Raw genomic sequence first — 143,238 nt, 5'->3', positions numbered from 1 at the left:
ATGCTACCAATCGAATCTCAGCCGTTCGTAGCTGCATGTTCCTTAAACGTGCAGACAGGAGAGAGGAAACGAAAAAACTTAACAAATATTAAAATAAAGTTACAATCAAACGTACGAAAAATAAACTGCACTAGACGCTGAATAGAGTGTGTGCGGCCGTGTGACTCAAAACTCTTGAGATATGACTAACAATGAAACAGTCGCCATGTTGGTTGAGCAAAACTGTGAAAACTTATTCCAAACTTATGCCATACTGATACATGAAACTTTAACCATACCTTTTTTGTTTATACTGCGTTCTCGTTGCAAAAATGAGGGCGTATGTATGCATCATATTTCTATCAGTCTTGAGATAGTCATTTTTGAATTCAGGAGAAGAACGGAAGGATTGAGACGTTATATATAAAAGATATTAGATGCTCCAATTTAAAATTCAAAGACAAGAAATGCCTAATCAAATGTGTGCTGAGAAAAATGGAAATGAGGAAATATAACTCAGCACAGAAAATAAAGCCCGAAAGAAAAAAAGATAAAGCCTTTAGTCTCTTGCTTTCTTTTATATATTGTCCACAACAAGTCTGTTTGTCGTTGTTACACTTTGTTCCACTAGTCCAGCATACAAATTTCTTTTCTTTTTTCTTCTCTTTTTGCCGTCACCGCCACATTTATAGTTTTCATTTCACACATTCAGGATCATTACTAATTGTTTCTTAAATCACACGAGAGGAATACTTCCTCGATTTCCAAAAAGCCTCCTCGATCGTCCCTCGTCCATTAAAACCCCCTCGATTGAATCGAGACTCGTTTTTGGGAATCGAGACATGTCGTTAGAGATCGAGACTCGTTCTTGGAAATCGAGACACGTTTTGAAAATCGAGACTCGTTTTGAAAATCGAGACTCGAAGACCAGTATCCTTGAGAGATCCCGTGTTGGATATGATATCGTGTACGATCTCATGAGATCGTATACGATATCCCAGATAGACACATTGATCCGTAATGTTGGTGTTTACACATGGATTATTATCAGATGTAGACACATCGATTGAAGAGCCGGAAACTGAGGAATTTACTGGATCTAGAAGACCTTCTTGCTTTTTAACAATTCCCTTTAACATGAACAGTTCTTTCTTTAATTCTGCGCTCTCGTTTTTAAGTTCTTTAATTGTATTGTTAAGTTCTCTGAATTTTGGCTGACTGTTTTGTTCCGCGATTTTCTTAACGTCGGTGGTTATACTTTGTACAGTGGATTTGATGTTTTTGACTTCGTGGTCTTCATGAATAATTTTATCATCTACGTGTGCTAGTAACGCTTTACGATTATTGTCAATGTGAACTAATTTATCTTTTAAATTAGCAAATTCTTCAACTGTCTTAAACAGTTCACCCTCTACAGAAGCTTTAAAAGCTATAAAATCGCGTTCAATGTTAGCAAGTGTTTCTGCTACAGAGTTTATCTTATCAAGAGATTGGTCTTGTGTTGTTGTTGGTTTACGAGACTCGGTGCATTTAGAATTATGCTCAGCATTACTATAATTTGAGCTACAAACTGATTATCCAGAAAATTTTGCTGAGACAGAACCAATAAATCATCGTCATCGTCGTCGTCGATTAATTTCTGAATCATCTTGCGTAACAAAGGAAATTCGTTCGTCGCCCATGTATCATAATGCATTCCTTGAACTTGAATCCGTCCAGTACTAACAAAAATGGTAATCAGAAACGATTTCTCCTTGTCTTTGTTGACTTGAACTTTTATTTTATCAGGTTTTCCAGGATCACAGTAGCATTCCAATTCCTCCCAAGAAACGTGTATATTCTCGTGTTGAGCAACATAATCAACATACCTCGAAGTGACAACTTGTATCCAAGATTTAAGACGATCTTCGGACGTCCTAAATCCTACCAGCTTTGCTCTCGCCTTATATAGGTCTAGATCTATTTCTTCAAAAGGAACCACTTTTGAACCATTGGCTTTTTGATGGAATTCATCAACTGTATAACGTTGCAAAGTACGGTCTGGGCTGCTAGCTATGACACGTGGTGTATGTAAACTCTTTCATTTTTTATCTTTGATTTTTTAGTGTAGAGTCTAGTGTAGAATCTAGTGTAGAATCTAGTGTAGAATCTAGTTAACTAATCTTTTTTTGTATTCACACGCATTGAGCGTTTTATGAATAAATTATATTTAAAAAAAAGATTTTTGAAAACGTGTTTGCTCTTTTTCCTTGGGCAAGTAATTTAATTGTTTGTTTTTTGATGAGTCAACTTCGTAGAACTCAATTAGGGTGAAACAAAAGCATAAAGTAAAAAGAGTCTAATCCTTTAACAATAGGCTTTGTGACAGAAAAACTATATTTTATGAATAATTAGATCAGAACATTTTATTAGGATCAAACTTTGACGTAAAATATAGGATGTGGTGCAATCCAGCAAACTAAGAATAAACATGGCTAGAAACACGGGGTAGTAAGAATAGCCATGACGTCACCGTTATTACGGGTCCGGAGTAGGGTATGGGGGAGAGCACCGGTTCGCACCGGTGGCACCGGGTGCAGAACTGCCGCAAGAACTATAATACAATCCAGTCAACTAAAAACATAAGAATAGCTATAACGTCATCTCTGTAAAGACCCTGAGGGGGAGGGGGGGGGGTACCTCAATGGTACCTCAATGGTACCTCACTCGAGCACTCGAGTGATGCAGAACCGCCATTTCATATCTACTGAGGTTAGTCGGCCCCTGGAGCATTCATGATTAACCCCTTGCTATGACCAGCAGCCCTGAAATGCCGATCGTATCAGTGAGGACTGAGGTCCCATTGTCTATCTTTTCCATGTGGGATGATGCGTTTTCAGAGAAACCAAAAAAAAAACGGGCATTTCTTTTCAAACTGAAACGCTCTTGAATTCTTAGGATGAAAAGTGCTGAAATACTGCGCGCATCCGCAAACTTTCTAAAGTACTTTCGCTTCATTCCAAAGATGAATACGTAAAATGACCTCATATATAAAGATGGTAATTCCACGAAATATACCCCGGCCTGCCCTGCATGCAGAGTCTCTTTTCTTTCTCTCCCTTCTTTTAGGCGGGGAGGAAGGAGACTCTGCCGATGTAGAACGTTTTCTTTGATATACCGCCGTCCAAGATCGTGGACAAAACGAAACCAGTTTTAAAACCGGTTTTTAACCGGTTACATGTAGTGCGCATGAGCAAATGTAACACACCGTGGCGCTAAACGTTGTTTGACGAGAGCGGCTGTCAAATAAATCATAGTAGTATGAAAGTACCAGTTCTACGCAACTTGGATCCCGAGCCGCTCTCCGGAGCCAGCGCATCGGCGGGTCCATCCGCTCCGGATTCGGCCGTATGCTCTGACTTCTTGTCCGATTATCTGGACAGCTCATGTCTATTTTTAGAATAACCCTCTACTGAAGCCATCTTCAAGGTCGGATAATAGGTCATATCTATATTTAGAAGTTCGAATGGGTCATATCTGTAAGCCTTTTCATAGTTTAAGAATCGATTCCACTGCGCATGCCATTTTATCCCGAATTCCTCACCTTCTTTTGTTTAATTAAGAACAAAAGAAGGTTTAGTCAAAAGGTGAGAAATTCGGGATGAAATACACCGATCCCGCTTGTCAATCTCCGTAATAAAAGTAGCCAATCAGAAGTCAAACTTTGAAAACACCATTTCCGGTTTTAGACGACGCCATTTTGTCGGACAAGTTATCAAGGTCTGTGGAGGTTGATATCTTTGATATCTGAGTAATATTTTCAGTAAATATTGCTTTGAGGCTTGCTATTGAAAGTTTTTAAGTTCCGAAAGATAACTAGAGGTATGGTCAAGCACTGCTGCTATGGTACTTGTAAATCTGATTGTATATCCGTCGTGTTTTTCCCCTTTCCAAAACGCAAAACAAGGCATGAAGACTGCCTTCGTTGGATTAAAGCTTGTGGAAGGCCTCACAACAATTTTAACATCCAGAAAATTACGAAGGACACATATATATGTTCAAAGGTAAGCAATAAAAACGATATTTTATTATCAGAACAATCATTTTGTGACATTTTCAATATTCGTTCTTACAGCACTTCATCGATGGTCATCCAAGCGAGAACTTCCCAGATCCAATACCTGCAGATGCAGAGCTGTAAAAAAAGGAAGGCCAGCTCCAAAAAGAAGAATGCAAACTACTGAATCCTCAAATAAGATTGATATGACATAATTTTTCGTGTGTTTTCAATGTAAACAGCTATAACAAGACACTAAACTCAATACTGTCTCCATTTATATGGTTCTTACATAGTCCTAATGTATTAACCCAACAAAAAATCTGATGATCTCCCTTTTAAGTTATGAAGATGAAGAGATGCATGCTTACCCTGCCACGCAAGTGCAATTACAATCTGTAAAACAACGTTCCTCTGTAGAAATATCCACATGGAGTTTGTGTGGTCATTCATTTTTGCGCATCGATCGGTAACATTTGCTTGAAACAACAGACCCGTTTCGAATTCCAAATTACCGCTGTGTTTCTTGATTACAGACTCATTTGCACAGGGTTAGCCTCGAGTTTGTGCAGAATATTCACGTGTTCCAGTCAAGGTCCGTCGAGTTTCAAAGTGTTTGTATTGTTGAAGTTGTGCATTCTTTACCTTACCGTTGGTATTTGTGAATATTTAGACACTGATACGAGGCTAACCCTGTGCAAATGAGTCTGTAATCAAGGAAAACAGCGGTAATTTGGAATTCGAAACTGGTCTATTGCATGTTTTTCTTCAGATGTTCGCAATTTGACATCAAACACATAAGCGTTTAGGAAATAGTTATATCTCTCTCCTTAGATCTTAACGTGAGAGGTCGTGATCCGAAGAAATTTAATCCAAAATCTTTGGGTAATGCATTCATCGATGTAACGCAAGGAACCGCCATATTGGATTTAATGTCCGAGGTTGCCTGGTTGCTATGCGTTGCTATGAAGGGGCGGAGCTTGAGGGATCGGTGTATTGCATGCGCAGTGGAATCGATTCTTAAACTATGAAAAGGCTTATTGTAAGAATTTTTTCTCAAATATCTTCTGGTCTGATATTTTGATCTATTGATTGCCACTCCGCCTCACTGCGACATCCGCGTTCGATATGCAAATAATAATCGAACTTCACTTCACGATCAATTATTGTTACACTTTCCATAGTTAATGGAGTGGAATGGTTTGGAAACTCAATAGAACAAAGCTATTGTTTTGCCACACAAGCACACAAAGCTGTCACGTGGGTTCAAAGAATTGGGTAGTGCACTCGCCTCTCCTCTCTGGGACTTGCATCAGGACTTGTTAATAGGTCTTTCCATTGATTTGAATGAGACCTAACATCTATTTCACCCCGGCCTGCTCTCAGTCTGTCCTCTAGCTCAGCTGGTAGAGCATCGGTAGTACAATTCCGAAGGTCGTGGGTTCGAATCCCAGCGAGGTCGGAAATTAATTTTTCCGAATTTAATTCCAAGGGTTTTCGCCCGGAATAACCTCGTTCCCAAGCACTACAACTTACCTATATTGTCTTCTATTGATTTGAATGGGTTATTTTTCAGAGTTCACAACGGTTCATTTCCAATCCCTCCCCTCCCCCCCCTCCCCCTTTCCTCCGCAAAGCCTAACTCACTATCCAATTCTGTTTTTGAGACAGCCATGCACGCCTTCATGGTTCTGTTGAATTAGCCATGCCCCGTATTTGATCAGCTAAGAGGTTGTTTCAGGGTTATTCGGTCTGTGAATTAGCTATGCCCTGACTAGATCAGACGATGTTGTTTCAGGATTCGATCTGTGAGTTAGCCATGCCCTTAATTAGATCAGCCCAGAGGTTGTTTCAGGACTCGATCTGTGAGTTAGCCGTGCCTTGTACGATAATTTATGAATATAGTCTCCAACTCCTGCTTTAAGATTTAATCCAAATAACGAGTTTATCCTCTTTACAATTCCGATTCTCTCTCACAACATCCTTTTCTCCAAACACATCTCTCGTGCTCTCACGGCTCTTCTCTCACATGTCACTCAAACTCCCTCCACAGGGAGCCCAGTCCTTATCATTCTCTCACACTCCCCCTTGACCAACGCAGTAGTCTAAACTGCTTGGTAACTAACAAGTTCCTTTATTCGCACTCTTGCTTGACTCTTTGCACTCCTTTGAGGTCTTCCATTGTCCTTAACATCATGATCTGTTTCATCTGCTTCCTTGCTCTGATCAATTCTGGTTCCTTGCGACTGTGTCGGTTTCTCTTGGGTACATGTAATTTCTAATGGGTAGATCTTCTGGACTGGTCTTCTCAGCTTGGTAGCTGCACCTTTTTTCGTTAGAGTTCTGATCTTTACTCCCCTCACCTCTTGATCTTCTCCAACAATCAACTCTTCTACCACTGTTAGCACTGTTGAGAGTTCTTCATAGTTAAGTTTTGCATTACCAAGAACCTTCCTAAGGGATCTCTTCACCAACTGTACCATTCGCTCATAAAACCCACCCCACCATGGGGCCTTCTCTAGAATAAAGTTCCATTTGATTCCTTTCTCTAACGCATAACCTTGAACCTCTTCATGAGCAAACAACTTCTGGATTTCTTTATCCGCAAGTTTAAATGTTTTAGCATTGTCTGAAGTAATGGATGAGGGAATTCCTCTCCTTGAAACAAATCTTCTCAAACACCTTAAAAACGACTCTGTTGATAAGTCTGGAGCCAGTTCCAAATGCAGTGCTCTAGACGAAGTACATGTAAACAAACATATGTAAGTCTTTGGTCCTTGTTCAGGCATCAACTCTGAGGGTTTTATGTACAATGGACCTGCATAATCCACCCCGACATGTGTAAATGCAAGTGTCTCCACAACCCTGTATGGTGGAAGATCTGAGTGCTGTGGTGAAGCATACGCTGTTCCTCGTAATCTCTTGCATAATACACAATGAAACAGAATCTTCCTCACTAGCTGACGTCCTCTAGGGATCCAAAACTGGCTTCTAACTTGCGTCAACGTATCTTTGACTCCTCCATGCTGAACTTCTCGGTGACAATGTTCTACGATCAATCTAGTTAAATAATGTTCTCGTGGTAAGAATATGGGAAACTTAGTTTCAACGGGTAACAACGCATTGGCCAATCTCCCTCTGCTTCTGAGGATTCCTTCTTCATCCTTGTACAGGCCAAGCTGTTTCTGCAAATCTTTCCAATTTTTCTGTTGCTCTGTCTCTCTTTGTACCTCACGAATCCACAGCTTCTCTGCTGCTATCACCTCTTCTTGTGATATTTCGCTGTTTTTTTGTAGTTTCTGCTTACGATCATCTTGTTTAGTCTTGAGAATGGCTATAAATCGTAACACTGTTGCTGTGACTCTAAACAGTTTCATGGGTTTGCTGTATCTTGTACAATCGATAACCTCTGACACGTTCACAGGCTTGGTTGACATATGAATCTTAAATGAACTGGTTAGAAATGAAGCCGTACTTTCGGTGTCGTTCTGCTTCGCTCTCATAACACGAAACTCCTTTAAACAGTCCTCAGAAACATCTGCTTCTTCAATGAAGCCGTCTAACTTGGGATAACAGTCTGGTGGCTCTCTCAACCAGCTAGGTCCTTCCCACCATGTAATGTTACTTGCTATCTCTGAAGGGAAACATCCTCTGGATCCAAGGTCTGCAAGATTCTGAGTTCCCGGGCAATGACCCCACATATCAGCTGTCGTTAGTTCTAAGATTGTGTTCACTCGGTTCTCTACAAACTGTTTGAGTTCCTTGCTTCGTGTTATCCAGTACAGAACTGCTTTGCTATCAGTCCAACAGTGTGAAATGTCAATGTTTACAACTGACTCTAGTGCTTTCTTTACTGTAGTAACTATGCGTGACGTGATCACAGCTGCAACAAGCTCCAACCTTGGTATGGTAAGTTCTGACAAGGGTGCAAGTCTTGACTTGGAGGCAACTAATGTAGAATGTCTAAAACCCATCTCTGTCTCTGTGCACAAGTACACAACAGAACAATATGCTTTCTTAGATGCATCTCCAAATGCATGTAGGCTTGCTGATTTCAATGAATCACTGATCTGAGAGTTCAAATAATACCTTGGCATAACAATGTCCTTTACCTTGTCAGCATCTGCTAACCATTTCTTAACAATTCTCTGCTTACCCTCAGGCAGGGGGCAGTCCCATTCATATTTTAAAGCACAAAGTTCTTGAAACAGTATCCTCATTGGTATCATGACGGGAGAAATCAGTCCTAGTGGATCGAATAACTTTACTGACAAACGTAACACATTTCTCTTGCTGGGTTCCAGATCTTTAGCAAACTGTGTTACCTTATCTAACTTTAGTACCAGGGTATCAGAGTTCAAGTTCCAGTTGATCCCAAGTACCTTATGTTCTCCTTGTGTAGGATCAATCTCATGTAATCCTCCTACAGAAATCTTAGCATATGACTCAGTGTCTCTCTCAACCGTAGGATGTGGTGTCTGTAGTGGATGCTCTACATCCCTTACCTCAGTAGGCCTAGTGTTCTCTACTCTATCTTCAGCAATCCTTTTCATCAGGTCCTTGCTGTTTGAAGCCCACTTCCTGAGATTGAATCCACCAGCTGACATACATGACTTGACTGTGTTGTATAACATGAAGGCTTCCTCCTCATCATTCCCCCCAGATGTCCAGTCATCAACATAAAACCCATCCAGTACTCTCTCAGCAAGATCAAGATTATCACCATAGTATGACTTGATGTGATAGTTCAAGGTAGCATTAAGTAAAAAAGGGGAACAGTTCATTCCAAAGAGTACCCTGTTAAATCTGTAGACTTCTACTTCTGGATCTTCTGCATTTACATCGTTTACCCATAGGAACCTCATCAAATCTCTTTGGCTGTCCTCGACACAAATGTTCAAAAAGGCCTTTTCAATGTCAGCAACTAATCCTACCTTGTGGGCTCTGAAGCGTATCAAAATATCCAGTAGTGCACTTGACAGAGCTGGTCCAGTATGTATACAGTCATTGAGTGATGGGTATCTTGAACTGACCTTGGAACTGGCATCATAAACAACCCTCAACTTGGTAGACAATGCATCCTTTCTTATCACCGCCTGATGTGGTAAGTAATGGATCTCTTCTGCAGTGTCCCTCTCGTTAGGCTTTACCTTCTCTATGATTCCACTCTGCTCTTGTTCTTCTATGATCTGGTTATATTCCCTGTAGATGTCTTGGTCTCTTCGTAGTCGTCTCACTAGCGAGTCCAGTCGAGACAGGGCCAACTCGTAATTATCTGGTAGGGGCATGTGTTTCTCTTTAACTGGCAATCTGACAACATATCTACCTTCCTGGAAGGAGATATTCTTCTGGAATGATTCATGAATTGTCTCCGTATCTACAATTCCAATGGAATCTAAGCTCCATAGTTTGTTCACCAGTTCCTGTGAGGGTTCTGGCTCTGTATCTCTAAGGTCAACAAGAGGTTGTACTGTTGACTGAACTTTCAAAACATGGGTAGATACAAGATTGACACTTGACAGTAGGCTATTTCTGGAAGATGGCATGGGCCCTGACAGCACCCAGCCTAACTTTGTCTCACTTGCCACTGGTCCACTGACCTCCCCCTGTTTGGTGTTCCCCGTAAAGAACTTCCAATAAAAATCTGCTCCAATAAGCATGTCAATTTCAATACCTGATTCTCCCTCATTGGTATCAGCTAGTTCAATATCGTTCAAATATGCAAAGTTCCTTTTCGCCTTGTCAATTTCTTGACTTCCTAATGGTTGACAGATGGTTGGTACAACAAATAAATTCACCGAAGCAGCAAATCGTCCATTCTTATCTTTAACAATCAGTTCCACGTTTTCACAAATTCGCAACTCTGATGACTCGTTATTTCCAAATGTTTTTATCATTAATGACTCTCTCTTTCCAGGGTTTAAGCTCAATTGTTCCTTAACATGTTGAGTAACATAACTCTGACTCCCTGAGTCAAATATGACTCTAATTCTCATGCTAGAATTGGAATATGGTGACTCTACGATGGCTTGTGCAGTTTGAAGTAAAATGCTATCACATGATCTCACGTGAAGGTTATGGGTGGCAGCACTGCTTGTGCTTGTCTCTCTAGTTTGTTGATGAGATGTGGTGCTAGATGTCTGTGGTGCTGAATTTGGTGCTGGCTTATTCTCACTTGATTGTCTGGATTGGCTCTCCTCACACAAGCTTACATGATGTCTTCCAGAACATTTAGGACATACCTTTGCTGAAGTACAATCCTTGGCAACATGATCTTTCTTCAGACACCTGAAGCAGCGTCCTTGTTTACGTAATTCTTGTCTCCTTTTTGCTTTATCAGTAACTACATGGCAAGTAGCTGAAGCATGTTCTCCTCTACAATAAGAACATGTTATTGATCTTGTCGTTTCACTCGTAAACAATGTGGCTGCTGTTGTGGGACTACTTTTCCCCCAGGTAAATGAAGATCTTCTTGAGTTCGATTCACTCCGTTGTCCGGAAGCCTGAACTCCAGCACACCGTTCCCGATTTTACACTTCCTCTCTCAACAATGTCAGCAATGGATCTAACTCCCAAGTCCCTTTAATTTGTCGACTGATATTCAATTTTACTTCTTCTGGTAATTTCCTTACGATGACAGGAACGAGCAATGCTCCATAAGATGAAGTAGGTACGTCTAGTGCTTTCAAGCCGCGCACGTGCGTTTCGATCTGTTCGTAGGTTTGTCTGAGCTTGTTTACGTCGGTCGATGAATTAAGCGGAGGAATTTTCAATAAATAATCCATATGACTGCTTATTATTGTCTGTTTGTCTCCAAAACGTCGTTGTAGTAGGTCTATAGCTGTTTGGTAATTTCCTTCAGTCAGTTGAAGTCCGGAAATTGTAGATTCAGCTTTCCCTTCCACCAACCCTTTCAAGTAGTTGAATTTGTTGATGTTTGACAGCCCGCCATTGTCGTGTACGGCGCTCTTGAAACTATCCCAAAACGATTGCCATTCAGTTGGCTCTCCTCGAAATTTCTTCAAAACTAGCTTGGGAAGTTTAGTTGCTGTAGAACTGGTTGGTGTAGAGTTAGCAGATCCGCTCGGTGCTGTAGTTTCTTTCGATGAAAGTGTTACATCTATTTTGGCTTGTAGCTCATGAATTAATTCGGTGAATTTTCCCGCCTCGGCGATCTCGGTAAATATTTCACTTTCATTCTCAATTTTCTCCAAGATTTCGTCGTCCAATTCGTTCAGCTTCGTAATCTTGTCCTCTAGAGTTCTTTTCAATTGATTTAACTTGATGCTCTGGTCATTTTGGCTATGCTCCACGAGTGTCGTCTCCACTGTGTCTTTCAAATTCCTCACCACTAATCGGTGCCCTTGTCTAATTTTTTCCTTCTTTGTCGCCATAATTCAACAATCCGGCTCGAAGGACCATGTACGATAATTTATGAATATAGTCTCCAACTCCTGCTTTAAGATTTAATCCAAATAACGAGTTTATCCTCTTTACAATTCCGATTCTCTCTCACAACATCCTTTTCTCCAAACACATCTCTCGTGCTCTCACGGCTCTTCTCTCACATGTCACTCAAACTCCCTCCACAGGGAGCCCAGTCCTTATCATTCTCTCACATGCCTTGACTTAGATCAGTCCAGAGGTTGTTTCAGGAGTCGATTTGTCGGTTAGCCTTGCCCTGACTGAGATCAGCCCAGAGGGTTGTTTCAGGGTTCCAGGGCCGTAGCCAGTATGAAGCAAACCGAGGCACTCGCCTCGGCAAAATTTTACCAAATGTTGTCGTTTTTTGTTTTTGTTTTTTTCCATAACTATATATTGACCTCGCATTTATAATGAGGGTTATAACAAAAATAAAGCCTTGTCAATAATAAAAGAAAACCGTGTCAATTGAGAAATAAACCCTGAAACAACCCCTGGGCTGATCTAAGTCAGGGAACGGCTAACTCACAGATTGAACCCTGAAACAACCTCTGGGCTGACCTAAGTCAAAGAATGGCTAACTCACAGATCCAACCCTGAAACAACCTCTGGGTTGATCTAAGTCAGGGCATGGCTAACTCACAGATTGAACCCTGAAACAACCTCTGGGCTGATCTAAGTCAGAGAATGGCTAACTCACAGATCGAACCCTGAAACAACCTCTGGGGTGATCTAAGTCAGGGCATATGGCTAACTCACAGATAGAACCCTGAAACAACCTCTGGGCTGATCAAAGTCGGGGCAGGGCTAACTCACAGATTGAACCCTGAAACAACCTCTGGGCTGATCTAAGTCACGGCACGGCTAACTCACAGATTGAACCCTGAAACAACCTCTGGGCTGATCTAAGTCACGGCAAGGGTATCTCAAAGATTAGAGATATTTAAGGTCTGATATGTAAAAAAAAAAAAGAGAGAGTACTAGTAAGTTACTTACCTTACTAGCTATCAGGTAGGGTGGAACAATCTCAACATTAGTTTCTTCAAACATCTGTCGGCACTGTGGAGTGATGAAATCCCCTGCTAAAGGAGACTTGACGATGGCTTGTTGTAAGACATATCCATCATGAACAGGGACGGCACTTGTTTGGGTGGCACCAGAATCAATCACTAAACCATTTGACCTAAAGTAAGATTATCAAAATGACATAACATTATTTTTATTTTTTCTTCTTTTATTTAACCATTATGTTATATAAGGCCAAAAAAAAAAAAAAAACAAAAAAAAAAAAGTGTGTTTCCTGTTGCGAGACCGACCCTAATTTTCTTGCCTCTAATATTGTTTTATTCCCAAATGCACCACAGGGTTCCCAGTAAGCTAATTTCCATTGAACTTGTTTCAGTAAAAAAAAATAATCCGACCTACCGACCCCAATTATTTTTCTCATGCAATAGCACAGGTAGCCCAAGCTTGGTTTCTGTGGTGTCATGTTATAAGAAAATGTATGGGGATTCATCAAAAATTTCAATAAAATTATTGAAACGTGAAATAAAGTCTCGAAATTTTACCCGATCATTGAGAAATAGCACTTCTTTCGCTCTGTGTGGTTATTTTTTGGATTTAGCCCGTTTTAAGGATTTTTTCCCCCACCAGTAAGAAATAAGAGAAGGTTGGAGACTCGGGATCCAAAAGCGAGCCATCAAGAGTCTATGAAACCTCGTACGTCTTCGAATTTCCTTTCTAGCGCCAAATTTTAGTCATAACCCTTCTCTCACATCCCTATAGAACCGAGAAAGTCGCATTAGAGACTAGTCTTCGTGTCTTTAAGCCATGAAATGTGCCTGTATTCACATACTACCTCGCTTGTTCTGACCCGTACTTGGAGCTCATTGTACACCAGTTCAACGGATTTCCTTCGGCAACCGACCCGAGGTCACGCCGGAAGTCTTCGTATCGTAAATGCAGATTTGGATATAGTCTTTCTTCGAAATTATGGTGAGTGTATTTTTTAACGGCCTAAGATACCAAAATAACTTGGAATAAACTCATAATCAGTATTGTACAGATAAACGCATGTATAGTATAAATTCAATTAAGAAACCTTTCAATTTGGGACAGTTTTTTGATTGGTTACCCCCCAAAGACGCAAGGCATCATGGGATGTGAAAGTCGAGAATAAATGAAACTGTAAAATGCATGGAGTATTGAACAGATGAAGTATAGAATGGAAAGTAAAGCATTTCTTCAAAAATAAAATGCAATGTAAACCTAATCATATGAATTTCTTTTTATAGCAAACCACCTCGTGTCTGAAGGAGTGATCGCTGTGGTCGGACCCATAACATCAACAGCAGTCAAAAACACACATGGAACATTCAAGAAATTCCACATTCCTCAAATCGCGCCGTCTGCAACAGATCCAATATTTGTGTATTCTAACTATTGCTACCCTTTTCTTATACGAATGATGCCCAGTGAATCTGCCATCGAATTTGCAATTTTTTTGCTTCCAACTGTTTATTTTTGACAATACTCCTACAGTTTCGTTCAGTAACCACGAATAATAGTTCTAAGTCGAGTTTCCGCGCATTTTAAACTATAGTTTTGTCATGCGCGGAAACTCTAGCCTTGACTTCGATCTATCATTCTCGTAGTCACTGAACGGAAATGTAAAATGGAATTGTCGGTTTTCACATGACTTCATCAAAATCTAAATCATAGATCATACAAAGGCATTTCGCAAGTATGTTTTAGAAATTAGTGTTATAAGTCACAAGAAAAAATTCCGAGTCATTTCGATGTTTGGTTCCCGAATTATGGAGGTTGAGTTTGTGTCACGCAATACCGTCACGTCTATCTAAATAGCGATCAAAATATAGTTGAAAGATTTTCCCTTAGACACGTTTTAAATAACTATTTAATGCATATTTAAGTGAAATATAGTCAAACATATTAAATATTCCATCATCTTGTTCCTTTGAAATTTCGTTCGCCATGATGGTGTACCAACTTGGAACACCAAGATGGCCGCTCCATACAATTTAACCACAAATTGCGTCATGTTTACTCGCCTATAGTTCCGCAACGAAATGCTTTACAGCCTCGAAATTTGGCCAGAATATGTAATTTTGTCCGCTTTACAAGATTATGAAACTTTTATTAACCTATGACGTAGGTGAAAACCAAGAATATTTAAAGGTTTCTAAAGGTATTTAAGAGGGCGTCTCTGTAACAGCGTGCCACTCGATCTGGGCTCCAAAAATAGATTTCTTTTATATTCCTACCATCAAAAGTACTATCTATCCTCACTACAAAATTGCAGTTAGAATTGTTCTAAATTCTTTTTTCCACCCGCTATGCGAATTTTTGTCCATCGACCCCAAATCAGTGAAAGACGCCGATTTTCGAGGTCGGCCGAGGGCTACTTTCAAAGTCTGTTTTCTCGGGTTTCTCTGCACATAAAAGCTAGTTTTCCTATCCAGAACTTTAGTCTAGTGTAACTTCTGCATAAAAACAGTAATAGTTTTTTTTGGAATGTTCGAATTCTGAAAAATAATCTTAACTAATCGAGACTACTGAAAGCGTGACGTGGAAAGCTAAGATTATGAGACCTCGAATATTGCAAATTTCTCATTTGTGGCACCTAACCCAGCCCTAAAATATCATTCAACCTTGAGATAAGAAGCTATTTTATAGATGTGTGCAATAAAATTTGCGGCACATTGCGTTTCTACGAAATAAGCTAAGTTTCAAGTTGTTCTATTTTCAGTTATTTCCTTGCGTGACACGACAGGCCGTTGGGTCTGTGACGGCTACTTCTTTGCTCATTATCCTCAATACCATTACCTAAAATATAATATGATGAATTAAACCTTAACTTTACAATATTTGTTCCAATATAAAAGATTTAAATGATCTACGGCTTCATTTAATAGTGTTTCTATAAGCTGTTTTGAAATTTCACCGCACAGTAATTTTTTTTATTTGAATATCTCGAGGTCGGGAGGTCAATCGCTATTTGTTTATTTAATTGCAGTAAAGAAATCCTCGCTTTATCTCGAAACATACTAAAGAGATCTAAAAATGAGAAGTGTTCTTGTTTGTAGAGCTGAATATTTCTAGTTTTTTTAGTTGAGGGTAACATATTATTTATATCATTGTAAGTGAAGGATGTACTCGCCCGCGTTAGCAGCGTTATTGATCAACTCTATACTTATATTAGTAGTACTTGAAATACTGAATCTATATGTCTTTGTACTGAATACTAGTGAGTTAGACTAGGACGTCTAAATTGAAGACTCTTGCAAAAAAATAAAATAATATAAAACAATATAGCAATGCATAATATATTTTTTTAAATATACATCTTTAATATAATACAAATAACCATAATTACAAATACAAATATATATCTAAGAGCTAAATTATCAGAGAGAAATGAAACTTTATACGATGGGCTCCGCCGAGAACCAGACGAAGCTTCTTATACAGTATATCACTTGTTCAAGAGACATCCTCAACACTTAGCATGGGCTGGGCTCTAAAACCAAGAGCCGGAGCTGCTCTACAGAAAATGTGCGGTCGTATTTGACAGTGAAGTTTGACCTGGGTGAGAGGACTGGTTGAAAAGCAGACCCTGAACAAGTTGCCGCGGAAATGCGGTGCGCGAAAAATGAGAACAATGAAAGGCGCTTTGAAAGAGTAGAATCGGGCTATCGAAGACCCAGATTGCAGGATTCTTTTCGCTTCTTTCCACTTCGCGGAAAAAATCCACAGTACGAGATATTTCCGTGACCAGTCCTCAACAAAATGTACGATCTTTGGTAGACGAGGAAGACATTCAGGATGTAATACGAGAGTCAGAACGTAAATCTGTTACAAGAAATTGAGGATAGCATTGGCCTGCAACACCCCATTATGCACTAGTCAATTGAAACCCCCACCTCCGACCCCCGCGAAAGAAGGATAATAAAAACCTATAAGGCTACAATTTTAAGAAAGGTTCCGATCTGTGGAGTTCATTGTAAAAGTGTATAGGTAGAAACTACTAAGTTTGTTTGAGCATGTGTTTTGTGTAGAACATACTGCTATGCACTAGGCTACGGGCTGCCTGTGCTTGGAATCACAACGCCTTCTTTGGTATTTTTCAAGATGGCCGACCTCTTGTTTCCAGGCTATTACATATTCAAACGAGCGTTAAAATCCCCGCTAGATTCCCCGCTGAGAAAACCATTCGTTAAATCCCCGAGCCCCGGGTGCAATCATGCTCTTAAAAGCACATCAAAAACGCGTCACGCCCCCGTTTAGTGCCCGGCTAGCCGCGGGGGTTTCAATTGACTAGTGCATTATGACACGTACGATCTATGCGACTACTATATCAAAGAAACAAGATCTCTGCCTTCAATGGCGGAAGCTGAACATTAGAGAGTTTTAGATTGACTTTTTTCCCCCGCAAACGGCAAACGCGACCACGTTTTCATAGTTTCCCTGTATTTTGCTTTACCTTTTGCAAACCTTCTCACCAGGCGCAAATATTATTTTGATGATCGATGACACTGACACTGACACTGACACTGACACTGACACTGACAATGATTGTAGCTGCATACCGCGACAGTCGTGACGTCATCACCGGCGGACGGCGTGGTTAGAAGCCAACGTCGTTCGACGGTGAGAAACACGGTTTTTCTCATCTGTAGTTTAGAACGAAGTTTGGCTCTAATAAAGAACAATGTAAAACGTAAAACGCTTGAATTCAATTATAATGATAATGATAATGATAATGATAATGATAATGATAATGACAATGACAATGACAATGATAATGATAATGACAATGATAATGATAATGATAATGATAATGATAATGGTAATGGTAATGATAATGATAATGATAATGATAATGATAATGATAATGATAATGATAATGATAATGATAATGATAATACAGCAAAACAACAATAAAAGAAAAGGCCGTCCAATAAAAACATCAATAAGAACAATCTACCAAAGATTTCAGGAATATCAACCATCACAGATTTTGAAAGAATGCTTTAGACGCAACCATAATAGCTTGGCTTCAAAGTAGTTGAACTTACTCGGGTAGAGTGAGAGCTGAATGTTTCTCTAAGAAAAATGAGCAATTTACAGAGTAGCTCTATATCTTCAAAATCATTAAATTGGAGGAGCCAGTACCCGCAACCTCCACTTCCGAACCGCCGCCCCTATATGATCATAATTTTCACAATCACTCGTTCTGTAGTTATAAATGAATTCATAGGTTTGTTTGCACCTGTTGCAAAAATCGTCGTCTCAGCCGAAGAACAGTCAAGACTGCAAAGTATTTTTTCGAAAAAATGATAGTATATGGAGTTCGAAAATATCGGAAGGACGAAATACCTTTTCACAATAGAAAATGATGGATAACTTATAAAGGAAATAAATGTTGAGAATGTTAAATGACTAGTGACAAAGATATCAATGATATATTACCTTCAACTAAAAAAACTAGAAATATTCAGCTCTACAAACAAGAACAGTTCTCAGTTTTGGATCTATTTAGGATGTTTCGACATATTACTAAGCGAGTATTTCTTTACTAAATTTACTATAATTAAATAAACAAATAACGATTGACCTCCCGCGGAGCTCGAAATAAAAAAAATACTGTGCGGTGAAATTTCAAAACAGCTTATAGAAACACTATTAAATGAAGCCGTAGATCATTTAAATCTTTTATATTGGAACAAATATTGTAAAGTTAAGGTTTAATTCATCATATTATATTTTAGGTAATGGTATTGAGGATAATGAGCAAAGAAGTAGCCGTCACAGACCCAACGGCCTGTCGTGTCACGCAAGGAAATAACTGAAAATAGAACAACTTGAAACTTAGCTTATTTCGTAGAAACGCAATGTGCCGCAAATTTTATTGCACACATCTATAAAATAGCTTCTTATCTCAAGGTTGAATGATATTTTAGGGCTGGGTTAGGTGCCACAAATGAGAAATTTGCAATATTCGAGGTCTCATAATCTTAGCTTTCCACGTCACGCTTTCAGTAGTCTCGATTAGTTAGGATTATTTTTCAGAATTCGAACATTCCAAAAAAAAAACTATTACTGTTTTTATGCAGAAGTTACACTAGACTAAAGTTCTGGATAGGAAAATTAGCTTTTATGTGCAGAGAAACCCGAGAAAACAGACTTTGAAAGTAGCCCTCGGCCGACCTCGAAAATCGGCGTCTTTCACTGATTTGGGGTCGATGGACAAAAATTCGCATAGCGGGTGGAAAAAAGAATTTAGAACAATTCTAACTGCAATTTTGTAGTGAGGATAGATAGTACTTTTGATGGTAGGAATATAAAAGAAATCTATTTTTGGAGCCCAGATCGAGTGGCACGCTGTTACAGAGACGCCCTCTTAAAGGTTCTTTGTATTACCTCCTTCCTCAAAACCCAGTGCACTCAGTACCAATTTTCATACTATTTTCTTCAGGGAAATACAAAGTCGATTTATTTTTAAAATGCTATAAATACGATATAATAAACAATTTTTGATAAATATATTAAATTATTATTAATTAACATCGATGAATATTAATAACTATAATAAATATTATTTCATAATAATGGCAATAATTATTGCATGTGATACAGCTGCGTGGGTCCCTAACGATTGGATTAGACATACGCAGTAGCTTGCTTATCGCCGCCTCAAAGGCCCCACCTCAAATCTTTAGGCCGACGCCCAAAATTAGCTTAAGATCGTTTTACAATAAATTCTCCAAATCAAAAACCCGTTTTTGCCATATTTGTCTTCTTATGTTCTTAATTAATTCTTAATACCTCAGAATTAAAGTGTTATGGGTAATATTAGTACTACTTTCCAGCTAATTAGTTTATCCTAAAACAATTTTCCTTTCGTCACCTTTGAACTGTAGTTGTCTTTTAAGGTGCACCTATCGACGTCAGACGAAGCCTGAAATCTGAATGACGTTCCAGCTAACACGAAAGTTACTAAGGTAACGCTGCCTGACTTCTTTATCAGGCCATGAAACGAACACTGTTGTACAGTTCATCTAAGTTGCTAATCCCTGACTTTTCAAGGTGCTATGGAAATTAGCCCGGTAGACGATCAGTCGCTATTTCGTCGAAGACTACGAAACGCCACTCCAAAGTCCTTGGAATGCGACCTCCAAATAGTTCCTCCTTCACAATGCAGTGAATGCGAACTAGACCCTGATGCTTTCAAAGACAAGCCAGATGTAAAAGAATGGGTTTGGAAGACGGCACTAAATATTTCTCGCCGACCTTGTTTGACATTTTCTTCATCATTCCTCTTATCACCAGTCTGTTTTTCGCCATTTATGGTCGACGATGGGCTGGTATCTCCATTCTCTTGCACAAACCAACTGATCACCACACCGAAGAAAACAACCGAGATTTCTCCATTTTCATCGAGCGAGTCAAGTAGCTGTAATATCTTCACATTTGATACAGTCGATGTTGCTCACGCCTCTTCATCGAGTCCCATAAGCTCTAGCCGTAGACTTTGTGTTATTCCCGAAGATAGCGAACTCACAGCTTTTGATATAGAAATAGCATCTAACTCAATTTGTAGTCAGATATTTCACTATCGCAAAGCCGAAATTCCATCCGTTCCTCCAAAAAGTCCAAGCATTGCTATTGCTACTCAAAGCAAGAACAACTCCTTCCAGAACAAACATCAAGTACAGCAGAAAGAGCCCGATAATTCAAAAAGCAACCCACGGATTTCTAACTCCGATTCAAATAAAAACACTTGCCAAAATAGCAGACAAAAAAAACCTGGTACAACTCTTGTTGAAGGATTTGAAGCGAAACGAAAAAGCGGTAATTCAATGTTCTCATTAATGGTTACTCGTTAATACAACTTATTATCATATAATTATCCATAAAATACCTATATTTCTCCTTTTCGAAGATCTGATATTTTCATATGTGAAAATAACATATTATTTTCACATGTGACTGAATATCGTTACCATGTGTATTTAAGCTATTAGTTAGTTAGTTATAATAAAAAAAAAAGCTTATTAAGTTGATTTTATGGATAATTATATAATAAACAGAATATTACATGGACGCTTGGAGATACGAAATTTATCTTCTCGTGCTGAAAATCTCTCACTCTTTCTACGCTCACTCGTGAGAGATCTTTTCAACACTCGAAGGCAGGTCCACATCAGCCGTTGGCTGTCGATGCAATATTTGTTTTAAAATTTTGTAAACCTAACCTGCTTTAACAAATAAAGGATTGGTTGATTGATTGAAGATAAATTTCGTATCTCCGCGCGCCCATGTAATATCCTCTATTTATCCTGAAATTTAAAAACTGGTCTATTTATATGGTGATTATTCATAATCAAGTTGAAAGCATTTTTATTATTTATCGATGCTATGAATTTGAAAAGGTGTCCTACAAAATTTCTGTTGTTTATAGGTCTGTTAATGTTGAGCATCAATGTAATTGAATTTTCTTAGTAATGACTGACATACTTGCAACAAATTTTGTGATCAGAAAAATATCTCTTTCAAAAAAAAAAAAAAAGCTTTCTTTTCCCAAATTATTATCTTACATATATATAAACATGTTTTTCTACATATAAAGTGAAAAATAGAATCCCATTATACATCGACGATTAAGGTACCAATTCCAATTATTTTGGTATGAGAATGTTATTAATTTGAAATAAGATAAAGGAAAAAAACGCCCTCTGCATGATAAGGACATTGCATAATATTATAATTTGTGGCTCTGACTTAATCTTAGTTACCGTTGCTATGCGCCACACTAGATTAATACTTCTAGATAAAGTACACCTAGTCGAAGGAAAGTTATCATTTAAAGATAATAAATAAATAAATGATAGCTAATAAGAGTTAATAGTAAAACTGGTGTAATTAGAGACATTTAGCACGACGTTCTTGGTACGTACTGCAAACCGCTCAAACTGCAGTTCGACGTCAGGCGTTTTTTGTCGAGCTTTCGACATATAGCAAGTCGTCATAACGGAGTTGTCGCTGGAAAAGCCGCCATATTGAATAGCGGGCGTGTTTCTTGGCCTGATCCCTAGCGGATACACTGTTGGCGGTTAGCAGTAAGCTTGATGCTAAAAGTCTCTATTATTTTACAGTTCTGAAGGTATAGAATAATCAATCTCAATTGTGAATAGAGTAAGTAATACATACGTTTCTTCAATATGTTGTTCTCTTCTTGCAAAAAATCCACATCTCTTTAGTTTTCTTAGCATTGAGTTTTGATTTGAGTTTGGTAGATGTATTGTTTTCCTTGCCACGATGATTTTCTCCGTGTTTACTGGTTTTCAACCTTCTATAAAAATCAACATGTGAGAGTTGAATGTTGTAAATAATAAGTTGAGACTCGGGCACATAGAGGTGTGTGTAAGTGAATGTGTGACAAAATAGGGAACAATTTTTCGCGCTATTTTTTTTTTTTTTTTTTTTTTCCCCCTTCTATGAAAAAGAAATACGTCAGTCATAAATAGTTGTAACACGCCCTCTTTTGGGGTCCTTCGCTGGGTGTGATGTGAGGATCTTAACTCATATGAATCTTCTATCTAAAATAAATAAATAATCAGGTATATTTTCAAGCCCAATAATGACTTAATCTTAAACAAATATATACCAAGAATTAAAAGAAAATTGAGAGAGTCATCGGCTCAAAAGAAATTAAATGACATGAGATTATAATTAATAATGAAGAGGTTGGGTCCAGAAATCAAGCGTTGAGATTCAGAGCCGGAATCCTGTGACATTTTTGAGAAAATATATCCAGAGTGAGAAATTCACAGCGACAAGAAGCATGAGATAAGGACAACGATTCTTGCACATTTGCACGTGTTCACGTGAGTATTCACATCAGTCCTGGTGTAGAAACCAATAGAAACGATAGAAACCCCCTTTTGATTGACGTCCACCCAAATTCAATTTTTCGTTTGTGATTTTGGTCTCACTTGGTCGCGTGTGACTGGGAATCGCAGTAAACTTTGTCTTAACTCTTGATAATATTATTGTTCAATCTCCCAAACCACTCTTACATACCTCATCTTGCCCTAGCATGATTCGCGATTCTTTTACGTAGCAACGTAGATGTCCTACAATTATTTGTAGCTCAGAACATCTTTCAAAAGTACCGAAAGTGCAAGTCATTTCCATCGCAAGATACCCTTAATACAAATTGCTTAAAATATCTTCTTAAATGGTTCCAAAATCATTTAAAACTTGTTAGTGCATTGTTGATCATCTCACTGTTGTCCTTGCCTGGTTTTAATGGACCTGCTTTGCTCTGTTTTAGTACAGTACTTCGTTTTATGAAAGGGTTTGAATGCAGTTCTGTACGCCATCTTTGCTTTTTGCTTCGTTTATAAAGCTAAGTAGCCACTCCTTTTGACTGCACAGGGAACCCAGAAATATATATGTTGTGCATGAAATACAAAGAATGTATGGGAGATAATAAAATAGATAATAAATCAATTGGAAGTCTAAAAAAGTTTAAACTGAATTTTAAAAATTGTTCTACTTTGCCTAAAGTTTTGATCTCGTTGTCATTGGGTTCCGTATGCGATCTCAATCCATTTGGCTGCGTCTTAGCTTCAGCTTGGGCTTCCTGTGGTCCATTACGCGCTAGCAATTTTTACAGAAAAGAAATAAATACACACGTATGGAATACTAGATTAATAAACAGAACACAAAACAAAACGGTCCTCAAAAGGAGCGAAAATTAAAAATAAAGCAGATAAAAACTCAACAATGATTAGGTGACAACACTCCTGACTTTACAGGTACTTCAATACTCTCATCCCTCTCTCTCCCTCTCCCTCTCCCTCTCCCTCTCCCTCTCCCTCTCCCTCTCCCTCTCCCTCTCCCTCTCCTTCCGGCCCTCTTTATTCACGCTCGTGTCTAGCTTATTCCAAAAGTATCCCAACATTAGATAGTTTCTTCCACACTAATACTTGACCTTTGCACTTTATCTGAAAAGCCTTTATTTTGCCTCGCAATGCAACTCATACAAGTCATTTTCATGACTATTTCTACAAAACGAATTCGGCAAAAAATGCCTTATATTATGCATTATTTTGTTCGAATAAAGCCTGAATAATCATTTGCATCCCATACCACTGTAAATACAGCCATGGATTTTAAGATCCATAATTAAACAGCCAATAAGAATGCAGGAAAGTAGGCGCGCGGTATGTTTATGGCTTGTTTTCATAGCCGCCATCTTGGTTGAGTTGAACAAAATATTTGTCATAAGTCTCTTGGATTTCAACCAAAACGGCAGCCGTGTCTAGTTTTATTTCAGACGTATTGGTGAGTGTATTTCAATATTCCTTGCAATCTGGCGGTGTAGGCGTATTTTCAATGGTTTGGGATAAGATATATTTCCAATGCTTTCTTTTGGCACACTATGGAATACTCGTGTGCATGCTAGAAAATACAAGTTCATTATGGGATGTTTTATGGTATGCGAATTTAAAATATATTTGTAAAAAGCCGGCTCTCTGAGAGAATTATATAAATGTCAATTTCAAATGCATAGCTGTATCAACGTAGCAACTTTCGTTCTTGAAAAAATAGTAAATAAGAAGCATTTAAGAATTTTTGCATAACACTTTGTTTTTTGTTTAATAAAAAGCTTTTTTGCGCGGCATTTAATTATGGAGTGAGGTTGAGTTTGATACCGTGAATTATCAAAACCGAGGTTATGTTGATATAATATATGATATCGTGCGAAAACCGAATTCACCAATTTGTTTTAGTATAATTATTGTCGGCGGAAGAATAAAAATTTATTATAATATTCAGATTTCGAAACAAAGCAAAAATATTTCAATCTCTGTTGTGTCCTTTCAAGGGCGGATCCAGCCAAAATTTTAGGTGGGACGGGGGGGGGGGGACTAATTGAGTTTAGGGAGGGGGGGGGGGGCTACTTGAGTTTTTTCCCGTCAAACACAACGGAAAACAATAGAAAAAGCAGTTTTGTTTTGTTTTGTTTTTCTGCTGAAGGGGGGCTTTATATATTTTGCCCCCCTTTCCCCCCCCCCCCCCCCCCCGGATCCGCCCTTGCCTTTACAGATAACTGATGGGTTGCAAGCATTCCCAAGAGAGTTAAAAGACAAAAGCATTGCGGCCATTGTTTGTGGCGCTAGAGGCCGCGATGACGTAACGTGCAATCGAAGAATACAGTTGTTACAGTAATGATAAAAAGTTAAATTATACACCGTGTAAAGATGAAAAAACGTACTGACGTTTCGGACGCTAGTCCTTCGTCAGAGTAAAAGAGAAAGAGGTGGTAGAAAGGAGTGTTCATATGATAGAATAAGACAAAAGAAGCCAATGAGAACAAGGTAGGCAAGGAAACAAAAACAAACAATCAAAAGACAAAAGAAAGGGTTAGTTGAAAGTAAAGTGTTCATAAATCATGTTGGGACTAAGAGTGCCCAATAGGTGAATAAGCCGCATTTCTTTGGTCTTGCGACAATCATTGTTGCCGTTAATCAAAGAAAGACCGAAAACAATGAAGTCAGAAAGAGAATGGTTAGCTAGATTAAAATGGCGGGAAACTGGTGGGATCGTTATTGCGAATATCATAAAGATAATTGCAAATGCGATCACCAAGACGGCGGCCAGTCTCTCCCACATACAAAAGATTACAGCGGGTACATTTGATACAATATACAACATTAGAAGTGGTACAAACAAAATGGTCAGTGATTTTAACAGTGGATTTAGGACCGACAACAGAAGTGTGAGAGGCTATGTGAGGACAAGTATAACAACGTTTGCGAGAACAGCGAAAAGTACCAGGTTCTTTGTCAGAGGGAAGAACTCCCTTGACCAAGAAAGAACGAAGATTACGATCACATTTATAAGAAAAAAGAGGGCGGTTGTTAAAAATAGCAGAAGTGCGAGTATCAGAGTCAAGCAGAGAAAAGTTGCGGTTAACAATGGGTTTAATGGAATTATTAATAGGATGATACGTAAAAGTGAAAGAAATGCGATAATTAGAGGGACGAGTGTGAGGAGTGAGAGCGGTGGTACGATCAATAGTAGAAACTTTGCGAATGGCGTGATCAATAACATGAGCAGGATAATTACGCTTAAGGAAGAAAGCACGCATCTCAGAACATTTAACAGAAAAAACAAAGATCATCACTACACAAACGTCGTTAAACATTGTTTGTTTTTGTTTCCTTGCCTACCTTGTTCTCATTGGTTTCTTTCGTCTTATTCTATCATATAAACACTCCTTTCTACCACCTCTTTCTCTTTTACTCCGACGAAGGACTAGCGTCCGAAACGTCAGTAAGTTTTTTCATCTTTTCACGGTAATTTACCTTTTATAATTTACCTTTTTATCATTACTGTTTCATTAGAAACACCGACGCAGCTCACACTAGTTTTTAGCTAGTTATATCTTCTTAATACAGTTGTTATGTAAGTTCATTCGCTATCAGAGGCCAAATAGTGAGCACAATGCATAAAACCTGAAAAATTGTGTAATATCGCTTGATATTTTTATACGGTAAAAAAAAATACTAAACTGTTTTCACGTTTCTTGTAATACATTTTTCACTGAAAATAGATTAATGAATGGCGTGAAACTATTTTTAAAATAATGCAAATTAGCTTAAAGCGCATGCGCATTTTTGCGTTTGACGTCATCCGTACGTTTCCTACTCTTAAAACCCGTTCCAAAGTATCTTGTATTTCACTTTTTTAGAGTCGAAAACCGAAAACTAAGACGTCTAGGATTACACTTCATTTCAGTTAGCCCGCGTTTCTTGGCGGTTTGCGGAGTTGAGAAGAGAGAGTCGAAACACCGCTGACCACCAAGCAACGCAGTCTATAATCATATTTCTTCGAACCACTACGTTTTTATGGAAAAAGACAGAATACTTTTGAACAGCTAGGTTTCGATCGACAATTAACAACGCGCTCTAAGCGTAGCTGCTTTTCTTTGCCAGATTCTCATACCCTGGTATTTTTTCATAGTGTTGGGCAGGAGCTTGGCTTTCTTCACCGCGACGTAATGATTCATACGCAGGCTGTTTCATGGTTTGCAGCTCCATGTACTCTGTCGTTTTTGTTTCCTTATTCGCTTCCTCTTTCGCTGCCCTCGCAGCGTCGTATAACGTCTCATAATCAGTACTAGTACCGCCTCGCACTTGGCCTACTAGCGCGGAATGTTTTACACTTTGACTCTCATCTTGGGTCACTTGCACTGGTGGTCTGAAAGTTACGGCGTCTCTGGTTGACTGGACTTGACTGACGTCACTCTCGAGTGCTTGGTTGTCACTGGGGTCAGCCATTAAGTTTTGCGCTTCACTATTTTCTTTATTTCTTCGTAATCGGCAAATCAGGTATGCGATGCATATCACCATAACAACGATAATCGATAGCAAAGGAAGTATGAAATACATTACTGTTGATAAAAGAAAGAATTGGTCGATTATTTCATATATCTATTCCAATACACACCTTTACCTTGGGCATACTGTTTCCCCATTTCAGAGCACATGTCATTCCTTAGAGTATCATTTCTTTGTTTAAAGGTTGCACATGAAAAGACACACGAATATGGATACAGATTAAACGAAGAATCTTATTATTAAAAGAACAACACGTGGTTTGAAATGCCAAAACATAACGCTCGAGGTTATGAGGTGTATTTTACGAAAACAACCTGAATCTTATTACCATGCATTATTGAGATTGGTTCTTGCTTACTTGAGACACCTGCGTCAGAACATTCCTTCACTTCATGTCTGCTCGTCGTGAAAGTAACCGTCTTCTCACTATTAGTAGCATTGCACACATAGATGCCAAAGTCTTCATACTTCACAGGCTTCAAAACTAGTTTATCTCCTTCAATCGTTACAGCAGAATCATTATCAACCACTACATCGTTTTTTGTCCAAGTATATCTTACTGAACCTGTCTGTTCGTTACTTGTCAGGCAGCCAAGTGTTACGGAGTTACCTTCTGAAGTGCACAAAGACGAAGTGGAAGATTTTGTTCCACTCGTATCTTAAACGAAGAAAAATATTGGTTATTGGAATAGATCAGCTCAAGTCAGCTAAAAATAGACTTAACCAATTTCCTCAAGTATACGCCAGACCAATTATATTGCGCGAGAATTTACTCTCCATCCAATCAAACGCACGAAACACGGCACAAACACGGTGCGGACACGGTCACGCAAAGGTCACGCAATTACCAGGCCAATCACATTGCGCGAGAAAACAATAGGCTGTTTAAAAGTTCTAGAAAACACCGCGGTCATGGCAACACGCATAAGCCCCGTTTACACTGGCCATTTTTGCGGCGATTTTTGCTGCGATTTTTGTGGCAATTTTTGGAAATATGAAATCTTTTGTCTCATCCTTTAAAAGAGACATTCGTCTAGGAAAATCTTGGTATCCTGAAAAAAACTTTACAAGTAGATTATTTACCATTATTTATTATGAACTAAATCGCAAAAAAAATTGCAGCAAAAATCGCCGCAAAAATCGCTATCGTAAACGGGACTATACGGCACTGAGCTTTTCACAGTCATGCGAAAACTGCTCTAGTTACTTAAAGTGATTTGCGAGATCAAGAGAGTTTGCTATTTTAAACTAAGGTTATTCAACTTTCCATACACCTAATTCGTACAATCTTTTCTCATAACGTACAGCAGGTAACGGGTCATTCCCTAGAGTAACATTTCTTTGTTCAAAGTTAGAACTTTAGGCCCCGTCCACACCTATCCGAAAATGTTCGAAAATGTTCGCGTCCACACGCAGCGTATTCGAATCGTTTTCACTGTCCACACGTATCCGGAAATTTCATGATCCGCCCTGATGCACGCTAGTGCCTAGTCCCTTTGACAATTATTTTTTCTTATTGAGCATGCGCAAAATAGTGTTACGTCATCGTATTCGAAAATTTGAGGATACGACCTTCCACACGTATCCGTATTCGGAGCGTATTCGAAAATTTCTACTCTGGAGACCGTTTTTGAAAATTTCCGGATACGGATACAAAAATTTCCGGAAACGCGTGGACGCAACCCGTATCCGCAAAAAATTTGCGGATGCAAAAATTTGCGGAAACGTATGGACGCAACCCGTATCCGCAAAAAAAACATTGCGGGAACAAAAATTTCCGAATACGTGTGGACGGGGACTAAGAAGTCACATGAAAAGACATGTCCGAATTCGCTTGGATGACCACGAAACATTGGTTTGAAATCTAGACTGCACTTTTATTCATCATGTCCAACCACCTCGATTTGAAACCATTGTTTTGTAATTAGTCAAGCAAATTTGGGAAAGGTTAGTTTATGTACTGTTTAATAAACGAGCAAGAGTGTTTTAAATAACGCTCCATCAGTCAATTTTATGCATCAAGAAATGAAATACTAAGGCCCCGTCCAATATTTTTTTTGCGGATACGAAAATGTTTGCGTCCACAAGTAGCGTATTCGATTCGTTTTCACCGTCCACACGCATCCGTTTTCGTAAAATTTGCGGATACGGATAAAAAAATTTGCGGATACAAAAATTTCCGGATACGTGTGGAGGGGGCCTAATTTTGAAAAATTAACACTACAATGGACCTTTCTCAAACGTATAGTGAATGCAAGGCTAACATGGGAATACGAAACAAATGACACCAATAAACCTCTTCAGCTCTGACGTAATGTTTTACCATTTCAGACCACATGTCATTCCCTAGAGTATCATTTCTTTGTTTAAGGTTTGCGCTCGGTTGTACATGACAAGACACATGAATATGGATGCCGCTCAAACAAAGAATATTATTCTCAAGAGAATGACACGTGGTCTAGAATGATAAAACATTACCCCAAGCAGAAGAGGTCTTTTTCCATCGAAAAAAGTGTGATTTCTTTTGTATTTTCATGTTAGCCTCGCATTTAAGATAATTTTAACAAGGGTCCATTAAGGTTTCCTATCACTTTTCATGATGCGAAAACACTATATATGTACTACAGCATTTCCTAAAACAGGCTTATGATGCAACGCATTCTGCACGCATGCGCACTCACTTGTCAAAAAGCTAACAGTACTGTTCGGTCCTGGTCCAACACTGGTATATCCTCTAACAAGAACAGTGTATTTTTCATTTGGTTTGAGCTTTTCTATCCTAAACTGGGATTCCTTTGTCGAAGCTGTTAAGAATTCTTGACGAGCAGCATTTGATTGAGGTCTGTTTGTCTCAAGATGCCAGATGATCTCGTATTTAGTGATGACGCCATTACTCTGCTTGTCTGTTAACGGTTGCCAGGTAATGAGGCATGTTTTAGGATTTACTTTCTTTGCTTGTGTGTTTTCGGGACCAATTTCAGGAACTGAAAGAAATTGATAGGAATATTATCATACATAGGTTATGTAGTTTTGAATCTTGTTTTCACGAGTACTCTGCCGTTGTTTGCACCCAAGTTATACCACAATGCATTTTGGTAATCGAACTCAGAAAAGACCTCTAGGTTTCCCGATCTACTTCTTTGACAATCCCCTGACATGCGCAGTATATTTTTCATCAAGTTTAATTCTCCCATTTCAAGTCCGCCTTTGCACAGTACAAATGTGTTCTTTTCTTTTATCAAGGTCCATTGTATAGTAGAGCAGTTTTCGAATGACTGTGAAAAGCTCACTGCCGTAAGCGTGCCGTGCCGTGACCGTGATGCTTTCTAGAATTTTAATTGGCTGATTTTTTCCCCCGCGCAATGTGATTGGACTGGCATTGCCGTGTCCTTAGCGTGACCGTGTTCACGCCGTGTTCATGCCATGTTCCGAGTATTTGATTGGATAGAAAGTAAATTCCAGTGCAATGTGATTGGTCTGGCGTATCCCATGCCGTGTCACGACCGTATTCGTGTCGTGAGCTTTTCACTGTCACACGAAAACTGCTCTAGGGAATGTACCTTGGATGAATGATTAAATAATATATCACACAACCGAGACTAAGGCTGAGCAAGGAGAACTCGAAACTGGAGTATTGACGCAAAATACATAAGAATTGCAAAATCAATGATGATCCCAATATACGTTTTGATTCCAAATCATTATAAAATAATTGTTACAAATCTCGCGTTCTGTATGGTTGGGAGCGCGTGCTTTATGAGACCACACAGCACACGCGCGCATTGTAAACTGATTCGTCCATTCGCATCCAAAATAACGGCTGTTGTATAATTTGTATTTCATAAAAGAAATTTAAAAAATGGTTGCTCTGCGGTGTGGTGTGCAGATATGAAGCATTTGGAGATTGGCAGAACAATCGAGAGGTGTTCCGCTACGCGTCGTGTTTCTCCTAACACTTCTTTGTGTTCTGCCAATAGAACCATTGCGGTACGTCGGATAGCAGTTCAATTTGTAGGACATAATAATAGGTTCAAATTCTCAGGAGATTGAAATTCTTTTGTTTTGTCCTTTAATAAATTGAGCGGCTTCTTAACTTCTAACACTTCTCTCGTATTTTTCCGATCCTCGCGTGCTTTACAACTGCACACAGCACGCGTATGCGTTTCCTCCATTAACTATTCTTACCATCTTCTAGTGTTTTTTTCTGCTTTGTGACACTAGCAGGACCAACAAACTTAGTGTTCTTTACAGCCACTGATATACTGTAGACTGTGTACTTTTTAAGGTTCGTCAACGTTACCATGGTAACGATACCTACATCCGTCTGCATCTCTTCTCCTCCTTCGGGTCGATACAAAATTCTGTATCCCGCCAGTGGCCCATTTAACTCGTCTCTTTGCGTGAACTAAGAAAAAATAGTTGGGAATGGAAATTGAACCAGGCTAATAGGAACGACTTTTCAATTCTCGGTCAGAACAGAACAGAACGGAACAGAACAGAACAGAACAGAACAGGGCAGGGCAGGGCAGGGCAAAGCAGGGCAGGGCAGGGCAGGGCAGGGCAGAGCAGAGCAGACGTTTATTGCAAAATAGACATTGGAGAATTAAAGAGTTTTTTAAACTTATTTTTCTGTCAATTTTAGGAATTTGTTTTTATAACAAATTTGGTAATACTTGAAGCCCTTGCTTCAGCATAATGGTAAACGCTCCAAATATTTTGCTATGATCATTATTTTTTTTAACCTTAATTGTGACTTTGATGCTTTGTGATGATATTGCAATCAACGTCTCTATGGCAGGACTTGCTTCCGGTTCTGGAAAAGAAAATAGTTTATAAGATCGTTCAAATTCTGGTTCAAATGTTTAGTCAAATGTTGGTTCAATTGTTTCGTCGAATTTTGGGTCAAATGTTGGCTAAATTTGGAGTCGAAGCTTAGTTAAACGTTGGGTCAAATATTGGCTTTGAGGCCCTCAAGCTAACCTGCAATGAGCGTTTGGAATCTTGAGGTACTTTGCCATAAAGGTTGCCCGTGGTTCCTTACACCAATGATCTTAGCTTCATAGTTTGTATAAGGCTTTAAATTTGTAATCTCCTTTGAGGTTGTTTGTTGGTTTGGAACAGTAATTGTCCGGCTCGTCCCATTTGTATGGCTCACTACTATCGAGAACGATTCTGCAGTCCCCTGGTTAGTTTGGATGTTAGTCCATCTCAGTGAGACTGATTTTTTGTCTGCAGTGACTGGAGTACTTGGTCTTTTAGGGGTATCTAAAAGCAAGTTTTTAAAATGTGATCAAAAATGAATATTACTCGCATGTGCAATAGACCGTTATCAAATTTATGAAATGTGTTTTTGTCACTCGGTACAGATCTATATGTAAAGTGTATGTTACATCGAGTGTATAAGCAGATTAAAAAAACTGCCTCACTGACCTCTCGTTTGCTAGACGAGATCTCAACCGTTATCGACTTACTACTCAGGGTTAGATTCGTATCAGTGTTTAGATATTCACAAATACTAACGGTAAAGTAAAGAATGCACACCTTTAACAATACAAACACTACGAAATTCCACGAACCTTCAATGGAACGCATGAATGTTCAAAATAATTCTATACGAAATCGAGGCTAATTACCGTGTACGACAGAGAATTCCTTTCTTTCGTAAATGTTCATCAGCTGAATCACAAGTTTTCAATGAGAATTCTGTCTGTCTGACAGCACACGGTGATCAGTGTCTCACCGCCGTTTGGAGCAGGTAATGAGATTCAAAGACTTTTGTCAACTGATTAAAATCCAGCGATAGGCTGTTATATATATACTACAGCTACCAGAATCCCTTGCACACTGCCCTTTAGTTAGCCTATTATTTATAAAAATAGTAATAATAATAATAATAATATTATTATTATTATTAATAATAAAAGCTTTATTTGACTAAGTATTTAGTAAGTATTTAGTATATGGAGCTACAATATGTAGTAAATGAAAGATTTAGCTACTCTAGTGTTTACTCACAGAAGGTGCATCCATAAAGGTCGAGTCTTAGACAGACTCCCCTGCTACTGCCCTGAGGAAATATTTTGACGTAACGAGCTACTGTTGGATGGCTTAGCCAGTTAACTATGACTTCAATTCTGTTTTTGTTTCCACTGAACACCTAACAAGGAAGGAGATTTGAAGCTGACATTAGGATTATTACAGAGGTTTTTTACCATCACGTGACGGCAGCCATGTTAGATGGCAGGAACAATACAATCGTTTTACATGAGAAAGAATTCAATTCCCAGGAGCAAAGGGATTTTATTGTTCTGCCATCTAACCACAGGCAGCCCAAGCTGTATTATGGGCGTGCGTACATGATGATGCAAAACTCTACTGATGCAATTGGATTCAAATTGGAATTAAGCGTACTGGGTTTTTGCGGAGCGAGGAAAACCTTGAAAACTCAGACAAAAACCCTCGAATCAAGGAAAAGAAACCTAACAAACTCTACTCATTTTGTGATGTCAAGTCCAGGAATCGAAGCCGAGAACCCAGAGGTATACTAATACAGTCGCCATTGAAATACACCTAAATGAAAAAACATAGTCGGGTTCGAGAAGGTCATATCATCGAAGCTAAGACCGAAAAAGATTTTGGGTACTCTGAAATGTATATTATATTTGCATGTAGACAACTAAAAATGCACAGTAGAGCAAAGTCGATCGACCTTGAATAACAACATGCCAAAGCTATGATGCATAAAATGTGCACAGGAAGGGAAAACTGCAATACGCATAACAATTAGCATAATTGTTTGTCTTCCCATGCTCCCCTTCGGTCTTAGCTTTGATAACCTTTTTTTTTTTAACCGACCACGTTTTTTTAATTAGGTGTATAACTATTTGCATTTGGGTGGATAATATATAGAGCCAAGATTGCCGCGCTAGTGAAAATTAGCATAAATTGACACGCATGAGTCAAACAAATCAGTTGCTCTGATCATAAAGCATTTTTACCTTCACAAGTTTCCCTTCTTTGTACTCGTCCCAATGTTTACTATCAAAGCTGTAGCCCATCTTGTATGACGTTACCCACTTGTCCGAAACTTTGTCTCCTTGTGTTGCTATACCTGTTACTGTCTTGAACTCTCCAAGATCGACCTGGATGTACTCGGTATTGGATGAAGAGGAGCTGCACCATGAGGAGCTACCGTACAGACGACCATGTGATGCAGCATGGGAATTATCCAATGAGGAAGAGGAGGTGATCTGGGAGTCCGGTATGTGGGAATTCTCGAGACCCAATGATGTGCCACAGGCTGGGATTATTGTCGAAAGAGAAAAATGTTGCATTAGAGGTAAGAAAGGCATCTTGTAACAATTGAAGATAAGTTAAGTAAGAAGTGGGGAGAAGGCAAGGCAAGGCAAGGCAAGGCAAGAGTATAAAATTGATGTCTGTTGTACCTGCTGAGAGTCCTTTAAAATCAACTCTTATACTCTTCCATTTAAGGAAGTCCTTCGGTAGAATACGAATAAACTTGGCTTTGAATGGATTCTTCATTGAATTGGTAACAATTGTTGATTGATCTGTATTTCCTGGAAATTCCTGGAAAAAATAGAGAAAAACGCAGACACCACAATTATATTTCACACGTCGCATTTTTGTTGTAATAAAACAAACTATGAAATTGATCGATATCAATGAACGTATCAATTCTGGCAAACGGTAAAGCTAAAAATAATGAAATTTGATTGGTTGAGAACATCACGCGACTGCAGCCACGCCGAAGTAATTTATTTTCACTTGATGAAGCCAGATGGATGCAACATTTCAAGCAACAGTTTATTGCACGGTGTCTCCAAAGGGGCTCAACCATAAATTTTCAATGATCGGAGTTATAAATAGTTTATTTTCTAGGGTCTTTCTATATTGATTTCGTAAGTCGTGGTTTTGCGCTCCTTTGTTACTTGTTGGTGGCTCGACGATCCATGAGCAACAAAGACAAAACAAAACAAAACAAAACAAAACAAAACAAAACAAAACAAAACAAAACAAAACAAAACAAAACAAAACAAAACAAAACAAAACAAAACAAAACAAAACAAAACAAAACAAAACAAAACAAAACAAAACAAAACAAAACAAAACAAAACAAAACAAAACAAAACAAAACAAAACAAAACAAAACAAAACAAAACAAAACAAAACAAAACAAAACAAAACAAAACAAAACAAAACAAAACAAAACAAAACAAAACAAAACAAAACAAAACAAAACAAAACAAAACAAAACAAAACAAAACAAAACAAAACAAAACAAAACAAAACAAAACAAAACAAAACAAAACAAAACAAAACAAAACAAAACAAAACAAAACAAAACAAAACAAAACAAAACAAAACAAAACAAAACAAAACAAAACAAAACAAAACAAAACAAAACAAAACAAAACAAAACAAAAAAACAAAGCAAAGCAAAGCAAAGCAAAGCAAAGCAAAACAAAACAAAACAAAGCAAAGCAAAACAAAACAAAACAAAACAAAAAGAAAAAAGAAAGGACAGACGGGCGAACTGGGACCGACTTATGGAATCAGTCTAGGGTCTTTCTTGGTGTAGCAAGCTTTATTGTATTCTTGTTTATGAATTTTTTTTGCAGGGTATTGTGTACCTCCAAACTCATTATCCTTGGCTATTGTTTTATTGTTTTGTCATGCCATTCACTGGCAAGAAGCCTAAAACGCAGACGGACGTCTTAGTGGAAATTGTGAGGGTTATTAAAACAAGCTAAAAAACCTAACAAGATAAAATATCGTAGCAGCTCAAGGTTTTTTAATACATAAAAAAAATGCATTTTACCTTGTCTGTCCCATTCTCGCTGTATGTTATATACTGGTTATTGGTTGTAGAATACAACACCTCATACTTCGTGACCCACTCGTATAATTCATTATCCCCATTGCCTTGGCTTGCTATAGAACATATATACGACACAGCACCAACATCAATCTGGAGGTAGTCATAACCTTTTTGTTTTTCTGGCCCCCATGCTGAATCTGAGCCAAGTCTTCCCATATAAGGATGGTGTTCGTTATTGTAATATGATGTTGCTGAAATCCTGTGGTTGAGAACCCGTTTAGGGCTTGGTATGCCCAAGCTATGACTTGAACAAGCTGTAAATGTGGATGAAAGATTTGAAATACTTATTTAAATAAGTGTTAAAATTTTTATCTTAAAAAAAGATCTAAATGTCGATTTCAACTCGAGAATAGATCTACCCTGCTTGACAAAGGTTTACTGCTTGTCGAAACAGCAACTTTGTACATGAAAATATATGAATCAAATTTTAAAACAAATTATTAGCAAGTTATATACTATTCTTCGATTAAACGTTACGTCATCGATAAATTGGTGCAATTTACCGACGGCATGCACCACAATGGCCGCCATTCTTTTGTCTTTTAACTCTTCTGGGCATGCTTGCAACCCATCAAGAGATATTAGTAAAACCAACAGGTAATAATTAGCTTTACGTTTCAGCATTTGAATGTTAGCCTTGACGTTTTATAAAGTCCTTTTGTTAATAGACAAGTTTGAAAGTATAATTTGCATATTTTTACAATAGGAAGAAGAGTATTCGACTAATTTGCATACGAAGTACGCGCATGCGCAGACGTTTCTACTATTCGTGCTGGATATATACTTAGATACTTGAACATTCGTGAACGCATTATATTTACAGTTTTAGCTCAACTTACTTTGATTTACTTGATATCCATAGATCTCTGTCCTCAAGCAAGGTGTAGTCTGGTGTGTCTTGGGTATGATACGTATGTATCTTAAAACAGTGATATTGAAAAGAACTTCGCGTACCACCGTTGAACGATCAAAATTGCCCCAAAATACCTGTGAATTGAATTATCAATAGGTTTCTATAAATATTCTTCATTTAATGCGAAATTTCAAGTAGTAGTACATGTTGTACCATTAGTAGATGTATCTATCTGGTACGTCTCTACCCACTGATCTAACATGCTATCACTAATGCTACATTACCCTGTCAATATTGTTCTCCTGATAAGTGGTCCATGTTGTACCATCAGTAGATGTATCTATCTGGTACGTCTCTACCCACTGATCTAACATATCACTAATGCTACATTACCCTGTCAATATTGTTCTCCTGATAAGTGGTCCATGTTGTACCATCAGTAGATGTATATATCTGGTACGTCTTCACCCACTGATCTAGCACACTATCACTAATGCTACATTACCCTGTCAATATTGTTCTCCTGATAAGTGGTCCATGTTGTACCATCAGTAGATGTATCTATCTGGTACGTCTTCACCCACTGATCTAGCATACTATCACTAATGCTACATTACCCTGTCAATATTGTTCTCCTGAAAGTGCTCCATATTGTACCATCAGTAGATGTATATATCTGGTACGTCTTCACTCACTGATCTGTCATACTATCACTAATGCTACATTACCCCGTCAATATTGTTCTCCTGATAAGTGGTCCATATTGTACCATCAGTAGATGTATCTATCTGGTACGTCTTCACTCACTGATTTATCATACTATCACTAATGCTACATTACCCTGTCAGTATTGTTCTCCTGATAAGTAGTCCATGTTGTACCATCAGTAGATGTATCTATCTGGTACTTCTTCACCCACTGGTCTGCCATGCTGTTTCCCTGTGTAGCCACAGCACAAAAAAGGTGAAGTGACCCCAAGTCAATCTGTAGATAAGGATCAGAGTCACTTGTAGTGGCACACCAAGACGAGCCTGATGTGTAATGTAGTCTGGCGTTCGTGGCTGGGTCTTGACCAGAAGAGGCTGTTATATTTTGAAGGACATCTGATTCCATTCCCAGTGGAAGATTATCACACGCTTCAGAATAAAATATAGGAATAAATAAATAAATAAATGAAATGTAATAAGTTATATATTTTACTAAATAAAATTGTTTAACAGCTAGTTTGGTGAATGCTTGTTTGACTTAAATAAGAGGCTGACTGTTTGAAAATGGCGTTATAACCACTAGAAGAATGCTTCAAAAGTTTCCTTTGTCATGTATCATTTATTCCATCATGAAAACAGCCCTTGAAAGAAGTAAGTTGGGATTTCTGGACTTAGTATAAACCTAACACGCTATATACTAATTCAATTTGCATATGTAAATACTACAGCAACATCTTTACCTTCAGGATAGCCAAATAATTCAACTCTCATTGTGCTCCAGATTTCATACTTTGTTGGAAAAATACGGACATATCTTGCCAAAGGTTTATTGACTCTATTCTTAACGATAGTGTTTTTGTCCGTGTTTCCTGTGAAAAGCTGTGAAAAAATGCATCATGTTTTCAAACACGCAGTATTGTCAAAGTGAGAGAACCAGAGTGTGGGAGGTGAAGAAGTAAGCAAGTGCGCGCGCGTCTTTTTAGCGCGAAATGTTCCCGCCAAAACCACAGGAACTCCGCCAATATCCCGACATGGAACTACATCAAATTTTTCAAAAACTTAGACAATCAGCTGAGCTGAGAATGAAGAAAATTTACAAATGACTAAGGTGTCACTTTTCCTCTTGAAATAACGGATTTCCAGGCCACAAAATGAAAATACATCGTTGGTAATGAGCGCTTGATAACAGTGACACAATAATGAATGAGTTTTATATTTTCATTGCAATAGCAGGTATATTCCTGTATTTTTCGCTGGTGAATATTTGAAGGCTTTATGACAGCTTAATTTTGCAGTGACGTCATTACAAAGTCAATATTTCAGACTTTTTGGAAGACTTTTCTTGTCAAAATAACATTAAGAAAATCAAACCAGGTTAACATATATAGCGTTTTCTTGTTTTTGGAGGGACGTATAGATCCCTTATTTCTCAATTGACACGGCTTTCTTTGTTATTCACAAGGCTTTATTTTTGTTATAACCCTCATTATAAATGCGAGGTCAATATATAGTTATTAACCCGGTTAATATAGACCGTTCGCATTTATAATGAGCAACATTTGATAGAAAACCTTCTCAATTGATAAATAAAATACTTAATTACCTCGAACGTCGGCAATAAGCCTATACATCCCTCGGGCGTGCGGCCCTCGGGATGTATATGGCTTATTGCCTTCGTTCTCGGTAATTAACTCTTACTTGCAGTACGTCGGAATGCAGCTATGAATTTCTTAGTTAAGGAATAAAGCTCCGTTTAGTTTTCTTGTTTTTCAAATCCCAAATTCAAGTTTTAAGTTTAAAAGTTTTCTATAGATCTCATTATCTTTACAGATGATGAGTTTAAATAATGTACATAGTGTCTCTTAAACTTGCCTTAACTTGACTATTTTCTTTATAGGCAACCCACTCCGTTCCATAGACTGATGTCATTATCCTGTACTGCTTCACCCACTCAGGTTTGACACTACTACCTTGTGTTGCTATGGCACAGATGACGTAAGGGTACCCAAGGTCAACTTGTAGATATTCATTTTCGCGGTTCGCTAGTTTCGGACTCCATCCGTTGTAACCGTTCAGTCTAGCATTGTATGGGATGTATTCGTTATCGTAGAAAGAAGATGCTGTAAAGCTAATGTTAGGGAAGATGTACATGTTTTCTAGGCCAACGGGTGTGCTGTGGCAATCTGGAAGAAGAAGATAAGATGGTTAATGAATGGGGAGGAAAGAGTGAATGAACGAATGAATGAAAGGAAGAAAACAAAGGAAAGAAAAAGAGAGAATGATAAAGATAGAAAGAATGGAAGAGGATGAAAGAATTAAGGTAGGAAGCAAGCAAGCAAGCAAGCAAGCAAGCAAGCAAGCAAGCAAGCAAGCAAGCAAGCAAGCAAACAAGCAAGGAAGAAAGAGAAAAGAAATAAATAGTCTGTGTACTGCCGCTTCTCAAACCTTTCAATTCCCCTTCCTTCTCACCACGGAAAAATGATTTTAACAACATTGATTTGTCTTAACGCGTACACGTAGACTAGCGCAAAACACAGTTTTTACGTCTTCATCGATTTATTCGGGAATAATCAAGTACTGAATTTTTTGTATCAACTTTAAGAAATTTCAATTGAAACTCATCAAGCAGATAAAATGTCTTAAGTTCATAAGTCATATTCAACTAGTGTTTTATTATAAATACTGCGTTATGAGTGGTATTAGAAACTTGTTTGCATATACTTGACGGGCTAGTTTGTTTTGTCTAAAACAATTAGTCCTCTCACACCCGGCTCTCGCACTCATTACCTATAGCCCATTCGGGCCATAGATTAATCATATAGATACACCTACTTGCAAGAAGGTTTTCATACAAGAATAGAACATTAGTAATTTAGTGAGAAAGGAATGCATTAAAAGACAAAAGAAAAAGTTCAGCTTCAGTGATCTTCTTTCGTTTTTTAATAATGTTCTATTTTCGTATGACAACGTTCTTGCAAGTAGGTTTATAGCTATATTCAAATATTGTCCAAAACGCTATAAAAAAATAGCCACTCGCTCGCCGATTTCCCCCCGTAAGTGTGTGTGTGTTTAGGTGTCAAAGTGAAGAGGGATGGATGGGTTGTTAAACAAACTGGATACTAAAACAAAATTAAAGTTTCCAAAAATGTAAATAAGGGTGAAGGGGTCGCGCTGACATTCGAAAATAAAAGTACAAATAACTTTGCTTGAAGATAACACAATGTGGTTTCTATGAACCACAAATATGCTCTAAGCTTAAGGGGGTAGAAAGAAGAACAAGCTAATAAAAATAGGCGAAAGTATGATTATTTTTAAACGAATAAAGAGTGTTATATTTAAGCCTATTGGTAACACGTCCTGACGAGTTTATTGACCGTATATTAAATTATTGCCAACGATGTCCTGGGAAAATTCCACTGTTTATTTAATAAAATCAATATGCTCTCTAACTGGCCATGGTTGGTCATGCAGTAAACAGTAAATCAATAAATGGCAAGCATGATGAAACACGTCTTTTCTAACGAATTCTTATGAAACGGTTGATACCACTAGAGCAGCAGTAAGGGGGACTCGCGGTCACCATTCGGAATCGCCCGGGAATTACCCGTGTTTATTCACTAGCGTCCCCCGCGGGAATTACCCGTGTCCCGTTATATGTTGCGCGAATGTTAGGAATATTTGTCTTATATATGCACGAATGTAAAGAGTTTGTTTATGACTTCTGTATAATTTGCCTAAGATCCAGAGTTAACATACCTAAGCCGAAGGGTTTGTGGTGTTGTGGTAAGAAAATGCAAATAGAAGACGACACGTCAGCACAGTGTTACGAGTGTGGTAAGAATATTCGTAATGCCGTACCAAGTGCTACCAGAGAGCAATATTACGCCAATGGAGGTCGTAAGAAGACCCCATACAAAAGAATAAAATACTTCCGAGACTGGATGAGTCATATCCAAGGTTTACGACCGGTATATTTAAACAACGAAGTAAAGAAGAAAATCATAGACCATTTAGAAGAGCCAACCCCACAAAGTCTACGGAAGACATTAAAAAAATTAAAGCTAGGGAAATATTACAAAGCTATTCCCTATCTTTTGTCTGAAATTACCGGTAAGTCTATTCCTGAGGTTTCTGATATTAGAAGAGTGTATGGATTGTCAGTGCCTCGACAACCATGTTTCGACTACCTTTTTTTCGTGTCCCAAAAGATGCCAATCCGTGTCCCAAAAGATGCCAATCCGTGTCCCAAAAGATGCCAATCCGTGTCCCAAAAGATGCCAATCCGTGTCCCAAAAGATGCCAATCCGTGTCCCAAAAGATATCTGGGACGCCTAGAAGAGTGTATGGATTGTTTTTCCAAAAGATGTGCGTTGTCCAACAAAGGCCACATTCGTAGTATTTGCTTCTCCCTCTATATATAGAGATGGACTCCCAAAAGACTATTTCGACAACATTGCAAGAGATGGGCATACGAGCGAAGAGTAGGCTGTTGGCGCATTTGCTGCTGGACAATGCCCACGACGGAAACCTACTACCGGACATATCCAAATGCGACTACTTGCGTGGAAACGAAGGTACTACCAGTTTGCAGCCGCTAGGAGGATTGCCGCCATTCGTAGACGATGTGTTTGTGTATGGGTTCGTCGCAGAACAAGACTTGTATGGGCGGGTGTGTAGAAATGCAAAGGCAGTAGTATCCAAAATATCCATTGCAGCCACGGAAGCGTTTGGGATATTTCTACCAACCAGCATGGCGCACACATGCAGAAAAGGAAACATAGTAGAGCGCGTGGCCCATTTGTCCAACAAGTGGAATAGCCTGCACGGCAAACATGCAGCCACCTTTGTAGCCAAAGTAGACACCTCCGAGTTGCCCATAGAAGCCGTAGACAAAAGCATTGCCAAGTTCTCCACCTTGCTACAAGCGCACGGATATGGAATCTATTCCGTGGACTACACGCAGGATTTCTCCGGCACTTTGGACCGCAAGGCTTTGGTGCGCCGCCTGCGGCAAATGGGCTACAAAGAACAAGGAGAAGCTGGTTGGCGCGAAGGCACCATTTTGGACAATACACACCAAGTAGGTGGACATGTTTGTACTTGGGTGGAAAAGGTCAAACGGACGAAGATATACAACAAAATAGTGTCGAACTTCGAAGCGGGAGAAGTGCAAAACCCAGTAGGTGCAAAGTTGGCCGAATATGTGGATTGCCCGAACGACCACCTGCGTAGAACATTCCTGCATCCAGACGTGCAGAAGAGAGGATGTACGCGCGTGGAAATATCCATCTACAGCAGAGATTTCTCCAAAGAACACACCAATGCCATTGCGGAAACCATAGCACCGCTAGAAGACATATTTGTGGTGCAGCCACCCAAAAACATGTGGTTGGCACTTGCCGAACTCCTAGACAGATGTTTGTGTATTTGCTGCGAAGAGACAAAAGAAATCTTCCTAGCTTGGTACTGCCATGTGGGAACAGGAAGAATAGCCGGTGTGCGCGTGCGGGGCAACGACAAATGGGAGCAATGCGTACTTTGGACCATAGCAGAGTTTGGCCTGCGCAGATGCCCCATATTTCGCATAGACGTAGGAGAATTGGATCCGGTGGAAATAGCCCCGCTGCGATGCTACACGAAGGACTCCCCGACGGTGCTGGCAGAATCCAAGTTCCCCACCCGCGTGCATGCTGAATGCTCCTACCATCGCAGACTTTCTCCCAACTACGGAACACGCGGAGTGGATATGGCGTACGAAGAAGGCACAGCGCTTGGGAGTAGAAAAGAGCCCATTCGGCATTTTAGAAGTGCCTACGGACCGCAGGATCTCCTTCCTATCCAAAAGAAGACGACAGCAGCGCCTGGAAGACATACGGGACGATTTGGAAGGAGACGAGTGGGTCGAAGCCACGAAAAGATACCACGCAGAACTGTCGGAACAAAAGCAGAACATCCTGCGGCAAAAAGAAGCAGACAGGCGAAAGATAGAAGAAGAGTTGGAAAAGCACAAAAAGCTGTTGGATAGGACTCGCCGGCGCAGCCGCAAGCTGTGCGAGCTGCTGTTCGAAACACATACGAAGGTACACCGCATGCAAGAAATTCCCCCGGGCGACTACAAAATACTAGGATACGTAGAACCAAGGAACAAAGACCCCGATTGGCCCTGCAAAGGGCACCGCGTAGTCCTACGCAGCGGCAAGGAAGCGTCGGTGGCTTGGGCTACGGCTGCAATGTTGGATGCATTCGCGGCAGGAAAGTTCGAAAGCAGCGGCTACGTGCACACCGCCATACCTGGGGAAGAAGTACTGTTGGAGTGGCAGAACAACGCAGCTACGATCTTCGTACCCGAAGGCCCCGGTTTGGACACCTACCACGAATTGGCGGCAAAGATAGACTATGCAATACCCAAAAACCCATCCAGACTACTGGAAGTTCCAGCGCCGCCAAACAAAGAATGCGTGCAGGCGCTACACATGCAGAAGGGCGAATACCAATGCTGGCGCTATGCAAAAACCACCTACAGGGGCAAAGAAAGGACCATTCTATTCCTGTCCAGCCGATGCTCCGAGTGCGTATTGGAGGGCTGCACGGTGGAACATGCAACCACGCCCGTCTGGGGACACTTTCTGCAGGCGCAAAAAATAGACTGGGCGCATATTTCGCCGCCTTTGTACTGCAAGATAGGCAGGGAAAAGACCACCGCCAACAAAAGAAAGGATAGATTGGTGCACGTGTCCACCTAGGACATTGCATAGATCTTTTTGGGCTGCAGGGGCCTTCCAAAGTAGGTCTTCGTATTTCGTGTTGTTTTGTTGTGGGATTGCTAACAAGCAACAAGAAATACGAAAACCTTTTTTTGGACTCTTTGCAAAGATAGGAATTTGGAACTCTTTGCACTACTCCATCTCCGGAATTCGAGAGCTTGGTTTTTTTGGCGGCTCTGGAATATATTTGTACACGACTTTGGGTTCTTGCCTGGCGGCCCAAACAAGCGCTCCAATACCCAAAACGGCGAACAGCACATTCCCAGCTATCTGCCAGTCTATCTTTGTGGATACTTCGTCCACTTCCTTCTCTATTTCTTCCACCTCGCTGTTGTATTCGTCGCAGCCCACCGCATCCATAGCGGCTTGCAACTCTTCGCGAAGTTTCCCTAGATCGCCTAGCAATTCTTCTTTCGTTTTCTGTAGGTCGTCGAGGACAATAGCAAAAGAATCCTGCACCTCTAGGAAATGTTTCTGTAGATCGGTCGTAGGCGGCTTTTCGGGTATTGCAACCTCTACACCATTTTCCTTTTCTATTCTACGTATTTTGGGTATTCCTATCCCGTATTTGCGGGCTACCTTCTGCAGCCCCATACCATTCTTTCGGTCTTCCAAAAGGTTTGCGATCTCCTCTTCGGATAGTATCTTGGGTGTGGCCATATATATCTGTGGACACATGTGTTTTGTGTCTAGACGCCTATGGATCCATAGGGTACCATATGGTAGATACCTGTTTGTCCACAGATATAGCATGTATTTGTACATAGCCACTGGTATAGCTGCATACGTGCTGGGAAAGCAACGGACAATACAAATACTTTTGGAAATCTTGGAAGGCCTCTACCGCGCGCAAAAGACCATACGGGAAGTTCGCCTACCGGGCCACGTGGCGACTTTGTTGCAGCTACCGCGGCGTCGATAGGGGCGGTGGTTTGCAGCCCCTCTTTTGGGACACGGTTGCACATCTTTTTGGACACGGTTGCACATCTTTTGGGAACACGATCGCACATCTCTTGGGAACACGGTTGCACATCTTTTGGGAACACGATCGCACATCTCTTGGGAACACGATCGCACATCTTTTTGGAACGCGGTTGCACATCTTTTTGGATGCGGATTGGCATCTTTTGGGACAGCAATGCACTCTTTTGGGACACAAAAAAAGGTAGTCGAAACATGGTTGTCGAGGCACTGACAATCCATACACTCTTCTAAATTATCCTTTCTGCTCTTTCCTCGCCCATCGTCTCATCTGTATCTCCCTCCATAAACGTTGTGAAGGCAAAGTCGGCGTCTAAGCGGTCCAGCACCTGAGTTCGCAGTCGGCGCACAGTCTTGTTACTCATGCTTTTGATGGTGTCCATCTATATCTAAGGAATATTTTATCCTCCGTTTGCGACACAAATATTTTAACCTTCGCAAACATAGCAGCAGTAAGGAAATCTTCAAGCAACATATAACGGGACACGGGTAATTCCCGCGGGGGACGCTAGTGCATAAACACGGGTAATTCCCGGGCGATTCCGAATGGTGACCGCGAGTCCCCCTTACTGCTGCTACTAGACCATGCTAAAACATCTTCAAAAATAAAATATAAAATTTCGTGTCTACATAGTTCCCAATATTAGGCCCACTTTTACCCCATTCACACCTAAACGTGTTTAGTTAAACTATGTTTTCATTAGGAAAAAATTGAGAAACTAGAAACCTACAATATGATAAAACTTTTTAAAATATTATCAGAGCAAGACAAAGGATAGTTTACATGCATTATTTCACCAAAGATTGTGCAGTGTTCGTAGTTAGTTTTTCAAACCCGTTTAGTTAAACCACTCGTAAACATGTTTAAGCCTTGGTGTGAATGGGGTATTTGACTCACAACGCTTAATAAATTTCTGTGTTCAACTTTCAAAAGTTGCTCTCCTACGAAGGGAATCGAAAGGAACCTTGGCACAGGAGAGAATGAAACATCAAGCAAACTAAAAAATTGCCTGTGGTTTTGTTAGGTCTTTCGAATCAGCGAGGCGTTGAGCCGTTGAACGTAAATAGATAGGAAACAGCACTGTTCCAGCGCCGTTAAAGGACACAAGAAGAATGAGATTTAGCAGAACTATAATATACATGTTGGATCAAATATATGTATGCTTGGTTCAATAAAATAATTTTGTAATATTTTTGTAAAGCGCAAGAAATGACCAGAACACCAAACCACCACACAAAAGTCCAAAATTGTGCTTTAAGATAATGTACTCATAAAATCGTTCTTTGACGAGTATTTAAGCAGGAAATTAAAAGTGAAACACGACCAGAATGAACAAAGATTTACATGTTAATGCAGAAAAGGAAGGAGTTACTTCCTCGAAGCATATTATCGAATTCGTACGCTAACCACCTAATTATGGAATTAAAAAACAACCGACTATATGAGGACATATATAGTAATCCAAAGAAGTGACTAAGTTTGAATTTTTCGTGGCCCAGAAATCCTTTAAGCCAATAAATACGAAGAAAATAATGTTGGTTAACTATTTTGTACGAATCGTAGGTCCTACTATTAAGAAAGACCTTAGGAAAATATCTGTTTCCTATTTAATTTTCATCGGAAATCTCGAGTTCTGGGCAAACTTTTCCTTCCGGGGAACAGGAATGACACGAAACTTGATAACTTGATAGTCAAGAATAAGAAAAAAAGCCAGCAAAGCACTTTCTGCAGATTAACTTTATTTTACTGTAAAAAGTCTTGAAAACCATAGATATTAATTATGCCAAAACTGAAAATAAAACACATTTAAAGATGGGTTCGTGTGGATCACTAAAATACTTAGTGAATTCAGAGAGTCTCTTAGAAGCCAAAACCAGGCTAAACCAAAATGTTTTGACTATTTTACTAGTATTCAATACATCTCTTTTTGTATTTATATAGATTACTTTTCTTTACTTTTGATTTCAATTTTAAGCTGGCAATAAACTTTTCGCTAAGCAGTACTAAGTATTTTCAAAATAACTTATATAGGAATTCCAAAGACGAAAAACCTAAATCGACGCTCTTCGATGCCGATATCAATTGAACTATATTTCTACACATTATGACCGTATAACGGAACCTATCTTTTGGAAATTAAGCACTATTTTTTTTTAGAAAAAAGCTTTGGATTTTAATCTAACGCAATCTTCCAACTTACCAGCATCTACTTTCACCAAGTTGTCCAAGAATAATATAGCCATCAACAAGGGCAAAAAGTGCGGCATCCTAAGATTTTGGATCGCCATTACGACTGATAGAGACTCAAAGAGATCGAATCTATCCTTCAGTCTAATTGTTAAATGGCTTAGAATCTGTTTATATTACGATCTTTTGTTTTATCGTCGATGTGAGTCGCGCTTCGAATTCCACAGCTCCGGTCCCTTGGAAAGGTTTCCAAGAAATGAACTTGGAAATATACAAACCACAGGAAGCCCACAATGCCCGTCAAGTGGGTGTCCAGTAGCTAGTTCCCGGGAGGAGTTACAGACTGATCAGGAAGCTCGGCAAAAGCCTAAGGGATAGGTTAGTCGGTCCCTGGACCATTCATAATCAACCCCTTGCTATGACCAGTAGCCCTTAAATGCCGATCGTATCAGTGAGGACTGAGGTCCCATTGCCTATCTTTTCCATGTGGGATGATGCGTTTTCGGAGAAACCAAAAAAAACGAGCATTTCTTTTCAAATTGAAACGCTCTTGAATTTTTAGGATGAAAAGTGCTGAAATGCTGCGCGCATCCGCAAACTTTCTAAAGTACTTTCGTTTCATTCCAAAGATGAATACGTAAAATGGACTAGGCACTAGCGTGCATCAGGGCGGATCTAGAAATTTCCGGATACGTGTGGACAGTGAAAACGATTCGAAAACTATCCGAATACGCTGCGTGTGGACGCGAACATTTTCGTATCCGAAAAAAAAAAAATCCCGAATACAAAAATTTTCGGATACGCGGGACGGGGGGCCTAATATTAAAATTGCCAGGGGAAAATGAAAAGTTTATTTTAAAATATTTGCTAACTAGCCTGCGATGGTGTTTGTCAATAAAAGGTCGTCTATTTTTAATTAGCTTTCATATTAACGAAAAATATATATAAGTAAGTAATTATTATGTCTTTCTAAAATCAAAAATAATAATGGTCAGTTTAACTTAGATACAAAGGTGCGGTTATTTGGAACTAAACTGACGATAACTTAAAACAGCTGAGCTCCCAGTCAAACTCAAACTTACCCTCTTAGATTTTATGAACCGTTTCATTATTCAAAAATTTAAAATCTATTATTCTTTCTGAGACTACAAAGGCTCACGATTCAAAATAATAACCGATTCAAAACTCGAATTCTGATTGGATTATGTTGTTTTTATATGGAATAGTATATATATAATAAGATAATAAATACAAATATAATTATATAATTGCATGTTCGTATTTTGAAAGAGCTCTACGCTCTTGGACGACAAGCGTGTTTAAATAAACTATTACTATTAGTAATCATGTAAATCTAGATAGATCCTTAACGATATTATAATATCATTCGAGTGCTTATAAGCCTTTACACAATATTTTCAGAATTGATTCTTTAAATAGTGAATAGTTGATTGTGAAAGTAATTCGTCATTTGAATGTCGGGTCTTTGAGATACGAAGGTTTATATTTCCAATATGTTAATGACTATGACGTAACATAAGGGATTTGAGTTATTTTGTGGCAATTTTTAATATTGAACGCTGGACATTTTTTGAAAACAAATTTGTAAGAACCTTTACGTGAGTCACGAGTAAAAGGGGGATGCTTTTAAAATATTGTATTCCAGAATGAGTGCAGTGATGTATATTAAATGGTCCCTTATGTTATGTCATAGTCATAAACATAATTGGAATAGAAACCTTCGTATCTTAAAGACCCGACATTCAAATGACGAATTATTTTCACAATCAACTATTCACTATTTAAAGAATCAATTCTGAAAATATTGTGCAAAGGCTTATAAGCACTTTAAGTATAATTTTAGACTTCAATCGTACGATAGAGTTTCTCGCGCTATGATTGGTCGAGCGACCAGTGATAATCATTGCTCGAGCGGTGCTTGGTTTCCCAGAGTTTGCAAGAGTGAATGTAACACTAAAACGTTGTTTATTCTAGATATATTTCGTCTTTTCTCTGATATTCAAATCTAAAATGATACTGAAGCAATTATTCCCCTCAGGCTCAGTGAATTATGGTGAATATTTACCTCCCCGTTCGAAGACTCACGGCTGGGCAAATATTCCACGGGAAATCACTTCGCCTTCACGCAAACAATTGTTAAATGTTCTAGTCTTTCCCCCCACACACATTTTGTAATCGACTAAGTAGTGTAATTGCCTAGCTCATTTAGCTCGCTATAGTTATTCTAGATAGTCCCATACCAATAATTCTTTTGTAAATATAATTATATTATTTTCTCATTCATTCTAATCTATATAGGATAAATAAAGCACTTCGTTTAGTATTGTCCTAATGTTGGCCCGGATAGGGATCCTGGTTCTACAATTTAATATCATTAGAATATTGGGTCACCATATTAGGTCTCTAAAAACGGTGTTGTCGACATTTTGTCTGAAATATAAAAAGAAAAAAAAAAGAAAAACGTTCTCGTCTATCAATCAAACTGAGTGACTGCCTGTTTGGCGAGAATAAATGTGTTTATTTTTCATATACTTCAACGTGTCATTCAAAATTATCAATATTAAATAAATGTATTCGTCTTCCTGTCTTGGTCACTTTAAGTGAGGTTTTCACTTGATGCACACGGCTTTGCAATCTTAGTTCTAAGTTTTGTTATGAAGGTCCATGGAGCATGTCTTCGGTTCTTTGCCATTTCTCTTTTTATCGCAACATTTGCTTTAGCAGCAAAGGATTATACAAGCGATATGAATGAGGTTCGTTCGGCAATGATGTCTTACGCCTGTGGCAGCCCTCCAAAAGGTATTTTAAATCTTTCTTAACGTCAGTTTTATCGAACCTTTAAACAACCTCTGGGATGGTCTAAATAAGTCATAGCATGGCTAAGTCACAGATTGAACCCAAAACTACTTTTGGACTGATCCAGTCAGGGCACGGCTAAGTCACAGATTGAACCCTAAACTACTTTTGGGCTGATCTAGTCAGGGCACGGCTAACTCACAGATTGAACCCTGAACTACTTCTGGGCTGATCTAAGACAGGGCATGGCTAATTCAATAGAACCATGAGGGCGTGCATGGCTGACTCAAAAACCGAATTGGATAGTGAGTTAGGTTTTGCGATGGGGGGGGGGGGGGGGGGAGGGATTGGAAATGAACCGTTGTGAACACTGAAAAAAAGAACCATTCAAATCAATGGAAAGACCTATTAACAAGTCCTGATGCAAGTCCCAGAGAGGAGAGGCGAGTGCACTACCCATTTCTTTGAACCCACGTGACAGTTTTGTGTGCTTGATATCCAATCAGGTACTGCCACGCCAACATGTCTTGCAAAAAATCAGCAAAATTGTCTTAATTTTTTCATGTTGTAGAAATTTCTTTTCTTTTGCTCTTTTTACTCAGTCGAAAGAAAGGCGAAGAAAAGCTTGAAAGTTTACAAAATCTAAAGGTTTTCAGAACGTAACTTTATTATTTTTCATAATACTTTCGATTTTAAAAATAAATTAGATTCAATAAGCTGGTTCAATTGCTTAAGGGGGTTGACAAAGACTTAAGCTAAAACAAAATGGAATATTTCCATCAAAGCGCTTTAACACGGTGGATTTTAGCTGAAACTCTATAATGCAACAGCTGAGCGGGGAAAAAAACTTTCAGATAATAATACTTAAACTCCAATTGTAAAACACTAGACTATACCACTTCAGTGCACTTTAAATTACACTCTGCTCTGGTAACTACTTCCTTGTGTAGCTAGCTGAAACCAGTCTTTTATACAACGACCGGTAGAGACAACTTTCAGCGTATACTTTAGCTCCCATTGTACAATACTAGACCACTTCCAAGAATTGATTTAAAACTGGTTTTTGATCTTTGACTTTTGATTTGTGATAAAGACATGCATCGCCTTGAGAAAGTGCCAGAAATAAGCCGTTTGATTTCACTTTGTATAATTCTCGTCTCGTAAAACGACTTTCTTGACGATAAATTCGAAATAATGTATATGGCTTATATATCGCTTATACAAGTCTGTTCTAAGCACTTAATAACATAACGTTAAAGGAATAAATAAATAAGATAGATAATATGATTATAAAGAAAAAGCTAACTTAAATAAATGAGTCTTGAGTTTAGATTTAAATAAAGATACTGGAAATATTTCTAATTGAAGAAGGTAGAGAGTTCCAGAGGAGCGGAGCAGCAACTGAGAAAGAACGTAGACCATAGGACTTGAGATTATAAGATTTTGAAGACAGCAACAAGTGAGAAGACGAGCGAAGATTTCTAGCAGATTTGTGAACGGTGATGAGTTCCTTGAGGTAAACAGAAGAAAGACCATGAAGTGCTTTAAATGCTAGTCGAATTATTTTAAACTTAATACGTTCAGCAACAGGACAGTATAGGACACTGTTATACTCAGTTGAGCATGTTGTTTACGGGTTCTCTGCTCTAGCCGAAGAGTCTTTCTCGGCCAAGTTTCATGGAAACGTAAGACGTTGAAATAAAAGCCTTTTTGTTTAATTAGTGGGGGAAAATTGAAACTAAATATATCAAGTAGCTGGTATAAATTATCAAGTAACGAGTAAATGGATAAAGACTATAATATTTGTTTTCGTTTAAAAGGTTTGCAAACAGGAAAATACATGTAAAAAAAGCTATTCAGAATTCTTGAAAAGAATGGGAAACTTTAAGTCGATAAATAAAAGATCTGATAACTAACTTTGGTGAGGAGGTCTGCAAACAGAAGTTAGACGAAAAATAAACGCAAAAATCTCAAATTCTTAGATTAATAAAAGAACCTGATGTCTTTGTTGACGGAGGTTTGCAAAAGATAAAGAGAAATATAGGGAAAAAATGGAAACCTTGTCTTGTCTGCCATGCATATCATTGTCTTGAGAACTCGAAGAATATTCTGTGTTTGAGTTGGTATCAAATATTCATGGGTCTTCTCATATGCAACCGATAAACAAAGAAATGATACTCCAGAGAATGACACATGGTATCAAAAGGGAAAACATTACGCAAAAGCTAACGTGAATTATGTTTTCCAATTCCATTAGCTGGAAAATGCACTCCATCGAACAAGCTCATGGGCGTTATCGGAGAACTTGAGAAATCAGTGTTTGCTGCAAAATCTCAACGCTATCGCCCAAGCAAAGCTCGTATAGACAGGATCAAGAAAAACATCGAACTGGCGAGCAAATACAACAGCAAAAGGTAATAGCCTACTTCCGAAATAAAATAAATAAATCACTTTATTTACGTGTCTAGTCGTTCTAGCGCTTTCGCACTAATTGGGGACACTTTTCGCTCACTCGCACTACCACTACATTTAATATTCTATGCACACAACGCTCAACTCACATGTTGATTTTTACGGAGGGAGGAAACCGGAGAACACGGAGAAAACCCTCGTAGCACAGGAGCGGAACAACACATCAAACAAACTCAATTCACATGTGGCGACCGCAGAGCTCGAACCAGCGACCCGACCCGTTGGACTCACAGCGGTGAAAGACGACGCGTTAGCCGCGAACGCCACCCATGCTACCCAAATGTACTTCTCTTGTCACGCACAAAGGTTCCAATGCGAGGCTTCGCGTGTAATACTCAGTGGTTCGTGAAAGGAGAAAAGAATTAATTAAATTTAACATGTAGCCTTGTCCTAAAATCTTTGTGTGTGACAAGCGAAGCATATCTCGGAAGTGAATTATTTTAACATTTTAAAATATTTTACAAAATATAAATGTATATGTGTTTAAAGTGCTACTACGACGAAAATCGCTCAAACTTGGATTCAGCTGAAACTTCCTAAAAATACTCTTTAAAGGTCCAATAATCACTGTATGAAGTGTTTTCTCGATATTCAGTACGAAAGTATGATATTTTTGCGATTATTTTTTGGAGTCTGTGACGTCATACACTCAACATCGAACATTGCTACATATATTTCTTTGTATATAAATCCTTAATTTATTTTATTCCTATGAAGCCCAAAGGGTGGCTAATGTGCTTATTTCACATTACTTGTGACTATAATTTATATTTTGGGGTGTTTGGGTATTTCTTTCTCCCTTTACTACTGATATTTTGATCATAAACTACAAAGAAATGTATGTAGCAATGTTCGATGTTGAGTCTATGACGTCACAGACTCCAAAAAATAATCGTAAAAATATCATACTTTCGTCCTGAATATCGAGAAAACACTTCATACAGTGATTATTGGACCTTTAAAGAGTATTCTTAAGAAGATTCAGCTGAATCCAAGTTTGAGCGATTTTCGTCGTAGTAGCACTTTAAGATATTCAAAAACCTGCACCATTGGTAAAATGTTACGTACTGAAACTTGGAATCACAAATTAAAACTAGCGAGTAAAACACAAAAATTAATTATTTTAAATTGAATTTAAAAGTTGATTATTCACTCATTTGTTTTTAATTAAATGGATTATTAAAAGCTAAATTGTGATTTTTTTCTCTTTAAAGATTTACATTGGATTCTCTTGGATCTGGGCTGTACACATCAATGAAACTAATGCCCTCTGCGCCAGGCCGTAAGCGAAGTTTACTCACAGGAGCCGAGATGTTTCTTGAATCCGTGAAGAAAGAGCTTGGAGGGAAAGTATTCGATAAAGTCATAAGTGTTAAAGGAGATGTGACTCTGATCTTTGTCATTGATGACACTGGAAGCATGGGAAGTTTTATTGACGCTGCAAAAGCACTTGCTACTACTATCATCAACACTAAACGAGATTTCGATGTGGAATATATTTTATCACCATACAACGACCCAGGTAAGTTCCAACGAGAAAAAATGAACTAAGAGAGGGGATCTCTGGTATTCATGCTTGTAGCCACCAAAGGCACCTGTGCGATGCTATTATTAGAATCACATTTGCCATCGTTTGTTCTTCTGCACGCGCCAACTGCACGCGCTCTATGCCTTTTTTTTAATGTTTTTTTGAAAAAGACAAGAAAAATTAAACATGAGCAAACAGGGTAGAGCGCGCGCAGTAAGCCTCAACAATGTGAAATGAAGATTCATTCAATAACTGCTATTATAAATGATCGATTTGTCATTTTTATACAAAATAAAGTATATTGCAATTTGTAATTTTATAGAGGAAAAAAAACTTGCTTACTGTGATGCGTGGAGCCATAAAGTACTTGGGAATTGGCAGAACACTCACGGAAGTGTCGACAAACACCTCGCTACGCGTCGTGCTTCTCCTAACACTTTTCTAGCATTCTGCCAACCCCCGCGTGCTTTATAACTTCACACACGCAGCAGGCGGGCGCGTTTTCTATTTCTTCATTATAAGAACTCTCCATCATCATCATCATCATCATCATCATCATCATCATATCATCAAGCCTCGGCCAGACCAACACTCAAGGTCTTGAAATAACTGAGGAGACGGTGCTGCCTTTTTAATTACATCTGCAAATGGTTAGACCTTCAAGACTTCTCGGACAAGGACTTAAAACCGTAGGCCCCGTCTGTCTTCACTATATAACCTTGTATGAGGCGGACGTAAAAGATCCACTTAAGACGCTGGTGACGAGCATCTTCAGTGCCCGTGCTAACCGGCTGCCTTATCAATTGGGTCGCAAGGCCTGTTAGGCATCAAGCCGTCCACCCAGGAGTGGTAAACGCATTAGATTAGATTGGTGCCTTTCAGACTTGGCATGCAGTATGCAACAAAGACATTCTGTAGCTGTAAGCCATCTCTAACCACACTTTTTTATTTGCTTGAACATTTAGAGACCGGCAATGTAACCACTATGACGTCAGATCAAAAGGATCAGTTTGTAAAAGAAATTGGAAAACTGAGTGCGCATGGCGGAGGCGACTGCCCGGAACTTGCATTTGCGGGAATGCTCAATGCAATCGCTGCAGGTAAGGCTGGTTGGGCATTGAATAACTCAGTAAACGCAGCATAAAGCCTCCATTAAGCGACCAACCTCCATTTATCGACCATTCTCAGTTTTCGGGGGCGCAGCTAGTTTTCAAAGTCCAATAGACCCCTATCGAATTCCAAATTACCGCTGTGTTTCTTGATTACAGACTCATCTGCACAGGGCCTCGAGTTTGTGCAGAATATTCACGTGTTCCAGTCAAGGTCCGTCGAGTTTCAAAATGTTTGTATTGTTGAAGTTGTGCATTCTTTACTTTTCTGTTGGTATTTGTGAATATTAAGACACTGATACGAGGCTAACCCTGTGCAAATGAGTCTGTAATCAAGGAACACAGCGGTAATTTGGAATTCGAAACTGGTCTATTATACCTCTCTCATCTCTGGACTCTCAGATTCCATCCCTGGAATTCGCATCAAATGCGAGTATAGCTTAGCTTGTTACTTCTCTTCCTGATTCGAGGGGTTTTCTCCAGGTGTCGAGTTTTCCACCAATCTTTTGCGCAAAAATTTAAATTTAAATTCAATCTTTAAATTAGTAAAGTAGAAACACTATAAGTGTGTAAAATAAATACCACTCAATACTGCTAAATTATGCTAATCCTATTGTTTTCTATTGTTTAATTAGCACTATATATTACTAAATAGTGCAAAGTGTTGCACACTTTTAGTGTTTGTACTCTAGTGCCCTGACTTAGATAGCCTAGAGGTTGATGCACGCTATGACTAGAATGGAGTCTTCGGTGTCAAAAGGCAAGCGTTTTACTGCAGCGCTACTGAATTACATCATTTTAAATTGTTCACAACAGGCCCAAACATGGCTTCACCCATGTTTGTGTTTACCGATGCAACTGCAAAAGACTACAGCGAAAAGAACATGGAAAGACTTCTCGACGAGGCCTACATGCTTGAACTCAACATCAATTTCTTTGTTCGGAATAGTCCTTGTGGCGAGAAGTCGCATAAACCGTATGAAGAACTTGCCGAGAAGACTTGTGGCCAAATGATATATCTACCCTCCGCCAGTTACCTCTCCAGTCTTACTGGCCTCGCACAAAAGTCTTTGGTTGGAAAAACCTGTTTGAGTTCGGGTGGTTTTGGATATGGACCTGGAAAGAGGCGTAAGAGGGCAGCTGGAGATAGCGTGTATGTAATTTCAGTGGATGATATAACAGATGCAGTGATGATTACTGTGAGAGCTGCTAATGATAACACAGGTATTACCCTGACTACGCCTAGTGGGGTGGTGGTGTCTGATCCAAGTGTACGAATAAGGTGAGAAAAATATATTGAACTCCATCATTACTTACTTTGTTTAACGAATGCGCATGAGAAGGCAAATTAATATGGATTCAACTCAAACAAAGAATTTCATTCCCATGGGAATATGAGATTCCTATTCTTGCGTATTATTCCCTAGGGCATCTCTATTTAAAATATTGATTTTTTAATTTCAAATGCTGGGGAAGAAACGCCGCATTTTCTTTTGAAAAAAAAGTAATATTTTAAAGTAAGTTTCAGCTACAGTAACACTTTGAGCAAATTATGCTAATATGAATATCTGTCATCTGATTGGATAAAACATTGAGACAATTCTGACGATCCGATTGGCTGACCTTGAAGTCTATTGTGAATTTCAATTCCTTTGTTTATATAACGTGTTTCTGTGATCTCACTGCAGTGTCGGCAAGGGGTACATCTACGACATCACAAACCCTCCACCAGGACAATGGACACTGACAGTTAGCGCCTCAGCTGGAGCCCATAGTTACGATGTCCAGGGAACAAGCAAATCTAATGTGGACTTCAGTTATTTCTTCATCATGGTTCCTACATCAGGAAGAAACAGGGAGCCCATATCTGTGCCTTATCCACTTACGGGTAAGTATGAGTGACACTGAAAGAGACGTACGATAAAAATGAAAGATTTTTTCTTGATCCCTTTCTTCACACTGCTTTTAATGAGGATCAGATCTTGTGTGAGAATTGAAAAGAGTGCCGCGCGGATGATGTCCTCAAACCGTTAATTATGCTTAACCAAGTTAAGTCATGTGTGGATGAAATGCCACTCTGCGTATAATCATCCATCCATCCTTCCCTCTCTCCCTCCCTCCCTCCCTCCCTCCCTCCATCCATCCCTCCCTCCCTCCCTCCCTCCCTCCCTCCATCCCTCCATCCATCCATCCATCCCTCCATCCATCCATTCATCCATCCTTCCATCCATCCATTTATTCAGGCAGCTTTCTTTTCTTTGACTAGGTGTAAAAGCAAAGGCAATTGTGACTATAACAGGAGTGGATAAACTACAGTCAAGCTCACTCGCGCTTAGTTTGATAGACAAGAACGGCAACCTAATCGGAGACGCTGACAGCTTTACACCTCAAGGTGCAAGTGGAGTTCACTTCCTCGCCACAATGTCACCACCAACAGGCCCATTCAAGCTTCTCCTAAAAGGAAAAACCAAGGGCGGATACCCATTTAAGCGCAACTCTCGCACGGTCATCGAAGCCAATAGCGCTGTTCTTACTCTCTTGTACACCAAAAATGACCAAACCATCCCAGCCGGTGGGACTTCCTACGCCTTCCTGGTGCTCCACAACTCAGGGAAGGTAACCGAACGATTCACGATCACTGCGAAGGACAACCTTGGTTTGGTGTATAGCTTTACCAGCAGTAAGACGGTGCGTTCCAAAGGAGCAAATACCATCGTGGTGCGTGTACGAGCCAGCGTAGGTGACAGAGGAAAAACAGCCACCGTGTTCGTTCGTGCAACTGGAGAAACATCTAAGGTAGTGACTGGTTATGCCCTAACAATGTTGGTAGTCTAAGTATCATCTTCGTGCTTTGTGTGTTAAACCTGAGTATCTGATTGGATCGATCATAGACATGAATAAACTGAACAACACTAGATTTAGATTTAAATTTGAGCAATGTGTAAAAACAACGATAAAAATATCAACTGTCTCCCTCGATGAAAGGAAATCCAGGGCGATTTAGGATTCTGCAATCTGAAGGTGGAATTATTGATTCCAAAATCGTATTTTTAGTTTCAATTCCACTACTTGGATTCCAGATTGTACATCTAGGATTCAGTGTTCCATACCTTTACTTGGATTTAACTTTCCATGTATTTCCTGGATATCCGCTTCAAATCTTACTTATTTATTCCTAATCTCATGTTCCATATCCTACGTGTCAACCCGGGGAGGGGGGTACTACCACCCCAACTTGGGTAGGGGTGTGCCGCCAGGACCTCGAAACCCTGACCCTTTCCCAGACCTAATATTTTGATTTTACATACCCTACTCCAGACAAAAACTAAGAATTGTACACCCTATCCCAGACTAAAAGACGGAAAATACGGTTTTACAATCGATTGCAATCAATATTTACTAACATTTTTCATTGTTTTTGGTCGGCAGAAAGCGTAGCCTGATTCGCCAGACAAAAACGACCAAATCGTTAACCCTATCCCAGACTAAAATGATACTCTATCCCAGACAAAATGTCAAAAAATGATACCCTACCCCAGACCCAGAAGCCGAAAAACCATACCCTATAGGGCGGCACATACCCGTATAGCAAATATAGGGGAGTACCCCCCCCCCCCCCCCCCCCCCCCCGGTCGTGTCAAAAGTCATTTTGAGTTTAGTTTTGCGTGTCTGGATTCCCTACATCGAGCTAAAATGTTGTCCCTACAATAAAGAATTAAACCCACTCATACTGAAAAAGAAATTGTAAATCTATCATGCATTTTCCCCTAACTAATAAATACACGCATTGCTCAAGGCAAACAGAAAGTAAACACCTTTATAGATGTTGAATATAATTGTAACATTAATAAGGCTTTGTCCATCAAGGGAAATAAATAAAAATAATTCTAGACATTTTTGTTCGAGTTTATACCTGACAAACCAATTTTATCGAGAGCCCTGAACGAATCCAGATACTCTTGCAGCCCCAGACCAATACCACGCGCGCGCTTTGTTCCTCGATTGATAAATGGACTTCACAAAATGCAAAGCTTAGGGTCAGTACTCGAAACTTAAGGCTAATTCTTTCATATCGTCTTTATTAATACATTATCTAGGTCTCACAAAAGTATACTCGCAAAATTTTTGGTATACTGGGAGAAAACGAACATTTATTTTCTCACTCACACTCTTCTAAATTCTTAGAAAACGTGCTGAAATGCACGCAGGCGTAGACGTTTTTCTCTGGTGTCGGCTAACCCTGAGCAACAGAGAACGCTTGGTCCTGTTTTAACGAACACTCTTTACCCCCCCCCCCCCCCCCCGTAAAAGTTATTTATTGCACATGTAATTTAAAACCGGAACGCTGTTAAAATGGTGGGTACTGCATGCCCTAAGACTGGAGTATTCGTTAAGTTTGCCTGTAGCGAGATGGTCTCTTGCCTGCGGTTCTTGGCGTTGTATACAGTCAATTCAAAAAATGTTGTCGTCGACCAACTCAAGCCTACGCGACTGGACCGAAAGGAACTCTGGGTAGCAATCATTGAAGCCAAGTTGACTCCATAATTTTATCTGACTAGTTATGCCTGGTTTACAGCACCAACTTTGTAGGCGAGCGGGAAGTGTTGAAGGAGACTTTTTTTTTAATGCCTTCATATTTTCGGAATTGTGAACTGAATCATAACTACTTTGTTTTTCTTTCCCTAAACCCAAAGACATGCATTTGATGGATTATCTCGCCATTATTATCTTATTACTAGCGGGAACAATTTATTCAGAACGAATATTTAATCGCTTCAGTGATTTTTACCCATATTCCTTTCGGTCCAGTCGCGTAGGCTTGAGCTGGTCGACGACAACGTTTTTTGAATTGACTGTATAGTTGTCACACCCATCGGACAGGAAGGACGGTGTTTCCAAAACATCCAAGCTGATTCGATTAAAGAAGCACACCGAATTTCGGTTTTATTTGCTTGTTTGCTTTTGTTTTTGCTTTTAGATATTCGGATGTTTAAAAAAATCGAAAAATTACTTGAAATGCTTTCTTCTCTATCCGAAGTATAATTAAGAGAGAAATTTTCACTTCATCGCTTTCGAAATGTGCTGTTCGCTGTCCTATGATAGGATAATCCGGATACGCCGACTTTGCTTGTATTCGTTGATGCTGTATCGAAAATTTACTTGGAATGCTTTCTTCTCTATCCGAAGTATAATTAAGAGAAATTTTCACTTCATCGCTTTCGAAATGTCCTGTTCTGTCCAATGATTGGGCAATCCGGATACGCCGACTTTGCTTGTGTTCGTTGTATTCAGTGCCGCCTAGATTATCAGATTTAGTTTGTGTGTGTTATCAGTTGTTTGTTTTGTTATTACTTAAAATAGATTTGGATCAAAGTCATTGATTATTAATGAAAGTGTTTTTTTGTTTTGATTAGAAATTGTTGTTTTGGTTTCTTCGTCAATTGTTATCGTTTTTTTTGGAACTTTTTGAATATGCTTTATTACCTTACGACAAAAATGTCAGAGCACCCCGAGGTTTAAGGTTTACAAATGGACTGGTAGAACTGGGCATCAACAAAAATCTTATCGACAATCAAAAACTGTTGGTAGATGTCGTTGCTACGCAACCAGAAGACAAAGACACGGATGAAAGTTAAGTTAACAGTTAAGTGATAATCAGTCTCATAATCATGAGGAAAGTGACGAAGAACAAGAAGAAGAACAGATCAATGATAATGAAGAGGAATCGATTATGATGAATAAGAAGAACGAAGAGAGTGTAACGTTTGTCAATGGCCCCAACAGTTTTCCAAAATAGCTGTTGTGTGGTGCCCCACTTGTCACTGGTATGAAATTAATGTAAAGCGCATTCACGAGACGTTGTATTAATGCGCTATACAAGAACCTCCCATTATTATCATTATTATTATTATTATCATTATTATTATTATTATTATTATCATTATTATTATTATTATTATTATCATTATAATTATTATCATTATTATTATTATATATTTGTTATTTTATATTTATAATCTCTCCTTTTTTTGTTTTATAATTATAGCAATATTCTTATCACGTCTCATATTATAATGAATTATTAGTTAATTATTATTGTCAATAAAGTTGTTTATTGTTAATTATTATTATAATTGCTATTATTATTATTATCATTATTATTATCATTATTATTATTATCATTATTATTATTATGAAAATCACTCTACTCAAATAAATGAGGTATTCAGTCAGTAACATTTGGGGACATTTGTACAAGCGTGTTCTCTGTGAATCTACAAAAGACAAAAGAGTCATAGCTTTATTAACGTGTCTTTCGCTCTAGCTTACAATTAAGAAACTAATTGGAGACACCTATCTAACCGTAATAAAATCCCTTAAAATCCAAAGTTAATTATTAGTTATTTCCCAACTTAAACATGTCTGAACCAGAACCTCAATACACCAAACAAAAGGAGGTTTCGTGACTCTTTGATCTATGTGCATAATTAGATTTGCTGGTGTTTGTTATTGAACAACGATCTACTGACACTCAACGCATTGATCGTGCTTAGTTAAAAATATATTTATAATTATGAATAATGAAAAGAGTTTGAATTGCATGTCAACTCATTTCTGATTTATATTGAGCATTTTATGATAAATCTTGAGTCTTCGTATTCTCAGAAAGAATAAATAGAGGATATTACATGGGCGCGCGGAGATACGAAATTTATCTTCGAGTGTTGAGAAGATCTCTCACGAGTGAGCGCAGCGAACGAGTGAGAGATTTTCAACACCTGAAGATAAATTTCGTATGTCCAAGCGCCCATGTAATATTTTGTTTATTATATAATTATCAATGAAAGTATGTTTTGGCTTTTTCAGGCAATTCTTTCCGTGTATTTTTGAATAGCCATCGCAATGGTGTTATTTTCACGTGTGAAGATATCAATTTTTCGAAATAGAAAAAAATAGATATTTCATTGGTAATTATATAATAATGAATTCTAATATTCGAATAAATCCATGAGTACAACACACGTAACAAAGATCTTTTCAGAACAGTTAAATCCAACCCAAACTGGGGCCTACAAACATCTCAGAATTCCTGCGTTCAAAGTTGGAACTCTTTACCTAATGACATCAAATTACTTTCGTCTTTAAGAAAAATTAAAAGAGCACTAAAATGTTCTTTTTTTTAATTAGAAGCTAATTTTTAGGTTATAATGATATATATACATATATGTATATATATATATATACACTCGATTGCAGAAACGTTGTGGTATACATTTATACATATGTCTAACATATTCAGTATATTTAATGATATGCAAAACAGAAAAATCGCTTTATTGATTGTTTGTTTCATTCAATGACTGTCAAAATATTTTTTTCTTGTCTATTAGATCCTACAGATTATAAATCAGTTGGTTTTAAGAGTTGAAAATGGTTATTTTGCATTATGCATCTCATTAGATGTTTATATAAATGTATAAATGTATACTACAACGTTTCTGCAATCGAGTGTATATATATATTATATAATATATATTTACATATACTTTTATTTTTACTTTTTATTTATTTATCTATTTATTTATTTTCTTTTATTTATTCATTGACATATATATTCTTTATTTTCTTTTTTACATATCGTTTTTTGATTTTACTTGCAGGTGTATTTCTTAATGCAGTTCCCTATTGTAAATCACTAATGTGACATAGGTTTACTGTCGAAAGAAAGAAATATTATTATTATTTAATAAACCTTTAATGGAACCTAGAGGAGGGTAAGCTTGAGCCGCTTTAACTGTAATGTATCGTAAAAAATAGTAAGTAAGTATAATTATATTTTTCAGTCCTGTATCCTAAGAAACATGTGTTTTGATTGGCTGCACAAACGGTGGGTATTTTTTGGCCTTCAGCTGATATCATAGAACTAGGTTGCTGAACAACAACAAAAATTGATACACACACCAAAATAGGTGAAAAGTATAAAAAGTATAAGAATAAAGATCATTTCAAACTGACCTGATGGTGTTTTTGAGATGTCAACGAAACTTCGTCTTTTTTATTAGCTTTATTAGAAAATATATTAATAAGTTATTGTTATAGAAGTCATATAATGTTGGTCCGGATAGGGAAAAACTGTGTCCTCGGCCGTGAAGAAGTAAATTTAAGACCTCAGCGACTGGTTTTTCCCAATTCGGGCATCTTGGTTCTGTAAATTTATATTGCAATAATGGGCCCCACATCATGTCTCTAAAAATAATTCACATTTTGTTTGAAATGGAATGAATGGATTACGCTCGATCAATCAAGGTGGAAGGGCCAGTGGGTGTCTTTCGCGAATAAACGTGTTCATTTTTCATCTGCGGCTTCACTGATGTGTCATTCAAAGTTAATGCGTTCGTCTTCCTGTTTTGGTCATTTTGAGTGAGGTTTTCACTTGATGCACAAGCCTTTGAGCAGCAGTTAGGTGGACTCGCGAAGCGCCGGCATTGCCAAAAATCACAAGTCGAAAAACGCCAGGGGGGGGTGGGTTTTTGGAGGTCGGTAACCCGCGGAACAGGGGGTCTTGCGTGATCCGCCGGCAGCGCGAAAGGTGCCTAACTGCTGCTCTGTTGGGGTCGCAAATGGAGGGAAAGATATTCTTTAGATATACATGGCATCCGTCAACGACATTCAAAACGAAACTGTGCGCAGGTTGGGAAATCAGGTGATGGATAACTCAGATGCGGATTTCGTCTTTGCGACATTCATGGAGGGGAATACAGACAAGACGATGAATCGCGAGATGGCTGAAAGGATAATCAATAGAATGCCGGACGGCGACTACCGTTTGGAGTTGACGTTCGTGAAGTATTTGGACGGCGAGTGGGTGATAGAAAAGGGCCGTAATCCCATCAGGGCGTCTGGCAAGCAGAGTTTGTTCGTCTTGAATAAGCATACGAGACCAGGGGCATTGGAGGGAATTGACATGCTCTTCTATGAGGTCGCTTACCCGGTTACCGTGGTCATTTACGGCGCGTACGAGATTAAGGAGCCGGATGTTAAGAAGTTGCGACCAATGCGACATCCGGGTAATTGTGTCGGGAAGTTGGTAAGAGAGTTCTTCGAAGATTCCTCTCGTGGCGGTAAGCTTACGCCCAAGAGGAGAGAAGCCATCAGGAAATGGGAAAATGACACTTATAAGACTGGAGGCTCTATTGAGAACATCAAGAAGTTAGAGACGGCCTTAGAACGCCGCATACACGTGAAGGACATCACGGACGGTTGCATTTACGAAGGGACGAAAACATATGGAGGTAGAGGTGCCCCCATTGTCATCTATCAACACAATGGACACGCTTGGCGAGAACTTAGGTTTCCCAAAAAGAAGGAAACTAAGGTTTATAAGATGTCGCCGTTGGCAGAATTGGTCCACGAGAATTCCGTTTGGTTAATGGACGCGGAAGGAAGTCAGTTTATGACGCAGGATGGTACCCTCTACAGGCCTCTAGTAGAACACCAACGCATTCAAAGTGCTTGTGAGACCTTAGGGGAAGACTTTGCAGACGAGGTCCTTAGCTCTCGTAGTTTGGACTTTCTAGCCGCGAAGAAAAGAAACGGCTGGAAGTCCACGCCTAAGGAATTCGCCGACATAGCCAAAGCCTGCGTAGAGCATGGTCATGGAGGTTTATGGAACATGGAGTATGACGAGAACGAATACGTATCCCTGGACATGAAACATTGTTACCCCGCCAGTTTTAAAGGCCTCGGGGATTGTAAGGAGTATTACGACCGCTACGGGCATCCAGATTCGCAGTTCTTTCGTGTGTCTTTGCCCGGTAAATACGACGCCCCAGCCACGGGGTTTGTGCGGTTGACCACGTGGAAGTTAGCAAAGGGCTTACATCCGATAATTTACGCGTGGTATGGGAAGCACCTACAGGAGAAAGAATGGATTCCCATACCCTTGTTGAAGTTTCTCGAAGAACGCGGGCTGCTCACGTACACGGCGCATGAAGCCATATTGTGTCACTCCGCCTTCACGCAATGGTTACCGGAGCATAACCCCACTGCTAGGATCGTCATAGGAAAGTTCACCCAGGGTGCAAAAGAAGGAGAAAAGCACATGCAGCGGCGTTTGATAACCGATGACGGAGAGTTGAGCTTCCTCGTAAAACGCGCGCATGAACAAGGATCAATGGTGTCCGTAGAAAAGTGGAATTATTTCATAGAAGGCCAAGGTGAACGACAATGGAATGCGTTGTGTTATTACCAAGATCATCGCCCGCAATATTACCATCTCCGGGCGAGCATGCTTGCATATGCGCATATCAATCTCCTTGCGATGCTGTTGCGTTTTGACAAAGAGGATATCCCACGCGTGGCCACGGATTCCCTCTATGTGAAGCCCGAAGTGTTAGAAAGAATGCGGGAGTTCTACACGGCCGATGAACTCGCGGAAAGTGGTCAATGGCGCGTAAAAAATGAAGAGATAAAAGCCTGGAGAGAACGTGTGGAATACCACGGGAAACATACGAAAGGTGCCATAACCCCCACCGTGGAGCCATTGCCGTCCGTTGTGGACCCCATTTCTTACCAACGCTTTTCGTACCTTTATGGGCCCGGAGGCAGCGGTAAGACCACCAGGGTTTTGGAGTTATTCCCCAGCGTGAAGGTGTTAACGCCGACGCACCGTCTGGAACGAGAATTGACGGAGATGGGCCACGACGCGCAAACGTACCACAGCTTCTTTCGCTGGAATGGTCAAAAGTGGGTGCCGGAAGCAATACGCGACATACCGTCGGTTATATTATGGGATGAGATTTGCACCGTGCCATTAGAAATCCTGCAGGAATTTGTAGACTTCCTCCGTGGGAAGTGTCAAGTGATATTTGCTGGAGATCCATGCCAACCTCCTCCCATTTGCGGAGAAATGCCCCATAAATGGTTGAAGAAGATGGTAGACCACGCGGAGGAAATCAATGCCGACTACCGCAGCAAGGATCAAGTGAGAAACTTAAAGGCGGCATTAAGGGGCCTCAGTGACGCCGAGCAAAACAAGACGCTGCGTAAGCATGTACGAGCGAAGTCTTACGAGGACTTCCTTACCGCGTGGCATCCAGCGGACTTGGTGTTGAGCAGTAAGCGCGCAGCACAATCGCGAATACAGAAAGATCTATTAAAAGTGCACCGCGAAAGATTTCCGGGCCATTTGGTGCCCGTTTGCTATAAGCCTCGCGATACCCGCATGCAGAAGCGTGATGTGTGGGTGCCGGGTACCGACGTGCAACTGCAGAACGCGGTAACGCACGATAAAGCCTGGGTACCCATAGAAGAGGTGGAAAAAATAACCTCCCATCCAGATTGGCGCTTGGGCTATTGCATGACAGTCCACAGCGCGCAAGGGCTTACCATAAAAGAAACCTTATGGATCATAGACCAGCGGCTGTGTTGGAGCAACCTTATCTACACTGCCGTAAGCCGTGTGGAGTATGCCAAACAGTTAAAGAGAGCCTGGGGTCCGCAATTGCGTTACGACCGCACCCCAGAAGACGTAGCCAAAGAGAACATTGCTAAGAAACTCCTTCGCTACAAGCGGCACGACGAAGAAAAAAATATGACGTTCGACCTATGCGCGGACGACGTCTATAAGAAAGGGGCAAGGTGTGCCAAATGTAACATACCTCTACTATGGAGGTTTGACCCAAATGACGATCAGCAGTTCTCCGTGGATCGCATAAATAATAAACGCGGGCATTGCAGAGGCAACGTAAGGCTGACATGCCTAGAGTGTAATCGGGCGCGTGGTGCTGCGCTACTCTGAGTCTTTGGGGACTATGAGCAGCTCTTCCATGACAAATCCGCGACCTGGGCCATTTAGGTAATACAACACGGGTTGCCCTTCCTTGGTGACGGACTTCGAAATCTCATACGTTTCCAAAGACCAGTTAGGATCCGTTGCTCTCTTACTGCCACCTTCGAGTTCCCCCGGCTGATAGAGGTATCTGACCACTATGTTGCGGGGGAGCTTTTTTTCCTTCAGTCCGACCGCCCTCGAACTTCTGACGTAGGACTTGTGTTCCACGTGTTTCTTTTTTATGGCATCCTTGGGTTTCATTCCCGTAGCCCTGGCCGCCTCGTTGTTCAAAGCCGCGACGACCTGGGGGAGCCGCTGTGTCCATTCCCTGTTGCGTTTGGAGGGATCTTCCAGCTCTTTCCAATACTGGTACCCAAAGAGGCGCTCGGCCAGGGTCTTATTGAATCTTTCGACGATGCTCTGACCCCTGTGGTACTCAGCTTCGGCTCTCCTAATCTTAGTGCTGTGGTCTTTCAGGGTTTTGGTAACCACGCCCATGAACTCTGTCCCCGCATCCACTTGCAGCAGCTTAGGCCATTTCAAAACGCGCTTATAAATCCTACCTAGGGCTTCTGCGACTTCCCCAGAATCCTTGCTGGTTATGGGTTCGGCGTCCTTGTATCTGCTTGCGATATCAACTACGGTCAAAGCGTATCTATAGGTCTTTCTTCTTACCTTGTCGTGCGGCAAGAAAAGCAAATCCGCCTGATGAACTTCATTGGGGGTATTTACGGTAAAGCTGGGCCTGGGAATGTACTTAGGCACGGGAAGATAAACCTGCCAGAGGGTTTGCTTTTTTAACCAATTCTTAGCCGTTTCTTCTGATACCCTGGCCGCGGTCGCGAGTTTCTTGATGGCCGACGCTCCTTTCCAATAGCCTTCAGGCCCATAGTAAATCCTTTTGAGTTTGTCCTCTACGCGGCCCATTATATGAATTCCAAAACAAGATTGATCTTGCGTCCGTTAAAATCCACCGTCTTTCCGTCCACCTTAATGGTGATGTTTATGCTTTCTACCAAATTAGACAAGTCATAGCTCAAAGAAATGGGAGTGTATTCTACCAGGTCAAATGGATTACCCTTAGGTAGGAATTTGGACATAAGAGAAGACTTTTCTCCATTGTTGTAACTATGGACTAAATCGCAATAGACTTCGTAAGAGGATGCGACTTTCCATTTCACAGGTATGGCTGTGTTGGTAATCGTCTTGCCTGAGGCACATAATAAAGATCCCAATGGGTCAGACTTTCCAAAAGTCATTGAATAATTTGACATCTTATGTTTGAGGGTCATTTCGTGCGGCAATCCTGTGGTGAGAGTATAACCGTGTTTTGCTAATTCCTTGGCCAGTGTGATTGGTGTATAATGTCCATCGGGCAGCAATACGGCTTGATAGTTAGATCCTCCTGTATGCTCAGTGACTATGCCCCTAATCAGGTTATACCAAGAATTGTACAAAGAGCAACTTATGAGCCGAACCTTATGGGCTTTAATGGGGGGATTCAAGTAAGTGGTAAAGTCATTCTTGTCGCTTTCCAAAAAGACGATCATTATATTAGATACGCCAAAGCCACGCCTCCCGCCAGCCCTGCGACTCCTACAAAGACCAATTCATTGTCTTTTTGTTTCTTAGAAGGCTGGTAGTAATTCTTGAACTGAGGCTTTCTCATTCTAAAGTCGGGGTGCGCCTGCGCATAGAGCTTAAAGGCGTAGTCTGTGTTTTCGAAGTTCTTATCCGCCTGCATTTTGTCTTGGTAGTTCTTATCCAACCAATCCCTGTAAGCTTGTCTTTTTTCATTCCAAGCTGCCACGTCCCGCTGATATTTCTCCAGCGCTAAGTCGTGCCTCTTCCTTTCGGCGTTAGATTCTGCGTTTCTATCACCGCTAACTAATTTATCCAGATATCTACCACCATAATTAGCCCCTGTAAATGCTAAAGCTGCAATAACTCCACCTGCGACTAAGCTAACCATTATATGTTAGGCAGGTACTTTTCCTTCCGTAGGTAATCCTTTAGCATGATAGCCCCGCCTACGGCAGCGGTCATTTTAGCAAAATTAGCGAAGCTCTTGCTTGGGTCTTCAGTAAAGTCTTCTTTGAGCACTTTCTTACCCACCCAACCAATACCCGCAACGATGGAAGTAATAATAGCTGCTTCTTCAACAGTTTTCAACAACGCGGTCGACATTATATTACAGAGCGAGAAGGTTATTCCATTTCAGGGATCTTACTTTTTCTAACAGCCTGTTCCTGCACGGGCGCGTGATATGTTGCGGCCTCCCACTTTACTTTTGGCTTCGTAGCCCGCCATTGTAAGTAAAGGCTGCCTGCTGCTATAGCAATTCCTATCGCGCCAATGACGTAGCCGGGATTCCAAAAGGATTCCTCTTCTTTCTCTTCCACCTTTTCCTCTTTCTTTGCTTTGTTCTTCCTGTTCATCTCCGCGAGCTTCTTTCCGGCAGCGACTCTGCCTGGAGATTTAGCCTTGGTAATCTTTTGCTCGGGCTGCTCTACCTTCGACTCTGGTTCACTCATTTATATCTAAGGACTTGAAGGACTTGATAAGTAACTTGACGACGACTTGAGAATGACTTAAGGACGACTTGACTAAGTACTTGAGAATGACTTAAGGACGACTTGACTAAGTACTTGACAATGACTTAAGGACGACTTGACTAAGTACTTGACAACGACTTGACTAAGTACTTGAGGCGACTTGATCAGGTACCTCAGTAAGTGCTGCCTGGAAGACCTTTTCGACTTCTCTGTCCTTCTTGAAGTCCTTCCAAGAGGCACCAAAGGTGCCCGCAAGTTCCTTCAAGTCGACGTGCTGAGCTACGTGCAAAGCCACAGAGGCGACTGCCATTAACTTACCGCACTTCAAAGACAACCACCCGCAGGTTATCTTAAGTTCTTGGGCGATGACATAGTCCTCGCTTATGTCCTTCCGTAGTTGCTCCACGTCGTCTATGGGCAGTGCAAGTCCAAGCAATTTAGTCGCAAGTCGGATAGCGGAGTCTGCTACGGCGTCCGTGGTCTTACTTGCAAGGGCGGCCTCGTACCTTTTATGGAACTTTTTGACTTCCTCTTCTGACAACTTATTAACCTGCTCATGGGTAAGTTCCTTGCCTATCATTTCTTTGCACTTTCCCGAAGACACAAGGATGTTAAGTTGTTCCTTAAGGTTACTTTCGTCTAACTGTGTGGGGACTTCATCTAAGAGCTGCTCAATGTCCATATATGTTAATGGAATACGGAAACCTCAAAGAGAAGATCATCTTGGAATGTTGGTGCGTTTTTAAATGCCGCATGTATTCATGCAACTGTTCCTTGGATATCTCACCGCCGTAGTCGCTTAAGATGGTTTCCAGGTCACTCCGGCTCGGAGTATAAAATACGACAAGTGAACCTATGTTTTCCCTGAAGGGCTTAGAGACGCTGGTAAGCTGCTGGGAAAGCAACCAAACGCTGATATTGTCATGCCTACCGCTGAAGGCAAGCTTCACCAACTCCGAAGTGCGTCTTTTTACGTCGTCCCCGCAGGCAATGTCATCCAATATGAGTAAAGTCTGCGTATCTTTAGGGAATTGCTTGTGCCAGAACTTCAAATGGCTGGATAACTCGTTAGGGTCTAAGATATCCACAAAGAAGTCGTCATCGTTCACTCCTATGCCCGTCCAGGTGCGGTTATTCACATAGGTGGGACAAAGTAGCACTATGTAGTCGAAGCGGTATCTAAAGGGTCCTAATAGCTGCTCCACGACGAATTGGGTCTTTCCGCAGCCGGTGGGTCCTACTATCAGAGCGTTACAAGGAATATGGTTCGGATCCATTATATATACGATGGACCCAGTGGAAGCAGTAAGAAGGATTGCCGCCGACGCAAAAGATAAAAGAGACACCATAGAAATGCAAAGGGAGGAGATCAATCGGCTGCGGGAGCGCGTGCAGGAATTGTATGATGAAATGTGCGGTCTGAAGCGCGCGGAAAGGTTTGGTGCCTTGTTGACGATGGCCGGTTGGGTAAAAGAAAGCATTAAGGACTTTATGCGATATCCGCTGTAGAGCTGTTTAAAAGACACCTAAGAATGTTGAGTATGAGGTTGTTAAATTGTTAAGGATGTTACTTCTAAGAAAAAAAGATGTCTTAGAATGTCAAAGATAAGGTTGTTATATTGTTAAAGACATATGCATGCTGCTTTAAAAGATGTCTTAGAATGTTAAGTGTATGGTTGTTAAATTGTTAAAGATATACGTATGAGTCATTTAAAAGACACCTTAGAATGTTAACTATAAGGTTGTTAAGGATGTCTTGCATGTTACTCCTAAAAGACACCTAAGAATGTTAAGTATAAGGTTGTTAAATTGTTAAAGATATACGTATGAGTCATTTAAAAGACACCTTAGAATGTTAAAGATAAGGTCGTTAAGGATGTCTTGCATGTTACTTCTAAAAGACACCTAAGAATGTTAAGTATAAGGTTGTTAAATTGTTAAAGATATACGTATGAGTCATTTAAAAGACACCTTAGAATGTTAAAGATAAGGTCGTTAAGGATGTCTTGCATGCTGCTTTAAAAGATGTCTTAGAATGTCGAGTATAAGGTCGTTAAATTGTTAAAGATATACGTATGAGTCATTTAAAAGACACCTTAGAATGTTAACTATAAGGTTGTTAAGGATGTCTTGCATGTTACTTCTAAAAGACACTTCAGAATGTCGAGTATAAGGTCGTTAAATTGTTAAGGACTATTATTTCTTCTTTTAAGAAAATATACCTAAGGATAAGGATATTTCTTTTCTTAAAAAAAAAGAAGAGATAATAGTCTTTAACAATATAACAACCTTATCTTTAACATTCTAAGACATCTTTTAAATGACTCATACGTATATCCTTAACAATATAACAACCTTATCTTTAACATTCTAAGACATCTTTTAAATGACTCATACGTATATCCTTAACAATTTAACAACCTTATCTTTAACATTCTTAGGTGTCTTTTAAGAAACATATGATACATCCTTAACAATTTAACAACCTTATCTTTAACATTCTTAGGTGTCTTTTAAAGCAGCATGCAGACATACTTAACAATATGATAACCTTATACTTAACATTCTAAGGTGTCTTTTAAACGCAGCTGTATGCTCCCGTAGACCTGTTTTAAAAGACACTGCAGAATGTTAACAATAAAGTTAAAAATACGTTATATTGTGGTTAAGATACACTTAAGTATAAATGAACTGTTCAATGTGTAAAAAGGTGTTCAGCACCAAGCAAAGACTACAATACCACGTTCGTCGTGGCGTTTGCACAAAGAAACCAATTAGTAAAGTTTGTAAGGACTGTGGTAAAGAATTCAGCACCGTTCAAAAGATGCGACAACATCAAGACAAACGCATTTGTGGGCTTTGCAAGGGCTGTAATAAGGAATTTCCTAACACCTCCGAGCACCTGAAAAGGGGCGTCTGTGAACAAAGCAGACAGTGTAGTTTCTGTAATAAGATACTAAGCAGTCGTCAACGTTTACAGACGCATCGGAAAACACACGAAGTCAACTATCGGTTTCTCTTTGGGAGCTACGACTTAGAAGGCGTGGATTGCCACCAATGTGCGGATATGATGAGCCGCTGCCCGCATAAAGAGGATTACTTAAGGAATCGCATAGATTACCATAAGAAGATAGTCCGTACTTACCCCTCTTTCGAACGCGCAGAAGGCGTTCCGTGGACTAAAAGGGAGTATTGGAGGCAAGAGTGCGATCGTTGTGGTTGCATCAGAGAAGAGGAACATATCTTCAACTGCCTCGACAAATAAACGTCCTTAACAATATAACAACCTTATACTCAACATTCTGAGACCCTTTTAGAATGGGGTTTGCGCAAAGAGTCTCAAACCCCATTCTTATTTTTATTATTAAGAAAAATAAGGACCCCTTTAAAGGTATATGCTAGCCTACGCAGCCGCCTTCTTTGGAGGATTCCTAATCACCCTTTCAATATATGGACTGTATTACGTGCGAACTACCAGCTGATTGCATTACGCCCACTCCTGTACCGCGTAAAAAATACACCTGCCTTCATTGCGGCAAGGTATTTCTTGAAGGATCCCATCGGTGCTCCGCGGCAGACATTACGAATGCAGAGGACTCTCAGGCTCCCAATTAACCACGTCAAATACCCACCTGCCATCCTTTTTACCATGGCTCATAACATGGGTAACATCCTGCCCTTCGATGGCGTACCTTATCCTATCGGGCGCCCAAAGGGTGTATGTTCTTTTTTTATTCTTTAAGACCAAGCGCAGGCGGTCCAAGTCTTCAAAGACCACATAATTCTTTATCTCGTAAATCTCCCCCACCTGCAAATCCCTCCAGTGCGTTTGTATAAACTTTAACTCGTTAAATTTATCCTTGTCCATATATTCTATGAAATATCTTTAAGTGTGTTGCCAAAGTCTCCGAGGTTTTAAAGCCCTTACAACACCACCTGCAGGGAATTCGTAGGTGTTCAGCATACGTAGTGATCTCCCTGCAAATGACATCGTAGTCGCTGCTTATGAGCACCTTATAGCCGTTTTCTTCATACCTCTGTAAGAGCAGTTGCTGATCCTCAGATAACCTGCCGTTGCCTTTTGGGGTCTTTAGCTCTATGCAGAATCCACAGTAATGCGTATGCGCATTCAAGATCATTAAGTCGGGTTGACCGCGTTGATATCCTTTCTGCCAGCACTTTATACGTTTGCCGTCCGAATCCTGCAGTTCACCTAGACCGGGTGCTATGAGCATTTGGGGGTAAAACTTGCGGATGTAATCAACGACTTTCTTATGTAAGTCGAACTCATTTTCTATTTTGAATACCAACTTGTTGGGGCCGTCAAAGCGCCTTTCTATCTCATAATTACCGGTTTTCCTTAGCGTGGGAAGGACGTCACCTAACACCCATTTCCTGAACTTTTTAGCCTCAGCCTTTTCAGATCCGAATATCAATTCGTAAAGACCTTCCTCCGTCAAATACACGGCATTGGGCTGTGCGTTAAGGGTGTCACGCTGAGTTACACCCTTTAAAGACCTGAGAAGTACCTTATTTTCCTCTGATACGTGATCAGACGCCGCTTTTCTGGAATTTACGTAACCCAACGCCAACGCCACGGACTTCGCTTTGAAGTACAAAGTTTCGCCTTGCACTATGCATTGCAGTTTCGTACCGTTCTTTTCAAATATTTGCAGCATCGTATATCTAAGAAATATTTTAACCTTAATATGCAACACTTTTAAGTTGGTTCATTTCCACGCTCAGTTGCGCGTCAGACACGACGAAGACGTAGCAGTTTATCTTATCGCCGTCGCCCGCGGAGGAGTTCTTGGTGACGTTTGATCTCCAATGTTATGCCATCCTGCGTATTTACTAGACGTAAACCCTGGCCATGTAGGTCTTCGTCGTTAATGGTGCGCATATCAATCCACAGCGCATACTTATCCTTAAAGAATTCCTCGGGGCTAATTTGGTCGCCAAACTTGCGCATTGCCTCCCTGTACACGTCTGCGGGCTTTATTCCCTGCGAATATACTTTGTTTGGAACGCCGTTGATATTCACGCCGACGTTGGTAATGTTGGGGTTGTGGAACGCTTCGGAGTCGCGCTTACCGGCTTCGTAGGGTTTGGCAAACACCAACATCAACCCCGTGAGACTTCTTCGGGGGAGGTTAATGCTTTGGTTGATAACCTCATCCGTCTTATCCAGGAAGCTGAACGTCTTATACATCACTACGTGGTCGTACAAGAATGCCTTTCCGGAGCTGTATTCCATGCCGGCGCTACGGGCCAGCTCTTCGCTGTACACGGTTTCGTACTGTAATTCTAGATTAGTGATAGAATAAGGATCAACAGTCCCGCTAATTGCGCTGTCCATGCCTCCAATGACGTTCGTAGTGTCCGCCAAGGTTACTTCAAACTGTAACTCGGATAACTGTCTGGGGTAATAAACGCCATGGTTCGTAATTACTTCGAAATCCAAGGGGATAACGTACTTGGTACCGTACGCAGTTACTACCCTTGTTGCGTCTGCTACTGCGGTTGCTCCACTGGAGTCCGTAGGCGCGGGGTTAGTATCGCTGCGAAGCTTACGAAGAATAACGCTTCCAATTCCCTGCTCTATCTTTTGTGCACGGTCAAAGGCTGTTAGCCACAGATCCTTATACGTGGTGTACAGGTCGTACCTATTCAAATCCAAGAGGGATTCCCCTGCGAACTTGATTCTCATCTTAGAAACGAGGTTCCTACCCACGTTATTGACGGTATAGCGCTTGTCTGCGGTATCTGGCTGCACTGCTAAGTCGAACCTTAGCGCCAGGGTGCCGGGAACCAACACTAGGTTATCCGTTAGGCGGGGAACGCCCACATACAAGGTTTCTCCAGGTTTAGCGCTGCTGGGCGTGAATGTGACCCGGTGAAAGGTGCGTTCTGCTTTCAGTCCGCCAACCTGCTTAGGTAATACGTTGGGATTTAACTTTGAGCTTATCATATATAATGGAAGTAGAAGGAACGGATTTTGATCCCCTTACCGAAGAAGGTCAAGTTGATATTAATGACGAAGAATATGAGTCTTTACTTCCTAATGACAATGTAGACCCCCGAGGCCTTTTTGATAAATTGCTGAGCAAGTATGGCGTCAGGGCCCGCGATGCTATGCGTTCCTTAAGAGATAAATTCAAGTCTAAGAACCCCCACACGCCCATTCCAGAATACTTACAAATGGAATCCCTTGGCGTGCGGTCGGACTTAATAGCGAACATCATCGAGGACCTAAGGGAGCGATACCCAAACATAAACCTGGCTCTTTTGGACTTCCAAATAGGAGACAAAGGGCAGGTTCAAGTTAGAGAATCGGGTAGGGAAAAATGGCACAACCTGTATCAAAGGAAGAATTCCAGCCTGCTTAATAACCAGCTTCCAAAAGGAGTCACAAATGCGCTGGGAGCGCCCAACTTGACGATGCTAAGCACTTCGACTCAAAGGGATACAGAAGTTGCCAGGGAGGCCTTTGTTAGTCGCCTTTCACTGCCGGGTAGCGAAGATGCCCTCAGATCCGCAATCAGACTGCAAGAGGAGCGTCAAGAAAGACTTAGCCAATTGGGGAGCGACGAGACTGCTGAAAAGGAAGCACTTAAGAAGGAAATACAGGAAAATAACATAACCATCGATGACCTTACGCGACAACTCGACTACGTAACCAAGAAAGAAGGCGGTATCGTCAGTCGCTTCGAAGCCGTCCAAGAGGAAAACCAAGCATTACATGAGCGCATAGAAGAATTGGAAGACGAATTCATTAAACAAAATAAACTAACTACTAAGAGCCATGCCGACGAAATCGTAGACTTTAGGAATAGACTTTCTAAGGCGTTGGACGAAAAAAGCGACGCAAGGAATCAGCTAAGGGCTGCTTTGAATGAAGCGGCGGGAAAAGACACGGAACTACAGCGCTTAGGACAAGAATTAATGGAGTCTGTTGACAGAGAAAGGCAATTGATGCTGGACAAGGCAGTGGCGGAGGAACAAATACGGCAACTTCGACAGGCCGTCGAAGACTTGAAGTACGAAATAGATCGACAGCGAGTAATAATCGAAGATCAAACTCGCCCTGAAGAAGAAAGGGAGGCAGCCCAAAGGGAAGTAGAAACCCTTCAGGAAAGACTGGCGGAATTACAAACGCAAATAGAAGGTAAGGAAAAGGAGCTGGGGCTTACCACCAAGGAAAAGATAAAAAGAGCCCTTTTGAAATATGGTCTTCCGCTGGCATTTGCGGTCGCTATTTCGAGCGTAGTAGGCGTGATCTTGTCCGCGCTTAAGGCTACAGGCGCGGGCGTAAAGAAATTAGGCAGTGGACTAACGGACTTGGGAAAAAAGATGGCAGCCGGTCTTCCTGGGCTGCTGGGTTCGGTTGTTTCCTTGGCGCTTAGGGCCGGCGGAGAACTGTTAAAGTTCGTGGGGAATAACATTTGGATCCTCGTAGTAGCTATTGGAGTGGTACTCCTGAAGAAGATGCGGGGTTAATCTTATCCTTGTATGTTATGTCGGGCTTATCGTCGTCAGCCGCACGAGGCATCCTCGACTGGGGATAAGTAAAGATAGTATTCGCGCCGCCTTGATAATTTGGTATCAAGAGTAGGACGCTCATAGTAGAAATGGACTTATGATTCCAAATAGCGTCTGGTGGGGGATTGGCCAGTAGCGTAGAGGCATTTAGTCGAATGCGGCTGCCGCCCCCATCGCTGGGTCGAAGTTGAAGCTTTGCATATCGGCAATTGGCTATTATGTGAAAAGTTATTGCCGTTAGGTTTTCCCTACTATACTTATAGGGTTCTGAGGAAAAGTGGGCCGGGATCCTAGTATTGTTCTTCTTCCTGTAAGGATGTAATGGCTGGTCGTTCTCATCGACGATTCTAAACCCGGCGTTACAGGAGTATCGCGTTGAAATGCAAATAGTGCATATAACCAATCCTAAACCCCCAACCTCCACCCACAATCCGGCGTCTTGCCAAACATTATCTACATAGGTTTTTTCCTCAAGGTAATGAAAAAACCAACCTTCCTTCATGTGTGGGTTATTCATATATTACAGGAAACAAGTCCCCTTCTAGAGACTAACCACCGTAAGAGTGCTAATGGTTGCGTGATTATAAGGCTGATCTCTTTGATCCTCTATGCTATTTACCGCGACGCTTCCAGTATCGTCTACTCTCATTTGTAGCTTTACCTTCCCGTGGCAATCGGCAACCATGTGAAAAGTCCAAACGGAAAGATTCTCAACGCTGCTGGGGGGCGGCTCTACGGAGAAATGCGCAGGCTCCCTGTTGTTTGTCTTCGCACGCATAGGCTGCAGTATGCCGTTGTCATCCAGGAACCTAAAGCCAACGTTTGCGTGACTATACGCGCCAATGCAAATGCTGCAAAGAATTAACTTCTTTCCCGAGTAGTTCAAATTCACGGACATGCCCTCAACGTCCACCCAAGCCGCCTGGGTGTATTTTTTCTCGCCTGTGTAAGTCGTATAGACACAATCTACTCCAGCTACGTAGGGGTTGTTCATCGCCATATATAATAGCTCAGACCAATGCTTGCGGTGGCTAAGCCGGCCTTTAGTAAGTTATGGTCATATTCCTCAGGCGGCATAACCTTCTTTACTGGTTTCTTTGGCGGCACGTACGCCTTTTTTAATGGTTTTTCTACCTCTTTTTTTGGTTTCTCTACGAAGTGAGTAATGCCCTTGGTCATGTCAGAGTTCACGTCATTCACCCCAAACTTCATATCCTTAGTAGCTCGCTGCAGCTTGTTGTTATAACCCACAACGGAATTGGCGTTAATAACCAAATTACTTGGCATTAGCCAACAACCCGGCGACAAAGCGTAATCCAGTCGCACCTTAGAATCCTGTACTGCTTTTTGGTACCTTTGCACTGACTTGGATATGTCATTTTCTGTTATCGCAGACTCAAATAAAGTTAGGAATTCTTCTTGTGTTTCCCGCGAAGCACCTTGGAATCCAACGATGGGGCTGCGTGTATTTACCTGCGCTCCTAAGATGCAGTACACGAATGCCTCTATGCTGCGGTTAATCCTGGCTAGGTTCCTTAAGCCTTTTCCTTTCATTAACACAAACGGATCCCAAGTGCCGAGGTAGTTTGATTGAATCCTGGTAATCAATGAATTATTACTCTTATCACCTCCCATGTCACCGAACTCTAACTCATTACTTGGGTATTCCTGATGCTCATAATCAGCTGGCTTCTCACCGTTGGCACCCCAAACGTAAACGATGCCAAGGCCATGCGTCTTACCCTCTTTGTAACGAAAGTCTCTTTGCTGTGGTTTGAACTCATTAATTAACCTTTCTAGGGCTGCGGCGTCATATCGATTATTCATTGGATTAAATGCCTTATCTCCCGGTAAAGGTACGTTAAGCTCCTTCAACAACCTCCTTACCGTAAAGGCAACGTGAAACCGCATAAATGAAACGTGAAACATGTCCGCGGCAACGCCACAACCTTTAGTGGCGGCCCAGACAGCAAAGTTTAACTGCTGCGGCCAATATCGCATATTGGGTCCTGCTAACCATTCCCTGGCCTCTTTACCTGACGTATGCTTTAACATCGTATCCCCATAGATATTCCTTACTACTACGTCAAATGATTGCTTACCCACTGAAATCTTCAGGAACGTTACCATCGTTTCAAAGTCGTTTACACCACCTTCGGCGTCGTAAAATGGATAATCCTCCTTGGTCATTAATAGATTCCTTGGAAAATTAGGTGGAGCTTCCTGATGCACCGGCATAGGCTTGGGTTTTGGTGGTCTTTCTTTATGAACGGGTTTAGGTGTTGTGGAGTGCACGATCGTCAATCGCTGCACCTGATTGCCTACTTGCTCCAGCCTCGAATGTTCCAAGTCTGCATTGCTGTACATTCTGGAGCCGTTAAAGTAAATCCCATCGGATCTCCTTTCGAACATACTAGGGTCTGCGTACGGAAACATCTTCCTAAAGGCCCTCCAGTTCCAGTAATCCCTGTTGTCATGATGTGGCTGCCCCTCTACGTTATTCCCAAAAGCGTCGTACATTAGTATATAATGGATGTTATACCATCAGCACCTCCACTTTATCCTGATTTGCTTAAGGAGGAACCTAATGAATTAAACGCCGAGAACTTTCGTCTGAATAAAGCGAACTTAATACTGGCTTACTTGGAAGGGCAAGCGAAACACTACGAAGAGGTTAGGAAAAAGTACGCCAGAGCCCGAAGCATACTACACAAAATCGCGATAACTTCCGGCTCCATGTCCGTGGCGTTAACAGGCACTGGCGTTGCTACTTCGCTTACCGGGCCTGGAATAGTCGTTGGCGTTCCTTTGGCAAGCGTTGGAGCTGTCTGCGGCATTGTTTCCGCTGTTACGACAGGCATTATAAAGCAATTGTCCGGTAAGATATCTAAGCACGACACTCATATAGCCCTAGCAAGAGCAAAGGCTAACACCATTGCCGACTTAGTCTCCAAGGCTCTGCAGGACCGCCGCATAGACGACGCGGAGTTTTCTTTGATCCTCGCGGAGGAAAAGAAATACGGAGAATTAAAGTCAGGCAATAAAAAAACCATAGTGAAAGATCTTTCCGAGGAATCTCGCAAAAAGATCTACCAGGAGGCAAAAGAGGAGCTCCAAAGAAAACTCGCTCAGTAGACATCTGCTTTGAAAAGAACGTAGGGGGATTTCGACTGCACATTTCATCTTCTCGGAATCCATTCTAATAGGGGGTGGTTGGGGTCTATTTTGTAAAATATTTCGTAAATTACGTCGGGGTAATAAGGAATATCCTTATCCAGCCGACAGAATAACCACTCGGCCCTTTGCATATCTGGGACATGAGGAATACGCCTACCGGTAATTTCAGACAAAAGATAGGGAATAGCTTTGTAATATTTCCCTAGCTTTAATTTTTTCAATGTCTTTCGTAGACTTTGTGGGGTTGGCTCTTCTAAGTGGTCTATGATTTTCTGCCTTACTTCATCGTCTAAATATACCGGATGTAAACCTTGGATATGACTCATCCAATCTCTAAAGTATTTCAACCTCTTATATGGCGTTTTCGTGCGACCTCCATTGGCGTAATACTGTTCTCTGGTAACATTTGGCACCGCGTTACGAATATTCTTACCACACTCGTAACACTGTGCTGACGTATCCTCCTCTATCTGCATTTTTTTACCACAACACCAAAAGGATTCTGGCTTGGGTATGACAACTCTAGGTCTCAAACAAATCACACAGACATCATTAACAAACTCCTTACACTCATGCATCGTATATCTAAAGAATATCTTTCCCTCCATTTGCGACCCCAACAGAGCAGCAGTTAGGCACCTTTCGCGCTGCCGGCGGATCACGCAAGACCCCCTGTTCCGCGGGTTACCGACCTCCAAAAACCCACCCCCCCCTGGCGTTTTTCGACTTGTGATTTTTGGCAATGCCGGCGCTTCGCGAGTCCACCTAACTGCTGCTCTTTGCAATCTTCGTTCAAAACTTATACCTCGTAATGACGGTCCAAGGAGCACGTCTTCGGTTCTTTGCTATTTCTCTTTGTATGATCGCAGCATTTGCTTTAGCAGCAAAGGATTATACAAAACATATGAATGAAGTTCGCTCGGCCATGATGACTTACGCCCGTGGCAGCTCTCCAAAAGGTATTTAAAAAAATTTTTAAACCAAACTTCAGTTTTGATCAACCATAAAACAAATTCTGGCCTGATCTACGTCAGGGCATGGCTAACTCACAGATCAAACCCTGGAACAACCTCTGGGCTGATCTACGTCAGGGCATGGCTAACTCACAGATCAAACCCTGAAACAACCTCTGGGCTGATCTACGTCAGGGCACGGCTAACTCACAGATCAAATCCTGAAACAACCTCTAGGCTGATCTAAGTCAGGGTACGGCTAACTCACACATCGAAGCAACCTCTTGGCTGATCTAAGTAAAATACAAAAAAAAAAAGTTATTTCGAATAATTAAAACTAATGGATAAAATCGACTCCAAGTTTACAAAAATAAAAGATCAAATTCAGTTTTGTTTTTGGTGAGTAGGTTCGTAAATAGGAAAATACAGAAAAAAAGCTATTTCGAATATTTAAAACTAATGGATAAAATCGACTCCAAGGTTACAAAAATAAAAGATCAAATCAGAATTTTTGTTTTTGGAGAGTAGGCTGCAAACAGGAAAATACCAAAAAAATTTATTCAGAATCACATGGTATGAAATGGTAACCATGACATCACGCCAAAGCTAAGGTTAATTTCGTTTTATATTTCCATTAGCTGGAAAATGCACTCCATCGAACAAGTTCATGGGCGTTATCGGAGAACTTGAGAAATCAGTGTTTGCTGCAAAATCTCAACGCTATCGTCCAACCAAAGCTCGCATAGACAGGATAAAGAAATACATCGATCTGGCGAGCAAATACAACAGCAAAAGGTAAAAAAAATGTTTGTTTATCATATAGACATGAGTGTTTTACTGGGAAATACGCCACTCGTATATGTATTTTTCGTACAAACTACATCAGGGACCTGAGTAGCATATTTTCCATATCTTCACTAGTGAGGATATCGAGGACGTCACTTGTGATGTTTTCCTGGACCTGTTTTGATTCACTTGCGTAGTTTTTCTTTGTGTATATGTCTATATAATAAAAAAGAAAATTACACGTTGGCTTGAAGATATGAAGTTCATCTTCTCGTGTTGAAAAATATTTTACTGAGCTCGCTGCGCTCACTCGCGAAATATTTTCACCATTCGAAGTTAAACTTCATGTACCGGTCCTGAAACTTGGAAATCCCAAATGAAAACTAGCGATAAAGTAAAAAAATAAGTATTTCTTCAAATATTCAAAAAAACAATTTTTTAAAATTAATTGGAAACCATTTGCTATCTCTTATTTTTTGAAAATGGATAACTAACGAGCTAATTATATATATATTTCTCTTTAAAGATTTACATTGGATTCTCTTGGATCTGGGCTGTACACATCAATGAAACTAACGCCCTCTGCGCCAAGCCGTAAGCGAAGTTTACTCACAGGAGCCATGAAGTTTCTTGAAGCCGTAAAGAAAGAGCTTGGAGGGAAAGTATTCGATAAAGTCATAAATGTTAAAGGAGATGTGACTCTGATTTTTGTTATTGATGACACTGGAAGCATGGGTGGTTTTATTGACGCTGCAAAAGCACTTGCTACTGCTATCATCAACACCAAAAGAGATTACGATGTGGAATATATTTTATCACAATACAACGACCCAAGTAAGTTCCAATCAATGATGAAATAAAACTTGTTTTTGTTTCGCATTTGGAGGCTTATCAATTACGTAATAACAATTTAATCATGATTATGAGCTGCGCGGCTACTAACAGCGCCTTTATTTGTAGCAAGTTAAGTCATCCATTGCTCATAAATGTAGAGTGCATTGCAAAATAATAAAAAAAAAGGTGAAATAAAGAATTATAAAATAGATTAAATAGTACGCACGCTGTGATTGGTTGATAGCCATGTTTGCATGAGGATATGTAAACACAGTTGTGACGTCACAACTTTCGTGTTTTCCCAGTACAAGTTCAAAAATTAAAAATTTACAGTTTCTTTCGAGGAAAAAAACGCCCCCAAAAATGTATTTTGAAGACGAAGTTCCAAATTTTGACTTGTGTCAGGGCCACAGGCATAACCCTATGGTCTCATGCAGGTCTTTCTGATCGTAATATCATGACAATCTCTCGTTGGTCACCGCAAAGAGAATTCCCTCAGGAGCTACAACACACGTCCTTCCACAGGAAGCCCAATCTCATATAACAGGACGGTTCATAAGGCAATGTATGGGAAATAACTCTCTAGCTTATAACTCTGTGAAAAATAAATACGTCTCGGGTTTGTATAACTGTCTCGAATTCTCCCAACCTCCCCTCGTGTTGCTATCAGGCTATGTAAACACGAAAAAAGTTTTCTATTGCTTAAATAGAAAACTCTTGGTATACAGCATGCAAAAAACTTTCTGTAATTCTAAACAATCTCTTTTAACCACACTTTTTTATTTACTTGGGTCTTTAGCGCCTACCAAAGTAACCACTATGACGTCAGACCAAAAGGATCAGTTTGTGAAAGAAATTGGGAAACTGCGTGCGCATGGCGGAGGCGACTGCCCGGAACTTGCATTCGCGGGAATGCTCGATGCAATCGCTGCAGGTAAGGCTGGTCGGGCATATAGCCTCCATTAAGCGACCAACCTCTATTTATCGACCATCCTCAGTTTTCGGGGGCGCAGCCAGTTTTCAATTAAGATTTTTTCCAGGAATATTATACCTTTCTCACCTCTCACCTCTGCCGTGCTCTCGGATTCCATTCCTAGAATTCGCATCAAATGCGAGTATAGCTTAGCTTGCTACTTCTCTTCCTGATTCAAGGGGTTTTCTCCAGGTGTCAAGTTTTCCTCCAATCTTTTGTCGGCAAAAACTTATACGCTAAATTGAAATTCTGAATCTTTGATTTAGTAGTGACCTGGCTTAGATCAGCCCCAGTAGAGGTTGTTTCACGGCTCCATCTGCGAGTCGGCGGTGTCCTCAATTAGATAATCTAGAGGGTGCTGCACGGTTTAACTAGAATGGAGTGTTCGGTGTTGAAAGGAAAGCGTTTTACTGCAACGTCACCTTTTTAGACCTATACATCTAAATCCCCTCATTTTAAATCGTTCACAACAGGCCCAAACATTGCTTCACCCATGTTTGTGTTCACCGATGCAACTGCAAAAGACTACAACAAAGAGAACATGGAAAGACTTCTCGACGAGGCTTATTCGCTTGAACTCAACATCAATTTCTTTGTTCGGAATCGTCCTTGTCGCCAGGATTCGTATAAACCGTACGAAGAACTTGCCGAGAAGACTTGTGGCCAAATGATATATCTACCCTCCGCCAGTTGCCTCTCCAGTCTTACTGGCCTCGCACAAAAGTCTTTGGTTGGAAAAACCTGTTTGAAATCGGGTGGCTTTGGATATGGACCTGGAAAGAGGCGTAAGAGGGCAGCTGGAGATAGCGTGTATGTAATTTCAGTGGATGATATAACAGATGCAGTGATGATTACTGTGAGGGCTGCTAATAATAACCCAGGTGTTACCCTTGCTACGCCTAGTGGGGTGGTGGTGTCTGATCCAAGTGTACGAATAAGGTGAGAAAAATATATTGAACTCCATCATTACTTACTTTGTTTAACGAATGCGCATGAGAAGGCAAATTAATATGGATTCAACTCAAACAAAGAATTTCATTCCCATGGGAATATGAGATTCCTATTCTTGCGTATTATTCCCTAGGGCATCTCTATTTAAAATATTGATTTTTTAATTTCAAATGCTGGGGAAGAAACGCCGCATTTTCTTTTGAAAAAAAAGTAATATTTTAAAGTAAGTTTCAGCTACAGTAACACTTTGAGCAAATTATGCTAATATGAATATCTGTCATCTGATTGGATAAAACATTGAGACAATTCTGACGATCCGATTGGCTGACCTTGAAGTCTATTGTGAATTTCAATTCCTTTGTTTATATAACGTGTTTCTTTGATCTCACTGCAGTGTCGGCAAGGGGTACATCTACGACATCACAAACCCTCCACCAGGACAATGGAAACTGACAGTTAGCGCCTCAGCTGGAGCCCATAGTTACGATGTCCAGGGAACAAGCAAATCTAATGTGGACTTCAGTTATTTCTTCATCATGATTCCTACATCAGGAAGAAACAGGGAGCCTATTTCTGTGCCTTATCCACTTACGGGTAAGTATGAGTGACACTGAAAGAGACGTACGCTAAAAATGAAAGATATTTCTTGATCCCTTTCTTCACACTGCTTTTAATGAGGATCAGATCTTGTGTGAGAATTGAAAAGAGTGCCGCGCGGATGATTTCCTAACACCGATAATCATGCTTAACCAAGTTAAGTCATGTGTGGATGAAATGCCACTCTGCGTATAATCATATCTATCCCTCCCTCCCTCCCTCACTCCCTCCCCCCCGCCCCCTTCCCTCCATCCATCCATCCATTTATTCAGGCAGCTTTCTTTTCTTTGACTAGGTGTAAAAGCAAAGGCAATTGTGACTATAACAGGAGTGGATAAACTACAGTCAAGCTCACTCGCGCTTAGTTTGATAGACAAGAACGGCAACCTAATCGGAGACGCTGACAGCTTTACACCTCAAGGTGCAAGTGGAGTTCACTTCCTCGCCACAATGTCACCACCAACAGGCCCATTCAAGCTTCTCCTAAAAGGAAAAACCAAGGGCGGATACCCATTTAAGCGCAACTCTCGCACGGTCATCGAAGCCAAAAGCGCTGTCCTTACTCTCTTGTACACCAAAAATGACCAAACCATCCCAGCCGGTGGGACTTCCTACGCCTTCCTGGTGCTCCACAACTCAGGGAAGGTAACCGAACGATTCACGATCACTGCGAAGGACAACCTTGGTTTGGTGTATAGCTTTACCAGCAGTAAGACGGTGCGTTCCAAAGGAGCAAAAACCATCGTGGTGCGTGTACGAGCCAGCGTAGGTGACAGAGGAAAAACAGCCACCGTGTTCGTTCGTGCAACTGGAGAAACATCTAAAGTAGTGACTGGTTATGCCCTAACAATGTTGGTAGTCTAAGTATCATCTTCGTGCTTTGTGTGTTAAACCTGAGTATCTGATTGGATCGATCATAGACATGAATAAACTGAACAACACTAGATTTAGATTTAAATTTGAGCAATGTGTAAAAACAACGATAAAAATATCAACTGTCTCCCTCGATGAAAGGAAATCCAGGGCGATTTAGGATTCTGCAATCTGAAGGTGGAATTATTGATTCCAAAATCGTATTTTTAGTTTCAATTCCACTACTTGGATTCCAGATTGTACATCTAGGATTCAGTGTTCCATACCTTTACTTGGATTTAACTTTCCATGTATTTCCTGGAATTCCGCTTCAAATCTTACTTTTTTCCCCTAATCTCATGTTCCATATCCTACGTGTCAAAAGTCATTTTGAGTTTAGTTTTGCGTGTCTGGATTCCCTACATGGAGCTAAAATGTTGCCCCTACGATAAAGAATAAAACCCACTCATCCTGAAAAATAAATTTATTGTAAATCTATCATGCATTTTCCCCTAACTAATGAATACACGCATTGCTCAAGGCAAACAGAAAATAAACACCTTTATAGATGTTAAATATAATTGTAACATTAAAAAGGCTTTGTCCATCAAGGGATATAAATAAAAATAATTCTAGACATTGTCATTCGAGTTTATACCTGACAAACCAATTTTATCGAGACCTGAAAGAATCCAGATACTCTTGCAGCCTCAGACCAATACCGCGCGCGCGCGCTGTGTTGATGGATTGATAACTGGACTTCACAAAATGCAAAGCTTAGGGTCAGTACTCGAAACTTAAGGATAATCCTTTCATATTGTCTTTATTAATACATTATCTAGGTCTCACAAAAGTATACTCGCAAAATTTTTGGTATACTGGGAGAAAACGAACACTTATTTTCTCACTCACACTCTTCTAAATTCTTAGAAAACGTGCTGAAATGCACGCAGGCGTAGACGTATCTCTCTGGTGTCGGCTAACCCTGAGCAACAGAGAACGCTTGGTCCTGTTATAAATAACGAACACCGAACACTCTTTACCCCCCCCCGTAAGTTATTTATTACACATGTAATTCAAAACCTGAGCGCTGTTAAAATGGTGGGTACTGCATGCCCTAAGACTGGAGTATTCGTTAAGTTTGCCTGTAGCGAGATGGTCTCTTGCCTCCGGTTCTCGGTGTTGTATTTAGTTGTCACACCCATTGGACAGGAAGGACGGTGTTGCCAAAACTTCCAAGTTGATTCGATTAAAGAAGCACCGAATTTTGGTTTTATTTTTGCTTGTTTGCTTTTGTTTTGACTTTTAGATATTTGGATTTTTTTTTAAAAATCGAAAAATTACTTGAAATGCTTTTTTCTCTATCCGAAGTATAATTATGAGAAATTTTCACTTCATCGCTTTCGAAATGTGCTGCTCGCTGTCCTATGATTGGGTAATCCGGACACGCCGACTTTGCTTGCATTCGTTGATGCTGTATCGAAAAATTACTTGAAATGCTTTCTTCTCTATCCGAAGTATAATTGAGAGAAATTTTCACTTCATCGCTTTCGAAGTGTGCTGTTCTGTCCAATGATTGGGTGATCCGGATACGCCGACTTTGCTTGTGTTCGTTGTATTCACTGCCGCCAAGATTATCAGATTTAGTTTGTTATCAGTTGTCTGTTTTGTTATTACTTAAAATAGATTTGGATCAAATCCATTGATAATTAATCAGTGTTTTTTTTTGTTATGATTAGAAATTGTTGTTTTTGTTTCTTCGTCAACTTTATCGCGTTGTTTTTGATTTAACACGTTTGATATCGATCGACTGTATCTCCAATGAATACATCAGAGGATAATTACGTCATTTCCCAGAATATCTTTTGGTCTAAGCTTCTATGTTCTATGTTTGTAGCCCGACAATGATTTTGCAATTACTATTTGCTTATACAATAGCTACAACCTTAAACTATTTTAGGGCATATAACTACTTTACGATATATAATTTATTTTATCAAGACATACACGTCAGTGGATAGATAGATACAGAAGAGATGTCGCTTACAATGATGGGATACTATTATCTTAATAGACCCTTTTCGAATTCCAAATTACCGCTGTTTCTTGATTACAGACTCATTTGCACAGGGTTAGCCTCGAGTTTGTGCAGAATATTCACGTGTTCCAGTCAAGGTCCGTCGAGCTTCAAAGTGCTCGTATTGTTGAAGTTGTGCATTCTTTACTTTACCGTTGGTATTTGTGAATATTTAAACACTGATACGAGGCTAACCCTGTGCAAATGAGTCTGTAATCAAGACACACAGCGGTAATTTGGAATTCGAAACTGGTCTATTACTATGATGGGCGCTATGATGTCACATATACCCTAGGAGTTTTACATTAGCCAATGAGGCGGGGAGTACAAACAAGGCGTCCATAAAGCCCCGTTTACACTAGCGATTTTTTTGCGATTTTTGCTGTGATATTTTTGCGATATTGTCCATAATAAATAATGGTAAAGAATTGACTTGTAAAGTTTTATTTGGGATACTAAGATTTTTCTAGACGAATGCCTCTTTGGAAGGATGAGACAAAATATTTCATATTTCCGAAAATTGCCACAAAAATCGCCAGTGTAAACGGGGCTTAAGGAACTTTCTTTCTTTCTTGGCATTGGGTCACCTAGTTCTTCCTCGAATCAGTAATAGACCCTTTTACCTCGAGCGTAATGCTTCAGACAACGTGTAACTTCCTTGAGAATAAGATTCTTTGTTAGAGTTGTATTCATTTTCGTGTGTCTTCTCATGCACAAGCATTAAACAAAGAAATGATACCCTAGAGAATGACACGTGGACTGTAATGGGGAAACATTAGAAACAAAGCTAAAAATGTCTATAAATCGCTTGCAGCACGTCGGAATGCAGCTCAATTTGGAGGACATGACAATAGGTTTCCAATTCTCAGGAGATTGAAATTCTTTTGTTTTGTCTTATAAATTTTGCTGCTATGACGTCACATGCAAGGGGCATTAAGATGGCTTTTTGTACACGAAGATGTCACATCGATCGATGCTCATGCTAGGATGTACTGTATAATATTTATAATCCCAGTGAGCAAAGGAGAGTGAGTGTATAATGGTCTAAGGGCATTTTCTCTCGACGCATCCTTTGCCCTGTTCATCATATTCTTGCTTTGATATCCACATTTGTTGGAACGACCCCTGCAAGACAGTAGACAGTATATTAGACGTCAATCACCATATCCTTGTTCATATGTTATGGACACAAGAGAAAATAGGGTCATGATTTAATCAATTTTTTTAAATTTAATTAATTTTTATTAAGAGAGAATTCTTTTCGTATTTAAGCAGTGAGCGCCAAAAACTATTTTCTCGAAGAAAGGCTGTTGTGCAAAGCTAAAATCTTGTTATTCAGAAAGTTTAACTTGTTTGGAAGTGGAGATGACCGATAAAAGTGGAATCAAAGTGTTAACCCAAAGCAAAATTTTTATTCAAAAATGAGGTTTAGGCCTTCATTTACTTATTCCCCATATATTTTCTACAAAAAAGCCTGACAAAGCAACATTCTAACACAAATGCAACAAAACATCTTTGAACAGTTGAAAATACCGCTTCAAACAGGCATTTTATCATAGTAAATCAGTTTCTAACTGTTAAAAAAAGGTTTTGAGTGTTAACCCAAAACGAAAATTGGGATCAAAACTCATACGAAAGTCTAGTTTTTGGCGCTTTTTGCCATTATTGCTCATTATTGAAAAAAATTTCCTCTTAATTATTATTATTATCATTATCATCATCATCATCATTATTGAAATGCTCGCGAATAGAATTCTTTATCTGGGCATAATTTTACTCCATTTCAGTCCACCTATCATTCCCTGGAGTATTATTTCTTTGCTTAACGGTTGTACATGAAAAGATACGAGAATATGGATACAACTTCAGCTAAAGACCTTATTCTCTAGAGAATGACACGTGGTCTGAAATGGAAAATAAGGTAAATAATTCTATTCTTGGAATATGATTGTGCTGTAATGCACATATGAGAAAACCAAAAAAGTTTTTTGCTAGAGGCCATATAACTTACCAAGGATGCTAATATGGAGCCACCAATCCATGGATTAAATCTTTTCTCCACAGATGAGTTATTGGATATAAGTTTGAGTCTCATACTCTGTTATAAATATATGGTGGATTAGCAAAAACAACAATGAATTGAAGAATGAACAAAGAGAAAGGAAGACGGAAGGAAGAATAGGAGAAGGGAGAGGAGGAGAGGAGAGGAGAGGAGAGGAGAGGAGAGGAGAGGAGAGGAGAGGAGAGGAGAGGAAGGAAAGGAAAGGAGAAGAAAGCAATAGAAAGAAAAAAGGAAGGGAAGGAAAGGAAAGGGAGAGATGAAAAAAGAGGGTAACTAGCTACAAAGATTACAAGCAAAGAAATAAGCCAACTACAAAAGATAGAAAGCGATAAATAGAATCACAGTGGGAAAAAGTAATCGTTTTTGTAAAAAAATAACCCCTTTTACAAATTCGAGCCCAGTACATGTAAATACATATTATGACATACCGGTGGGGTTTTAGATAGAAGCTCTCTGTTCAGTCTATCGACAAAGCCAGATAATAAGGTATTACCACCAGTAACTATCACACTACCAAACAGACCCTGCAAGAATAAACGCAATGGTGGTACGTACAATAAGAAAGGGTACAATACTGTGGGTACTGTACAGACCTCTTCGGCTCTGACGTAATGTTTTCCCATTACAGACCACATGTCATTCCCTAGAGTATCATTTGTTTAAGGTTTACGCTCAGGTGCACAAGAAGACACATGAATATGGATATAGCTCAAACAAAGATTCTTATTCTCAAGCCGAAGTGGTCTATTATTTAGTTCAAAACCCTCTTTGGGACTTTAGATAGAAATTGGATACACTCTTTCAGCTTGGGCATGTTTTCACATTTCAGACCACGTGTCATTCTCTTGAGAATAAGATTCTTTGTTTGAGTTGTATCCATATTCATGTGTCTTCTCATGTGCAACCGTTAAAAAAAGAAATAATACTTTAGGGAATGACACGTGGTCTTGAGTATAAGATTCTTTGTTTGAGTCATATCTATATTCATGTGTCTTCTCATGCGCAACTGTTAAACAAAGAAATAATACTCAAGAGAATGGCATGTCTAAATTGGGAAAACATTGCGATCAAGCTAAAGAGGGCTCAGTAATCTACTTACTGCTCTAATGTCAATATCTGTCATTCCAACACTAGTTGTTACGACTTGTGTCACACCCATGGCTGTACTGCCTTCTATACCCTGCATAATACAAATACTGTATATCAATTGGCTGGTTAGACCAAATGAGGCAACAAGGTTTATTACTGTACCACCCAAGTACCCTTCTCTGCAGGCATCTCCTTGGCTCTTTTTGCTTGGCTTTTCTCTGCCATATAACTTAACACAGGGATCCCAACAGAACATATGGGGTAGCCTGGGGAGGAGGCACACACCCTAGCTTGTTGTTCGTTACTCATAATGATGGTGGTGGTAGTGGTGATGATGATGATGTTAATGATGGTGGTGATGGTGATGTTAATGATGGTGGTGATGCTGATGATGGTTATGGTGGTTATGATGATGGTGATGATGCTGATGGTGGTGATGATGCTGATGGTGGTGATGATGATGATGATGCTGAAGGTGATGATGATAGTTATGATGAAGATGTTCATCATGGTGATGTTGGTGATAATGATGATGATGATGATTTCAATGATGATGGTAAAGAAGTGCACTATAACTACACCACCCTTGATTCCCAGTATCTCAGAATTCCCTCTCCCACATAATAATACTGGGCACAAAAACATCCACAAGTACCCCTCTACCCCCTCCACCCACAGGTAAATCTAATATTCCTTTCCAAATAGAACACTCATCAAAGTTACTCGATTCTTATTGGTCAAGAGGAGTACGATTATAGCGTTAATTGTACTCCATAGGAGTACCAAATTAAGTCGCTATGGCAACACGGCCAAAACATTGTCAAAACCATTATTTTCTATCATTTTCTATCAATTCTATCAGAATTTCAATCTCATTAGAATTGGAAACCTATTGATTTGCCCTCCAAATTGAGCTGCATTCCGACGTGCTACAAGGGGTCTACAGTACTTACAGTACCTTAACATTTGAAGGATCGAAGAGACCTTCACAGATTCTAAATCTCTCCAAGCCATAAGAGTTGTTGTAGCCATTGGGAAACTCATACGAAACAGTTGGTATGCTATTGAGAATACTACAAGGAAAAACGAAAATGCTTTTTACAACAATTTACACAAATTGATCACCATAATATACTGCACAGATCAGCTCAATTAGATACATTATAACTGCAGTACACATATATAGTCTATATATATTCTTACATACATAATTTACAAAAACTCAATAATTGAGAGTTTCCCCATTGAAATTTGGCCCTTCCCTGCTGCTATTAAAAAATATAAAATGTAAAGACTGATAATTGCAAATGAAGGAAGTGAAAAACAGAATTTAGGCTTGCAGTTACACCTCAGTGCAGCAACTGAGTTTGCATAACATTCTCAAACTCATTAATAATTCATGTGGACAAAAGGATGTTTGGAAGTGTGATCTTAATTAGCATAAAAAATGAGCAGCTTATGCTTTGAATTTCCCTGGGGATTCTTACCGGCGTTTGCATTGCTACGCGGCCACCCCAGACAAAAATCGCGACATGCACTTTGCAATAGACTGCTGTCAATCAAACAAGTTAACGTCATTTACACGCGTTTGGGTAGGCCCAGACAGGCCCGGTGAGTGTGGCTCATAATACTTGTATTATTACTCGCGATTTTTGTCTGGGGTGGCCGCGTAGCAATGTAAACGCCTGTAAATACTTGAGAAGTAATATCTAGCACTTGAAGTGTTTCATTGTCTATCCAAACACCTCAAGTTTGGTTAATACAACTCACTTCTCAGTTCTTGGAAGTCAGACGAAACACTATTTCACATGTTCAAATATATTTAACTTGAATACTGCTTTAAGTTGAGAAAGTACATCCCAGATGTTTAATTTGACCTATAACATTATGACGTCACAGCTTGTTTACATGGGCAAGAATGATAGGAATTTAGGCGAAATTTTCTTTCGTTCGGGATATTTAGTACAACATTTATCTGTTACCACCTTTCCCCTTGATCCTTAGCGTTAAAACAATAGATTGTTTTGATGTGACGTCATAGTGTTATAGGGCAATTCACATTCCTTTTTTTAGTACAGCTTACCCTTCATCATATGCACTATCGCACACTTGTAGAACACTCTTTTGAAAATCTCTTATGACCTCCTTTTTAAGGAATTGGGATTTTAAAAAATCATTTAGTATTCTATACCAATTTGAGGTGGCATTTGATCCAAGCCATTCAACTTGAACGCTTGTTTATTTTCATATTGATATACAAAAGTTACAAAGATGTTTTAACCACATTACAAAATTATAGTAATTTATAAATAGAAAATTAAACAAAAAAAAAACAAAACAAAAAACGAAAAGAAAAAAAACAAAAAAAAAAAACAAAACTAACTAACAAAACAAAACAAAAAACAGAACAGAACAGAACAGAACAGAACAGAACAGAACAGAACAGAACAGAACAGAACAGAACAGAACAGAACAGAACAGAACAGAACAGAACAGAACAGAACAGAACAGAACAGAACAGAACAGAACAGAACAGAACAAAAACAAAAACAAAACACAAAAAACACAAAAAACACAAAAAACACAAAAAAAAAAAAAAAAAAAAAAAAAAAAAAAAAAAAAAAAAAAAACAAAAACCAAAACAAAAAAAGAAAAGAAAAGGAGACAAGGAAACATGTTTTCATGTAGCTACTGTAGTTCTCTTTCTTGTTTGATGTATGTGCTGTGCCCTGCTGTTTTGGCTCTTATCCTGACATGGATGTGCATTGAGTGGGGGTGAGCTTGGATTGATGCACAGGAAGAGCAAAGTCCCTGCATGCCGTTTCAAACTAGTCTTCACTTCCTGCTCATCCACGACAAGGAAAAAACCCTTCTTGACTCAGAGCATGGAGGAAATGAGGGGTTGTTAACAGTATAAGTTATGGTATCATAATGGCACCTACATTAGTTGTGTATCTCTGATATGACTTGGTGACTGATGGTAGTGTAGTCTTTTTAGTGTAGATTGGTGACGCTCCTTCTTTTACTGCTTCCTAAAGTAATAACAACATTACAACAAAATAACATTATTTCCTTTGAAATTAGTTGGCAGTAACATCATAAACCTTAGACAAGTTTCAAAAAGAATCATTGGTAACCTAGCTCACAGATTGAAAGACACCTCTTTGCTGATCAAAGTCGAGTCACGGCTAACTCACATCCCTGAAACAACCTCTGGGTTGATCTCAGTCAGGGCATGGCTAACTGCACAGATTGAACCCTGAAACAACCTCTGGGCTGATCTAAGACAGGGCATGGCTAACTCACAGATTGAACCCTGAAACAACCTCTGGGCTGATCTAAGTCAGGGCATGGCTAACTCACAGATTGCACCCTGAAACAACCTCTGGGCTGATCTAAGACAGGGCATGGCTAACTCACAGATTGAACCCTGAAACAATCTCAAGGCTGATCTAAGTCAGGGCATAGCTAACTCACAGATCAAACCCTGAAACAACCTCTGGGCTGATCTAAGTCAGGGCATGGCTAACTCACATCCCTGAAACAACCTCTGGGCTGATCTAAGTCAGGGCATGGCTAACTCACAGATTGAACCCTGAAACAACCTCTGGGTTGATCTAAGTCAGGGCATGGCTAACTCACAGATTGAACCCTGAAACAACCTCTGGGTTGATCTAAGTCAGGGCATGTCTAACTGCACAGATTGATCCCTGAAACAACCTCTGGGTTGATCTAAGTCAGGGCATGGCTAACTCACAGATCAAACCCTGAAACAACCTCTGGGCTGATCTAAGTCAGGGCATGTCTAACTGCACAGATTGAACCCTGAAACAACCTCTGGGTTGATCTAAGTCAGGGCATGGCTAACTCACAGATTGAACCCTGAAACAACCTCTGGGCTGATCTAAGACAGGACATGGCTAACTCACAGATTGCACCCTGAAACAACCTCTGGGCTGATCTAAGTCAGGGCATGGCTAACTCACAGATTGAACCCTGAAACAACCTCTGGGCTGATCTAAGACAGGGCATGGCTAACTCACAGATTGCACCCTGAAACAACCTCTGGGCTGATCTAAGTCAGGGCATGGCTAACTCACAGATTGCACCCTGAAACAACCTCTGGGCTGATCTAAGACAGGGCATGGCTAACTCACAGATTGAACCCTGAAACAACCTCTGGGCTGATCTAAGACAGGGCATGGCTAACTCACATATCGAACCCTGAAACAACCTCTGGGCTGTTCTAAGTCAGGGCATGGTTAACTCACAGATTGAACCCTGAAACAACCTCTGGGCTGATCTAAGACAGGGCATGGCTAACTCACATATCGAACCCTGAAACAACCTCTGGGCTGTTCTAAGTCAGGGCATGGCTAACTCACAGATTGAACCCTGAAACAATCTCAGGGCTGATCTAAGTCAGGGCATCGCTAACTCACAGATCAAACCCTGAAACAACCTCTGGGCTGATCTAAGTCAGGGCATGGCTAACTCACAGATTGAACCCTGAAACAACCTCTGGGCTGATCTAAGACAGGGCATGGCTAACTCACAGATTGAACCCTGAAACAACCTCTGGGCTGATCTAAGTCAGGGCATGGCTAACTCACAGATTGAACCCTGAAACAACCTCTGGGCTGATCTAAGACAGGGCATGGCTAACTCACAGATTGAACCCTGAAACAACCTCTGGGCTGATCTAAGTCAGGGCATGGCTAACTCACAGATCAAACCCTGAAACAACCTCTGGGCTGTTCTAAGTCAGGGCATGGCTAACTCACAGATCGAACCTTGAAACAACCTCTGGACCGATCTAAGTCAGGGCATGGCTTACTCAAAGATCAAACCCTGGAACATCCTCTGGGCTGATCTAAGTCAGGGCATGGCTTACTCACAGATCAAACCCTGGAACATCCTCTGGGCTGATCAAAGTCAGGACATGGCTAACTCACAGATCAAACCCTAGAACATCCTCTGGGCTGATCTAAGTCAGGGCATGGCTTACTCACATATCGAACCCTGAAACAACCTCTGGGCTGTTCTAAGTCAGGGCATGGCTAACTCACAGATCGAACCTGGAACATCCTCTGGGCTGATCAAAGTCAGGGCATGGCTTACTCAAAGATCAAACCCTGGAACATCCTCTGGGCTGATCTAAGTCAGGGCATGGCTTACTCACAGATCAAACCCTGGAACATCCTCTGGGCTGATCAAAGTCAGGGCATGGCTTACTTACAGATCGAACCCTGGAACATCCTCTGGGCTGATCTAAATCAGGGCATGGCTAACTCACAGATTGAACCCTGAAACATCCTCTGGGCTGATCTAAATCAGGGCATGGCTAACTCACAGATTGAACCCTGAAACCATCCTCTGAGCTGATCTAAGTCAGGGCTAACTCACAGATCAAACCTTGAAACAACCCCTGGGCTGATCTAAGTCAGGGCTAACTCACAGATCAAACCTTGAAACAACCTCAGGTCTGATCTAAGTCAGGGCTAACTCACATATCAAACCTTGAAACAACCCCTGGGCTGATCTAAGTCAGGGCTAACTCACAGATCAAACCTTGAAACAACCTCTGGGCTGATCTAAGTCAGGGCTAACTCTCAGATCAAACCATGAAGCAACCCCTGGGCTGATCTACTTTAAGTCAGGGCATGGCTATCTCAAAGGTTATTTATTTTTCTGAAATAAAAAATAAAAAGAATCCAAGTGTAGTAAGAAGTTACTTACCTTGCTAGCTATCAGGTAAGGTGGAACAATCTCAACATTAGTTTCTTCAAACATCTGTCGGCACTGTGCAGTGATGAAATCCCCTGCTAACGGAGACTTGACGATGGCTTGTTGTAAGACATATCCATCATGAACAGGGACAGCACTTGTTTGGGTGGCACCAGAATCAATCACTAAACCATTTGACCTAAAGTAAGATTATCAAATATATATGACATAAAATTCTTTTTATTTATTTTTTCTTTTATTTAACCATTATGATATATAAGGCCAAACAAAAAAATAGGTGTGTTCCCTGTTGCAAAACCGACCCTAATTTTCTTGCCGATTTTTGCCCACTCTAATTTTTTTTCATTCTCAAATGCACCACAGGGTTCCCAGTGAGCTCATTTCCACAGAACTTGTATCAGCAAAAAAAATCTGACCTACTGACCCCAATTATTTTTCTCATGCAATAGGAAACCCAGTTATTTTTTTGTTTGGCCTAACTATTCATGTTGTTTAAAGGTTTTTATTTTTCCACACACAAAAAGCAAAGAATTACAAATAGAACTTAAGAAAGAAGCGGAAAGGTGCAGGAGGAACAACCCAAAAGGGGTTAACTAAGAAAGATCCTGCACCAATGTAAACAACTTTAAAGAAATAGTGAATGGCGGAATATTATACTTACAATAAAATAGTAAAATAGAAATCAAGCATTTTTAAGGTGAAAACAGTTACGGTTTAAAGATTTACATTTACGAGTTAGATATAAGAACTTGTAGTTTACTGAGATATGAGGTATTTTTTGAAATTTGTACGAAAACTTTTAAGCGATAAACTATTTTTGATTTCAAGAGGAACATCGTTCCAGTTTACTCCAAAAGGCATTTTGGAAAATGACATAATTATTCTCTGATGTATTAATTGGAGATACATAGTAAATACAAAATATGTGTTAAAAGCCTCCACGCTCTCTGTCAATGTGACGATGTATAAACATTCCACGAATTACATCACTACATACATCTAATTAACATACAGTACCATTTTGGTCTCAGCTTCTAAGTTTTATGTTTTGAACCTGACAATGGTTTTGCAATAGCCCACCTCCGAGATATGCTTCGCTTGTCATGCACAAAGGTTTCAGTATGAGGCAACGTGCTAAATGCTCAGTCATTTGTGACAGGCGGTAAGAATAATTTAATTTAGCACGTAGCCTCATACTGAAGGTGTGAAGGTGGGATATTGAGAGCATTCTTTCTTTTTGGCAAATTTCTTTTTTACTATGTATATCCATTATTGGAATGTAACCTACACACAAAATAACTACTGTAACATATATAAAGTGAATCGACACTTACCTTCCGTTTGCAAAAGCTGTGAGTACGGCATTTTTACAAAGGAAAAATGCTGGTACATTGTATGTTTCAAAGATTAACTCTGTGAGCTTTTCACGTTTGGGTCGAACATTCCACTATTAAAATAATATTTCAATAAACATGTGTGAGGTCAGGATAAAATTAGTTTTTGATACTTTATTTTGTACTGATCAAAGAATCATTCATTCTTTGTGTTATTCATTATTTTAGTCATTCAAATTATTTATTTATCCATTCTATCAGTACGTCTATAAGTCAGTCCAGCCAGCCAGCCAGCCAGCCAGCAAGTCAGTCAGTCAGCCAGCCAGTCACTCAGCCAGTCAGTCCAGCCAGCCAGTCAGTCAGTCAGTCAGTCAGCCTGTCAGTCAGTCAGCCTGTCAGTCAGTCAGTCAGTCAGTCAGTCAGTCAGTTGGTCAGTCAACCAGTCAGTCAGTCAGTAGGTCAGTCAGTCAGTAGGTCAGTCAGTCAGTAGGTCAGTCAGTCAGTAGGTCAGTCAGTCAGGTACGGTATAGTCAGGCAGACAGGCAGGCTTGGTCAGCTGGTCAGGCAAGCACTCAGTCACTCGCTCACTCAGGTTATTTATTCATCCAGTGAGACATTCATTCAGTGAGACATCCATTCTCTCAACCACAACAAAACAAGATTCTAACATACCGATGCCTCAGACATAAGTAAAGGATGTAGCACTGGATCAGACTTGAAGTTTTTCTTGTAAATGTAATCCAGCATCTTCTCAAACAGATCCCAATCTTCAACTGAAAGTAATTGAGTTAGTACAGTATAAGCACAGTTCTGTCAATTACAGAAGGAATAACTTATTATACTATGGGAATCACTAGAGTGGTAAAATGTCAGTTAAAAAGGTATCTCTTATGTAAAGAATGTAAACCAGAAAACTGTTTTATATTCCTTAAGCACTGTACTTCTGCTGTTTACAGTACAGCCCAGATGTTTGTCACCGTAACGCGCATGTCATGTACTATGTTAACAGGCAACACTCAAACTCCCATAGTCTGTCCATCTGCAATGTAGTCCACTCTAAAAACTCTACAAAATTACACACTGCCCAATAGCTCATAACTTCAGTCTGATTCCCAAGGGATCCGTAGTGCATTTGTTATTATGTAGTTAAATTTCATCATAGTATTATGTTATCATCAAGGCGCCGACACCAGACATCAAAACATGCCTCAACAGGCTCCTGCAACTTTCAGTCTGCTAAAAACTTTAACGTGTGTTGATTTGAACGGTTGTCTCACATTTAAAATTGACAAACCTTAACATTCTTAGCCAACAAACATACGAGTTTTTCAAGATCAAGAAAGAACATGTTTTGAAGTTTGGCATCCATGCTTTGATGCAAACTGCGGTATATACAGTCCTTCGACTAAACGTTGTCGTTGATCAGATCATCCCTACAGGCCTAGACGGAATAGGATAACGGGTAAATTACCCAGAACTTGCATCATCCAAACTGCTCGCCAGCGTTAAATCTTCGCCATATGCTTGAGGCATGGTTTTAGCAAATTAAATGGGATCGAAAACAGGGAGCTCAAGACATGTTAGATAACATATGCGGCAGCTAGTAACTGTGAATTAATTATCCTCATGATCCTTTTCTGTCTAGGCGCGTAGGGATAAAGCCGATCAAACGACAATGTTTAGTGAAAGGACTGTATAAGCATACTTACTCATCCCATCTTTAATGGGTGTCATAATTTCCATGTTTTCTTTAGGTACTGATATGGCATTGATGTCAATGTAATACTTTCTGGTATCTGGTTTCTTTGCTGGTTTTTATTTTGAGAGTTAAGAATTCCATAAAAAAATTAAAAATAATTTGAGATGAAGTACTATTTGTTGTTGGGTTTGGCAAAGGGAGGAAAACTGGAGAGTCCCCCTCCCACCTAACCACCCCCCCCCCCCCCCACTCCCCTCTTAAAGAAAAATATATTTAACCAAATGGAGACTTCTGGGTTGATCAAATTCAGGGAATACATAGCCATCCCATCTCTCCACACTTTATTATAGTGTATTTACTTAGAACCAATATCAGGACGTAAAGAAACCCTGGAAGTGATCACACATAGTGACTACACCTCATACTAACCACCTTTTGTGATTGTAAGTGCCTTAAAGTTTTCAGTACAATCATAAAGAAAGGGGGCAATATAAATAAAAAATTATCAAATATCAAATGACTACTTTACAGATCCAACAGACCCTTTTTGAGTTCCAAATTACAGCTGTGTTTCTTGATTACAGACTCATTTGCTCAGGCTAAGCCTCAATTTTGTGAAGAATATTCACGCGTTCCAGTCAAGGTCCGTCAAGTTTCAAAGTGCTCATTTTGTTGAACTTGTGCATTCTTTACTTTACCGTTGGTATTTGCAAGTATTTAGACACTAATTCGAGGCTAAGCCTGAGTAAATGAGTCTGTAATCAAGAAACACAGCAGTAATTTGGAACTCGAAACTGGACTATTGGAATTTATCATGTGATGTATATAAATACGTTTTGCAGAGGAAGGAAATCTAGAAAACCTGTAGAAAACCCCTCGAATCAATGAAATGTTCAAGGAGAATGTGAATCAGGTGTCTCACCAGTTCCCTCTGTTGGATGATCTGTTTCCATCTGTTCATCTTTTGTTTCTTCATCTCCAATCACTCCAATATAAGCAGGAACATCGTACTGCAATACAAGGTTGAGAGAACTAATTTAGGTGTCATTTAGTAATAATTATATTACCTTATAGAGGCTTTGCATCATCCCGTGATGGCAGCCATGACAAGAGGCAGGAACAATTGAATCTGGTCTAATGTGATTTACATGAGAAAGAATTCAGTTTCCCAAGGGAGAACGACTCTCTTGTTGTGCCTCCTGTCATTGCTGCCATCACGTTATGGTGCAAAGCCTCTATACAAGGAAAAATATATCATTTCATAACTCTTTAATTTTATATTTTTGTTTTCAAAATCAGTTATTGAATAATAACTACTCCTAAACAAAACCCAGACATATCATCGAAGTGTGTATGTCGTCAGTAGACCCCTTGCATTTGACGTCAAAGCAGCTCAATTTGGAGGACAAAAAAAAAATTTAGATCTCATGTGAATTGGAAACCTATTGTTATATCCTCCAAAATGAGCTGCATTCCAGCATACTGCAAGGGGTCTACAGTATTTACAGAGCATTAAAAAATATTGTATTTTGCCATTAGTGTCTGGACATACAAAATAAGGGCTATTATAAAATCAAGAAAAATATGTTTTCTGGGCTGTACAGGAAAGGAAATCAGCAGAGCACTCAGTAAGGGTTGATACAGTAAGTACCCTGTTACTCTAAGTGTCAATCATCATGTTTAACCTATCACTTCTCTTATGGGCTGTCATTCCTGTATGCTTCCTGTAAGTGTATACAGTTTCTATTTTTTCAATAAATGGGAAAAATACATGTGCAAAAAGATTAAAGCCATTTCAGAGGTTTCATTAACTTTTGAAAGGACAGCAATTCATGCACTAGCTGGAGAGTCTAAGTGAACATTTTATAAATGGTAGTTTAAGCCAGAAAATAAAGCTCATTTACTAGATCATAGATCATTCTACGATCCCTAACCCTTAATGAAACCCCCGAGTTTTAACAACAATACAACATCACCTATCCCCTCCCCCCCCCCCTCAATTCAAATATTACATGTAAATAAATGGTCTTATTGTATTTTAGCGTATTAAAGAACAAAGTGACAATAGAAAGAGTAAACCAAAGCAATAGATATGAAGTAGAAGTTAAAAGCGAATGACTATTACTGTATTAAATACCTTTGGACAATCTTCCCCGGCATATCCAGCGCGGAAAGTATGGGCACCGACATCAACGACAAGAGCTCCAACCTCATCTGACAAAAAACAACACCAAAAACTCTTAAAATATACAATCAACTACTGCAACAATATAGAATAATAATCAATTACCTCCCCCGTAGACTCCTCCGCTCATTTTGATTCACTATAAATATAAAATTTTAAGCTTTTCTTTCAAGCTTTTTTGACAAGAAACAAAAACACACGAGTTTGGCGGCAAAGACGTGAAGGACTGGAGCTAGTGCGTGGTTACATAGCATCCATACCACAGGTAGCCCACACTTAGCCCAAATTCTATTGTCGTTTTTTTTTTCAAGCAAATATTTTGATAATTCAATATTAAAATAAGTATAACTTAGTAAACTAGGGTGTTTGTTACGCTAATACGTTTACGTAAATCTGCTATCAAAGTACTGGTAGTACGAATACCGGAAATGCAACTAAACGTCTTGTTTCAAATCTCAACACAGGAAACCCAGAGTATTTTGTTTATTTATTTGTTCATATGTGTAGGAGAACAGTATATAAAATATATATTTGTACTGCGGTCGTAATGTATCAAATTGAGCTGATCCTTGAAGTATATGAAACAACTTATGCAGCTGCAAATTTTTAAAAAAGATTAAAAAACTATTTGTTCATGTACAACCGGGCTCCCTGTGGTTAAAGGCTTTCTCTTTCATAAATCCAAGACGTCAGACGAACGCGGGAATTTAAACTAAGTCGAAATTTTTGTGGAAATTAAGACTCTTAAGGCATTTATAATTATTTTTCTCGCCCAGGAATGTCTCTACTTGAACTCCTGAAGGATAAACCACCTGTTGTTTCTGATGGTGATATTCCATGGCCTGCACCGAATAAGAACGTCGATGCTTCGTCTTCATCAACAGCTGCCCCATTTTTAACGTCTTCACCCTTATTTCCAGCTAAAAGGACGCCAAGTTTACGGGAATTTCTCCACCCAAACTACCGTGGTAAGAAAGAGGAAAAAGAGAAGGATTCTATTAGCGAACCTAGTGACTTACTGCTGGCTATTGAGAAGAATAAATCTTCAAACAATTTGAGCAAAACAGATTTTGACTTACAGAAAAAAATTCGCCACAAAAGTTTGAATGTAAATTATAGTTCAAAAGAAAAAGTACAAGAAAGACTAGCGAAAAATACTGAGGAGACTAGCTCAATTTCTGTGCTTAAAAATCCGGATTTTGAAGATTCTGGAAGTGCAGAAACCCAAAAAGATGAAAAATTACAAACCTCAATTTTAGGTACATGTAATTTAACTTCTACAGAAAAAGTTGTTTTCCAACAAGATGTTGCTGAAGAAGTCGATAATTCTGAGACTGTGTCTGAAATAAATGTTTTTCTTGATAATACCACAAATCAGGAAATATCTGTAACAGATTCTGATGTTGTCATTGGGAAGAGACAAGAAAATGGGCTCTTTGTTCATGCCGACAAGATTCCAGCATCAAAAAGAATAATTTCAGAAACTAAATCTGTAATGACTGATGATAAATCAATTGAGAGAGCTAAAATAATTTCTGTTGTGGAAAAACAAGGAAAGAAATCAAATCAAATCAAATTAAATGATAAGAGTGATGATCATTCGTTGGTTTATGCCGACAAGGTTTTAACACCAAAGAGAAAAATATCAGAATTTGAATCTGGACTAACTGAAAAAGAATTGGTAAAGAGAGTTAGAAGAATATCTCAAGATTATTGTTCAGGTGTGATTCCTGGTATGTGTGGTACACAAAACAATGAATTGAAAGATTCGGCAGTATGCAAAGAACAAGGGTTGTCTTTGAATGATGGGCAGAACACACAAGACAGTGATCAGGATAAGTACAATACTGAAGTACACAAAGTACAAGCCGTGACATTAGAACCTGACATGTGCAACACACAAGACAATGAACTTGAAGAGTACATTGTCAATGACAAATTAAAGGAAGATCAGAATTTGATGTCAAAAAATAATAACAGTGATCGCAAAGGAACACTTTCCATAGAAAATAAAGCGCAAGAGTTAACTTTGAAGGCTGATGAGGAAAATTCAAAAAACAATGATGGAAAAGAATCCATACATAAGGAGCATATACAGGAGCATTTGTCTGAGAATCGTAACATTGATCAGGATATAGGAAATAATGCACAAGAGTTGCCTTTGAAGGCTGATGAGGGAAGCACACAAAGCAATGATGTTGAAGAATCCATAGACAAAGCACATGTAGAAGAGGGATTATCTGTGGAGAGTGATAGCCACACTTGCAACAAAGAAGAAAGAATGCTGGCCACAGAAAATAAAGCACAAGAGTTGCTTTTGAAGGCTGACGAGGGCAGCACCCAAGGGAATGATGAAGAAGAATCCATGGATGAAGTACATAAAGAACAAGAACATCTTCCTCTGACAAAAGAGACGATGTGTCAGGAATTCAAGGATACACTACAAGATGAGAAAACATTATCTCTGAAGACAGATATCATGTGCAGGGTGCAAAAGAAAGATGATCTGGCTCCACAAAACAGAAAGAAAGAAGCACAAGAATTGTCTTTAATGACTAATACATGCACGAAAGGGAATGACATTGTTATAGATACCACAGAAAATAAAGTATCCTTTGAAAAAGGAATTAGGAATGATAACTCAAAAATATCCTTATCAAACACTAAGTCTGAAACTAAAGGCTCTACGGAAAATAAAACTGAACTTTTTAAACACTCACAAGAAGATATTTTTGATATCCCAAAAATTCCACGAAATGTTAAATCACAGACTTCATTACGACAGAAAATTTTTACCACTGACTCTAGTGAGTCGAGTTCAACAGAGACTGAAGATAGTGAAACAGATGTAAAAGAAGCTGTCAATCAAAATCAAGGTTCTAAAGAAGTTTTCTCATCAAATGTTAAACCTGTATTAAAATTTAAAAATGCTACAGAAAGTGATTTTGATCCTACAAAAGACTTATCTGATAATAAAGTATGCAACTTGAGTCAAGATATTAGAGCTCCGAAGACTTTAGACACGAATGATTCATGTACTCAAATTTCACTTAAAGATAATGCAATTGATTCAAATTCTGGTTCTGAGGAGGACGGCTCTACTGATGAAGACAAAGATGAAGGTCAGGGCAGCACAAAACTCGAAAAGGAAGAAGAAGAAGCTATTGAGATTTTGGTATTTAACGATTCAGATGATGATGATGATGGGTTGGAAGATGGAGAGATTGAGGAAGAGAGTAGTGACGAGAGCTTTAAGTCAGTAGAGGGCATGGATAGACTTGAGGAAGATGAGGTTCCATGTAATGAAAGCAAAGATAAAGCTGAGAATAAAAAAATAACATTGGGAAATATAGGGATGCCTAAAGGTAGCAAGAGAAGAAGAAAAAAGAAGGCAAAAGGATTATCAAAACAGGAAACACCAAAGAAGGTTAGTAATAATAATAATAATAATAATAATAATTTTATTAAATAGCGAAAAAATTCATTAAAATATATGATCTAATGCGCTTAGACAATCATAATAATATGTATGTACTTTTATAAAACTCATGAATAATTAATGAGGAAAACACAATAAAACCATTGTCCGTGGAGGAGGTTGTATATCTGATAAAAAATCGTCCCAATTTGCATAATCTCTAACTCCAATTTTCTTAGCCAAATTCAATTTTATTTCAAAAATTAAACGAGACTTACCTGTAAGGTGAAGTTTGATTGGAATTCTACGAGTCATTGGTCGGGAGTGTGGGAGTTACGTGAGAGAGCGCACGAACCCGGGAGATCAATATTTAACTGCGAGTAATCATGCAAATAGATCAAGGGTGGGTATAAAAGCATAGAAAACTATATGGGTGGGCACGTAACTCCCACACTCCCGACCAATGACTTGTAGAATTCCAATCAAACTTCACCTTACAGGTAAGTCTCGTTTAATTTTTGAATTCTACTTCATCATTGGTCATTGGTCGGTGGGAGTCACGTGAGACTTTAAAGCTGCATGATTATGAGCTCAACACCATGCAACCACAATAATAACTGTATAACAGACAAATATTTATTTGTGTGAATCACAAACTTTAAGTAATTCATTGCCAAAGTTTTCAGTATTAACAACAGGCATATTGTAGAACTTTTGAAAAGTGTTTTCACTGGACCATCCTGCACTTTTCATAATAGTCTCAAGAGATATGTGTCCTGCCTTAGCACCTGAAGTAGCTGCAGCCCTAGTGCTATGAGCACTAAACACACTTGTATTAACTCCAGCCTTGCCTAACACATACTTTATCCAGCGGCTGATTGTATCAGCTGAGGCAGGCTGGTGTGGCTTTTGATAAGTTATTAGCAGCTGATCCTTGTTTGGCTGTCTTAAACCACTTGTTCTCTTTAGATATTCAAACATGTAGGTAACTACGCACAGGCGATTGTCTGGTTGGTAGGCAAGGAACTCAACTGTGGAGAGATGCCTTCCAGGTCTGGATGTTTTAAGCAATGTTTTAAGTACAAATATGCACTTGTCAGAGGTTAAGTGCATGTCAGACACTGTCAATGAATGTAACGTTTGGCGTCTCTGCCCTGATAGTAGTGCCATTAACATAACTAACTTGTGGGTCAAGTCTTTCAACGTGAGAGTTTCAGGGGGATGTAAAGTCCTCAGATAGTCCATAACATGTTTTACATCCCAGGTTCTAGAATATTTAGGAAGAGATGGCCTGCATTCAAATACCCCTTTCAGTAGTCTGCAGACTAATGGGTGGCTTCCAAAACTATTGTGCCCAGTTGTCTGTATGCAGGTAGACAAGGCGCTCCTTGCAGTGTTAACTGCACTATATCCCATGCCTGAGTCATATAACTCTGCAAGGAAATTTACCCCATCCTCTACAGATGCTGAAAATGGATCAATTTTCCTTTTATGACAGTACTCTTTCCATCGATCAATGTATGGACTGTACTGCTTTTTAGTGCCATTTCGCCATGATGACATGACCAATGAGGTAGCTTTTTCTGATAGTCCTTGACCTTTGAAATGTTCCCTGATACATGACATAGGAGCAACACCAGTTTTCCCTGTAGTGGGTGGGTTATAGTTGGTTGACTGGGTTGGAAGAGCATCCCTATTTTCCTGGGAAGTTCCAGTGGGTCTTGAATTAGCATTCTCATAACAGTTGGCCACCAAGGTTGAGTTGGCCACTTGGGAATCAATATTAGACCTGTTGCCTTCTCTTCCTGAATTTTCTGAAGAACAGTTGCCATAAGGCTGAAAGGAGGGAAAGCATAAAATAAATAGGACTGCCATGATAAGCTAAAAGCATCTATTGCAAATGCTTCCGGGTCAGGTTGGTAAGCTACAAACGGTTTTAGTTTGTAATTTAAATGCGAAGCAAAAAGATCAATGGTGGGCTTCACATTCAATTTATTTAATGCATCCTTGAATATCTTTGGGTCTAATGCCCATTCAGTCCCATTATTGACATTTCTAGAGTGCCAGTCAGCCATTACATTCATCTTTCCTGGGATGTGAGCAGTAAACAGCCACACATTGTTCTCAATACACCAGTCCCAAATACAGCGGGCTAAGTTATTACATGCCTTTGAATGACTAGTGCCCATGTGGGCTAATGTTGTTACAGCTGTCATGTTATCGATCATAACTCTAACATGTTTGCCCTTAATATGGTCCCGAAATGCTTTCAGGGCAAAGAATACTGCTAGCATTTCTAGGCCGTTTATATGATAGGAGGCTTCGGATGGACCCCATCCGCCCTTAGCTGATAGAGTGCCCATGACTGCCCCCCATCCTAGCATGGATGCATCAGTATGAATAACAATATCTGGCTCTCCATGCTGAACAATATTGTATGCACTACTCACAGAGTCTCGCCACCACCTTATATCTGCTAAGGCAGCTTCCGACAATGTCATGGAAATATCAAATTTTCCTTTTGCATGCTTCAAAGCATCAGTTTTTTCCATATCAATGCTTCTAAAGTGCAAGGGTCCCCACATGACTCCTGGGAAACTAGCAGTCATACGTCCTAGGAGTGAGGACACTTCTCTTATAGAAGGATTGCTGCTAGCTAGTATATTTTTGCATGCATCCTTGAGTTTGTTTGATTTTTCCTGAGTGAGGTAAACTTTCATTTCTAAAGAATCAAGGACGAAACCCAGGTAAGTGATTCTCTGTGAGGGTACAAGTGTTGACTTTTCTGGGTGAATTATAAACCCTAATGAGTCAAACAATTTTATTGTGGCAAGAACATTTCGAATACAGTCCTCAAAGTCCTCACCTTGGAGGTACGAATCATCTATGTAAGATGATGACAAATGACCAGACTGTCTTAAGGTGGCATAAACCGGCTTCAGTAATTTTGTAAACTTTCTTGGACAAAATGCAAGACCATTTGGGAAGCATGTAAACTTATAAAGATTCCCTGACCATATGAACTTTAGGTATTTTTGGTCACTTTCTGCTATACTAACTGAGTAGTATGCATCTTTTAAGTCCACCGAAGCCATATAACAATTCGGTCTCATCATACTTATGGCTGATTTGAGGGTGTCCATTTTAAAATGCTTGTACTCAACATGCATGTTGAGCCGCTTCAGGTTTAGGATTAACCTGTGAGAGCCATCTTTTTTCGGCCTGGTGAATATAGGTGACAGATATTGTCCCTTCTCATGCCCCGTGGGTAATATAACACCCTTTTTTATGAGTTTACATATTTCAAGGTCTATGATTTTGACCTCTGAATTTTTCACAGACTGTCCCGGGGTTTTTCCCTGGGTGGGCATTGAATTAAATTCAATATGCTGGCCTCTGACCATTGACAATATTTCAGAGTCTGAAGTTATTTCCTTCCAATTTTCTAGGTAGGATACCAGCCTGCCAGCCTTAAAACAGTCTGCTTTTGCAGTGAAATAATCTTTTAGAGCAGGTATAAGCGACATAAAATTATTTTCATTTACCTGTGTTGTCAGGTTAATCATTGAGAGGGTGTCTTTTTGTCCCACTTCTTCTTCTGGCTGTTGAAGTGGGGATTCCTTCTCCCCCTCTGGCCTAAAAAAGGCCTCTTGCCTCTATTGTTATTGCCAGATTTATCTTGGTGGCGGTTTGAGCCGCCTCCAGCCGCCAGGTTACTTATTTGGTTTGAGGCCTTGATGCTGCTCAGTTGAGATTGCAGTTCATCACCAAACAGCATCCCAGTAATTGGGATGTGGGGAGCACACAGGGTGCTATAATTTTTGTTTAAAGTGTATATCAGGTCTAGAATTTTTTTACGGTTTTGGCATCTCTAGATGATATAAATAAATATTCCAAAAAAAATTTTTCGATTTCGAATTTTTTTCACCTCGAAATCAGCCTTCAAAGTTAGATTTCTGGCGACGCCCAGTCGTGTTGGCCGTGTTTTAGGAGACTGGTAACTAGTGACGTAAATTCGAGAACCGAGAAAAGCGATTGTCAAGAATACGAGTAGACAAAGTATTGTAAACATTGACCCGTTAGTGACTTTCATTCCTTCAAAAAACATAAATTTCAATATATAATTTCACAAGATGGCTACGAACTATTACGGGAGTGATTGCAGCTCTGAAAGCGAGATTTCAAGTATATATTCAGAGGAAGAGGATGGAGAAATAGAGGACGAATGCCATCAACATGCTGAAACACACGAGTCAGATGATAGCTACCCCAGGTCTGAATCTCACGAATTGGTAGGACCATATTCTTCAGAACCACTTGCTGATGCGGAATGGCTCAGTGAATATAACGAAGAAATTTCAAAGATCGAGAAGAGAAATGAAAAGCTTCAAGAAAGATTTGATGGCGTCACGCCGAATAGCGCTTGGTACGTAACTATCAAGATCTAGCTACAAGCTCACTCTTTTTGCAAAATATTTAGTTTCGTTTTGATTTTTTTACTAACTCGCAAATCTAAACGTTTCCTCTTTTAGGTGTAGATGCGGTCATTGCAAGAAAGACTTACTTCAAAAACCTCAAGAGTGTAATTGCTGTCACGAAATAGAGGGTTGTCTCGAGTCACTGAAGTCTTCCGAAGTGCTCGAAGAATTGGAAGTACCTCCCATTTGTGTGACCTTACATCCAGGGTTTGAGCCTGTTTGTTTAAATCGCTGGTCCCTACGTTCATCATGTGCCAAATACCGCACTATCGACGGATATAAGTATAGACAAACTGGCAGTGAAGAAGAGTGAGTAAATCCTTTTTTTTTCTTCTAAGCTTAGTTTTAATTACATGGGCCCAGAACAAGTAAGATAACTATGACTAATGTTTTCTTCCTTATTTTCTTATATCTTTTACTGTTCACGTGCTTTACAAGTCATACCATGCCGTTTTAAAGTATTACTTATTTCCATGATAATGATGTAAATAGCAATTGTAACTGACAGTTGTTTATTTCAAGAATATATTCTTGTTTGTTTGATAAGTTTATATACTAACAAATTATCATTTCATATTTTAGGCTTCTCCGTGCAACAGCTTACAGGGAATTCACCCAATTGGTTCATGGTTATCAAGGAGGAGGATCCAAGAGAATCCCACTGCCTGCTTGTGCATACCACTCGATAAGAAAACAGTTTCCTAGCACCGATTTTTGTGGATACGAAGATAACGAGTGATACATATTATATTATAAACAGAACATTGCATTAGAGTGATTTTACTTGAAGCATGAAAAAAATTGCACTACATAGTAGTAGATATTCACTGTTTTCTTTTGTTTTACTTCGACTCTCCTCACTAATTATACAACTTTGTATCATGGGTCTAATAGAAATGACTCAAATTGCCTTTATGAGGGTTGTTTTGTATTTGTCACTTTGTATTGCACTTACAACTATAATAAAAAATTATAAAATAATTAATTGTAAAAAGTATTACAAAATGATACATTTCTACATATTAATATAAGAGTGAAGTCACTAAACCAGTGAAATGGATAGTAGACTAATACACCTTAGCACTGAGACTCTAATGCCATTGTTTTCTTTTGTGTCTATTTGACTATTACACCTTAACAAGTAATTTCTATTTCACGGGTTTAGTAACTTCACTCTAAAAGCAAGAGAGTATTAACTGCTTTTCTGGTTTTTAGGGCAGTCTTTCACATTCTTGTGTCCTTTCATGGGATTCTTGCAATGAGTGCAATGAGGGATTGATTTCTCTATCCTGCCTTCTCCAATCTTCTTTGTTTTCTTCATTTCGGCAGCTTTGGCTTCTTGTTCAAGTACCTGTGATACTGATAAAAGTAATGCAAAAATTAGCATGAAGTGAATAGTTGATGACAAAATTGTTAGTTTATATTATACTTCTATTATGTTATGACTGTTAGATTATTCAACATATTAGAAATAAACCTTCATGACTTAGACACAACAGTCTAATTATGAAGAAAGATCTATAGTGAAAGCACTGAATAAGGACTTGGTGATATTTGAACACTGAAACAGAGTGCAGTCAGTATAACCAGTGAAATAGTACAAAATCTAAATAGTAGTAATAATTAGCACAAATTCATTTGTTTTCTTTTGTTTGGTAAGCACTATTCAGTGCTATTCAGCTAAGCAAATTTCACAGGTATGATGATGGCACTCTTCAAACTTAGAAACATCAATGGGAAATAACATCCTACTCACATGGTGTTGTGGGTGGTACATTGTCTACAACCATACTCTTTCTTTTTTCCTTTTTTTCCAAAGCCACAGTTTTACTTTCTTTTACCAGCATCGTGTTCATTGATGGTGGGGTCATTTCTTTTAATTCTTTCTGTGCCTCTCTTAACATGTCTTCTTTCTGCAATGCTTCGAGAAAAGTGATGTATATCTCTTCCACATACCCTATTGATAAAAGATAAACAATAACATGTATACAAGTATTTTTTGACTTTTTGTTAAATCAGATGTGCCGAAATAGCAATTCTTACCATAATCTGGTTTTATTCTCACATCTCTTACAGTAGCCTCCCCATTTTTAAACTTCGGATAAATAAATCTCACTTGGTCTGATCCATCTGGCTTCTTTTTTGTCTCTCTAATGATATTGTAGTTGAAGTGGCTTACAGCAAGTATTTGTCTTGGAAGGAAAGAAAACAAAGAGAATGATTATAACAAATTATTATTCTTATTATTCGAATATCTTAGTTTGATTTCATTTGTTTCTTTATTTTGCATATTGCAATTCAAGTTTTTGCAAGAATGCAAATATTTAGTCATGCATTTATGTCTTATTTCTTGATAGCTTTTATATGAGAATAATACTATGATTATAATATTAGAAAAATCTATATAGTAAACAAACGATAGTGCTACAGTTGGGGCATATAGTCCAATATGTGTGACATTTTTTTATTATCAATCGACGACTTACCTTTCGGCGATTTCTTTGAGAATTGTTGGCTTCAGCTGAACTAGTCGATGGAACTGGGTAAAGTTTTGGGTATGACACAATTCCGGTCTCATCCCTTACTAAGTGTGCCAGCTTTCTGTCGTCTTCTCCGAAAGAGTAACGCTGACTGTAGTCCTCTGGAGAAAAGTGCTCCGAGCATATTGCCGAAGTCGCCGTAGGCGTCCATTTTGCTCGTCTTTTCAACACAAAATCGACCCATCTTTTCCTTCTAGCCTTTGCTATTGGTCGGTCATCATTAAAATAAGGGATCGTATGAAGTTTTATGCCTTTCTTCGTTATATTTGAACACCCTCCAACCACGCACCTACTAGGCATATTTACAATACTTCGAAAGGCCGATCTAAACTGTGTCACCGAATTTACGTCACAGAAAAACTAGTGCCAGTCCATTAGCGTCTCCCAAAACACGGCCAACACGACTGGGCGTCGCCAGAAATCTAACTTTGAAGGCTGATTTCGAGGTGAAAAAAATTCGAAATCGAAAATTTATTTTTGGAATATTTATCTATATCATCTAGAGATGACAAAACCGTAAAAAAATTCTAGACCTGATATACACTTTAAACAGGGTCTGATTAAGTCCCTTCTATGTTGAGACAGACTGAGATTATCATGGCCTAGGAGTGCTATGGCATCAGTGTTTAAGGTCAGCAACTCCTCCAACTTCAGCGTGGTGGGATCAGCAATGGCTGTCATTATCTTACTGACTGAGGCAGTCAAGATAGCTCCCACTTTCGTGAGTGTTTTTGGGTACTGGCAACGCGGAGGTCCCTTCTTCTGGCCAAGTGGTCGAGTTTATCCCATATTTCAGGGTTAACTGTAGGGACGATAAGCTTGTCACAGTTTGACGGGCGGGCGTATTTGTCAAGCTTGTCTTTAAGTTTTGTGTCGCCAAGTTTGGTCGAGAAACGCTTATTGACAAATTCCGCCAGTTTATCCGACACAGCGTCGGTAGTTTTTTCTTCTGTGTCATAATCTTGTGAAATTGTGCCCAAAAACTAGTCGAGGGGTCCTCGATTTGGTTTTTCTGGCTGTTTTCTTGACTTGCCTTTGCAGTCCGTTGTTGTGTACGAGATGCTCGAAGCAACTTGACTGAGTCATCCGAGTCGGATTCCTCCTCACTAAGATTTCTATCACTTAGCTCAGCATCTTGAGTAACAGCTTCTTTTCGCTTTTTTGCTTTTGACGATGCAGCCGAGTCGGCCTGCATCCGCTTAAGAGTATTTCCCATTGAGGAAATATTTCCCGCCATGGCGGCCATTGTTTGGTTTAGGCTCGCCAAGGTGGCAGTGAGCGAGTCGCTCGGATTATCTTGCTTTCGTGAATCAGAATTTACTTCATCATCAGCTAGGAGGTTTTCCTCTTCTTCTTCGCGTGTTCCTTTAGGTTCCATTCTTCAAAGTCTACTTCTTTAAGGCTTTAAGAGGTATAAATCGACGCAGCAATAACAAACACAGTAGATCTCCCAAGGATCACACACAAATTGATCTCCCGGGTTCGTGCGCTCTCTCACGTGACTCCCACCGACCAATGACCAATGATGAAGTAGAACTTTAAAATTATAGTAGAACATGAATGTATACACCTAGACGTTTCATAAGTAATATACAATATTCGTGTCTGTGTTGTATCAGATATACAAACTCATGGCTATGCCTCGTGGTTGTACATCTGATACAACACGCCCACTCATATTGTATGTACTTGTCAACGGCAAATACAGGATTTTGTCTATGGATTTTTGAACTGGCAAACCGAACCAAATAAAAAACAGTTCCTAGCTCCTACAGGTCTCTAACTAGGGGAAAAAAGTTACTATTTGTTTGGCAGTTCATAACGTTTTTTGCCTGCTAAACCTTAATTTTGGCCTCGCATTAATTTGGCCAATGGCAGGTCACTACTTCGAGCCCTGCTTGTACTGTATCGTAATTACCTCAGACTATATAGTTTTTGAAATTTCTGCAACGCTGTGTATATATACACTGTATGTGTTTATTTGGGGCTTGGGGCATGTCTACTTGGACTACGAGTCCATTCATGCTCTGTTGAAGCTATTAAATAAATGAAGGAAGGAAGGAAGGAAGGAATGAAGGAAGGAATGAAGGAATGAATAAATAAATATTTTTATGTTTTAGATAAAAAATGTTCCTACAAAAGAATCCAAAGACGACCTCAGTACAAGAAGATCATTTAAGAAACCAATGGCAGACCAAAGTACCACATGCAAGCCAGAACCCATAAATGAAAAACCCAATGAAGATGAAAACCAGGAGGAGTTTAGCTTGTTATCTACGTTGACGAGCACTGCAGTCATGGATGTCACTGTTGCAGCCAGTGAAAAGGTAATTAATAAGCCTGAAGCGAGATGATGTTTTACCCCGACTCTATACCATAATAGTTTTTAAAATTCTTTCATATTAAAATTTTTGATTCCTTAGAGAATACAGGAACAATAGTCATAATTAATGAACAAAAGCAATGTGAAAAGGATTATGGTCTAGAGACAGGGGTAAAACGTCATCTTGCTTCAGGCTTATTTCAAATTTATTTTGATCCTTTGACATTTTATTTAAACAATCATAGAAAATGTTTTTTGGCTTTTGCAAGGAATTTGTTTCATAAAGGCATGTTGGTTCCAATTACATTTATTAATGTACATTTAGGGAAGCATGGGTGGTGTAGCTGTGTTAGTGCTCGCCTCTCATCAATGGGACCCAAGTTCGAGTCCCGCCAGGTTCGGTGTTGTACAGTATATGAGTAGAGTTGTTTGTTGGTTCTCTCCTGTGCTTTGAGGGTCTTTCTCCGGGTTCTCCGGTTTTCCTCCCTCCGCAAAAATCAACTCCTAAATTCCAATTGGATCATGGAATGAGGGCCATAGGTTTGTTAGCCACTGGCTATTAAGTGCTACCCTCGTGAAAAAATTTATTCTCACATGTGGTTGGTCAGAACCCAAAAAACATTTCAGATATTTTTACAGGGAAGCACACTTAGGGTAGTAGTGAAAGCTCTTGACTCTCACAAATGCGACCCCTGTTCAAGTCTCTCCAGGCTCTGTGACATATGTGAGTACAGTTGCTTGTTGCTTCTCTACTGTGCTGCGAGGGTTTATCCTGGTTCTCCTGTTTTACTCCCTCCACGAAAATCAACTTCTACATTCCAATTGGAATCCAGTGGATGGAATGCCACTCTGTGGAAATGCCACTGCTAAATTCCATTTATTTAAGTTTTGTGTCTACTGCATATTAATAAGCAGTAGACACTATGCCATCGAGTTTACCCAGATATACTTCATATCCTATTTAACAAGCGAAAAATATAGTTATATGACATGCGATACAACTGACATAAAGTTCATACCATTGTAAGGCTTGTAAAACTTTTGATGACTTTCGGATCCCACGTGCACAGCTAGCGGTGCATGGCGAAGCTTGGCGAGGATAGCCGACAGGCGATAGAATTGGTATGTTTGTGCTACACGAAGCATGTCAACAATTGCGCTTCCTGAACGATTGCTACAGAACCAATGCGATGTGAAACTGACTCAGATTTTTCAGTGACAATATTTGAGCCCTTTAAAGGGATAACTGAACTCCGTAAGCAGGATATTAAGCCCTGAATACCTGCAAGTGAATATTCTACATAAGCATGATTCAAAAATGATGCTGTGTATCTATCAGCAGTAGACACGTACTCATCGAGTACGTTTTTTTTACTAGGCACTTTTCTTAGTTTTAAATAATATTATATAGAATTAATGATTAGTACTGAACAAGAGAAAATTAACTAAGAGAAGGAATCCCCGTGCCCCATCATGTGCCCACTTTGATGCTATTTTTAGAATCATTGATGCTATTTTTAACTCGTTACCATGCCCGCGCGATAATCATGCTTCCCTTTAATGCCTCGTTTTAGGACACGAAAAGCGACAAAAACACAGGGTTTTGTTTACAGCAAGACTAGAAGCCGCCTACCCTCAAGAAATCAACCAATCAGGTTCTTCGCTCAAAATATTTCAAAGCTAAAAATAGCATCAAACTGTGCACATGATGGTTACAAGGCTATATAGGGGGGATTCCTTCTCTTAGTTCATATTCTCTTGTACTGAATTAATACTTGACATCATACAGGAACTGATTAAGAAGAAGTCAAGAGGAGGCAAGGTGAGTGCCAAAAAAAGAAAGAAGTTGCAGAGAAGAATGAACGAGCACACTGCACGAAGAGCAGAAATAGAGATGAGAAGACTTGAGATTATAATGGAGCCATTGCCGATGCCGATCTGCCTGTTCTACTTAAGTGGTTCATGTAACAAGGTAAGGGGAGCAAAATAATGTAAACACAGGGGTGGTGAGGGGGAATGAGTATTAACTCCACCCTACACAAACCCCTGTGTTTACTAGACATGCTTATCAGTATCGGGATCGACACCTAGTGTTTGCTCTTCAAAGGGAATCTGAATGTGCCAATGAAGTGATAAACTTGAAAAACAGTGTTTTAAAAGTTAGGAAAATGGTAGAAGAGTAACTACGTTTGAAAATACACTTAATACCGTAAATGTCCGTCAAATTACTTCATTTTTTATGCACCATATCCCTGGACTTATGGGTTTCCTGTGGTATTGGAGGTACCCTGTAATAGCAGTGGCGGATCCAGGAATTTTAGAAGTGATTTTTATTACAAGAAGGTTTTACCAGGAATGGGGAATGGGAGGAAAATGGGGGGGGAGTGACTTACTATGTATAATACTGAGAAATTTGAACAAAAGGGGAGATGCTAGCCACCCCCTTTTGCAATCCCTGGATCCACCCCTGAACAGCCACTCCTCTCTTTAAAAATGCGCTTTTCTCAATCAAAAGATACGAACTCAGACCTGTAGAAAATTTGATTGCATGAAGCCAAAAACACAGAAATGTGTTGGAAGTGGTAGCCGGGTAATAGACCTTATTTGTGGTGTGACAATGTTTTCCCAATTCAGCGTGACAAACCTCCAGGGGATTCATTTTCTTTTGTTTTTACTCTTCGAAAAATTCATGAGTATCCCAAAGGATACGAAAGGAATAACGATGATATCCCGACGAGTTGCAAAACAATAGCTCTTCATTCCCTCAGAGGTTTGTCACGTTCAATTGGGAAAATATTGTCACGAATATAAGGATAGGACTGGTGTGACGTCATTTCCTGTTGTTTTATTTGTCAGGGTGATGGCTGTCAGTTCAGACACGAGGGAACTCCAACAAAGAGACCACATCTCTGCAAATACTATGTAATGGGTGTGTGTGAAAAGGGTGATAACTGTCTCTACCAACATAATATCCTTTGTAATGCCATCACTAATATACACGTGTTTCATACTCGGACTCTCTAGCTGATCAGGTAGGATGAGGTGAAAAACTGGGTCGAATTTGTATTGCAGTGCATCGTGGGACTGTTTTAGGGACATATTTTAAAGATGGCGTTTATTTTGTTCTCTAAAGCAGTACGATTGACTGGAATGCCAACTCGATCAATTTCCAATTTCCCCCCTCAAGCTCGGAATGGTTAATACACCATTTTCGAATTCGTACAACACCGCTGTGTTCCTTGATTACAGACTCTTTTACTCAGGGTTAGCCTTATTTCAGCGTCAGAATATTCCCGAATAGCAATTTAACGGTAAAGTACTGAGAATGCACAACTTCAAAGATACAAATACTTTGAAATTCCAAGGACCTTCACTGGAACACGTGAATATTTTATACAAAATCGAGGCTAACCCAGAGCAACAGAGAGCTCGAAATGACTAGAGTATTTAATATTCCTTGACAATTCTCAAGCGCATATCCATGCAAGAATTTCCACTTAGGGTCACGTGTGTGTACCTATGAAGACCGCTGTAAATTCTCCCATGATGCACCAACGCCCGAGACTCAAGTTCTTTTTGACCAGGTTTGTAGACTTTCACGACACGAGTGAAAAACGTCTGCGCATGCTCTGAATCCGTATCAATATGTAAATGTGACTTTCAAACATGCCTGATAAATTTGACTTCACAAAATGCCGAAACTTAGTGTCCATGCTTGATACTTAAGACTAATTCTTTCATATTGTGTTTGTTCAATACAGTATCTTGGTCTGACAAAAGTATACTCTCGAACTTTTTTGTATACTTGGAGAAAACTCTTCAAATTTCTTAGAAAACGTGCTGAAGTGCACGCATGCGCAAACGTTTCTCTAGTGTCGACTTTCACGGTTTTGCTCTGCAACTTTTCTGCTCATGCGTAGAGTTTTCTGCGCATGGGTGTTTCATTTCCCTTAGTTCATGGATCCCTCCTTCTTCCAGAAAACAGGAGCGGATTCAAAAAATTCAGAAAGCAAGAAGTCATAAACCATAAAATGGTAATTGAATTTTGAGAGGGTTAAACCAGTGTCTTAAAACTAAGACGTAGTTCCGTAGGAAAAATCCATCACGAAGCAACACCTTGGATATGCAGGCATCTGTTATATACCATCGTTTTCCCATTTCAGACCACGTGTCATTTCCTAGAGTATCATTTCTTTGTTTAACGGTTGCACATGAGAAGACACATGAATATGGATACAACTCAAACAAAAAATCTTATTCTCAAGACCATGTGTCATTCCCTAGAGTATCATTTCTTTGTTTAAGGTTTGCGCTTGGTTGCACATGAGAAAACACATGAATATGGATACAACTCAAACAAAAAATCTTAATCTCAAGACCACGTGTCATTCCCTATAGTATTATTTCTTTGTTTAATGGTTGCGCATGAGAAAACACATGAATATGGATACAACTCAAACAAAAAATCTTATTCTCAAGATCACGTGTCATTCCCTATAGTATTATTTCTTTGTTTAATGGTTGCGCATGAGAAAACACATGAATATGGATACAACTCAAACAAAAAATCTTATTCTCAAGACCACGTGTCATTCCCTATAGTATTATTTCTTTGTTTAAGGTTTGCGCATGAGAAAACACATGAATATGGATACAACTCAAACAAAAAATCTTATTCTCAAGACCACGTGTCATTCCCTATAGTATTATTTCTTTGTTTAATGGTTGCGCATGAGAAAACACATGAATATGGATACAACTCTAACAAAAAATCTTATTCTCTACTTTCACATCCCCATAATCCTTTGCGTCTTTAGGGGGGTAAACAGAGGGTAAAAACCCACTTATTTTGCTGCAGGCTGATCAGACAATGTTGACAATACCTTGTTTGGTATCCAAAAATAAAATGAAGAAGTAAAAAAACAGAAAAAGATAGAAGCTTGAAGACGTTTAAGGTAAATTTTAAACATTTTCTGTAAGACCAAAACTCTTGATGATCTGTACACGCAAAAATAACTTGGAATAAACTGATAATCAGTATTGTACAGTAAGTATAGTATACATTCAATTAAGAAATCTTTCAATTTGGGACAGTTTTTTGATTGGTTACCCCCCAAAGACGCAAGGTATTATGGGGACGTGAAAGTGGAGAATTATCGAGAGTGACACGGGGTCTGAATTGGGGAAAAAACATTATGCCCAAGTAGATTTGTTGCATTTTATTTTCTTCACTGGCCTTGGCTTCCTTTGATATAAAATTTTAACAGCTGGGCAACTTTTCATTTTCTTTTCTCCAGCTCTTTGCAGAATCATTACAAGCGCAAAATACGACCCTAACTGATGTTGGAGATGGTAATAATCAAAATGGAACAGCAACCTCTACAAATGGAACCAATCTCCCTCCCATTGCATCTGTGAAACAGAACCTATATTCTGTTCGGTATAGCTCTATCGACGAAGAGAATTGTGAGGGGAGTGATAGTTTAGTACAGGAAGGTAGTAGTCAATCAAAAGATTGCGAGGAAAAGACAAAGGCAGCCCAGCAAGATGAGTCTAGTCAAGTCTTGACGCCTTCGTACGTGGTCCCTGGAATGTATACAAGTTGAACAGAATCCGAGAGGATTGTGGTTGGCATGTTCAAACAGCAGAGTAATTCTCGCTCCAAGTTCCAGTTCTTTTTATCCGGAAAATTGTCTTACATCACTAAATAATCCTTCCTCCCTTTGCTTCCTTCCTTCCTTCCTCCCTCCCTCCCTCCCTCCCTCCCTCCCTCCATTCGCTAGCTCCCTCCCTCTCCATTCGCTAGCTCCCTCCCTCCCTCTCTTACAAGGGTTTAGCTTATTGGGTGATGAGTAATGAAATCAAGTCGGGCCTCACTATTTCCAAGTAGTTATTACGTCGCAGCCTGAGTGCATCCCAACACAGACCGTGTTTGAATGCATGCAGGCTACTTAACGCTGATGCAAGAGTGGGCTTATGTTAAAATAAAGGCGGCAAACTTCAAACTAGCTTAAAGTGCCTATGACCCTTATTTTTTTACTACATTGAAGCGAACACAACCTAGTAAAGCAAGTGAGGTGACTGAAGGGGTTCCGACCCGATCAAATATCATCTCATTGGCTGTGGATAAAACTTGTCAAAACCTTAGTAAATACACCAAAAATACAGCAACATAGATTAAAAAATTCCTAGAGTCGTTATAGGGAACCGCAGTTGATAACGGGTAGCATTTTACTTTATAATTGCCATTGCTCAAACTGAGTCGTCTTCGCTCCGGATCGGGAATGATTTATTCCCGGTTTATCAAACAGTTTTGGTGAGTGTGGTAACATTTCAGTGATAATTAAACTCTTAAGAAGTATTTAGTGCAATGCTAAAAGGAATGATGAATGGTTGAGACAAAATACCCGTACGATGTCTACGATTAACTTAATATTACGCAGGCAGCCCAAACAAGGTTCCTGTGTATGGTTTATAAGGGAATGTATGGGAGTTATGATAAAGTTATGAAAAGTAGTACTAGATGATAAATAAGAAAGCATCAAAAAGGGCAATTTCCTTTTCAATAAACGATTAATAAACGTAACTGTATTTGCGCGGAAATATTTAATCGCATAGTACGTGGTCATCCAATGAAAGTTTTCACTTTCAAATGTTCATACATGAAAATAATAAGGAAATGCTTATTTTTAGCTATACTTGCTTTGGTTCATTGTGCACGGTCAGTATCAAGTGATGGTACGATTCAACATCAAAGACAAAACAATAGCTTTGTCCTATTGAGTTTCCAAACCTTGATCGATATACCCGATGCGTGAAGTTCGATTATTATTTACATATCGAACGCGGCTGTCGCAGTGAGGCGAAACGGAGTGGCAATCAATAGATCAAAATATCAAACCAGAAGAAATTTGAGGAAAAAAATTCTTACAATGGATATGACCCATTCGAACTTCTAAAAATAGACATAACCTATTATCCAATTGCCAGGAGAAAGAAGGTAATCTTGAAGATGGCTTCAGTAGAGGGTTATTCTAAAAATAGACATGAGCTGTTCAGATAATCGGACAAGAAGTCAGAGCATCTATTATCTACTATGATTTTGACAGCCGCTCTCGTCAAACAACGTTTGGCGCCACGGTGTGTTACATTTGCTCATGCGCACTACATGTACCCGGTTAAAAACCGGTTTTGAAACTGGTTCCATTTTGTCCACGATCTTGGACGGCGGTATATCAGAGGAAACGCTCTACATCGGCAGTCTCCTTTCTCCCCGCCTAAAAGAAGGGAGAGAAAGAGAAGAGACTCTGCTAGCAGGGAAGGCCGGGGTATGTTTCGTGGAATTACCGTCTTTATATATGACGTCATTTTACGTTTTCATCTTTGGAATGAAACGAAAGTACTTTAGAAAGTTTGCGGATGCGCGCAGCATTTCAGCACTTTTCATCCTAAGAATTCAAGAGCGTTTCAGTTTGAAAAGAAATGCTCGTGGTTTTTTTTGGTTTCTCCGAAAACGCATCATCCCACATGGAAAAGATAGACAATGGGACCTCAGTCCTCACTGATACGATCGGTATTTCAGGGCTGCTGGTCATAGCAAGAGGTTGATTATGAATGGTCCAGGGACCGACTAACCTATCCCTTAGGCTTTTGCCGAGCTTCCTGATCAGTCTGTAATTCCTCCCGGGATAGCGGTGTCGGGGTCGAAATCTCCGGCATAGCAGTAAGTCCATACGACGGTTCAGCACTCGATGTCTGGAAGTATGGTCCTGGTTAAAAATCGGTAATAATTAAAATTAAACGAAAATACTAGCAGGTGAACCTTTAAGATTGAATAAACTTTTCAATATTTAAAGAATCGTTTATCTATCCAAATGATTGATATAGAACTAGCTACTGGGCACCCACTTGACGGGCACTGTGGGCTTCCTGTGGTTTGTTTATTTCCAAGTTCATTTCTTGAAAACCTTTCCACGGGACCGGAGCTGTGGAATTCGAAGCACGACTCATATCGCTGATAAAACAAAAGATCTTAATATAAACAGATTCTAAACAATTTAACAATTAGACCGGGAAGGATAGATTCGATCTCTTTGAGTCTCTATCAGTCGTAATGGCGATACAAATTCTTAGGATGCCGCACTTTTTGCCCTTGTTGATGGCTATATTATTCTTGGACAACTTGGTGAAAGTAGATGCTGGTAAGTTGGAAGATTGCGTTAGATTAAAATCCAAAGCTTTTTACTAAAAACAATTGTGCTTATTTTCCAAAAGATATGCAATAGGTTCCGTTATACGGTCATAATGTGTAGAAATATAGTTCAATTGGTATCGGCATCGAAGAGCGTCGGTTCAGGTTTTTCGTCCTTGGAATTCCTATATAAGTTATTTTGAAATTACTTAGTACTGTTTAGCGAAAAGTTTATTACCAGCTTAAAATTGAAGGCAAAAGTAAAGAAAAGTAATCTGCATAAATACAAAAAGAGATGTATTGAATACTAGTAAAATAATCAAAACATTTTGGTTTAGCCTGGTTTTGGCTTCTAAGAGACTCTTGTTCTAACTCAGTGCGATGACTCGAGTTTTACTGAATTCACTAAGTATTTTAGTGATCCACACGAACCCATCTTTAAATATGTTTTATTTTCAGTTTTGGCATAATTGATATCTATGGTTTTCAAGACTATTTACAGTAAAATAAAGTGAGGCTGCAGAAAGTCTTTCGCTGGCTTTTTTTCTTCTTCTGGGGAATATGAACTATCAAGTTTCGTGCCATTCCTGTTACCCGGAAGGAAAAGGTTGCCCAGAACTCGAGATTTCCGGTGAAAATTAAATAGGAAACAGATGCTTTCCTAAGGTCTTTCTTAATAGTAGGACCTACAATTCATACATAATAGTTTAGCAACATTATTTTCTTCGTATTTATTGGCTAAAGAATTTCTGGGCCACGAAAAATTCAAACTTAGCCACTTCTTTGGATTACTACGTATGTCCTCATATAGTTGGTTGTTTTTTATTCCATAATTAGGTGGTTAGCGTACGAATTCGATAATATGCTTCGAGGAAGTAACTCCTTCCTTTTCTGCATTAACATGTAAATCTTTGTTCATTCTGGTCGGGTTTCACTTTTAATTTCCTGCTTATAATACTCGTCAAAGAACGATTTTATGAGTACATTATTTTTAAAGCACAATTTTGGCCTTTTGTTTGGTGTTTGGTGTTTGTTGTTCTGGTCATTTCTTGCGCTTTACAAAAATATTACAAAATTATTTTATTGAACCAAGCATACCTGATATATCTGATGCAACATGTATATTAGTTCTGCTAAATCTCACTCTTTTTGTATCCTTTCGCGGCGCTAAAACAGTGCTGTTTCCTTTCTAGTTACGTTCAAATTTGGTTTGAACGCCTCGCTGATTCGAAAGACCTAACAAAACCACAGGCAATTTTTTTAGTTTGCTTGATGTTTCGTTCTCTCCTGTGTCAAGACGCGTTTCCTTCCGATTCCCTTCGTAGGAGAGCAACATTTGAGAGTTGAACTAATATTGGGAACTATGTAGTTACGAAATTTTATATTTTATTTTGAATATGTTTTTGCATGGTCTAGTGGTATCAACCGTTTCATAAGAATTCGTTAGAATTGAAAAGACGTGTTTCATCGTGCTTGCCATTTATTGATTTACTGTTTACTGCATGACCAACCATTGCCAGTTAGACAGCATATTGATTTTATTAAATAAACAGTGGAATTTTCCCAGGACATCGTTGACAATGATCTAATATACGGTCAATAAACTCGTCAGGACGTGTTACCAATAGGCTTAAACATAGCACTCTTTATTCGTTTAAAAAAATAATCATACTTTCGCCTATTTTTATTAGCTTGTTCTTCTTTCTATCCCCTTAAGCTTAGCGCATATTTGTGGTTCATAGAAACCACATTGTGTTATCTTCAAGCAAAGTTATTTGTACTTTTATTTTCGAATATCAGCGCGACCCATTCACCCTTATTTACATTTTTTTAAACTTTGTTTTTTAAAATATCCAGTTTGTTCAACAAACCATCCATCCCTCTTCACCCTGACACATAAACACACACACACATACGGGGGGAAATCGGCGAGCGAGCGGCTATTTTTTTATAGCGTTTTGGACAACATTTGCATATAGCTATACACCTACTTGCAAGAACTTTGTCATACGAAAATAGAACATTAATGATTTAGTGGGATAGGAATTATATTAAAAAACAAAAGAAGATCACTGAAGCCGAACTTTTTCTTTTGTCTTTTAATGTATTCCTTTCTCACTAAATTACTAATGTCCTATTCTTGTTGAAAACTATCTTGCAAGTAGGTGTATCTATATGATTAATCTATGGCCCGAATGGGCTATAGGTAATGAGTGCGCGAGCCGGGTGTGAGAGGACTAATTGTTTTAGACAAAACAAACTAGCCAGTCAAGTATATGCAAACAAGTTTTTAATACCACTCATAACGCAGTATGTATTATAAAACACTAGTTGAATATGACTAATGAACTTAAGACATTTTATCTGCTTGATGAGCTTCAATCGAAATTTCTTAAAGTTTATGTAAAAAAATCAGTACTTGATTATTCCCGAATAAATCGATGAAGATTAACGTAAAAACTGTGTTTGCGCTAGTCTACGTGTACGCGTTAAGACAAATCAATGATGTTAAATTCATTTTCCCGTTGAGAGGGAAGGGGAATTGAAAGGTTTGAGAAGCGGCAGTACACAGACTATTTATTTCTTTTCTCTTGCTTGCTTGCTTGCTTGCTTGCTTGCTTGCTTGCTTGCTTGCTTGCTTGCTTGCTTGCTTGCTTGCTTGCTTGCTTGCTCCCTTCCTACTTTAATTCTATCATTCTCTTTCATTCTTTCTATCTTTTTCATTCTCTCTTTTTCTTTCCTTTGTTTTCTCCCTTTCATTCATTCGTTCATTCACTCTTTCCTCCCCATTCATTAACCCTCTTATATTCTTCTTCCAGATTGCCATAGCACACCCGTTGGCCTAGAAAACATGTACATCTTCCCTAACATTAGCTTTACAGCATCTTCTTTCTACGATAACAAATATATCCCATACAATGCTAGACTGAACGGTTACAACGGATGGAGTCCGAAACTAGCGAACCGCGAAAATGAATATCTACAAGTTGACCTTGGGTACCCTTACGTTATCTGTGCCATAGCAACACAAGGTAGTAGTCTCAAAACTGAGTGGGTAACGCAGTACAGGATAATGACATCAGTCTATGGAACGGAATGGGTTGCCTATAAAGAAAATAGTCAAGTTAAGGCAAGTTTAAGAGACACTATGTACATAATTTAAACTCATCATCTGTAAAGATAATGAGATCTATAGAAAACTTTTAAACTTAAACCTTGAATTTGAAATTTGAAAAACAAGAAAACTAAACGGAACTTTATTCCTTAACTAAGAAATTCATAGCTGCATTCCGACGTACAGCAAGGGATCTATACGTTCCTCCAAAAACAAGAAAACGCTATGTATGTTAACCTGGTTTGATTTTCTTAATGTTATCTTGACAAGAAAAGTCTTCCAAAAAGTCTGAAATATTGACTTTGTAATGACGTCACTGCAAAATTAAGCTGTCATAAAGCCTTCAAATATTCACCAGCAAAAACTACAGGAACATACCTGCTATTGCAATGAAAATATAAAACTCATTCATTATTGTGTCACTGTTATCAAGCGCTCATTAACAACGTTGTATTTTCATTTTGTGGCCTGGAAATCCTTTATTTCAAGAGGAAAAGTGACACCTCAGTCATTTTCAAATTTTCTCCATTCTCAGCTCAGCTGGTTATCTATTTTTTTAAGCAATTTGATGTAGTTCCATGTCGGGATATAGGCGGAGTTCCTGTGGTTTTGGCGGGAACATTTCGCGCTAAAAAACGCGCGCGCACTTGCTTACTTCACTTTCCCATACTCTGGTTCTCTCACTTTGACAATACTGCGTGGTTGAAAACATGATGCATTTTTCACAGAATTTCACAGGAAACACGGACCAAAACACTATCGTTAAGAATAGAGTCAATAAACCTTTGGCAAGATATGTCCGCATTTTTCCAACAAAGTATCGAATCTGGAGCACAATGAGAATTGAATTATTTGGCTATCCTGAAGGTAAAGATGTTCCTGTAGTATTTACATATGCAAATTGAATTAGTATATAGCGTGTTAGGTTTATACTAAGTCCAGAAATCCCAACTTACTTCTTTCAAGGGCTGTTTTTATGATGAAATAAATAATACATGACAAAGGAAACTTTTGAAGCATTCTTCTAGTGATTATGACGCCATTTTCAAACAGTCAGCCTCTTATTTAAGTCAAACAAGCATTCACCAAACTAACTGTTAAACAATTTCATTTAATAAAATGTATAACTTATTACATTTCATTTATTTATTTATTTATTCCTATATTTTATTCTGAAGCGTGTGATAATCTTCCACTTGGAATGGAATCAGACGTCCTTCAAAATATAACAGCCTCTTCTGGTCAAGACCCAGCTAAGAATGCCAGGCTAAATTACACATCAGGCTCGTCTTGGTGTGCCTCTACAAGTGACTCTGATCCTTATCTACAGATTGACTTGGGGTCATTTCACCTTTTTTGTGCTGTGGCTACACAGGGAAACAGCATGGCAGACCAGTGGGTGAAGACGTACCAGATAAATACATCTACTGATGGTACAACATGGACCACTTATCAGGAGAACAATATTGACAGGGTAATGTAGCATTAGTGATAGTATGCTAGATCAGTGGGTGAAGACGTACCAGATAGATACATCTACTGATGGTACAACATGGACTACTTATCAGGAGAACAATATTGTCAGGGTAATGTAGCATTAGTGATAGTATGCTAGATCAGTGGGTGAAGACGTACCAGATAGATACATCTACTGATGGTACAACATGGACCACTTATCAGGAGAACAATACTGACAGGGTAATGTAGCATTAGTGATAGTATGATAAATCAGTGAGTGAAGACGTACCAGATAGATACATATACTGATGGTACAACATGTACCACTTATCAGGAGAACAATATTGACAGGGTAATGTAGCATTAGTGATAGTATGATAAGTCAGTGAGTGAAGACGTACCAGATAGATACATCTACTAATGGCACAACATGTACCACTTATCAGGAGAACAATACTGTCAGGGTAATGTAGCATTAGTGATAGTATGATAAATCAGTGGGTGAAGACGTACCAGATAGATACATCTACTGATGGTACAACATGGACTACTACTTGGAATTTCGCATTGAATGAAGAATACTTATAGAAACCTATTGATAATTCAATTCACAGGTATTTTGGGGCAATTTTGATCGTTCAACGGTGGTACGCCAAGTTCTTTTCTATGGCACTGTTTTAAGATACATACGTATCATACCCAAGACACACCAGACTACACCTTGCTTGAGGACAGAGATCTATGGATATCAAGTAAATCAAAGTAAGTTGAGCTAAAACTGTAAACAAAATGGGTTCACGAATGTCCAAGTATCTAAGTATATATCCAGCACGAATAATAGAAACGTCTGCGCATGCGCGTACTTCGTATGCAAATTAGTCGAATACTCTTCGTCCTATTGTAAAAATATGCAAATTATACTTTCAAACTTGTCTATTAACAAAAGGACTTTATAAAACGTCAAGGCTAACATTCAAATGCTGAAACTTAAAGCTAATTATTACCTGTTGGATTTATCATTATCTCTTGATGGGTTGCAAGCATGCCCAGAAGAGTTAAAAGACAAAAGAATGACGGCCATTGTGGTGCCGTTGTTAAATTGCACCAATTTATCGCTCCCCTGTGAGGCCGCGATGACGTAACGTTTAATCGAAGAATAGTATATAACTTGCTAATAAAGAATACTTTTTGATTTAATTCATATATTTAAAGTTGCCGTTTTGCCAAGCAGTAAACCTTTGTCAAGCAGAGTAGCTCTACTCTCGAGTCGAAATCGACATTTAGATCTTTTTTTAAGATAAAAATTTTAACACTTATATGAATAAGTACTTCAAATCTTTCATCCACGTTTACAGCTTGTTCAAGTCACAGCTTGGGCATACCAAGCTCTAAACGGGTTCTCAACCACAGGATTTCAACAACATCATATTACAATAGCGAACACCATCCTTCTATGGGAAGACTTGGCTCAGATTCAGCATGGGGGCCAGAAAAACAAAAAGGTGATGACTACCTCCAGATTGATGTTGGTGCTGTGTCGTACATGTGTTCTATAGCAAGCCAAGGCAATGGGGATAACGAATTATACGAGTGGGTCACGAAGTATGAGGTGTTGTATTCTACAACCAATAACCAGTATATAACATACAGCGAGAATGGGACAGACAAGGTAAAATGCATTTTTGTTTTATCTATTAAAAAACCTTGAGCTGCTACGATTTTTTTTTTTTTTTTTTTTTTGTTAGATTTTTTAGCTTGTTTCAATAACCCTCACAATTCCCACTAAGACGTCTGCGTTTTAGCTTCTTGCCAGTGAATGACTCTTTCTTGGTGCTGCAAGGCACCTGAGGCTTGACGACAATAAAACTATAGCCAAGATATAATGAATTTGAAGCTAAACAATACCATGCAAAAACAAATTCCTAAACAAGAATACGATAAAGCTTGCTACACCAAGAAAGACCCTAGACTGATTCCATAAGTCTGTCCAAGTTCGCTGTCAGTCCTTTTTTTTGTTGTTGTTGTTGTTTGTTTGTTTGTTTTTGTTTGTTTGTTTGTTTATTTGTTTGTTTGTTTTTTGTTGCTCATGGATTGTTGAGCCACCCACAGTAACAAAAGAGCGAAAACTACGCATTATACTTATGAAGTCTGTCTAGAAAGACCCTAGAAAATAAACTATTTATAACTCCGATCATTGAAAATTTTATGGTTGAGCCCCTTTGGAGACACCGTGCAATAAACGGTTGCTTGAAATGTTGCATCCATCTGGTTTCATCAAGTGAAAATAAACTTCAGCGTGGCTGCAGTCGCGTGATTTTCTCAACCAATCAAATTTCATTAGTTTTAGCTTTACCGTTTGCCAGAATTGATACGTTCATTGATATCGATTTCATAGTTTGTTTTATTGCAACAAAAATGCGACGTGTGAAATATAATTGTGGTGTCTGCGTTTTTTTCTATTTTTTTCCAGGAATTTCCAGGAAATACAGATCAATCAACAATTGTTACCAATTCAATAAAGAATCCATTCAAAGCCAAGTTTATTCGTATTCGACCGAAGGACTTCAATAGATGGAAGAGTATAAGAGTTGATTTTAAAGGACTCTCAGCAGGTACAGCAGATATCAATTTATTACTCTTGCCTTGCCTTGCCTTGCCTTGCCTTGCCTTGCCTTGCCTTGCCTTGCCTTGCCTTGCCTTGCCTTGCCTTCTCCCCTCTTCTTACTTGACTAATCTTCAATTGTTACAAGATGTCTTTCTTACCTCTAATGCAACATTTTTTCTCTTTCGACAATAATCCCAGCCTGTGGCACATCATTGGGTCTCGAGAATTCCCACATACCGGACTCCCGGATCACCTCCTCTTCCTCATTGGATAATTCCCATGCTGCATCACATGGTCGTCTGTACGGTAGCTCCTCATGGTGCAGCTCCTCTTCATCCAATACCGAGTACATCCAGGTCGATCTTGGAGAGGCCAAGACAGTAACAGGTATAGCAACACAAGGAGACAAAGATTTGGATAAGTGGGTAACGTCATACAAGATGGGCTACAGTTTTGATAATAGATATTGGTACAAGTACAAAGAAGAGAAACTTATCAAGGTAAAAATGCTTTATGATAGAAGCAATTGATTTGTTTGGCTCTATATATTATCCACCCAAATGCAAATAGTTATACACCTAATTGAAAAAACGTTGTCGGGTTCAAAAAAGGTTATACAAGTATTGTTATTATTTATTATTATATCATCAAAGCTAAGACCGAAGGGGAGCATGGGAAGACAAGCAATTATGCTAATGTTATGCGTATTGCAGTTTTCCCTTCCTGTGCACATTTTATGCATCATGGCTTTGGCATGTTGTTAATCTAGGTCGACTGACTTTGCTCTACTGTGCATTTTTAGTTGTCTATATGCAAATACGATATACATTTCAGAGTACCCAAAATCCTTGTCGGTCTTAGATTCGATGATATGACCTTCTCGAACCCGACTACGTTTTTTCATTTAGGTGTATTTCAATCTCGACTGTATTAGTATACCTCTGGGTTCTCGGCTTCGATTCCGGGACTTGACATCACATAATGAGTTTGATAGGTTTCTTTTTCTTGATTCGAGGGTTTTTGTCTGAGTTCTCCAGGTTTTCCTCACTCCGCAAAAACCCAGTACGCTTAATTCCAATTTGAATCCAATTGCATCAGTAGAGTTTTGCATCATCATGTACGCACGCCCATAATACAGCTTGGACTACCTGTGGTTAGATGGCAGAACAATAAAATCCCTTTGCTCCTGGGAATTGAATTCTTTCGCATGTAAAACGATTGTATTGTTCCTGCCATCTGACATGGCTGCCGTCACGTGGTGGTGAAAAACCTCTGTAATCCTAATGTCAGCTTCAAATCTCCTTCCTTGTTAGGTATTCAATGGAAACAAAAATAGAACTGACGTCATAGTTAACTGGCTAAGCAATCCAACTGCAGCTCGTTACGTCAAAATATTTCCTCAGAGCAGTAACGGTGGAGTCTGTCTAAGACTCGACCTTTATGGATGCACCTTCTGTGAGTAAACACTAGAGTAGTTAAATCTTTCATTTACTACATATTGTAGCTCCATATACTAAATACTCAGTCAAATAAAGCTTTTATTTATTTTTTTTTATCATTAACATTATTATTATTATTATTATTATTATCATCATTATTATTATCATTATTATTATTTATTATTATTATAGAAAGTTTTATTTGTCTATATATATAATGTTTACATTGACCAGCGCACCAAGTCTAGGCTGGTTACGTTCATCATTTTTTATCATTTTTTTTTCATCTCTTTTTTGATGCCTGCACGTAGTTCCGTGTATTTTTCTTGTTTTTCATCAGTTCTCTCCGCAATCGTTATTATTATTATTATTATTATTATTATTATTATTATTATTATTATTGTTGTTGTTGTTGTTATATTATTATTATTACTATTATTATAAATAATAAGCTAAATAAAGGGCAGTGTGCAAGGGATTCTGGTAGCTGTAGTATATATATAACAGCCTATCGCTGGATTTTAATCAGTTGACAAAAGTCTTTGAATCTCATTACCTGCTCCAAATGGTTTTCAAACACTGATCACCATGTGCTGTCAGACATACAGGATTCTCATTGAAAACTTGTGGTTCAGCTGATGAACATTTACGAAAGAAAGGAATTCTCTGTCGTACACGGTAATTAGCCTCGATTTCGTATAGAATTATTTTGAACATTCATGCGTTCCATTGAAGGTTCGTGGAATTTCGTAGTGTTTGTATTGTTAAAGGTGCGCATTCTTTGCTTTACCGTTAGTATTTGTGAATATCTAAACACTGATACGAAGCCAACCCTGAGTAAATGAGTCTGTAATCAAGGAACACAGCGGTATTTGACTAAGTTGATAACGGTTGAGATCTCGTCTAGCAAACGAGAGGTCAGTGGTTCGAGTCTCGCGAGAACCCAACTGAGGCAGATTTTTAAATCTGCTTATACACTCGATGTAGCATACACTTTACATATAGATCTGTACCGAGTGACAAAAACACATTTCATAAATTTGATAACGGTCTATTGCGCATGCGAGTAATATACATTTTTGATCACATCTTAAAAACTTGCTTTTAGATACCCCTAAAAGACCAAGTACTCCAGTCACTGCAGACAAAAGATCAGCCTCACTGAGATGGACTAACATCCAAACTAACCAGGAGACTGCAGAATCGTTCGCGATAGTAGTGAGCGATACAAATGGGACGAGCCGGACAATAATTGTTCCAAACCAACCAACAACCTCAAAGGAGATTACAAATTTAAAGCCTTATACAAACTATGAAGCTAAGATCATTGGTGTAACGAACCACGGGCAACCTTTATGGCAAAGTACCTCAAGATTCCAAACGCTCATTGCAGGTTAGCTTGAGGGCCTCAAAGCCAATATTTGACCGAATGTTTAACTAAGCTTTGACTCCAAATTTAGCCAACATTTGACCCAAAATTCGACGAAACATTTGAACCCAACATTTGACTCAAAATTTGACTCGACATTTGAACCAGCATTTCGACGATCTTATAAACTATTTTCTTTTCCAGAACCGGAAACAAGTCCTACCATAGAGACGTTGACTGCAATATCATCACAAAGCATCAATGTGACAATTAAGGTTAAAAAATAATGATCATATCAAGATATTATACTATTTGGAGTGTTTGCCATTATGCTGAAGCAAGGGCTTCAAATATTACCAAATTTGTTATTAAAAAAAATTCTTAACATTTACATCTAGAAAAATAAGTTAAAAAAAGCCCTTTAATTCTCCAATGTCTATTTTGCAATAAACTTCCGTTCTGTTCTGTTCTGTTCTGTTCTGTTCTGTTCTGTTCTGTTCTGTTCTGTTCTGTTCTGTTCTGTTCTGTTCTGTTCTGTTCTGTTCTGTTCTGTTCTGTTCTGTTCTGTTCTGTTCTGTTCTGTTCTGTTCTGTTCTGTGCATGTAATGATTTCTGTTCCTTGGTGGTTGCGAAATATGGCTTTATTTTGAGTATATCAATTCGGGCTACAAATGTGTATCATACAGTCTGATAGATGGATATAGGGTTTCAGTCAATGCTATGGTATCATATGACATATAGCATGACATCCTCCTTTCCGTAAAAAACAACAACATATATATATATATATAGATGTATATGCAACGAAAACAATAGTAACAATGACTATATATCAGCTGTCCATGCATACAACTGATGTTGCGATTATGTGCTATTCTTGAACAGTTCTTTTGAAAATTATACATATCGTTCTGGTGGTTTCACGACCCTGCCACTGCGTGTTGTAATCATTCCATTATGTGGTGCTGGATTAGACACTTCTGTTCTAGGAGATTCTGCAGGCGGGCTTTGGTGTCCTATGGGGGATGGCAGTGCTTCTCTGATGTGTGTTCTGTTCCGACGTAGCTCTCCACCCTTTGGAGTAGTGACTGTATATGATCTTGGTTGGTCCAACTTTTCCTTGACTGTGGCCGGTCCCCATTTCTTTGTAGAGGGGTCTTGAATATTGATGTTCTGCCCTGGCAGAAGATCCGGGATTGTCTTGGTGTTCCGGTCATAGTAGTGCTTTTGCAGCTCTTGTCGTTTCTTTAATCTCTCTATGATCTCTTCGTTGTTCTGGTTCCTAGTTATCGAGCGCGGTAGATTGTCTTGGAGCTTCCTGCCAAGGAGTAGTTCAGAGGGTGATGGCAACTTACTGTCGATTGGAGTGGACCGAAGACAGAGTAGAGCCATGTACTAGGGGTCTTCGTTGGTTCTTGCGGTCTTGTGCAGGACTGCCTTAACCGTCTTGACTTGGTTTTCTATGAAACCGTTACTCTGGGGGTAGTGAGGAGAACTGGTGATATGTTCAAATCCGTACTCTTTGGCAAATTCATGAAAACTAGCACTGCTGTAGTGGGGCCCGTTGTCTGATCTTACAATCTTTGGTACTCCTTGTTCACTGAAGATCTGCTTCATCAACTCAATAACCTGCTTACTGCTACTCTGCCCTCTGGGAATTTTCCTTATGAATGGATATTTCGAGTAGTAGTCAGCTACAAGTAGATATTCAGACTCGTTGATGTAGAATAGGTCAGTAGCGATCGTGTGCCATGGTCTTGGTGGTATTTCGGTTTGTAGCAGTGGCTGTTTCGGATTACTTGGTAGAAACTCCTGGCACGTTACGCAAGATTGGGTGATTTTGTCGATGTCGTTGTTCATGTTCTTCCAGTATACGGCTGATCTTGCTCGGAGTTTGGTTTTTTCTGCTCCTTGATGGCTAGCGTGTAGTTTGTCCAGGATTTCTTTTTGCATGGTAGAAGGAACTATGATCCGTTGTCCTTTGGTTAGGATGCCGTCGTCAATTGTGATTTCATCTCTAAAGGACCAGTATGGCTTCAGCATGTTTGATACTTGCTTAATCATCGTTGGCCAACCTTCGTATACCATTTTCTTTAGGCAGGTCAGGTCTTGATCTAAGTCCGTGTTAGCTCTTATCCGCTCGATCATTTCGGTGCTGAAATGTTGATAGATCTCGTGCACTTGTATTCTCTCGTTCTCTATCGGGTATTTCTCTTCTGGGGAGAGTCGTGATAGTGCATCAGCCAACAGCATGTCTTTTCCTGGTACGTATCTGATCTTGATATCGTATGGTTGTAATCTCAGCAACATTCGCTGTAATCGTGGTGGGGCTGATGTGAGGTGTTTGAGGTGTATGCTTTCCAGCGGCTTATGATCGGATTGCACTGTAAATGGACGGCCAAACAGGTATGTGTGGAAACGCTCACAACCATAGACTACTGCGAGGAGCTCTCTCTCTATATTCGCATAGCGTGTTTCGACGTCGGTTAGCGCTTTGCTGGCGAACGCTATGGGCTTGCCCTCTTGCATGAGGGCTGCACCAAGGCCATTTGTTGAGGCATCTACCTGGAGCGTTACATCTTTTGTTTCGTCAAAATAGGTGAGGGTGATTTCTTCACTTATCGAGTTCTTGATTTTCTCGAAGGCGGCCTGGTAGTCGGCATTCCATTGGAAGGGTGTGTCTTCCTTCAATAATCCTCTCAGGGGTGCGGTCAGGATGCTTAGGTTTGCGATGAATGGGGACATGTAGGTGGCTAGCCCAAGGAACGTTTGTAGTTCGCGGCGATCAACCGGTTCTTTCATCTGCCTCAGCACTGATATTTTGGCGGGATCGGGCTGGATACCGTTTTCACTGCAGATGATGCCGTAGAACTTTATTTTGTTCTGTTTGATATGGCACTTGTCTGGGTTGAGTTTTAGGCCTGTTTCTTTGCATTTCTCAACCATCGCCTTTAAATTGATGTCATGTTCTTCCTCCGTTTTTCCATAAACCACGATGTCATCCACGATGCCAATAACACCATCGCAACCCTCAAATGTCTGGTCAATCTTGGCTTGGAAAACGTCTTGCGACATTCTCAGTCCAAATGGCATTCGTTTAAACCTGTAGCGGCCAAATGGGGAATTGAAGGTAGTCAGGTAACTTGATGGTGTGTCGAGTACAACATTCCAATATCCACACTTCGCGTCTAGAATGGAGAAATATTTTGATCCGCTCAGCTTGGGCAAGATTTCCTCAAGGGTGGGTGTTACGTGATGGTCTCGTTGTATGGCAGCATTTAAATCTTTAGGGTCAAGACATATTCTAAGTCTGCCAGTGGGTTTCCTTCTGTATACTAAACTATTGACCCATGCCGTCGGCTCCCCTTCTCGTACTTTGGTGATGATACCTTGGGCGGCCATCTCATCTAGTTCTCGTTTAATGTCATCTTTGAGGCTTATTGGCACGCGTCTCGGTGAGTGAATGACAGGGGGTACATTTGGGTCCAGTGTGATGTGATATTCTCCTTGAAATTTACCTACTCCGTCAAAGCATTGGGGGTATTGCGCGAGCAGTTGTTCCTTGCTGCTTATTTTGTTCGTGTTGTTCGTGGTTCTTGCAGTTTCTTTTCGTGGTTGTGTACCTTCATTCTGTGTTTCGACAGAACAGTTCAAAGAGATTAATTTGAGGTCTAGTGCTGTTGGCAACCCAAGGATTGCTTGGCCTGGCGCGTCAGTGACATAAAAGAGCGCGGTCGTAGTCATGCCTTCATAGCTGCACTGTATTTCGCAAGTACCTAGTTGCTTTATTTTCGCTGGTTTTGGATGGCTTCAATGCATTTTGGTTTGGTTCGCCGTCCGTCCCGACGTTCTGCGGGAACATGCTTTGATATAATTTTAATGGCAAGATGTTTGCTTGCGCACCGGTGTCGAGTTTTGCTTTCAGTTGCGCTCGGTTTTTCGGGAAATGTGGAAGTTGTATGCTGATAGTAGCGAATGCTTCGTCCCTGCGTTCCGCCGGGCGTATGGTTCCAATTATTATCGATTGGAAATGTAGGGTATTGAAATCTTCATTGAAATCGTCATCTGTTTGCATTTCATGCACAGCGCGTCTGCCTTGGCGTGCTTCCCTATTGTTATTGCGTTGTTTGTATGGTTGTTCTTTTCTAGCGCTTGGGTTTTCTGATTCACTAGGGTTGCCTTTCTGACGGCATACTTTAGCCCAGTGGTTCAATCTTGAACAGAAATTGCAAGTCGAACCATATGCGGGGCATTTCTTTGGCGCGTGTTCGCCTCCGCAATTTCCGCATTTCCTGTGCCGATTCTCGTATTTCCTGACAGCTTGAACATGTTTGTCATCATCACTCTGGAGCTGGGCCACACGCGCTAATGTAGCTTCATATGTTCTAGCTATATCTATGGCTTTATCTAATGTAAGGTCATCTCCATATTCTAGTATACGCTCTTGTGCTTTTCGATATGGTGCCTATGATAAGCTGCTCGATTAAGCGCTCGTTTACTTCAAGCTGGTCACGAAATTTGCATTTGTTGGCATGATTGCGACATTTGGTCATAAAATCATCAATATTCTCGTCGTTTGATTGCTTCATCTGCTGTAGCTGGTATCTAGCTAGCCTGAAATTTGTTCTCGGCGCTAAATGTTTTTCAAATTTTGACCAAATGTCCTCGGGATTTGTTTTCTCGTCTTCGCTGTCCCAAGTGAAACTATTATAGATATCTACGCCTTGACGGCCTATCCATAGTAGGATGTACGAGGATTTTTCATTATCTGACCTCTTTGCAAATGGCCCATTGAAAATTAGATTACAGTATTGCTTGAATCTGGCGAATTCGTCGTTGATATCGTTGGTTTGCCAGTTCATAACGGGTGGCGTGAACCCTGCGGCCATGATATTCTATCACTAACGCGGTCTGCTAGCTGTTTTCTTTTATTTCCTGTCTTGGTATCTGATTTAACCACTTACCGAATGTCGATGTATGTTTTACCTTTCACTTCTGGCACCATGTAATGATTTCTGTTCCTTGGTGGTTGCGAAATATGGCTTTATTTTGAGTATATCAATTCGGGCTACAAATGTGTATCATACAGTCTGATAGATGGATATAGGGTTTCAGTCAATGCTATGGTATCATATGACATATAGCATGACAGTGCAGACCGAGAATTAAAAAGTCGTTCCTTTTAACCTGGTTCAATTTCCATTCCCAACTATTTTTTCTTAGTTCACGCAAACAGACAAGTTAAATGGGCCACTGGCGGGATACAGAATTTTGTATCGACCCGAAGGAGGAGAAGAGAAGCAGACGGATGTAGGTATCGTTACCATGGTAACGTTGACGAACCTTAAAAAGTACACAGTCTACAGTATATCCGTGGCTGTAAAAAACGCTGGGTTTGCTGGTCCTGCTAGTGTCACAAAGCAGCAAAAAACACTAGAAGATGGTAAGAATAGTTAATGGAGGAAACACATATGCGTGCTGTGTGCAGTTGTAAAGCACGCGAGGATCTGAAAAATACGAGAGAAGTGTTAGAAGAAGCAGCTCAATTTGGAGGACAAAACAAAAGAATTTCAATCTCCTAAGAATTTGAGCCTATTGTTATGTCCTCCAAATTGAAATGCTATCCGACGTACTGCAATGGGTCTATTGGCAGAACACAAAGAAGTGTTAGGAGAAAAACGACTAGTAACGGAACACTTCTCGATTGTTCTGCCAATCTCCAAATGCTTCATATCTGCACACCACACCGCAGAGCAACCATTTTTTAAATTTCTTTTATGGAATACAAATTACAACAGCCGTTATTTTGGATGCGAATGGACGAATCAACGAATCAGTATACAGTGCATGCTTGTGCTGTGTGGTCTGATAAAGCATGCGCTCCCAACCAACCAGAACGCGAGATTTGTAACAGTTATTTTATGATGATTTGGAATCAAAACGTATATTGGGATTATCATTGATTTTGCAATTCTTATGTATTTTGCGTCAATACTCCAGTTTCGAGTTCTCCTTGCTCAGCCTTAGTCTCGGTTGTGTGATATATTATTTAGTCATTCAGCCAAGGTACATTCCCTAGAGCAGTTTTCGTGTGACAGTGAAAAGCTCACGGCACGAATACGGTCGTGACACGGCATGGGATACGCCAGACCAATCACATCGCACTGGACACGGTCACGCTAAGGTCACGGCAATGCCAGTCCAATCACATTGTGTGGGGAAACAAATCAGCCAATTAAAATTCTAGAAAGCATCACGGTCACCGAACGGCACGCTTACGGCAGTGAGCTTTTCACAGTCATGCGAAAACTGCTCTACTATACAACGGACCTTCATAAAAGAAAAGAACACATTTGTACTGTGCAAAGGCGGACTTGAAATGGGAGAATTTAACTTGATGAAAAATATACTGCGTATGTCAGGGGATTGTCAAAGAAGTAAATCAGGAAACCTAGAGGATTTTTCTGAGTTCGATTACCAAGATGCATTGTGGTACAACTTGGGTGCAAACAACGGCAGAGTACTCGTGAAAACAAGATTCAAAACTGCATAACCTATATATGATAATATTTCTATCAATTTCTTTCAGTTCCTGAAATTGGTCCCGAAAACATACAAGCAAAGGAAGTATATCTTACAACATGCCTAATTACCTGGCAACCGTTAACAGACAAGCAAAGTAATGGCGTCATCACTAAATACGAGATCATCTGGCATCTTGAGACAAACAGACCTCAATCAAATGCTGCTCGTCAAGAATTCTTAACAGCTTCGACAAATGAATCCCAGTTTATGATAGATAACCTCAAACCAAATGAAAAATACACTGTTCTTGTTAGAGGATATACCAGTGTTGGACCAGGACCGAACAGTACTGTTAGCTTTTTGACAAGTGAGTACGCATGCGTGCAGAATGCGTTGCAACATGGGCCTGTTTTAGGAAATGCTGTAGTACATATATAGGGTTTTCGCATCATGAAAAGTGATAGGAAACCTTAATGGACCCTTATTAAAATTATCTTGAATGCGAGGCTAACATGAAAATACAAAGAAATCACACTTTTTTTCGATGGAAAAAGACCTCTTCTGCTTGGGGTAATGTTTTATCATTCCAGACCACGTGTCATTCTCTTGAGAATAATATTCTTTGTTTGAGCTGCATCCATATTCATGTGTCTTCTCATGTACAACCGAGCGCAAACCTTAAACAAAGAAATGATACTCCAGGTAATGACATGTGGTCTGAAATGGGAAAACATTACGTCAGAGCCGAAGAGGTTTATTGGTGTTATTTTTTTCGTATTTCCATGTTAGCCTTGCATCCACTATACGTTTGATAAGGGTCCATTGTAGTGTTAATTTTTTAAATTTTTTAATTTCATATTCTTGATGCATAAAATTTCAACTGACTGATGAAGCGTTACTTGAAACACCAACATACTATACTTCAAAAACTCATGAATAATTCGATCATGAGCATTTGAACCAATTGGAGCGACCATACACGTCACGTGCATGGACCTCTAAACCCCTATAAAGTCTCATCCTCATTAGTGCTTTTATATAAAGAATACTAATGAGGATGAGAATTCATATAAAGTCTCAACCTTATTAGTATTCTTTATATAAAGAATACTAATATGGACAACTTTATCAGAATAAAGGTGCATCCAAGTTTAGATGAAGACTTAGAGCCTCATCAAGGTCAGTCTCACGTACGGTAATCCACGACCCATAAATTATCGTCGACTAGTGCCCCAGTCTTGAGTTCGGCATGTTGTCTTCAACTTGTGGGAGCCTTTTTTACACTTACTGCGCATGGCAGTGACGTACAAACCTCACTGCGCATGACATTGCTGTACAAACGACTATCAAAGTATAAAAGTCAATGTTCGCGAGGTATATGGTTGCTCTACTTCAACTGAAGGGTTTGTAAATTATACTTAAAGTTTTTGAAGCCGTTTAATAAACTCGCAGATCGTGCTTTATCGGGTCTAAAACCCGACAAAACGCTCCTGCTCGTGTATTAAACAGTACATAAACTAACCTTTTCCAAATTCGCTTGACTGATTAAAAGACGAGGTGGTCGAGGTGGTTGGACATGCAATGCTACTAATAGGGAGTTTAAGATAGGGCAGCTACGGTAGACTACTACGGTTGAACGCGGTTCGTGATCTGGGACGAGTTTCAATGCGCATGGATGAAAATTCATGCATGCAGTGGCTGGCCGTGAATCCGGTATCATTTTGGCTTCCTATTTCAGCCATGGCTTCGCCGAATGCAGAAAATGAAAACTGGTGAGTGTTTATCATAAGTTTTTTGCAAATGCGTACGTATATCAGGTTAAATTTATGAGAATGTATTGTATAGCTTGCTACAATTTAACACGCTGTAATATCGCAATTTTTTAGTTCCACAAGTCCATGCAATGTTCCACGTGTGGAGTCGGATGTCACCGGTTCTCTTCGCAATAAGTAAGTAAAAACAATCAAAACTACTTTGTAATTCTTTCACAAGAGTTAATGCAGAGAGAGAATAAAGTCCATTAAAATGTTTTTCTTAGTTGGGGTTGATTGTCACATCACCTTATTTTAATTGCAACAAGCGTTCGCTCTAAAATATTTTTATATTTGTACTTTCAATCCCACGACACTTAGGAAACGAAGTAGGAAAATAATGTACTATTATTATTGTTATTGTTATTATAGTTATTACTATTATTATTATTATTATTGTCATCATTATTGTTGTTTGAATGCAATTAGTTTAAAATCATGAAATATTTTGCTGGACTAACAACAACTAATTTGCATCTAACATGGAATAAACCAACCATGCACTTGCGACATCCTCACTGGAAAAAAAAACTTATGTTGATAAACTTTTTCATTTCCTTCTTGTGTCGTTCTTTCTGTTCCTAATTTTATCATTCTATGCAGGAAATTTTGTATTTGCGGCTCAATAAAGTTTTGTCTTTCTTGGCACTAATCAATTATGAGCAATATATTGAGAGAGGTGCTTTGCTAGAGTATTTTCCTTATATCCGTGAGACACTTTTTAAGAAATTGCACTAATTAGTTCTCGCTAGTCTTTGTTCAGTAAAAAAAATTGCACTAAATTAAATTTGCGATTTTGTCAGCAAACTATTACACAGATGTAATGGAAGCCCTTTCTCTATTTCATGGGTACAATATATTTGCACTTAATCATTCGCTTATTATAACTTGGTATTCAATTATGTTTAGGCATGAAAAAAAATTTCTTTCTTTTTTTATTTCATTTACAGTGGAACATTTAGATGGACAGAGGAACGAGATAGACTTCTTCTACGACAAATAGTATCCCTCGAGCCTTTTGCCTACAAAGCTGGGACTAAAGAAGCAGGTCTTAGGTGGACAGAAGTAGCAGAACGGATCAACTGCTATGCTCATTTCTCAAGTCAACCTAGAGATCAACGCAGTGTGAGGGAACGTTTCAACAAATTGTTGGCAGACTTCAAGAAAAAAAGCAGGAATGAAGAGTCTGCAAGTGGCATTGCTCCTGATGACCAAACAGAAAATGAGATGATATTGGAAGAAATAGTCGAAAAAATGAAATCTCCGCTGATCCAAGTTGCAAGGGATGAAAAAAATCAGGAAAAAAAGAGACAAAATGCCATATTCATTAGGAACAATGCAATGGAAACATGGTCTAAAACAAGAAAGAGTGGTAGTGAAGGTGGTGATTCGGGTTCAGAGGGGAACGGCCAAGTAGAGCAGGCGTTGACCAAAAGACGTAAAACAAGAAAAGGAGGGTCAGAAGCACTGCAGTACTTGGCTGAAAAAACAGAAGTAGAAACCGCTCTGCGAAAGCAAGATCTTGAA

At 39.5% G+C, this 143,238-nt stretch overlaps 11 protein-coding genes and 1 long non-coding RNA gene across 14 annotated transcripts; 5 read left to right on the top strand and 7 right to left on the bottom strand.

Moving 5' to 3' along the window:
• Window positions 1–5,904: 5,904 nt before the first annotated feature.
• On the bottom strand, window positions 5,905–10,949 carry LOC148905447 (uncharacterized). The gene has a single exon (XM_089039749.1). The coding sequence runs from the start codon at window positions 10,009–10,011 to the stop codon at window positions 6,121–6,123; it is 3,891 nt and encodes a 1,296-aa protein (XP_088895875.1). The 5' UTR covers window positions 10,012–10,949; the 3' UTR covers window positions 5,905–6,120.
• Window positions 10,950–25,668: 14,719 nt separating this feature from the next.
• LOC116292945 (uncharacterized) lies at window positions 25,669–47,514 on the bottom strand. 2 transcript variants are annotated; one of them, XM_089039750.1, is made up of 15 exons: window positions 47,280–47,514; window positions 39,206–39,516; window positions 38,074–38,212; window positions 37,467–37,762; window positions 36,613–36,760; window positions 35,714–36,027; window positions 34,320–34,461; window positions 33,873–34,174; window positions 32,890–33,031; window positions 31,855–32,139; window positions 31,617–31,687; window positions 31,060–31,279; window positions 29,556–29,858; window positions 27,203–27,532; window positions 25,669–26,927 (listed from the first exon to the last, which is right to left on the bottom strand). In XM_089039750.1, exons 1-15 carry the CDS (start codon window positions 47,365–47,367, stop codon window positions 26,443–26,445), a joined length of 3,576 nt encoding a protein of 1,191 aa, XP_088895876.1. In that variant the 5' UTR covers window positions 47,368–47,514; the 3' UTR covers window positions 25,669–26,442. The 2 variants fall into 2 exon arrangements, with proteins under 2 accessions (XP_088895876.1, XP_088895877.1); XM_089039751.1 differs by having other exon boundaries at window positions 27,233–27,532.
• A 2,359-nt stretch (window positions 47,515–49,873) lies between these two features.
• LOC116292694 (von Willebrand factor A domain-containing protein 7) lies at window positions 49,874–58,121 on the top strand. Its single transcript, XM_089040418.1, has 7 exons — window positions 49,874–50,086; window positions 52,341–52,497; window positions 53,770–54,077; window positions 55,049–55,183; window positions 56,009–56,474; window positions 56,881–57,080; window positions 57,459–58,121. The coding sequence occupies exons 1-7, from the start codon at window positions 49,942–49,944 to the stop codon at window positions 58,025–58,027; spliced, it is 1,980 nt and encodes a 659-aa protein (XP_088896544.1). The 5' UTR covers window positions 49,874–49,941; the 3' UTR covers window positions 58,028–58,121.
• A 22,989-nt stretch (window positions 58,122–81,110) lies between these two features.
• On the top strand, window positions 81,111–86,351 carry LOC116286844 (von Willebrand factor A domain-containing protein 7-like). Its single transcript, XM_089040328.1, has 7 exons — window positions 81,111–81,258; window positions 81,891–82,047; window positions 82,565–82,872; window positions 83,672–83,806; window positions 84,319–84,784; window positions 85,191–85,390; window positions 85,689–86,351. The coding sequence occupies exons 1-7, from the start codon at window positions 81,111–81,113 to the stop codon at window positions 86,255–86,257; spliced, it is 1,983 nt and encodes a 660-aa protein (XP_088896454.1). The 3' UTR covers window positions 86,258–86,351.
• Window positions 86,352–88,215: 1,864 nt separating this feature from the next.
• LOC116286846 (actin-like protein 6B) lies at window positions 88,216–102,649 on the bottom strand. Of its 2 annotated transcripts, XM_089040388.1 has the most exons (14): window positions 102,545–102,649; window positions 102,392–102,468; window positions 101,177–101,264; window positions 100,265–100,363; window positions 99,228–99,328; window positions 98,556–98,668; window positions 97,213–97,399; window positions 94,416–94,505; window positions 93,557–93,618; window positions 92,432–92,546; window positions 91,484–91,564; window positions 90,813–90,908; window positions 90,334–90,420; window positions 88,216–89,447 (listed from the first exon to the last, which is right to left on the bottom strand). In XM_089040388.1, the coding sequence occupies exons 1-14, from the start codon at window positions 102,567–102,569 to the stop codon at window positions 89,367–89,369; spliced, it is 1,302 nt and encodes a 433-aa protein (XP_088896514.1). In that variant the 5' UTR covers window positions 102,570–102,649; the 3' UTR covers window positions 88,216–89,366. The 2 variants fall into 2 exon arrangements, with proteins under 2 accessions (XP_088896514.1, XP_088896515.1); XM_089040389.1 differs by lacking the exon at window positions 100,265–100,363.
• Window positions 102,650–103,119: 470 nt separating this feature from the next.
• On the top strand, window positions 103,120–121,206 carry LOC116286841 (uncharacterized). The gene is made up of 6 exons (XM_031693428.2): window positions 103,120–105,866; window positions 114,996–115,202; window positions 116,988–117,170; window positions 118,055–118,166; window positions 118,670–118,782; window positions 120,496–121,206. The coding sequence occupies exons 1-6, from the start codon at window positions 103,218–103,220 to the stop codon at window positions 120,802–120,804; spliced, it is 3,573 nt and encodes a 1,190-aa protein (XP_031549288.2). The 5' UTR covers window positions 103,120–103,217; the 3' UTR covers window positions 120,805–121,206.
• Window positions 106,480–109,507, bottom strand: LOC116296475 (uncharacterized). Its single transcript, XM_089040137.1, has 2 exons — window positions 109,403–109,507; window positions 106,480–107,693 (listed from the first exon to the last, which is right to left on the bottom strand). Exons 1-2 carry the CDS (start codon window positions 109,421–109,423, stop codon window positions 106,494–106,496), a joined length of 1,221 nt encoding a protein of 406 aa, XP_088896263.1. The 5' UTR covers window positions 109,424–109,507; the 3' UTR covers window positions 106,480–106,493.
• LOC148905446 (uncharacterized) lies at window positions 109,929–111,316 on the top strand. The gene is made up of 3 exons (XM_089040138.1): window positions 109,929–110,283; window positions 110,390–110,644; window positions 110,918–111,316. The coding sequence occupies exons 1-3, from the start codon at window positions 109,991–109,993 to the stop codon at window positions 111,072–111,074; spliced, it is 705 nt and encodes a 234-aa protein (XP_088896264.1). The 5' UTR covers window positions 109,929–109,990; the 3' UTR covers window positions 111,075–111,316.
• LOC148905445 (uncharacterized) lies at window positions 110,831–113,339 on the bottom strand. The gene is made up of 4 exons (XM_089040139.1): window positions 112,822–113,339; window positions 112,379–112,527; window positions 112,092–112,292; window positions 110,831–111,694 (listed from the first exon to the last, which is right to left on the bottom strand). Exons 1-4 carry the CDS (start codon window positions 112,911–112,913, stop codon window positions 111,528–111,530), a joined length of 609 nt encoding a protein of 202 aa, XP_088896265.1. The 5' UTR covers window positions 112,914–113,339; the 3' UTR covers window positions 110,831–111,527.
• LOC148905444 (uncharacterized) lies at window positions 113,561–114,384 on the bottom strand. The gene has a single exon (XM_089040210.1). The coding sequence runs from the start codon at window positions 114,251–114,253 to the stop codon at window positions 113,561–113,563; it is 693 nt and encodes a 230-aa protein (XP_088896336.1). The 5' UTR covers window positions 114,254–114,384.
• Window positions 121,207–121,789: 583 nt separating the features above from the next.
• On the bottom strand, window positions 121,790–124,757 carry LOC116286843 (uncharacterized). Its single transcript, XR_004195996.2, has 2 exons — window positions 124,488–124,757; window positions 121,790–122,967 (listed from the first exon to the last, which is right to left on the bottom strand). It is a non-coding gene; the product is annotated as an uncharacterized LOC116286843 (long non-coding RNA).
• On the top strand, window positions 123,183–142,843 carry LOC116286842 (uncharacterized). The gene is made up of 14 exons (XM_089040122.1): window positions 123,183–123,399; window positions 126,209–126,519; window positions 127,233–127,371; window positions 127,683–127,978; window positions 128,577–128,724; window positions 129,318–129,631; window positions 130,433–130,574; window positions 130,766–131,067; window positions 131,881–132,022; window positions 133,115–133,399; window positions 133,580–133,650; window positions 138,599–138,818; window positions 139,965–140,267; window positions 142,662–142,843. The coding sequence occupies exons 1-14, from the start codon at window positions 123,312–123,314 to the stop codon at window positions 142,712–142,714; spliced, it is 2,814 nt and encodes a 937-aa protein (XP_088896248.1). The 5' UTR covers window positions 123,183–123,311; the 3' UTR covers window positions 142,715–142,843.
• The last annotated feature ends 395 nt before the right edge of the window (window positions 142,844–143,238 follow it).

Source organism: Actinia tenebrosa, unplaced genomic scaffold (genome assembly GCF_029948245.1).
Source record: "Actinia tenebrosa isolate PJP-AT-01 unplaced genomic scaffold, QUT_ActTen_1.0 PGA_scaffold7__59_contigs__length_16204524, whole genome shotgun sequence".
NCBI classification, from domain to species: Eukaryota; Metazoa; Cnidaria; class Anthozoa; order Actiniaria; family Actiniidae; genus Actinia; species Actinia tenebrosa.
Note: the sequence above shows the minus strand (reverse complement) of the source record. Positions and strands in the feature narration are given on the sequence as shown.

Bases quoted from the DNA above. Each gene is read 5' to 3' on its own strand.
- LOC148905447 (XM_089039749.1), bottom strand. From the start codon at position 10,011: ATGAGAATTAGAGTCATATTTGACTCAGGGAGTCAGAGTTATGTTACT.
- LOC116292945 (XM_089039750.1), bottom strand. From the start codon at position 47,367: ATGGCGATCCAAAATCTTAGGATGCCGCACTTTTTGCCCTTGTTGATG. The intron at 37,763-38,073 runs GTAAAGATGTTG...TTTATTCTGAAG, and splicing joins ATTATTTGGCTATCCTGAAG to CGTGTGATAATCTTCCACTG. The intron at 34,462-35,713 runs GTAAAATGCATT...TATTTTTTCCAG, and splicing joins GCGAGAATGGGACAGACAAG to GAATTTCCAGGAAATACAGA.
- LOC116292694 (XM_089040418.1), top strand. From the start codon at position 49,942: ATGAAGGTCCATGGAGCATGTCTTCGGTTCTTTGCCATTTCTCTTTTT. The intron at 55,184-56,008 runs GTAAGGCTGGTT...TGTTCACAACAG, and splicing joins GCTCAATGCAATCGCTGCAG to GCCCAAACATGGCTTCACCC. The intron at 56,475-56,880 runs GTGAGAAAAATA...ATCTCACTGCAG, and splicing joins GATCCAAGTGTACGAATAAG to TGTCGGCAAGGGGTACATCT.
- LOC116286844 (XM_089040328.1), top strand. From the start codon at position 81,111: ATGACGGTCCAAGGAGCACGTCTTCGGTTCTTTGCTATTTCTCTTTGT. The intron at 82,048-82,564 runs GTAAAAAAAATG...TTCTCTTTAAAG, and splicing joins AGCAAATACAACAGCAAAAG to ATTTACATTGGATTCTCTTG. The intron at 85,391-85,688 runs GTAAGTATGAGT...TTCTTTGACTAG, and splicing joins TGTGCCTTATCCACTTACGG to GTGTAAAAGCAAAGGCAATT.
- LOC116286846 (XM_089040388.1), bottom strand. From the start codon at position 102,569: ATGAGCGGAGGAGTCTACGGGGGAG. The intron at 98,669-99,227 runs GTATGTTAGAAT...TTATTTTAATAG, and splicing joins TACTTATGTCTGAGGCATCG to TGGAATGTTCGACCCAAACG. The intron at 90,909-91,483 runs GTAAGTAGATTA...TTATTCTTGCAG, and splicing joins CAGATATTGACATTAGAGCA to GGTCTGTTTGGTAGTGTGAT.
- LOC116286841 (XM_031693428.2), top strand. From the start codon at position 103,218: ATGTCTCTACTTGAACTCCTGAAGGATAAACCACCTGTTGTTTCTGAT. The intron at 115,203-116,987 runs GTAATTAATAAG...GACATCATACAG, and splicing joins CTGTTGCAGCCAGTGAAAAG to GAACTGATTAAGAAGAAGTC. The intron at 117,171-118,054 runs GTAAGGGGAGCA...TTTATTTGTCAG, and splicing joins TAAGTGGTTCATGTAACAAG to GGTGATGGCTGTCAGTTCAG.
- LOC116296475 (XM_089040137.1), bottom strand. From the start codon at position 109,423: ATGATTAACCTGACAACACAG. The intron at 107,694-109,402 runs GTAAATGAAAAT...CCCTCCTTTCAG, and splicing joins TGATTAACCTGACAACACAG to CCTTATGGCAACTGTTCTTC.
- LOC148905446 (XM_089040138.1), top strand. From the start codon at position 109,991: ATGGCTACGAACTATTACGGGAGTGATTGCAGCTCTGAAAGCGAGATT. The intron at 110,284-110,389 runs GTACGTAACTAT...TTCCTCTTTTAG, and splicing joins GTCACGCCGAATAGCGCTTG to GTGTAGATGCGGTCATTGCA. The intron at 110,645-110,917 runs GTGAGTAAATCC...TTCATATTTTAG, and splicing joins CAAACTGGCAGTGAAGAAGA to GCTTCTCCGTGCAACAGCTT.
- LOC148905445 (XM_089040139.1), bottom strand. From the start codon at position 112,913: ATGAGACCGGAATTGTGTCATACCCAAAACTTTACCCAGTTCCATCGA. The intron at 112,293-112,378 runs GTAAGAATTGCT...TTTTATCAATAG, and splicing joins GAGAATAAAACCAGATTATG to GGTATGTGGAAGAGATATAC. The intron at 111,695-112,091 runs GTGAGTAGGATG...TACTTTTATCAG, and splicing joins TGTACCACCCACAACACCAT to TATCACAGGTACTTGAACAA.
- LOC148905444 (XM_089040210.1), bottom strand. From the start codon at position 114,253: ATGGAACCTAAAGGAACACGCGAAGAAGAAGAGGAAAACCTCCTAGCT.
- LOC116286842 (XM_089040122.1), top strand. From the start codon at position 123,312: ATGGCGATACAAATTCTTAGGATGCCGCACTTTTTGCCCTTGTTGATG. The intron at 127,372-127,682 runs GTAAAGATGTTC...TTTATTCTGAAG, and splicing joins ATTATTTGGCTATCCTGAAG to CGTGTGATAATCTTCCACTT. The intron at 138,819-139,964 runs GTAAGAATAGTT...AATTTCTTTCAG, and splicing joins GCAAAAAACACTAGAAGATG to TTCCTGAAATTGGTCCCGAA.